We start from the raw sequence: 144179 nt of genomic DNA, 5'->3' as shown, positions 1-144179 counted from the left end.
TCAATTAGTGTTCAATATTTATTTCTCAGAAAGGGTTTGCCTGGTGACAATAATGTTCTTATAAAGATTTGGAATTTGCATTCACCTCCAGATCGCTGTTCACCATTACCCACACGTACAGGTTTCCCTGACAAATCTAAATTATGTTATGAACATACAATAAAAACATTGCAGTGGAGCTTTAACTTCTTGTGGATACCTGTTTAAAAACCGACTGCACCTGGTTATCATCTCAGGGATTGATGCAGTCAATTAGTGTTCAATATTTATTTCTCAGAAGGTTGCCGGTGACATTAATGTTCTTATAAAGATTTGGATTTGCATTCACCTCCAGATTCTCTGTCACCATTACCCACAGTAAAGGTTCAATGACAAATCTAAATTTATGTTATGAACATTACAATAAAACATTGCCAGTGGAGCTTAAATCTTGTGAGTACCTGTTAAACTCGACTGCACCATGGTTATCATCTCAAGGGGATTTTTTTTGTTTTGTTTTTGTTTACTGATAAAATCGTGAGAATGGATTTCTTATCTGTATTTCCAGAGATTGCTGCTCTGACGTACAATTCATTTTTATTTGGCCTTGGTCCTGAACATAAAAATGTCATTTATTTGTTTAAAAAAAAAATAACGGTGGGGATTACATTTTTTCTCATCTGCTGTTAAGAGCACAAATTGCTGATTCTTGAGAATCATATCTGTGTTGCACAGGCTTCAGTGTGCAATGCTTAAAAAGTGTACTTCAGCACAGCACAATGCAGAAATCTTTCCTCCACCTTGCCACAATCAGCACTTTACTGTTGCTTATAAACGTTTCCCATAGTAAAAGCATAACAAAGTAATAAAGCATTGGGAAAGCATGCTAAAGCATTGCAAAGAATAGTGAGGTATGGTAAATCATGTTAATAAAATGGAAAACCACTGTGGTGAATCATGGAAAAAGCATGGGTAAACTGCATAAATACTGTGCAAAATAATGTTAACTTTTATAAGGAGTCTTTCTAGAAAGATTATTTTCTGAACTGTTCTGGATTCAAAGGTCAATGCAGTCTGTGGACCCCCAGCCACTCATAAGCTCCCGATCATGAGAGTCATCCAGCACTCCACACAATGGTAACAGACAAACTTCAAGTAGTTAAAATTTCTCTCTATATATATATATATTTACTACATTTTTACCACCATACTGTCAAGCAAAATTATTTATATTAACATATGATCAATGCAATAGTTACAAAGACTTTAAGATAATCTGGTCTGTATAAACCTCACTGTAACAGGGGGTCTTAGTACTTGCTACTTTTGTTGTGGGTGTCCACTGAATGATGAGAGAGAGAGACAGAGGGATGCAGTTGAAAACACCACTCAGGCATCCAGGTTTTATTTATAAACAGGTGGCTGCCACTAGGGTACCAGCAATGATAGCCTTAGTGGAGGAGGACATACACAAACTGAGTTATTATTTTGATTACACTCGAAAACACAATGAGAACACGGCTAAAAACAAAAGTTTGCCAAACACTGGCTTAGCGCTGCTCCCCTAAAAGGGAGGTCCCGCTCAGGAACTTACTCTGTGTCACACTAAAATAACCTGTTGTGGGATCAAAATCCCCTAAATTAATCCCTCCACAACTCCTCCACACAGCAGTGAGGCTGCACACTTGCTGAAACTAGAACACAAGAATTGGCTTTCCAGCTCCATTTAATGCCATGTGGCTGGGCTTAATTGATCATCAATTAGTCAATTAAGCTCCAGCCACATTCCACACATGGATTTGGCAGAGTTGGATTTAACCCCATCCCTGCCAAACTTAAATTCAAAACGTTTCAACTTAATTTACAACTGCAAAAACCTGCCCTATCTAGTACACACATGTGTTCAATATTTTATTTAAAACTATACATATAAACAATACATTATTTACACATGCAGGGCTTTTGCCCTGCCACACTCATTAACATCAAACTTCTCATGGATATAAAGTAGCAACAGATGAACCACTTGGACTTGAAAAGAAAGTACAATTATGACTGGTTTGCAGTTATTGCAGTGTATAATAAAATTGCTCTCCTCTTTTTTTGGTTATCTCTGCATTGCACATGGCCTTCTTATCTATTAAATTCAAGCCAGCATAATTCCACACATTGAGCTGAGAGGACCTCAGAACCCAAAGCTAAATCAAATTCATTGAGAAGCAGCTGTATAATTTAATTCATAGTCATGATAAAAGAAACATTTAAAAAAAGAATACTGGACAAATTTTGAACAGCATCAACCTTCTCAGATGGTAAATCTTCTGTAAATGCAAATCTAACTCCAGTCAAGATGATTTCAGCTGTGGTATAGTTGTGTAAAAAAAGAATCAAGCGGGTGCCACTGAGGGCGATGCCAGCAGTATCTCTCAATTTAGTTATATTTCTGTGATGTAGAAATGACCAGCATGATGCAAACTAGCTGCCAATGCCTGGCCACTAAGATGAATTGTTTCAAGTTACATACAGTACTGATGCACAAGTGCAGAGTATGTTCCACAAATGTGTCTCAGCCTTAATTACTTACCTTGTATTCCTTATAGTATCAGCTTCAGCCAAACAATCACACTAAGAAAAATAGGACATGTACTGCTATGTGACAGTGTTATATCTATCCTGTGGTTGTGCTACAACTGTCGTCTTATTCACAGTAATATTATACTGTGGCATGGTTTATGGCTTTTAAAACCCCAAATACATAGCAGTTTTTGCACATGGTTTTATCTTATCTTCCTGTTAGCATTTTTTGTAATTAATTTGCTGAATTTCTTCCAATCAGATTTTCTGATTGGGTAAATCATTGTTCAAGTAGTGTACCAATTATTACTTTCCCCGTGATGTTGTTGAAAATTACTTACAAGTGTGTTTTCTTGAAACCAGCCTTTGGTCAGACTTTACATCTGCCAAGTTTCTAAGGAAACATTAAGGCTTATATGATTTTAGCAGTTATCTCACAGCCTTGGAAATCATTTTTAGATTGTGGTCACAGTGGAATTGTTTGTACATCCCGATCGACGTGACCAATTGCAGTTCCCACCATTTATTTTTATTTTTGATCTTTTATTAGAATATATAACTACTTTAATAATGCTGTAGGTCATATAGTAACCTAATATAGCCCTGAGACAACATGTCATGTTTTTAGTTTTGCTTTGGTAACCGAATGAGGTGGGGGATGGGTTACCGAGAAGCAGTTAAAGAGCTGCCTATCCAAGTGTCCTGAAACTGAAAACATGGCGGTGTGCATGTCATACGTACTGTAAATTTTTACATATGTAAATTTTTGAGTTAGTGGTTAATTAACTTTAATTAAGCTAATTTTGTATTTACAGTTTTGGCAGGTTATGGAAAGATGGTTGTTAATGGAAAAGGGATTGTAAACAAGAGACTAATAATTTGTAACATGCCCAGGAGTATTGTATACACTACATTTATAACTAGCTTATTTTTCACCCATGGGCATTTTTCCTGTGGTTGTTAGATTATTAAAGTGTTACACTGCTCACATTCAGACCTTTATTCAGTCTTACTTTGTACTGTTTATCCTTTTGCAGTCAAACGAAACGCTTTGGCATCTAGCAACATGAATCTTGCGTCATGCACTCAAACCCTTATGAGAAAAAAATCTAGTCTGTCCAGCCAAGGTGGAGCTGTTTCACTATATGCTAGCTAATATTCTGTGTAAATGCTAGCTATATTTATAAGTAGTCCTACAGAAATGTAAATTAAAAGGTAAACCACCCTAAATACTGTATATATACCAGCAGTACTATCAATCTCTATAATCACTGAAGTAGTGCAGAGTTGATTATTACAAATCACTAAGCTTGCAACTGGAACTAATTTATAAATGTATTTAAATAGCTATAAACTAGTGTTCTGTACAATACCTAGATTAAAAAAAAAATGATAGTATTTGAAATTTGCAATGGTTGATAAAAATTCACATTATATATTTCTATTTCACCACCTGAGTTACATTTCTGCACACGTATTCGCAATAAGTCAAGGTTAACAAATTACATTTGAACCCTTGGACGTGCAGATAATGCAGTCTGCTGCTGTACACTTTTTAATTTTTTTTTATCCTGCTACGTGCAGCCAACACGAGCATACCACATTTGAATAACACATTTGTCTCGCAGTCTGAGTTTCACAATAGCTTTTTGACAGGTGGAGGCCTGTGTTCTTAAGTATTATTCATTCAGCTGAGACATGTGAAATGGGTTATATTAGTTTTAGGCCTTCTAATCACAGCTAGATGATGACTATGAAGGGACTGGGCTGCTTTCTTTGTCCCTTACAAGAGCCAAGATAGCCAGAGTGTGGGGAAGTCTCAAATGGGGTTGTTGGGGCTAGAACTGTTCTGTACAGGATAGAGCAACAAGGATATAGATAGTCCATCGTACACTACACTCCAAAGAATATTTGTATTGGGATTTATGTCCTGCAAGTCAATGTATTCTCCTTCACAGCATCCCCCACCCCCCCCCCCCCCCCCCAAAAAACAACTTTGTTAAGCACAAGTTGAATATAAAAAATCCTGCTTTAGTTGGACCTATAAGGTCAAGGAATTGATTGACTGAGCCATTGCAAACCATTAAATCTAATTTATGAAGGTAGGTTTATATCTTGGGAAACATATTTTGATTAAACTTAAAAATATAAATATCTAAAAATAACTTCTCAAAAAGAGCACGTAGCAGCTAAGAAATGAAAATGCATATTTCAAAACTTACAGTTCCTTTGTGGATCTGATATTACAATAAAGTGTACTCGCCTTCGCTTTTGGAACCCAATAGAGAAATTTAAGTTTTATCATACTTATCAATAGAGACATGATCTTGGCATGCATATGTGACACCAGCAGCCAATGCATGCCAAGTAATAATGTGAAAATAAAAGCGGTTTGTTGGATCCAGGTCTTTACTATAGAGAGGTTTTGACTATTGAAAATAAATAAAATAATAAACGCAAAGAGGCACAGAAAATTGATAGAATAACTAATGTAATACAATGTGTATATTGTAAGGAAAAAAGTGGTCTAAAATCTGTGGTCTACTTGAACCCAAGGGTGAAATCTACTTGTACCTCATGATCTTAGTAGACTTGTCAAAATGTTTGTCTGAAGAAAGTTTTTTATTTTTTATTTTAATTAGGGCTGTCAGTTAATCGCATTTATGATTAACACATACATTTTTTTAATCACACTGTTGTCTTGTCCCTCATTTCCCAAGGCACCATTTTGGTGTATTACAGGATGGAATGAGTATTGTCATCGTTTGAATATAAAAATAGTCACAGAACTTTCTGACGGTTCATTGGGTAGAAAGAGGGTTACTTGTATCTACTGTCAAAGTGAGTTCCAGTATCGCAGAAGTGCATTTAATCTGCTGTACCACTTGTGTGCTAAACATGCTTTCACTTCTTAAAATACAGTTTCTTTGCTAGAGACAACAACAAATGAAACCCATCAGTTTTGACAGATTTTCGACAGCCAAATTCTGGATCTCTGTAAACCAATCAATCAAGCTAGGAAAGATACTATAAGTGTAACCGGTGCTGTTGGATAGCTACCGACTGCCCACCAGTTAACATTGTAGGTTTCTTTTATTTAAAAAACACAATTATTTTAAACTATAATATATACAATTACGGAGGATATAACCATTACTCAGTGAATGTTTTGTTTTATTTAGGCAATTTTAAGTTATTAATAAAATATTATTTAAACAGCAATGAGAAACATCAGTTTAGGGGTAAAAGAAACTGATAAATGCAGTAAGGTGAGTAATAAACTGACTCCATTGTGATTTGGGTTCAAGCAATTTAACAACAATGCCGGATTGTAAATAAATATATAACTATAAAGAGAATCCAGAAATAGGAAAATAGGGTTTTTATGGTGGATTGTTTTTTGGATAATAATAATAATAATAATAATAATAATAATAATAATAATAATAATAATAGCAGCAGTAGTAGTAAAACAAACTTAAATGAGATGGATGCAGTAATTGGATCAATTAAATATGCAATTAAAACAAAGATTAACTAAAATACATTTTTTTAATCTCAAGATTAATTGGGGCTAATTTTTTTAATTGCTTGACAGGTCTAGTTTTAATATATTTTTTTTTGCTATACCTTTGGTTTAATGCACCCTGATTAGTGCTGATCATGGTCTGCGAATCCTGAAGTTCTTGATAGCTTTGATTGTAGTCTTATATTTCAGCTTTCACCTATTATGTACCCAATCGCTTACAGAAAAAAATGTTTATACCTGTCATGCAATTAAAGTTGAAAGAAAAGAAAAGTTAATATATATGGTTTTAATAATAATGCCCTTTATCTTGATACAGTACAGCTTTAAGTTAGCTATGCATACTGTGTACATTACTGTACACAGACCGTAACAGTTTGTGGCTGTCCTGTTTCTGTATGGCACATTGTCTTTAGAACAATGAAACAGCCATCCTAAAATGATAAACATACACAGCCGTTATCAGATGCATACCAACTAAACATTCCAGCCCTTATTTCCATTGCCTTTTTAACCTGGCATCCTTTGTGGTGTCACATATCACTTAAGCTATTAATGATCTTGCCGTGCTGTTTGCCGTTCAGTGTAATTCATTATCCTGGATCACCGCTAATGCAACATGGGGCGATGCAAATAAACGTTGCCATGGAAATAAAACCACCTTGTAAGGGCTAGGATTTTTAGATTTATTTTGCGACTCAGACCCGCATCTTTAGTCTTGAAGAGAGGTATTTGTTTTTTTTTTCTAAAAAACAGCTCAAGCAATTGATGATGGCTGCAAAGTCCACATTTTCTCATGTGTTGGTCCAATCTGGTAAGGGCTGTCTTTTTTTACCTAGTTAACTAGACAGGATGGAAAGGTTTCCTTTTGTTTTTGAAGAGATGAAATCCTCAGGTGTATTTTATTGTAGTTAGGGTTTTCTAAATCTGGTGGAGGCAGCAAAGAGCAGGGATTTTAACTAGAGTTGTCTGGAGCTGTCTGTTTACTTTAGAGGACTGGGCTTATATTATGTGCATTCTGCCTGCGATGCAGAGATCGAGTGATAGCCTAATGATATGTGACCTCCCTCACAACATGCTGGAATGCTGGTATCGATACCCTCTACCAGTGTGTTACCCAGTGTGGTACAACATATGTTTCCACTCTTTGGAAAAGACTAAGGGGTTCATTTGATCAACCTGTATCCCTCTGAGATACAGGGAATCTAAGGGAATCTAACTGGATTGCATCAGAGATCAACCACAGCTAGGTGCTTGATCCAATCCAGGAGGATTCTTGATTGCCTTAAAATACTTGAATAAATTCCAGCTGTGGCTTATCCTGGTGGGGTACCGGTTGATGAAATAACTCCAGGTTTCAGTGGTAATGAAGGTTATGCAAAGCAAAATGAAATGGCTGGCATTGGCACAATGATTTATCAACAATCTGCATCCAGTGTTTGCAAACTCACATTCGCTTGTTGACAGTCAGCTTGGGGATTAGAGTACTGAAGTGGGATATGCAGGTTCTAGATATGAATCATCCCAGGCAAATGCAGCTAATCTCTGTGGGGAATAGGTGAGTCATTTTCCCAGGAGATGGAAGAAAAAATTGAAAAACCAGTGCCTTTGCCATATATTTGTCAGTATATTTCTAAGAAATCAGTTAAGGTACAACTTTAAAGAAGGGTGGTGTTGTAAAACACTCAAAGTAAGAAGATTTTGACGACAACACCAAAAGGCTGTGCATGGAGTTTCAGAGAACTCTCAAGCCGACAACGTGTGTCCAATTTGATAGATTTAGCATACACACTTGCAATAGAGGAACAATCGTTAAATTTGAAAATGTGTTAACACAGTTGATATGGGTAGTGACTACAACAACAGAAAAGGTTGTAAAGAATTCATTAAGATGATTGGTGAGGTTTTGGACAATAATCTTGTTAAAGAACTAAAGGAAATTGATAACTTTTCTTTTCTGATTGACGGAGCAACCAAAGCTGTAATTGCTGATAAGGGGCTGACTACACTTCAAAGTTGTCGTGTCCTATTAATTTTGTAAACCTGTGATGGGCATGTGTAAATTAAAATTTCCAAATCATTTAGATGGCCTTCAGCAGAGCCTCAGGATCTTGAAAACCCATCGGAAAAGGAAGTCAACAGATGCTTTACATCTGAATTGTAGTTCAGATGAAGAGGAAACTACAAGTGTTTAACAAGACTGCCAATATTAAATAATTTGAACAACTAAAGTGACTTTATAATTACTGGAAAGTTTTAATTTGAATGTTTACTAATTTAACAAATGCCCTCTAGATATATAAAAAATAGCTCACGGTGGTATCACCTCAGCTAATACAATTCAAGTAGGCTAAATGCTGTTAAAAGAAAATGAGAGGTCCAATATCTACAATGTACTGTAAATCCATAAATATCCGCAAGCCTTTTATTATGCCTTTTTTGCAAATGAAAAAAAAAAACTGCAAACATTTTTGGCACGAATATCAAATTCCACTAACAATACGTACTTCATATATAGCAACAGGTGGCCAACATTTCTGGATCAAAATAGGTTTTATGGGTGTGATTCGCCAAATATTTTAATAGTTGCAAATATTTATGGCTTTACAGTATATAGTAATAATAATACTGTAACAAATGCTTTTCTGAACATGTAAATTGCATGTGACTGTATACATCTGTACAGTGAACAAAGATAAAAACAGATTTATTTTCATGTGACTTTGTTGGCACTATTGTTATTGCACCAATACACACTGAATTAAGAAGAAATTAAAGAAAAAATTTATTTAAAAAATTGCTGTACCAAACCTTGGTTCAGATACACAATTTCGATTTTGAGTAGCAGTGACTCCTATGCAAATGAAAACTGTTATCTCCATCCCTGATCTTTTTGAATTGCCATGTACTACTTTCTATCTCTACAAATTGGTAGGGCAAAGGCACAAGGTGACTTGCCTCTAAAATCATCTTGGAAAGCTTTGGATTGGTTTGAAGCAAGCAATAGATCAAAATGCTCCCAGAACTGTCTTCAAAATAGTCCTGTAAAATAAAAATTATCTTAAAAACAAAGTTCTGTGAAATAGTTAAATACAGTATGTAACTATTGGGGCATCATGAGTTTTATGTAAACAGCTTATAGTAAATGTGAAGTGTACTACAATGCTGTTCTTCAGCCTATGATTTGAGCATTTGACTGTGATGATACTAAACTACACCCCACTACGCATCTTTGTATTCTGGCTTGCATAAATTGATGTGTATATAAACCTTATTTGTTGGAGCAAAGCCGAGATTACCTTTCTGCACAAATATTAAACTAACTTTTCATCCCGTCTCACTATTTAAAAGTGACATTTGTTTGCATTTTTTTTTGTTATTCTAGGAGGCAGTGTGGTCCAATGGTTAAAGGGTCACTGGTTCAAATTCCACCTTTGCTAGTGACTGCCTCACTGTGGGTCCCTCAGCAAGTCACTTAATTTTCCTGTGACTTTGTTGGCACTGTTATTGCACCAATACACACTGAATTAAGAAGAAATGAAAAAATTTAAAAAAATTGCTGTACCATTGGTTCAGATACACAATTTCGATTTTGAGTAGCATTGACTCCAGCAAATGAAAAGCCTACCTCTGTAAAGATCTTTGTGAATGGCCATGTACTACTCCACTATTGGTAGGGCAAGGCACAATATTGCCTTAAAATCATCTTGGAAGCTTTGGATTGGTTATCAATAAGCTAAAAAAAAAAAAGATGGGCCGAATGTGTCTCAGTTGTAAACTTTCTGTCTATGCATTCAAATATCCTGTAAAATAAATATTATCTATATACAAAGTTCTGTGAAATAGTTAAATACAGTATGTAACTATTGGGGCATCATGAGTTTTATGTAAACAGCTTATAGTACACACACAGCCTATGATTTGACACACACATACAAACAGATTTTTTGCATTTTTATTTGTTGGAGCAAAGCCGAGATTACCTTTCTGCACAAATATTAAACTAACTTTTCATCCCGTCTAACTATTTAAAAGTGACATTTGTTTGCATTTTTTTTTGTTATTGAGTGTGGTCCAATGGTTAAAAACTGTCATCTGGTTCAAATCTTTTTTTGCTATTGCCACTGTACTCATTGTGGGATCCTCAGCAAGTCACTTAACCTCCTTGTTCTGTGGATGAGGTGTTAAATCAATATCCTATTGTAAGCGACTCTGAATATAATGCACAGTTCACAGCCTACCTCTGTAAAGTGCTTTGTGATGATGGTCCACTATAAAAGGCACTATATAAAAAACAAAGTTATGTGAAATAGTTAAAAAAAAAAAGTGTGTGTGTGTGTGTGTGTGTGTATATACATTATATTATATAAATATATATATATATAATATATATATATATATATATATATGCAAATGTGAGTTTTATTACAAGTTGGCAACTATTAAAAATACAAAATCTACTATTCAAGATAATGACAGGGGGTGTTGTAGGAATTAAAAGGAACAAGACAGATGACTTCATAGTTAGCACATTTCCTAGAAAGTAAACTGAGCCAAAAATTAAGCTGGTTTTAGATTTCCTTCAGAAAAGGATTGACGGCAGACACACAACTTACTATTTGGATGAAATGTTATTTCTTGGTTTAAAGGTTGACATTTTATTAAAACTTTTAACAAGCATATATATATCTGAGCATGTCTTGGCCAGGCGTTTACTGTTATGGCTGATGTGACGTTAATTGCAGTTTAAAAATAACTGAAAACAATATATACATAACTTGAATGTCATGTATATAATGGACATTATTGTCAGCCTACCTCTGTAAAGTTCTTTGTGATGGTGGTCCACTATGAAAGTTGGGCACTATTAGACAGATAGAGATTATTGCTTGTTTATAAAAAAAAAAAAGTGTGTGTGTGTGTGTGTGTGTGTATTGGTGCTTAAAAGTTAATAATACACGACTAGGGTTATATGTCCTAAAAGAACGCCAAACGTACACACACACCACACACACACACACACACACACACACACAGAGATTTTTTTTTTTATAAACAAGCAATAGTCTCTATATGTCTAAATAGAACCATTTTTTACTGAGGTGCAAATGTGAGTTTTATTACAAGTTGGCAACTATTAAAAATACAAATCTACTATTCAAGATAATGACAGGGGGTGTTGTAGGAATTAAAAGGAACAAGACAGATGACTTCATAGTTAGCACATTTCCTAGAAAGTAAACTGAGCCAAAAATTAAGCTGGTTTTAGATTTCCTTCAGAAAAGGATTGACGGCAGACACACAACTTACTATTTGGATGAAATGTTATTTCTTGGTTTAAAGGTTGACATTTTATTAAAACTTTTAACAAGCATATATATATCTGAGCATGTCTTGGCCAGGCGTTTACTGTTATGGCTGATGTGACGTTAATTGCAGTTTAAAAATAACTGAAAACAATATATACATAACTTGAATGTCATGTAATTCTTTTGAAGTAGGTCCAACACTGGCTCGGGAGTGGCGAAGACGAACACACGCTGTCCTCTGAAGTGTGTGCCATCAGCCGACCACTACAGCGTCAGAGGACAACGCAGTTCCTGGCAGATTATAGGCAAGCCCGCAGGCGCCTGGCCAGACTACAGGAGTCACTGGTGTGTGGTGAGCCGAGGACACCCTGGCCGATCTAAGCCCTCCCTCACCGGGCAGAGCTCGGCCAATAGTGTGCCACTCTGTAGGAGCTCCTGTTCGCAGTGAAATAGCCTGGACTCGAACCAGCGACGTCCAGGCTACAGGGCGCATCCTACACTCGACACGGCGCACCTTTAATATCTCTTAACCTTTATTTATTCTATTTGCTTCCAGATGCCCACTAGCAAAGAAAGAAAAGCAAAGTACAGCAAAGATCAGTAACAACCCTGCTAAGAGATAGGCCTTGCTGGCACGAAGACGAATGAGTATTCTCATATTTTTTATTTCTGTATCATAAAAATAATATTTAATCTCAACCCCCCCACCAGTGTAAGTAATTATTGTGTAGTCCCTTCTGATTGTAACTGCTCTCATTGCTATCATTCGATTTAGTGTGCCGTTAATCTTTGTACTGTAGTGTCACAAAGACAGCCGGAGTGGGTAGCGTCAGACCAGAGCCAGGAAATAAGCAAAAAGAGAGGTGGAGTTTGGTGGGGCCGAGCGAATGGCTTCGCTCAGCATTTAACGAGTGAACAGAACAGTCAGAAAATAAATGGTTGTAACAAACAAAAATACACAGGACACGGCACATTCGCCAAAACAAACGAGACAAACAAAACAAACTACACAGACAACCACGGTGAGCAGATATTTTACTTAATTACTTTACGTTATTACCTCCGTCTCCAATCCCGTTCTCCAATAGTTATTGCAAATACGGGTAGTAACTAGTGAATCCCACATATTCTCATTTATTCAAAGGCTTAACATTTCCACTATTAGTTTTTTGTATTCTTTCTTTCTTTCTTTCTTTCTTTCTTTCTTTCTTTCTTTCTTTCTTTCTTTCTTTCTTTTTCCTCCTAGAATATAGTTTGTATATTATTTTCTGTTATTTTTATGTATTATAATAACTATTGTTATTATAATACATGGTGAATGATAATTTTCCTCTAAACTTCAGTGTTTTACAGTCTATACAATGTACACCAAAACTATTAATATTGTATAACACGGAAGACTGTCCAGTATGAAGACAAATGAAAGCTATTTTACTTTAAGAAAGGGTCACGCTGTGATGTATTTTGTATGTTCATCCACAATTTTAAACACTGAATTATAAATCTTATGTAAAACGATAAAAAAAGTACAAACCTGGTCTATCTATAGACCAGGTTTATTTAGTTTGCATCCCTTCATGTAAAAATTAGACTAGTTGTTATTCTCCAGGGCAGCCCCAATTGTGTCAAACTATTTGAAAAAAAAGTAATGTGGTAGCCCAATAAATACATTGCTGACTTAGGCTTTTAAATACAAATCATCCGATTTATTTACATTTCAACATTCTTTCTATCTATCTATCTATCTATCTATCTATCTATCTATCTATATATATATATATATATATATATATATATATATATATATATATATATATATATATATATAATCTATCACCCTCGGTATCAAGTGGGGTCACATAAAAAAGACAGTGCTATTTATGTTCCGCCTTATAACGAGCTACTGTAATGGCATTATGGAGCAAATGGGAACCACGACCCTACCGTGTTATAACCGACTCCACACTATAATGGGGCGCGTTATAACAGGGCAGCACTGTGTGTGTGTGTGTGTGTGTGTGTCTATGTATATATATAAAAATGCCTCCAGGCAGAGATCAGAGAGGACACACCTAGACATCTATCTTGAAAATACCTTTGAGACTGAATTAAAATTTCTAAGTATAAAAACTACAGATATGTTATTTAAATAGTTGTAGCAACACGTGGGGACTTATAACGCTATATTTAAGTTTACAAAAACAATGCATATACGTCATTTACTTTTCAAAATATATTGCAATATTTTTTGTTACCCTTCAATTTGCTTTTATCAGTTGCTCCAATACTGACATGTTATTATTTTGTCTCTACAGCAATCAGTAACTGTCGTTTTGAGGTTGTTTAGGATAATTCATAGACATGTGGCTGTTTCCTGATCCTAGCAAAACCATGTAAGACTTTAGCCTTTTGACTTGGCTGGCTCCACCTTTCTCTACTATGGGATTATTCCGGCAGATATGGGCCAAATATCGGGCAGGTGCTCCCTGCATGTTAAACATACACCACAGGTGAGGGTAAAAGGGTTTAAGAGGGGTATTGTGTGCATGCAAAAGAAGAGCTGGGTAACTCCTTCCCACAATGGGAGGTTGTGTCCAATTTTTCAAAAATGCTCTTTTTTGTAATCTCTTTTTGGTGGGATAACCTATACAAATATTGTTAGTATGATTTTAAAGCTCAAGGTCTTTCCGATGGAAAACAATTAATTGACTTAAGGGTCAGATCCACTTTGATCCACTTCAACTGGAATGACCCAACACCAAATAACTAATGGAGCCAACACATATAAATAATTGCAGGCTTACACTTAGTCAAACAACTAAGCCTTTTTCCAAGCAAGCTCAAACACAGTTAAGACAGCAATAGAAAAAAAATGATTGAACTACAATATATTTCCTGGTTATTCTGCCACCTTAGTCACAACGATCCTACCAGGTAATTTAAAGTGAGACGAAAACCTTAGACTGTATACATGTGGTCTTCAGGATCGGGGCAAGCATGGGGTGACAGTGGGTGATAAGAAACCGATGCTTATTATGATTAAAAATGGAATTCAAACTTCCCCAAGCAGATCCCCCAAAAGCTAAAGGAAAGGTTAAAAAAACATTAGAAATCTGAAAATGTTCTACCTTTTAAACTACGTAAAGACATGCAATCAGATGTGAATGGTTTGAAAGTGCATTCCTAGGTAAACTTAACACCTGATGAAGTTTTGCGATAGGAGTATGTTGCCTTTCTTTGTTTAAAAATATCTTCTAACTACTGTTTTATGTTATTGCAGATGTTAATGTCTTTTTTTTTATAAGCTTTCCATGAACACTAAAGACCACAATAAAACTAACAAAAACCTTTGTTTGAAAAAAAAGCGGTCTTGTTTTGCTTATTGGAGATTTTGTTGAGACCTCTGCTGAGATTATTTGTTATAGGTATATCCGAGTAATAAACACAGTAGGCACATTGTATAGGTGAGTTGCTCCATTGTATAGGTGAGTTGCTGCATTGTATAGGTGAGTTGCTGGAAGATACGTACGAGTTGTATACATTACTTTTGAAGACCTTAAATATTAAGTGCTTGCACTTACAGACACACCTGATATAGCGTTTAAACAGTATACAGGAACCTTATTGGTTGCTGTACACAGCTGAACATTTTTAATCGGCACAAACATTTTACAATACAATGAATGTGCTGTACATTTCACGTTAGATTATTTGTAAAGTGTATCGTAACAAAAATCATAAGAGTAGTCAAAAGGGTTAAACATCTTTTCATTTGCACAAGCACCTCTCAGTTCTAGATTTAAGGAGCACACAGGCCACACTACCATGGCATGAGAGAAAATAATTTGAGGCCCTCTAGTTAGCTAGGCTAACTCTTAAGAATTCTTGAAATTGTTAATGCCCAATGTATTGATGAGCAAAGAGACACTAATATGTGTGTGTGTAGGTATGTAACAGACCTCCACGGTCACCAAAAAAGAGCAGTCTTTCTTTAGGGAGATAACTGGTCAAACAAACAAAGAGAGAGCATAGCATAATAACTTGGAACACCAGCTCTCCAGTAACGCCAAGCTTGCTTTAAACACCTTGATAATTCAACAAACTTGGAAGAAGACCAATATGTTGTTTCAAGGACTACAATTTGTTTTACTTCATTAACCTGAATCATAACTGAAGAAAGGCAAAGTTAATAATTGATGTTAATTGTGGGCCACTCATCAACAAAAAAGCACTGAACAAAGAACTGAACGGAAGCCAATGCCCCAAAGTAAGCAGCCCAACGGAGTCAACTCTGTAAATAACATTCAGCATCCTCAACTGAGCTAAAGAATAAAAAGAGAAAATATATATTTGAGGAATATAATAAATGTACATTGTTCCATTAACAAGGGGGCCAAAATAAGATTTTATGAGATTTAACAAGTAAACAGAGTTGAAATAATCAAAGTAATGTAAGAAATCAAGCAAAGGTGTGAGAATGAATATGAACAAATGACATGGGGGTTACATTTATGTGCCATGAATTCTAATTAAAAAATATATAATTTAACAATGGAGTGAAAAAAAGAATGAGTTACAATTTTATAAATCTTGAATTTTTTAAATACTGCTGTTTACTGCTGTTTTAAGTATGCATTTCTATAGGTAATAGCTCATATGTTATTATGGTAAATTGTATTACTGATACTGATAAAAGACCATTATCAAAACCACTCCGCGGCACTCCGCGTGTAGTTCAGGAGGCGCACTATAGCCTGGAGGTCAACGGTTCGAGTCCAGGCTATTCCACTGCCGACCATGGATGGGAGCTACCCAAAGCTGTGTGGTCCTCTGATGCTGTAGCTCTGAGGTGGCTGCATGGCAGGCCTGCAGAGTGAAAAGAAGCTAATGGCTGATGGCACACGTTTCAGAGGAAGCGTGTGTCCATCTCTGTCTCTCCCGAGTCAGCGTGGGGTGGCAGCGATGAACCGGGTTGAAATAAAAAAAAATATTGGGCATTTCAAATTGGGGAGAAAACAATAAAAATAATAAATTGGCTGTTCCAAATGTATTAAAAAATGTATATATAATTCTTCCACTCTATTAAAATAGTCCTGTATGTGAGCACCTATCTCGTCTATAGTTACATCCCCCATACACAGGTTAGTGTGGCTTTTTGTGCAATTACAAAATTTAGTATTCAATATAGAGTAAATAAAGCATACAGTGCCTATAGTAAGTTTCACACACACCCCTTGGATGTTTTCACAGTTTGTTGTGTTGCAACCTGAAATCTTAATGCAGTTAAATGGGATTTTTTTCTCCTTTGATTTACACAACCAACTCAACACTTTGAAGAGGCAAGAGAATTTTTATTGTGAAACAACAGTTAGTGAAAAATAAAAAAACTGAAATGTCTTGGTTAGATAAGTATTCACCCCCCTGCAGCAATTACAGCTGTGAGTCTTTTGGGTAAGTCTTGCCACAGATTGTCGATTGGATTCAAGTCCGGGCTTTGACTGGGCCATTCTAGGACATTCACTTTCTTGTTTTTAAGCCACTCCAGTGTCGCTTTATTAGTGTGCTTGGGGTTATTGTCCTGCTGAATGGTGAATCTCCGTCCCAGTCGTAGGTTTTTGCAGACTGAAGCAGGTTTTCCTTAAGGATTTGCCTGTATTTAGCTCCATGACAAGCTTTCCAGTCCCTGCCGATGAAAAGCATCCCCATAGCATGAGGCTTCTCTGACCAATACCCTTCTTACCCAGCTGCTCAGTTTGGGAGGATGGCCTGCTCTAAGCAGATTCTGGGTGGTTCCGTATACCTTCCACTACCCAACTGTGGGACCTTACAGAGACAGGTGTATTCAATCTGAAATCATGTGAACCACTTTTATTGCACACAGATTGACTCCATTTAACTTATTGTGTGAATTCTGAAGACAATTGGCTGCACCTGATCTTATTTAGGAGTGTCATAGCAAAGGGAGTGAATGCTTATCTAATGAAGACTTTTCTGGTTTTTATTTTTAATTGATTTGTTTTTCACCCCACTTAAATACACTTAAATACTGTTGTTTAACAATGCCTCAAACAATGTCTAAACAAAGGCTAAGTGTCATGTTTTGGTTCACAACTGGCTTGAAAAGAGACAATTCTGCAAAATGAATGAGCTTAATATTGTCCTCCATTAAAAACACAATGTAGAACTGGCTGTTAGAATAGAACAAACCATGGAATCTTTCTCCAAATCTCAGAATAAATCTCAGAATAAAAAACAATGTCACGTTTTGCTTCATGTAAATGTAATTTTTAACCTCCTATACTTCTGCTGCAGTCTGATAAGCAGGTTTTAAGAGCAGAAGCTTGTGTCCCCCCAAATAAAGCAACCGTTGTGGGTTGTATGTTAATAGGACTATCATCAAGATCTGCTTTCAGATAATGTATGGTGCACAGTAATGCAGCAAACAGACACCATAGAAAGTGGTAGTCCAGGGCCCAAACAGTAAAAAGTTACATAAATTACAGTGGAACACAGGAGCTATCGTTGGGTATCATACAGTTTGAATGCACTGCAACCAGGATTTTCAAATCAATGTTCTTAGCTTATTGCCTTATCAGCTTACTTTATTTCTTATTAGCACTATCAATATTTTCACTGAAGATCTTTTGATTCTTTACTTGTACAGTATTTTATACTTCAATTTGGAATATGCCAGTATTTCAAAGACAACACTACAGTATAGTTGAAAAGTAGTCTCTCCAATAGTGCAGGTATAAATACTGGCACACATTAACTGAATTCATTCATCTGGGGTTTTCCAATAGGAGTGATTTATAGACCCACTTATTAACATTACTGTGTGCAATAAAAACACAGTGAAATAAGGGGCACTTTGTCTTTCATTTATCTTGCATTGTAATTGAAATATTTGTATGTCCTCAATTAAAATGTACTAAAAGCAAAAGAAAAACCGAAAGAGTCTAAGCATAATAAAAAGACGACTAGTAGTAATCTTAATAAAGCTGATAAGAGGAAATGCAATGGATATTAAAGCATTGGTTACCAAGCTTTAACTCCATGAAAACTAAAATGCAGTAACCATGTTTGGTATTAATTGTTTATTCTGAAAAAAATATTTGCCAAGTTGGTGAATTACTAAATAAAATGATAAAAGCAATTCATCCCTGACACCTAGTGGTAAAAGTGTACAACGGCATCCCTTTTTGTGGCTACAATACTCTACACTGCAGTATACAAACTGTAAAAGAACTAGTGGGTCAAATTTTGCGTTACTGCTTGTATATTTAAAAAGGTTTGATGTTTTTAATTTCTCTTCTTGGAATGTCATTTTTGTATATCCTTGAAATATACTTAAAATTAAAGTTTTTCCATTTAGAAATACAAAATAAGGAAAGGTGCTGTTGACATGTGGGTTTCCAAGTAAACATATGGGTGCACTTTGCCACTTTCAGGCCCTTTGACACCATCTCCTTGTCTAAAAGAATAGGAACTCCAAACAGATATGTTTCCAAACAGGGCAGTGCCTGTGTATTTATTTTCAAACACAAAATAAAATAAACAAAAAAGCCTAACTCTTTCCAGGAGTGCTAAACTAAACTTTTACCAACTTTTAACCATAATTTACTATTGACAAAACCATATATACTTTTCCAAGTATTAAACACAATATCTTACTTCAAGTTTATACTGTAGAAAAAGTACTTGTAGACAAAATACTAATACAATTGGAGTGGAAAAACACAAGTATCACTTAAATAAAATGCTGACACAAATTGTGGTTAGTGGATGTCTTTAAATGTTCTTGGTATTAACCCTGACCCAGACATGCAGGCACAGCATGTTAATATAGATAAGGTACTTGTACCCGATGATTCGTGCACTGTAGTTCTATCAGTAGACAAACTATGAAATAAACTATTATCTAGGAAGAAATTGTTCAAGTGTTTTTGTTCAAGAATGAAGACATACATATTCCCTGCTTACATAATACGCGAGCCAGTCAAGAGTGGAGACATCAGCAGAATGAAAGCATGGCAGTTGAGGTCACAAGACCCCGGACTGATAGTTAATAATAATAATAATAATAATAATAATAATAATAATAATAATAATAATAATTTTTATATAGCACCTTTCATAGTGGACCACCATCACAAAGCACTTTACAAGATACGAGACTAGGGTGTGTGAACTATACATCAGCTGCAGAGTCACTTACAACAACGGCTCACCTGAAAGATGGAGCACATGAGGCATTTCCCATTAGGAAAGATACAGCTGTTGCTACGGCACCAGTGCTGTGGGATCAGGTGTTCACAAAGTGGGGGTTCCCTCAACTGCTTGATAGCGATTGGGGAACTCCTTTACAGCTGTGTTCAGTACCCTCCAGAAACAATACTCATTGGCGTGCCATCATAACATGTGCTGATGGTAGTCGTGAATAGATGTCTATTGGAAATACAAGTGCGGAAATTGTACACAAAATAATATCAGAAGGGATCTATACATGTGAAAAGTATAAGAGAGAGTGTGAATTACCTGTTAAATTTGACCATATAGTTAATAATGCTATAACCATTCCATTGAAATATTATCGTTCCAGTAAGAAATGATCATTTGCTATGGTTAGAAGAGAAGAGTGATGTATATGTAAAAACTGCTAACATGATTAACATGGGCATATTGCATAATGATACAATAATTAAAGGTCACAGAGGACATGGCATGATAATACTTAATGGGACCCAAAAAATAGAAGTTGAAAGCTTAGAGGGATGTAATATGGAGATACCTTTAACTATGTGTCCGGATTACAGAGTAAAATCATATCTGGGATGTGAATGGAAGAACGCTACTAACCAAACTAATTGCGAGTTCCTTTCTTTACTGGACTCATTTAACTGCTGTGCAATGCCAGCCATCAAGTCATGCGTTCTGTGAACAGGTCAACTACACAATTATTATTGCAGATAGGAAGTTATATTACATGAAAGAGAAAACTGATTTGGATTTGCATGACAAATATGCTGAACATTGGCAAACTTCCCCTTACCTCAATTGGCAGATATCTAAAGAAGAGGAAGATCAATTAAAGTTGCAACTGACTAAGGTGAATGAACGAGAGAAAGTGTTATTAAAAGAGAAACACAACTACATAAATGGACAACTGGTAATGAAAACTAACTATCAAGATATGTACTGGGACTGGTTGTTTAAGGGAGAAGCAGCAGCATCAGTAGTAGTACTGTTGCTGATTCTGGTTCTGATTTGATATCCTTGGTAAAGAAAAGAAAGAAGGATATTGAATATGTGAAAAGGAAGACGTTACTGTTGCCTGGTAGATTGCAGGTTGTGTGACGTATGGGTAAGTACTGGATATTGGAGACCTGGTCCTAAGATTGTTAATACAGTATTTGTATACCTGTGTTGAAAACTGGAAGAAAGCTGTGGAAGATCCTAAGGCTGCCCTTTGAATCGAAGATATTATGGGGCAAGTTCAGCATGGAAAAGGAGGTTTTGGCCCACTTGAAGACCCAAGAGAGATGCGCTGGGGAGACCGCACTGGGTTGATCCCCGGAGCCAGCATCACAGCCGTTGTGTGTGCTGATGCACTGGGGAGGCAAAGTGAGCTGATCCCCTGAGCCAGCATTACACTTCAGCAATCAACACCAGACAGAAGTATATCTACATCATCAGATGGAAAACAACGTAAATGGATGGAGATGCAGATGGATCACATTAGTTTACTGCAAAGCTACTTCTTAGTTGGTGCTTATCTTGGCACGAGCCGAGTTCAAATTAGCATGAAGTTCAACTCTCATGTAATGGAAATCATTTTTTTGTTGTAAAACTCACAATGTCCACTAGTGGCCAGTAGTTTGTCAGGTCTTTATGTTTATGGAGCCGTGTTGTCAGGTGTATATGGTGTGGGGAACAGAGTAACTGGCCAGACAGTATTTCTCCCAAAAGAAAGGTCTGTGTTTATTAAATACAACAGAAGGACTCCACCCCTCTACCAGCAATGGGATTTGGGGGTACACGGCGGGCTTGCAAACCCAAAACTAATAATAATAATAATAATAATAATAATAATAATAATAATAATAATAATAACAATAATCTAAGGAACTATGTCCATCTAGCCGCCTCAGTGCACACAAGTGTGCGTGCTCAATTCCGGGGGATCATGGTGCAAGTGTTCGCGCTGCTGTGCAGGGAAGTGCTCAGGGTTGTCTGCTGGCTCTGTAGCTGCAGCTCCGCAGTGCTCACTCCTCCTTTGCAACACAAACACGTAACCAAAGACAATAAAAGAACACAGGCTCCGTCCATCTGTTTAAGTTTTGTCAGCGCAAGGCGGCGTACTGACGTAGCTGCTTCCCCTTTGTTCCCACAAACCTTCTCCCAGTAATTTAACTGTCGCCATTTTTTCTCCAATAGAGGGCTGCCCCACGGCATACTTTTAAAATACACACTTGAAACTGAAGTTCAGCCTTGCCTAGGGTCAGCTACTAAGGTTTGCACAGGCACCTACACTACTAAACCTCTGTGTCGATGACAAAGAATGGGACATGTTGCAATGACAAAACAACAAGTGATCACTGTGAAATTATGTTTAAAAATAACATAGGTGTAGCAGCACAATGGTACTGGTATGGTATGTTTTGTTTGTTGGGAAATAAAGGGTTAGGTTCTCCAAGGCCACGGTTACACTTATCAAAGCCTATCTAAGTTGCATTTTCCTTCACTAAGCACAAATGAAAAACACAGTAACATAAAAACAATGCAAATACTATAACATACTGGGTAATGTAACATGTAAAAAGTAATAAAATTATAACATAATAAAAAGAAATGTTTTATTTACCTTGAATCTTTAGAGTTGAAGTCCAGGGTGTTGTTGACTAGTGACAATTATGCTAAGTTAACATGGAGCAACGAGACCGCATGCACATACTACTATGACTAGTACATGAGACAAAGTGAGTGATGATGCTGGTACTTGTAGGGGGAGATGCTGGTGAGATGCGCAAGAATGCACAAGATGGCGCAGAAGCAAATGCCACGGTTGGCAAATTGATATAGAAAAGCAAAACCGTGTATACCGGAATTCAGCAGTTGGCAAATACGTGGTAGGCGAGGGATTACTGTACTATTCTAATATCATTGGCAGTCATTGTTTCTAACAAACCCTACGATATTTTAAACAGCAAGTAGTTGTAAAATGTGAATCTGATCAAAATTATACAGGCATCAACACATATTTCTATTGTGCTAGCGAAATTGGTCACTAACTAACTTTAGTTAGTTTCTCGTGCCTAAATACAAATTACACTTTATAACACTTGTGGTCATAACCCACTTTATACCCCGTGCACTTTACAATACACCAACATTAACACAAACATGCAACATATAACACAAAAATACACACAGGGGTGGGGTACATTGCCACATTGCCATTATATTTTTTTCAGGGTCATTTACTGTTGTTTTAAAATTCTCCTTTGTTCCTTTTAATCTACATACCTTACGATTAAGTTTTCTATAGCTGTGGATGAATTACCCCATTTGTTATTCATTTTAGCCAAATAAGCTTGTTTCTGAAATCGTGACTATGACAAGACTGGGATGAAAATGAAGAAACCAGTTTAAAACAATATGTCCTTCTTAGACGATTTGCATTTTTTTGCTCCACACCCAACCTATTGGAAGGTAGTACGTTAATCGACTAAATCAAGTTTCCTTCCATACAATTTACTTCAGCACAAGTATCTGTTGCAGTAGATGCTCTTTGTTTAGTATGTCTTTGGTGGTGACTCTCTTAAAAACAAGGAAATGGATGAGACAGGCATTTAGAACTGTACAGTTATCACTGAACACTGATAGAATAATAAAATAACACTAACTATACCCAATGATGCAACTCAATATTCAAGCAACAGCATTCATAACTGAAACAAGTATAAAATAGGAAACGAGAAGTGGGAATGTATTTTGCAGCTATTTATATTTCCTGTTCAACCAACATGCAATGAATATGACCCTTATAACCTCTGATAGATTGATCTTAAATTATGTGTACAGGTTAATAATAATGGGGGAATCTAAACATGCGTTTATAACTATTGGTTCCCCCAAAGCACCGCAAAATACTACTAATAGACCTAGGAGCTTCTGCGAGTGTGGTTCGCTTTGCTAGGCAACACCCTTCAAGCTTCTTGTGGGTAAATAGATTAGGTTGAGACAAAGAATGTGCATCAGTGCATAAGAGAGGTAAAATAATGCATTATCAATCACAGTAGAAGATTGTGTAATACAGTGATTCTAATTCCTGTTTTAGTATTTTGTGGCTCCCACTTCCACATAATGCCATTTCACTACCACTTTTGTTCCCCTTATAAGGTGGAACACAAATAGCTAAACTATGGCTGGCAATGACAGCATTATAAAGAGGAAATAACTCAATATCCTATTTGACTTGCTCTTACTTAGATTCCCAGGGGTATACAGTAGAGGCACACCATGTAAATGGTTGAGGAACAATCATTGATTTAAACATTAGGAGGAATACTCAATATTTATCTTGCTCAAAGATTCAGTCAATCAGGTTGTAGCACACACATCATCTACCTGAGCATAAAACTACACAAAACTGCACTGTAACTCACCCTGTACAACGTGGCTGTGCTTTTACTAGAAGAGTCCAATGCCAATGCCATTGAGAATTTCTAACACTGTTTACTGAGATAAGAAAGACATGTTCGAAAACCATCAACAGAAAGGGTTGCTGCACTTACACTATTCATTGAATGTTAAATTGCTTTTATACAGCCTTCCAGTAAGAGTGCTTGTGTTTACTTCCTTATTTAGTATGTCATCCGTCACACAAAACTGTTTTAGGGAAGGAAACTGTGAATATTCGGCTAGTGTTGTTCCCAGCATGTTGCACAGGAACAAGCTCCTACACCCAGGAGCTCTACAGAAGATGTCGGCAAGCTACTGCCAGTAGGAGGACAAAGGCCAGCTGTGGAGATGACCAGTAGGATCTATAGGATCGTGGTGAGAACAACCAGTCACTGACAATTTTGCCTCTTTAATAGGGAGCCCGAGACCCAAACACCACTCCAACAACTCCCACAGCAAAGACGTGAACCTGCGCTCCCCTGGCTTTATGACTCATCTTACACATCATGCAGAGACATTTTAAGTGATCAATAAAGGGCACAAGTGGATAAGACCTGAGATGGAATTAGTCATTCAGCAACAGGCTATGCTACCATTATGACATCCCTGTATATCAAAATTGTCCTGTAAATTGCAGGAGATAGGGATTTGGAACCCTAATGACACAGTGAGTTCAACATGTCATATGCAGTAGCTCGTATCACATACTGATAAATGATTGACTGCTTTTCTAAAAACCACAGGGGGTCAAAACTTCTGTACTTGTTCGTCCACTGTTTGTTTAGTTTTAGTCTGTTTTTGTTTGTCTATTTATTTTGGCACAAAGTGCTGTGTGCTGTTTTTGTTCAACCTTTTATTTTTCTGTATATTTAATAAAACACTGAGTGCCACAGCATCTCAGTTTCACCCACCAGTACTTCCTGTCTTTGTGTTTCTTTCTGGCCTGATGTCACCCCTACTGCCAACCTGTTCGCAATGTACAAGTGTGGTTTTAGGAAGATTAGACAACAAGGAATTGCAATAGATCACCAGGAGTATGTATAGGCATCCACCAGGTTCTTGTTAACAGCTGAGATCAGATCAAGGCATGACAAGCAATGGATCAATGACAAGATATCTTTCTCACTGAGCCTCAAACCATACTCATGGCTACCTGGACCCCTGACAGTGGAACTCAGCTGAGGCCTCAGGCCAGGAAGGTCCAGTGAATTCAACCAGAACCGTGCCAGCTGTTGACAAGACTTGATCAGAATAGCCTAAGTCTTGTTTATGTTTAGAAACAGAAAGATATGACTCATGCAGAGCTTTATGCCTGTAAGACCATCAGACTGCACTGAAATCACATCAAACTTTACTTGAAATTTAAACTTGCCTTGAAAGAAAGTGTATTTAGTGAATAGTGTATAAAGTGTAAGGAGACTCAGAGAAGACCACAAAACCGCAGTTAAGCGCTCATATGCACATGTTTATTAACATTACTCAAAACAAACACATAGTACTGTCCACTGCACCATTCCTTCACCAACACAATTCTAACTAACACCTGTGATCACCCTATTTATACACCTCCATGCCACCCATTACTCGCCACATATTCACACCTGTGCACTGGCAGGGCTTGTACCCTGCCGTGCTGCCACACACGGCATGCATGGCCGCTATCGGCCACCTCCCCCCTAAAGCACCACCTTCCCTACATGGACTATTATGGGTGGGTTGATACTTGAGGCTATGGTGGAGGTCTCCTAACTTCTTCCTTCCACAGCAGCAAGGCTGGCTTCTCCAGCAGGGGCAACTTCAGCAGCCGAAATGCTCTTTATAACAATGTTGCGGGATTCAATCCATAATCCTTAAGAATAACATGTTACATTCACTCAGAACAATAGTCTTTGGTTGTGGTAACATGTGCAAACATAAATGAACTTGACTTGTATGCTTTGCAAACAAAGAACATACAATCCTTTCCTATTATGAAATGAACTCTTGACAGTTTGGGTTCTAGTAATGTACTCCAGCTTCAAAGGCAGCATATCAAGTGACGCTCATCTGATACTGGGGCTAACCACTGCTTGTGTACAAGTTTGTTTGTTTTATCTCTTAATGGGAAGCAGAGTCTAGCTTTCCATCTACAGTGGCTCTCAAAAGTATTCGCCCCCTTGGACTTTTCCACATTTTGTTGTGTTACAACATGGAATCAAAATCGATTTAATTAGGAGTTTTTGCCACTGATCAACACAAAAAAGTCCATAGTGTCAAAGTGAAAAATAAAATCTACAAATTGTTCTAAATTAATTACAAATATAAAACAGAAAATAATTGATTGCATAAGTATTCACCCGCTTTGTTATGACACACCTAAATAAGCTCTGGTGCAACCAATTGTCTTTAGAAGTCACATAATTAGTTAAATACACCTGTCTCTGGGAGGTCCCACAGTTGGTTAGTACATTTCCTAACACAAACTACATAATGAAGATGAACGAACATTCAAAGCAAATCCGGAATAAGGTTTTTCAAAAGCACCAATCAGGGGTAGGATATAAGAACATTTCCGGAGCACAGTAAAGTCCATTATTAACAAATGGAGAGAATATGGCACAACTGTGAATCTGTCTAGAACAGGCCATCCTCAAAAACTGAGTATCCGGGCAAGAAGGACACTAGTCAGGGAGGCCACCAAGAGGCCTATGGCAACACTAAAGGAGTTACAGTCTTCCACGGCTGAGCTGGGAGACACTGTGCATACGGCAACAATAGCCCGAGCGCTTCACAAAATTGTTTTTTTATGGGAGTGTGTCAAAAAGACAGCTATTGTTGAAAAAAACTCACATCATATCTTGGCTAGAGTTTGCCAGAAGGCATGTGGGAAACTCTGAGACCAAATGGAAGAAGATTCTATGGTCTGATGAGACCAAAATAATATTTTTTGGTGCTTAGCGTTGAGGTCAAAAAGGCACATCATCCTGAGAACACCATCCCTACTGTGAAGCATGGTGGTGGCAGCATCATGCTATGGGGATGCTTCTCTGTGTCAGGGCCTGGAAAGCTTGTGAAGATAGAGGGCAAAGTCTGCAAGAGACCTGGGACTTGGGAGAAGATTCATCTTCTAGCAGGACAATGACCCCAAACATACATCCAAAGCCACACTGGAGTGGCTTAAAAACAAAAAGGTCAATGTCCTGGAGTGGCCCAGTCAAAGCCCGGGCCTCAATCCAATTGAGAATATGTGGAAAGAGTTGAAAATTGCTGGTCACCAAAGGTCCCCATCCAACTTGACAGAGCTCCAGCAATTTTGCAAAGAAGAATAGGCAAAAATTGCAGTGTCCAGATGTGCAAAGCTGGTAGAGACTTATCCAAATAGACTCATGGCTGTAATTGCTGCCGAATATTGACTCAAGGGGGTGAATTATTTTCTGTTTTATATTTGTAATTAATTTAGAACAATTTGTAGATTTTAATTTTCACTTTGACATTATGAACTTTTTTGTGTTGATCAGTGGCAAAAACTCCTAATTAAATCCATTCTGATTCCATGTTGTAACACAACAAAATATGGAAAAGTCAAGGGGGGTGAATATTTTTGAGAGCCACTGTATCTGGTAGAAAATCTGTAGTGTTTCTGTTTTAACTAATCTTCATATAGGAAGTAAAATTAAATTCTGTGATCCACAATCTGCAACACCCCCACGTTGGTAATATTATGAAAATACAGATGGTATATATGAATCCCATAAGCAAGGTGTCTGAGTTGGTACAACGTACAACCAGTCGAGTTTGTTATATTAATATAGCACCTTCTACAACTGTATCAGTTCGTCTTGTTCGTGATTTGTGCAGTAGTCAATCACAGCACTTCCGAATCAGTGGTCCTGAATATCAAAAGTGCCTTCCAACAGTCTGAAACTCACTGTCTCTGTCTGTTTTAACCCGAACGCTGTTTCCATCATAAAATTAAACACTTTTCTGCTGTTTTCCGACAGTTGGAATGGGTGCAATTTACATAAAAGTGGTGGAATAACTTTAGTATTTAAATGAGAAACCTATATGTTAATGATACAAATGACAGTGTTCACATCATTTCAGGATTTCACTCAATGGACAGGTGGGATTGAAAGGTAGTAAAGGCAAAGAAAAACAAAACAGGTGTGTGCTTCAGTAGATACAGAGAAAGGAGAAGATACATTTAATAGAACACAATAATAAAGCAAGTACATCAGGACAAAGAAAAAAGTAAAGTTAGAAAGCTCCTATTTTAATGTAGCCTATTTTTTAGCTATACTGTATTAAATTATAGTTTCAGTTATGAAGGATTTTTTATGGCACTGTAATTCCTACTGTCTGTACTGTAATTGCTACACTGTAATTCCTGCTGTAATTGCCTTCCCCCATTCTGTATTTCCTGCCTCTGCTTTGTTTACCTCTGTGTCTGTGCATTCTGTGTCTCCCCTGTGATTGGCTGTTATCTTTCTGTCCCCATTGGCTGTTGTTTGTCTGTGCCCATTGGTCCTAGTGTGCGGCTGAGGACCAATGAGATGTGCATGAGCTCCGGTACCCTGATATGCACAAGGGCCGGAGCCAAGGGCATAAGAAGGTGCTGGGCCCGGCATTCTGTGTCAATGTATTGAAACCTGAGTTGCTGACAGAGCTGTGGACTCTTTGGGCAGGAGTTGAAAAAAACAGTGTTATTGTATCAAACTTGTGGAATAGTAACAAGAGTTTTAGTAACAAGGGAGTTTCAAACGGAATGTGTTAATTAAATAAATGCATTAATGGTTTGAAATCCGAGTCGGTGAGGTCGTCAATGAATGCCTATCTGTTAAAAAGCTCAATTGTCGCAGGTTACATACATCACTTCCTGTCTCAACTACAAGATAAGGAGAACTCATTAATCAAAAGGCATGTTAATGAGATCAAGCAAAATGAATGGAAGCATAATTTGCTTTCATGGAAACTATTAATGTGCAAGAAGATGGCTCTCCCACCAGTGAGCAGAAGCTAAATGGAAATAAAAAATAATGTGAATAGCTATTTTGTGTATAATTTGTAAGCTTAATTTAAAATTGTGCATTTTGTCATGCAGAATGTACAGCTATTGAAATAACTTCACATATAAAATGTGGATTTATGATTAACTGGTGTGTGGGTAAAAACTGGACAGCATGGATAAAATAATAATAATAATAATAATAATAATAATAATAATAATAATAATAATAATAATAATAATAATAATAAAAAAATGTTGATTTTAAAATAAAATAAAATGTTCCCTTACCTGACTAACATAAGGGTGCCATGCCTAAGGTGGCAAGTTGCCTAGCACTGGTGTAGTGTTAGAAAGTGGTACATGTCAGAATGTGGTACATGTACTCAAATCGTACATGTCTAGTGTCAGAAAGTGATACACTGTCAGATTTTGGTGCATGTGCAATCAACATATGCATCGATATGATGGGTGTTTTTCGATTGTCAAATAGATGTACATTTACCATTAACTATACTTTTTTTTTGCAAACTTAAATTGGAAACAATCAACTTCTCTAAAAAGAAAAAAAAAAAACATTTCACAACAAACAAGAAAAAATGAGAAGTCCACTGCAAAGTTGCAGAAGTAAAAAAATGTACAAGACCCAATGTACTGCATATGATAAATATCCACATACCATTTTCTTAATGGTAGAAAAATATGATACATTCAATTAAAAAGATGTAAAAGACAAAAACAGCAAAACGTACCAGATTTTAAGGGGAACTTCCCTACTTCCTTAGCAGAAGTTGTTTAGGCCTGCGCGAGCAAGCGCAGTGCGCTGTGTACCCCTTTTTACTGTGTACCTGAAAATAACACTACACTGGCCCTGATAGGGATGCAGTACGGTAGACTGCAGTTGTGCAAACAATGAAATATTCTGTATATTTTTCCTTTTTTGTTCCGCATTTCATGCATCAGTATGATACTCTTGAATAATAGCATGATACTCTTGAATAATTCTCACAACTGATACTGTCTTTGGCTTTATGGTGTACATTATGAATGTGCCTAATGGGAATATTGTAGAGGTGTTTTCTTAGTGTTTGTAGTGAAGTTCAACAGGGGGTCAACGTGTTGATTAGGCTTCATAAAGTGAAGGACCTGAAAAGGTCAAGATTTGGTGTCAAATTTCGATGACTCACCTCAGTCACATAAATGACATAATCTCTATGTGAGGGGAGTCAGGAAATATCCCCACTAGACTTCCCTGATGAAAAAAGAAAGGCACATTGTTGCACTAAATGACACTCTTATACCATTAGAGCCAGGGCCAACAGCATATTAACACTGCTTATATTTACATGGCAACATTCCTATATAGAGTGAATAGGTATACTGCAAACACTATATCTCCAAACTTTACTATCTAGCTATAGCCAACATAACATATCCAATGTTGTGCCCTTGGTATACAGTACACACAGGCAGCATGCATATACACCTCATTTAATACAATTACTATATATTCTAGCCATCTGCTTAAATGAGGGAACACAATCACATATAAAAATAATGTCGATTCCACTAGATTACATTTTTATAGTGTTTTAACGCAATATTAAGGTCTGTAGCAACTTATGAACACAACTAATTATTCTGAAATGCACATATTTAAAGCAAACATACATTAGTAGCCTATTCAATACTTTCTTGCTTCACATTGTACTGTAGGTTATACCTCTATCAGTGTATATACACTGTATTGAAAAACGAAAAAAAAAAAGAACTGGTACATAAACTGGCCCATGCATTAAAAGACTTGAAATACAGACGTACCACTTTTTGACAAAGCACCATTTTCTGACTATGTACTACTTTCTGGTCCTAGACAGGAATGCAGATGTATCTATGTATTTGTTTTGTTTGAGTAAGTATGCTAAAATGTACGTTTTAGTTGTTACAGAAAATACAAAAAAAAAAAAAAAACTTGTGTGTAACCTAAAATTCAAAACTGCAAACACGAAACCAGCAATGTTCTAACTCACTAATTGTAAAACAGTAAAAACTTTGTAAAAGCAGCCAAATGTTTACATCAACATCATAACTAAACACAACAAGAAACGTGACTTCAGGTTTTGTGCTGTTGTTTCTCAAGTACCATACTGGTGTTATAGTAGTGTTTTTTTGTTTGTTTGTTTGTTTTGTTTCCAAGATTTACCGACAACATACGGTAGTCTACTGTGAATTTAGCAGAATGCAGATGAGGGACACTGCTTCCCTACGTGCCTGTTCTACTCTTTCACTGGCGCAGTTCTGGAAGTACCGAGGCAAAGGAATGAATGCATAGTCAGCCTCCGTCCAAGGGAGCAGGAAAGGAAACTCCTACATTACAACACGACACAACGGGACAAAGTGCTATTGCTGCTGATTGCTGATAAAAAGGACTGTACGGATTACCAAAAAGCAGCAATTTTGGACGTGCTTGTTTTCAAGAACAAATTGCATTACTGGTATTTTATGTTAGGATTTTTTTTTTTTTCCGAAGAGAAAACTACAGAATTCTTCATGACAAACTATTAATAGTCTGAAACAAATTACCGAGCTACGACTGAGACTTTATTTAAAACAAACAACTGCATTGAATTGTAAACCGCATACAGTTGCTTGTCTGCAATGATGAAGTTCCATCATTCAAACAAATCGGAAGTAGCCATTTACAGTAACTTTATGCCTTCATAAAACATAATTAAAAAACAAAACAAAACAAAAACAACCCCACACAAACATATTTTTAGGGACAAGCATCCTGTAACTTGTGCCGTTTTATTAAGGAAAATACTTGCGTCAGTCTTTCAAGAAATGTAATGAGATGTCAGCCGCCTTCTGCATGTTGTTTTTGGTGACTTAACGGTTTTCCCAAGATGTTTACCGGTATGATGAGGTTGGAGGGCCTGGGCTCTTCCTCCAGTCCCAACAGTAACAGAGCACGCAGCCTTCCGCTACACTCTGCTCGCTGCAGCGGAGAAGGTAATTATATAATATATAATACGCTTTGATTTAAAAGCAGATTTACCTAGATGTACGTACATTCTGAACACTGTCGCATGTGAACCGGGAGAAAACACTATGTTTTGTTCTTTCTTTTAAATCCATGGTAAAATTTTGCATTTACTGTCACGCACATTATGTGTTTAATAACAGCACATGGGTGAAGTAATGTTAAAGCCAAAGGCTTTAAAGAATGTGAATTAACTACTAAAGCTCTCTGGGTTAGTTACATTGTAAACAAAAGCTTTGCTGTAGTATACTAGTATAATCACTGGTTTGAAAAATGAACTGTTAGTATAGCAGGATGTTGAGCCAAATTCATTTTGGTGCCAACTTTTAATTCGTGTCGTTTTGCTGAATTCAGTGACTGAAAAGATGTGCCCTGTCCTGAAATAATACCGCACATTATTATTATTATTATTATTATTATTATTATTATTATTATTATTATTATTATTAAACATTATTAATATTTAATAATAATAATAATAATAATAATAATAATAATAATAATAATAATAATCCCTGTTACACGTTACTGTTGCACATAAAATAATATTTAACTGCACAAAAACAGTAAGATATGAAGGCAGTAGAGGAACAAATGCATTATTCATTACAGCTGTCCTCACTTCATCCCAGCATTAGTACAGAGTAGGTTCAGCAAAAGTAACGAGATACATACATTGACTTACTGCTGAAAATGAAAAACTAAAAAGTATATTAAATCTACAATACTACAGGCATTCTAATCAGAACCTTTAGGTTTTATAACACATCATTATATACTGATCTGCAGTTTAAATACTGGGTTCCAAACAGAACCACTAGGGTACAATAATTAGATGCTTCTTATTTGGAATCCATTATTGTAGAATGATTCCAAAGGCTGATGCTCTTGCTGTACCTAAAGAATATTCTTTTAAGGTTTTAATCAGAATTTTACAGTGGGTTCTCTAGATAAATGAAAACATATTAGTGTGACAAAGGCAGGTAGTCAGACTACAGACAGACACCTCCACACACCCCCATAAGGTACACACAATAACTTCTGCTAAAGAATGTCTGTAGTAAGGTTCACCACAAGGAACAACAGGTAAACAGCCTCTAAGTACAGTTCCATGAAATTAAATCAGTCATTTGTATAGTCTGTGTAATAAATTTGTTATCCTGATGGGGTTAATAGTGTACACAGAGAAATCAAACCCTTGGTGCCTAGAGTATATCAGTCACAGTGAAGTTTGTACTGTATATCTAGCTGGCTTTTCTTGTAATTCTGTGAACCGTCTGTATCAGCATAGCAACAAAGTACACCACACAACTGTGTTTGAGCTGTACGTTTGCAAAGCAACACTAACATGTGAAGACAAACATTTGTTTATTGTTCAATGCAGTCTTGTTTCAAACATGTTTTATCTGCAGGTCTTCTGTGTGTTTTCACTCTCACCCTAGTCATGCAGTAAACACTGATAAGTAAACAGAACTTTAAAGGAATATATAGTACATTCCAGGTACTCTGCACATTAACAAATATCCATATAACAATTGACTATTGTTTAATTTTACTAACACTCAAATTACATAGGGCAGACAGAAAGCTGAATGAATGACCTTTTCTGCTTCAGTGCTTCATTGACACAGTTGCTCATATCAAAGACTCATGAACTACAATAAGGGGCATCAACAGTCTGTTTACTGCAGTAAATCAACAAATGTAAGTATTGCTTTCAGTAGAGTTTTGAAACAAGAAACCTGTACTGTTTTTTTTTTTTTTAGATAAAACCCAAAGTATAGGATATCATTTCATCATCTTAATATGAACTATTGTACATACACTATGTTACAGCAGTATTTCATGGTATAATTCTTAGTCTTTGATAAAACGTTGTAGTCTTTTAACACTTGGCTATCCTTAAACAATGTTACTTTGCTGTAACCTTGACTCATCAAAGTACAAATTAGACAATTCTGGAATGAAGATAGTTTAGGGTTTTGGTTTTATGTATTGAAAACTGTAATGGCAGGAACAATCAACACTGTTTCTCTGATGTAATGAAACCAGGAGAAAAAAAGTCATATAAGATATTTGGGTTGGGTGAGGTATAGATAATCTTTATTTTTTGTATTTAAATGTATTACTTTAAAAGTTGGGAAAAATCTTTAGTAAATGTGTAGTTTGCATAGTGGGAGGTTCATATCATAGTCACACTTCTTTATTCTTAAAGTCAGGTCAGTGCTTCTTTGTTTCTTGCACAGGAATGGAAAGTTTATTACCAGGCATTCTGATCATTTGAAAACCCTCTATTTAACCAATTTTAATAACACCAATAAGTGCTCAGGAAGCAGACTTTAAAGACAGTGACAACTCCTCCAAACCACTACACTGTAAATGCTTGTATTTTAACCCTCAGTGTTGGGGAGTAGCTTGTACAAACAATACCCCGGGAAGTGCTTTACCAAATGTGATGGAACTTTGAACAGGCATTATTATAATATGCTATTATTCTACTGTATATGTAGACTTACTTTCCCAAGATTCTGATTGCTGTATTGTTCTCTGCGAGTGGTATCTACAGCTATGGCTAAAGATTTTGCATCACCCTATTGAATTAACAAATTTTGCTTCATAAAGCCGAATTAAACCCGCTGAATAATGTTACGTTAACATATTGAATTACATGCCATATACTTAATAAACAACAGACAAAATTTAAAAAAAAATTACATTTTGAAATATAACATGAAATACTGTACTACTGTTATGGCTTCCAGTAGACTTTTCTTTTGCAATATGATAGTCTACATTATGATTGTTTTTCCTTGTATTTTATTTTTTTAATCGACAGGTCTTATATAGCTGTTATCTGTCTTATGAAAGATAAGGGGAATCCACCAATTTACACAAAGCATATGCTGTAAAATAGTGAACATTCACAGGGCAATCTGCACATCCCTGCATTGTGCCCTGAATATTGAATGATTTATACTAGCCTGCTTGATAAAGTATTCATAGTATGCTTGAGTGGTATTTCAAGAATAAACATACTAGGAAATCCAAATTCACCATTTCCGTTTTTAATATCTGTGTAGACTCAACATAGTTTATTGCTATAGATTAACTCTCTTATAAAAGTAAAAAGCTGAAACAAATGATTCTTTAACCCTGTAAGGCAGAAGGGACATATGTGTCCCACAAATGCAATGGTGCTAACTTTCTTATTTTTGCAATGAGGTGGACGAAACAGGGGTTAAGATGAACTGATGGGTTGGATCTGGCCATCAAAAATGGCAGTTTCCTCGGGATACCTGAGTCACTCTCAAATGTATTTTTAACAAGAAACTGTTTGAACAACTGCTCAATTCCTTGTGTACCGCAAGGAGTTCAAAGTAACCTCCCTCACACTCTACCAAGAGAAACACAGGGATGAAAAATAAAAGTTCTAGTTTAAATAGGTTCCCCTGAGTATTTGCACCCCCAGGGGAACGAACGTTAGTCCCCTCCGACATGGATGTTTGTAAATTATGCATGTATAATGCAAGTAAATGTGAGCAATGTTAGCAGGCTGTTCTTATGTGTTCTTGTCGGTGAGACTGGATCTGTCAGAGGGGACTGGATGGTACAAGTTTTGGGTTTAGGGTCTTAAAATTAAGGTTTTAGTTGGAAATATATGGGTATAGACTTATGCAAAGAAATATTAGTTTGTTACAAAAAAATTAAGGGGGTAGAGATACTTGGAAGGGGAACCATTATTCACGAAATTAATATTGGTTGTTAGGGGGAAAGAATATTAGTTCCCGCGGGAGCAGATATTTGGGGGTAACATATATTCTCTGAAACCGGAAACCAGCGAACCGGACTGCATACACTTCCCATTAGTTTGGTTACATTTCACATTTAACAGAGATATACTAATGTTAAATATGACTGAGAATTTTACTGTACGCTTATTTTTAATATGTAGAGTTCAGTTAAACTGCAGTATTTCAGCACTCTCACTGCAGTTATTTCTTGTGGTGTGCCGAATCACAGGACTAGATCATGACTTGTGTATAAAGAAGGTTTCATTTTTACAGCACACTGGATTTCCCTGTGAGTTCACATTAAACCTATAATTATAACTCAATTCTGGTTTTGGTCTGTGAAAAAAAACTAGAAGTAAATTACAGTGAGTGAAATTTAAAGTCTAGTTTATAGAATAAAAGAACGCCCTGAGGAGAATGCATAATATGTCAGCGAAACTGTGAGCTGGAACAGTCTTGTGAAAAATGTAGAACACTAGAAGACAGGTGGCTAGCAACATCTGACTTTCACTTTCTTACATCATTTGGTTCACTGTGAGGAATGTGTGTGGTGGTGCTGGTGGTGGAGTTCAAACTCACACAGATGTACAAAAAAACAGGCCTGTTTGCTATTTAAATAAACGTCTGTCTTCAAAGAACTGTAGAGATGTTCTTTTGCGCAACAGGAAGCTATCTGAATGCAGGATCCTTGTTGGTTTTCTCTTACAGAAAGTCAATGTTTGTTTCGTATGATGTGGCTTCTAACATATGCTGATTAAAACTACTTGACTGTTCTGACAGAAGTGTAGCTGAACTGTATTCCTCAGCAAATAAATATTCTTGCATTGTTTTAAGTTCATGCAGGATTTATATACAAGGCGATCTGAATATAGTTATGTGGCCTGACTATGTCTGTAAACTTGTACTGAATCTATTTTTACATACTTGGAGAACTGCTAAGTGTGACTGGACTTGCTGATCAAATTTGTCATGTTTTTGGCTACTCTCATTTTGTCTTACAGTTGTGGCAGGAGTATGTTACTAAGTACAGTTTTAATACTGTGTAACAAGAACTTTTAGCTGGTATTCAATTCGACGGATTGACTAACTTGGTAGATTTTGATTTTTTTTGAATTGCTGTTTTTCACTTAGTACGTTCACAAAGAAAAATGCCTTCTACGTTTAATTTAAAAAATATTCAAGTACATGTTTACTTAATGAAATCTGTCTTCTAAAAAAGTATCTTGTTTACAGTAACTCGTTATAGCCTCTGCAATGTCACTGCAGAAACTTGGATAAGAACAAAGAAGGCCTTCTAAAAATGAGAATATAGTGATATAGTGATTCATTTTAAGATACCAGTAAATGGAAAGGATTAGTAGCGGCAGTACATTTAATGATAGGCATTTGCTAAATCTCAGTATTAAAACGTAGCTCTGGTTCACTAACATAACACAGTGGAATGATCACAACATCATTTAGTAATTGTAGGAAGGTATTGCCACGTGTGAAAACAATAAAGCCGAAACAAAAATGCTCTAAATGTAAAACTAGTTAGTAGACTAGCAAGCACTGGCAAAATCAACTTTAACAGAACTAATTTATTTTAACATATTGTTTAAGGACGTTCCGATACCTGCACGGTGGGTTTCTTAATAGTAGTATCTACAACGAATCAACAATAACAATTTGCTTTTGTTACAGTCTTGAATAAACTATTTTGGCTGTTACAGTACTTAATTAACCCTTTGTTAAAAAAATAGCACAAAACTGCGTAACATCTTAAATTCCATATTTTCTAAAACCATTGATGTAAATGTCTGTTTTTAATTTTCTCAAGCAAATTGGCTTCATCACACTGCCATTTTCATAGTCGCATATTCACTTTGATATCCGACACATTTTTTCCTTTGCCCGGTGCTTTAACCTGTGCCGCATACCAGTCTGTCAGAGGCCGGGATCACTCACTGTATGCCACACTCTGATTGGTTGAAGAGTTATTGGCTAGCCAAAAAAACCCGCCAATAAAGCCAAAGTAAATTCCCGCCAAAATTTTTGGTTATACAATAACAAACTTCACAAATGATCCCATTTAGAGCTTAAGTAGCACATTACTTTATATTAAAATTCAGGACTACTCAGAATTCAGGACTCAGGAGAATTAAAACCTTGAGTCTGCTCCGTTTGTTTGTATACTTGATATATCTATTATTTATCACTTACTGTAATTGTGTTACTTGGTTTAGAATAAAATGTACAGGGGGTTCATATCGGGTTGCCTGGTTGCCAAATGCGACCTTCAGTTTTGATATGACCAGTAGATTGTACCGTAAAGTCGCCAACCTCGGTTTTGTAATAAAGGTTTTCTGCTTAACTGTCAGAATCTGTACCGCCCTGTTGTTCTGGCAGAGCCAATCCTTTCGTGGAACCAGCCCCCATTTCTTGTTTCCATAGAAGGTAAAAAACTTTAAAAGCATGTACATTCCAGTCACCCCAACAAGAAGGAATGAAAGGAGTGTTGAGGTGTCTGTGCTGCCTCATGGCACAGACAGGGGTTTAAAATAACTACACAGCCTTTAAAAAATTGTCTGTCTTGCAGGAGTGCTGCAGCGCTACAGTAAAATAAATTTTTTATTGGGGAATGGCAAAAAAAAAAGACACGTTTGCATATAAAAACTGTATTTTACTGCATCATCATTGACACTGGTGTTGCTTTTAAAATAAGCTGCTTTCAGGAGACCTAACAGCTGTTCATCACTGTGAGACAGAGCTCTCGCCATTGCTTTTGCCTGACTTGAAGTTTTTGCTGCAGCAGAAGAAAAAGGTGCTTTTCTTTTTAACCAGCGCTCCCCAAAATGAATGGGGCTGAGTTTTAAGAGTTAAAGCAAAAGTCACTGCTTGCAAAACAACACCTAGATAGACTTAGTGCCGTCTTTTTTTTTTCAGAACTGCTTGTTCAGCTACAAAAAGGCACAAGTGAACCTCATGCTATTACTTTATGATAACGTGTCGATGACCCATGTTTAAATTGAAGAAACAGCAATGGCTAGGAATGAAAAAAGGGAAAAATAAATAAAATGAGTTGTCAACTTTAAGTACAGTTTATTTTGGGAATAAACACACGACAGCCAGCCCAGGTTTTTGAGTTAAGGGTCCCCTTCGCGCGGACAACGGGACAGCAGCCGATCACAGTCTAGGCATTTGCAGGAGAGCCCCCACGGGGACTGGTGGACTAGAAATGACCACATATGCAGTTAGAAATGACCACATATGGCAGCAGAAACCATGCGATTTCCGAGGGCTGTACTAAACCGAGATTAGATGACAACCATGAACACCATGCAACATATTGTTTACAGGGAACAAACAAACTATACCCCCCCCCCCCCCTTCGGGACTTTTTTGTTCTGTTGAAAACACCAGTTCAAGTCCTGAACATGTAAATGTCCTGTTCATTTCCTGCATGACCAAATGTACAGTTTACATGGTTACGCTAGTATGAGACATTCTGTATTTGGAATTACAAAAATAAAAACAAATCTCAGTCAGTGGCTTGAACAATAGTGCCATTTGTCTTTTTAATGTATTTAGAAATTGTCTTGCTGTGGGAGGCAATTAGTTTCATCTCTTATGTGACATGATGAATTACGTGCTTTAACTGATGAGGGGATTCATCTGGAAACAAAGAGCCTGCTGATGGAGCAAAAACTATTCTCTGTAAAATGGAACCTCAAGGCATTTGAGAAAAAGTGCATGCTTTAGCCAGAACAGATGCATGACACAATAGTGGCAGAGGTAGGGATTTTTATTTGTAACCTGTTGTGTGATTCAGGGGGCAGAAGCTAGGGCTCTTTCCCCGTTCTGTGCTGCCAATAATATCTTGTCAATCTCTATTTCAACCCTAAGTCATGCACTTATTTTCTGTCTTGTGTTTTTCATTTCCTCCATCCTCCCTTCCTTCTCCACTATGCTGCTCCACCTCTGCAACGGTCTCCCTCTGGGGGAGTGAAGCCAATAAGATTCTCCACGAGCCAGAAGGGACCCCTGGCCAAATCTATCAACTCTCTTGCATTTTCCCATTTTCTGCCCTGTAGGTTCCCCCTGGGGATAATAGTTGCTTCCCAGCCTTGGAAGCCGATTGGTCGGTCACCTTAGTGAGGGAGCAGCTCTCTGCGAACCCCTGTACTCCTTGCTGTCACAAAGCACTTCTCTCCTATTTTCAATTCTAGCGTTTCTTCCTCCACGTAGCCCTTGCTCCTGTCCCTTGAATTAATTGGAACATATTTCAATTATAATTAGGGCTTCTGATTTTCAGTTTTAACTGATTAAACCCGATAAAACACCCCCAATACAAAAAAAAAATGAAATCGGTGGATAGCCAACAAACACTGGAAAACACCAGAAAAACTGTGGAAATGGTTAATCAATTCACGTTGACTTTACCCTTTTCCCATTAAAAAATAGAACCTACTACAAAAATAATAATAAATACATTTCCCAGTGCTGCTGGGCAATGTCCCGCCTTCCTGACTTGTATCTATCATTGATTTGTTCTGAATACTTTAAACCGGCCCCAACTACTGAGTGACAGCTCATTCCTGCATTTCTTTTGGAGACTCTGCTTGCTAGATTTAAAACGAGATTACAATCAGGAATGGAGGCTTGTTAGCGGGATTTAAAACGGTATTACAGTTAAGATACAGAGGATTTAAAACAGAATTGTGTCGAAATGTAAAAAAAATGCCTGCATGCAAAAACCCCAGAAGAATGTGCTCGTGACCATAGGGATTTCATTGTGGAAGACAGCAAAGGAAAGAAGGTACAACTTAAGCGTGCAAGTACTGTCCAAAAACACTAATTTCATACAGTATATGAAAAAGGGAAGCCCCGAAAAAAACGATTTACATAATACTCGAAAATAGCTAAAAGTAAGCACCGAAAAATACATTTAATAAAAACCGAAAAACAGAAATTATAATGTAACTGCCGTGCTGTTAATACCTTGTGAAACAGTTCCTAAAAACCGAAAGCACTTCCAGGCAAATGCAGAGGGTTGAAATAGCATTATACTGTACTACGTTTTACACTATTCTGAATTGATATCCAAACACTTTTACTTCAAGTAGTACACAGTATTAACAGTACCCAGTAAAACACTCATATTCATTGTAAAGTAATTTACTAATTTATTTGAGCTATATTAAATGAAGTTTTTATACTGAATTAAGTTTTTGCAGTAACTAACAGCACACAGACTTTCATATAATGTGGTATAATGTTGCATTAACTCCTTAACACTCCAAACTGTACAATGCACTAGTAAGACCTCATCTTGAATATTGTGTGCAGTTCTGGTCACCTCGCTATAAAAAAGATATTGCTGCTCTAGAAAGAGTGCAAAGAAGAGCAACCAGAATTATTCCGGGCTTAAAAGGCATGTCATATGCAGACAGGCTAAAAGAATTGAATCTGTTCAGTCTTGAACAAAGAAGACTACGTGGCGACCTAATTCAAGCATTCAAAATTCTAAAAGGTATTGACAGTGTCGACCCAAGGGACTTTTTCAGCCTGAAAAAAGAAACAAGGACCAGGGGTCACAAATGGAGTTTAGAAAAAGGGGCATTCAGAACAGAAAATAGGAGACACTTTTTTACACAGAGAATTGTGAGGGTCTGGAATCAACTCCCCAGTAATGTTGTTGAAGCTGACACCCTGGGATCCTTCAAGAAGCTGCTTGATGAGATTTTGGGATCAATAAGCTACTAACAACCAAACGAGCAAGATGGGCCGAATGGCCTCCTCTCGTTTGTAAACTTTCTTATGTTCTTATGTTCTTATGTTCAAACAATATACAATATAGCTTCACCTTTGAGCTGGATTAGTCTTGCAGTACCTATAGACCGAAAGGAGCTATGATTCTGAACCAGTGACCACCTTGACTTGACCAAACACACACAAGTTTTCACCTCCCATTTGATCAAATTGATAAAAAAATGTGTTGTAGATTTAGGTTATTATTACTGTTTCATCAACTGCACTTCCCTCTGAGCTGTGACGAATCAGCTGGAATTCAATAGGCCAATAAAACTGGTGATTGTTTAGGTGCCAGGACTGAAATTGGTTCTGAATTATTCCTCACAATTCTCTGTATTTTTTGCAAAAGTGTCTGCTAGATGGTGGTGCTGGTTTATTTTATGTTCAAATCAGGTCCTTTTTTTACATTGGTATTGAATCTGCATTGATACCTGCAGTTAGTAAACAAACCATTGTTATCCACAATGTTATTATTCATGTTTCTACTAAATTAACTTCATAGAAATAAATAAGCTCCTGTTTTGAGATCTCAGGCAGGACCACTGAAAGTGAAATTGAGGTCTAGTTTTACTGTATACCTGAATAAGAAGAGGTTTAATGTCACAACCTTTAGTGAAGGTGGCCAGCACAAGACTGGTAGTGGTTGGCTAGTTTAAACATGACAATTTACAAAAACAGTTTTTCCGGATACACAGCCAGGCTGGCAGAATAATATTTACAGCTGCACATTTCTGTTTACAGTGAATGGCTCTGCTAATATTTTCATGTTCATTTTCTTTTCAGATGAGTCTGAAGTAGTGCCTCCAGGGACCAGTTCCCGCAAAAAGATACTTCACAGGAGACCGGGTTATATGAGAGGAGAGCGACAGAAATGCTTACAATTTACAGAGGAAGAAAATAGCAAAAGACCCTGCCAGCAACCTGGGATGAGTAGAAAGACTTATTCAGACATTCAGAAATATGGTCTTGGGACTTGTCAAATGCTTAACCTAAAGGAGTCCGTAGATACTGACCACCACACTGTACAATATAGCAATCCAATGGCAGCTGCCGATTCTGTACTAAATAGCTCTAGCACTATAACCTTGCATTTGTCCTCAGTTGTGAATGTACCAGCATGTATGCATCAGTCCTTGTCAAACAGCAGCTGTAGAAATGGACCTTGGCCATGTGAATGTCAGACAAATCAACAGAATAACAAACTCCTTGAAAGGAAACGTAAGAACATGAAAGTGGAAACTGCATTGCAGGAAATGCCGTGTACATCTTCTAAGGAAAACTGTAAGGAGACTTTGGATTCCGTGGATGACACTTTCAACTCGAGCTTTAGTTTTATACAGAATTCTTTGAATTTGAGCCATGGGGTGGGAAATGCAGGAAATTATTCAAAACACTTGTCTGCGGTCGGCCTGGAAGAACCGACAATATTACAGGACGAAACACATTGCGGTTTTTCCAAAATGGATAAAACAGATCATTTCTTCAGCAAAGACCTGTGGACAGACATTGAGAGAATGTCTTGGCAGTACAATCAGATTGACCAAAGTCAACCAATCACAGATGCAGATATGAAACGGAGACTGGAGGACTCGGACACGTTCTCCGTTGACACTGAAGCCATGTTCTCCATCTCTGTGGATACCTCAGATGCAGTGTCTGCTGGATCATCTGTCACCTCGGGCTACGAGAGCAGCACCAGTAATACTGATCAAACCTGGGATGCAGTGCTGAAGAAATACGATGGCTTCCTGCAAGAATGTCTGCAAAGTAACCGATTTAACATAAAGGCAAGTACTGGATCCTAAAGACTTTCTGCCCAAGTGTGTCTGTGCTTGAGCCAGCTAGCGATAGGTTTCTTCAGCAAGTATATTAGAAGCTTGGCAACACAAGAGGGTATATTAAATGTGAGCATGAAATTTGACTAATTTGGCTGCCATACAATATTCCTATTATAGATATGCAGTAAACAGACAAGAATGCCTAAATGCTAAACATGCCCTTGAGTGTATGAAGCTGTGGAACTGTGTGGCAGTGGTGAAACATCTGTTATATTATATTTTTTATTGTTAAGTTATTGTATTTTATAACGTGTTGGAAAGAGTGCAGTTGTACTGAGGTAACTCACCTGTCAGAAGATGAAGATGCGGCTGCATCTTCTTTTTATATGAAAGCCTAGTTACAGACACATGTTGAGGCACTACTTTAATGTATTATAGGATTAATGCTTAAAGTAGTGTATTTATGCCCTGGTAGATGGTTGGAGCAGACCACATTGGTCTTTGAACCTCGGGACCAGGATATCTCCCTCAGTTACATACCCTTTATTTTAATTAGGAAAGCTGACATATCTTCAGAGTACCTTCATTTCTAGAATGTAACGCAAAATCTGCACAGTGTGCGTGCGACTGAGCAGTTATATTTAACACCTCTTATATAACACACACCCCTTGTATAATGTTATCTTTTCATACAGTGCTCTTCTCTGTTACGTTAAGCAGCGGGATAAAGCAAATAATTATATTTACTTGGATCCATCAAACTTTAAACTGTGCTTATACATACTATATTATTAATCCCAATATAAGATATTTGGTTTTAGTTGTATTTTTCTCACACATAACAAAGACATGACTGTGAGCTTTTGCTGACAACTACAAGAAAAACAGGTTAGTATTCGTGTATGTTGTGACTTACGATACTCATGTAAACTCCACTGAAATATATAGTGTTTTGTATATAAATCCTGACCACAGTGAGCTGCAATACTTCTAAAATTTGTAAAGGGGTGGACATGATATTCCTAAATTACAGTAATTCCATTTCAGACAATATCAATGTTGCAGTGTTTATATTTTATGAAAGGTAAATGAGAAAAAATACACAATTTTTATTTCAAGTGCATATTCACTTCTCAGCACTAAAATATAAAGGCTTGTTTATAAATGTAACAAATGCTTTTTTATTTGTTTTTAGATTGAGGCCTCATTGTTAAAGCTCCAGAAACTTCAGGAGAAGGCAGTACAAGAGGATGACTATGACAGAGGTAAGTCAAGGGAGATTAGATAAGAAAATAATCCACTAAACACCCATTAAGTGATGTGGATCTAGTGGAAATAATCTAGTTAAAACTGCCGGAGGCACAGTTCCAAAATACAGGCTTTTTTCAAAGACTGTTTACATTTTGTTTTGTAATCAGATGAGATTTCAGGAAGATTTAAAGGAAACTAGCAGTTTCTATGCCTTATTCTTGGCTAATCTGTTTGCACTCCCTGCGTCATTTCACCTCACCTGTGTCTTCTGTGTCAAAGCAAGGCTGAGAGCATGTCAGTCAATAGAGGAAGCAGTTGATTGGTTATTGACAGGAAAGAAGCTAGTCAAAAGATGGGGACAATTTCACTGTCCAGGTGAAATGACCCCGGAAGTACAAGGCAGTCAAAGAGCATGTCTTCCAAGCATTTTTCTTTAACCTAGTGAAGTACTAGGCAGTATGGCATGTTTTGAAAATACATGTTTTATATAACATGTATTACTTTCAAAACTGCCCATTTGAGACACATATAATCAATAGATGTGCATGGCAGAGAAGAACATAAAAAAAAAAACTATTTTGTTAGCTTCAATCACTTTAAGGATCCTCATTCTCATTATTGCAAGTTAAGTAAACTCATGCTCACCTTACATATTGCTTCCTCACATTATCGTTCAGGAGTAATGCTCAATATTTGGGACTCATTCTTCCAAATAAAAGCACTAATTCAGACCCTGGTATTCTGAATTGACTAGTAATCCAAAACACATAATGAATTGCTGAAAAAAAAAATACTATTTTAAAATGGCTGTGGTACATTCAGCGTAACAAAAACATTCACGTCCGAGTCTTTGCAAACGCATATTCCTGAAGTGCAAAAACATAAAAGAAAGACTAGACCAGGCAGTTTTAGTGTGAGATGGATTATGATTAATCACTACTCTGAACAAAAGACTAATCTTACCTGGCGCAAGTTCAAACTGTTTTGGATTTCTGAGTTTACTATATAACTTTTTGGAACCATTGATGACCGCCCAGTTTTACAACTAAAAATAAACACATTTTGTCTTGCTATCACCCAAGGTTTTCCTGAATATATATGTCTACTCTTTGAAGCGTGAAAGACTGTCGCAGTATGTATTAACTGATCTTTAAAAGATTGAGTCCAGTTAGACAGCACCATTATTGCATCTTGAAATACACACCAGTTTTATCATGGGTGGACAGTTTTGTTTAAAAAGCAGCAGTTTCAGTTTTAGAATGCAATCCTTTATGTGCTGTATTTGTGGAAAGAGCAAATAAAATCAACAGGCTTTTTGCATTTTACAACTGAGTTTGCCATGTATAACCTCCTGTTGCTATTTACTGTTATGGCTTACATGTCTTAGCATACTGGTAACATGAATCCCAATGAAAAAATGGAAACTGCAAACACCTGGCGACTAGACCAGAACAAAAATCAATTACACTGAAAGGCAAGCTGTAGATCTTAAGCAGATCTATAAAACAAAAAGAAATGATACTGCTTTGATTGGCTTTTTAAAAGCTTTCATATATAGCTTTGTTTTTTTTTTTTTTAGTAAAATAACTTGTAATATTTGTATACCTGTCGCAGAGTTAAAGATATACTAATATAAGCAGGAACGTACATATTCACTTCACTGTCAAAGTCCACCAAAGTCTGATAAACATACACAGAGGTGTTCTATATCTACTTAATAGTGAAAATGATTGTGGCATACTGCAGCTTAAATTTAGCAATAAAATATCATTAAAATCAGCAGGGTTCAACAGTGAATTAAGCATATTCATCTTTGAATTGAATATTACAGCTTAAACAAGAACAAGCAAATGTCAGTGTCCTTGTGAAAATTAGAAAGACTCTACGGCAGGGCCCTGCACCTGTAAATAATAGTTTTTTGTTGGGTTTGTAAACAAAATTTGTTTAATTTTGCACACAAAGTTTATGTTAGATATGGCATCCCCTCCCTGCTTAATTGAAATCCAGGTTGTGGCCAGGTGTTGTTTTGCTAATTGATTATCAATTAACCCTGGCCAAATGTCTTTAAAAAGGGGCTGAAAAAGCAGTCCTTGGTCCTGTGCTTTGTCCACCAGCTGGAAGCCTTATGACTGTGTGCAGATCCAGGGTGAGTGAACCAAATACGTGACCACTGTGTGTTTAACAGGGGCTGTGAGCGCAACCAAGGACCACTGTGTTATTTAAACGGGACCCTTGGTATTTAGAAAAAGGTTTCATTTAGAGGATTTTAATCCCACTCCAGTTTATTCAGTGTGTATTAGGGAGAAGGTTCCTGGAGGGGGACCGCATTTATAGTGGGAACAGAGCTGTTTTATCACACTGTTTTGGTTTCTCTTTTTGTGATTTTCATGTACACGTGTATATGTTCTCCTGGACTAGGACTACCAATGCTGGTACCCTAGTGGTGGTCACCTACCACTGCACCTGCCTGTTTCTCTGTAAATAAAACCTCTTTGTCTCTCTCGTCACTCAGCGGATACCCACACAGTAACAGAACACCCCTGGTGCAGACCCTTAAAAGGTTTTCTTTTGGGGTTTCAGTGGGGCTGGGTAACTGCTCAACCCTAAGAAATGAAGTTATGTGCCGCCTTTGTCTTCCTGGGACAAGCAGGCTTGTGTGTTCTTATACCAGTTATTCATTGGATGTTCTGTGTCTCACACAGGTGTTGGAACTCTCCTCCTGCAGATTCAAATTCAAAGACTACTGTACTGTTCTTGGAGAGCAGTGGTCCTCAAAGTAATTTTGGCATGGGCATAAATTGATCTTACTTGGCTGTTTGCGGGCATGCTGACTATCATAGGTTCTTATCTTACACAGTGCCTTCAATGACATTATATATACAGTGACTCTCAAAAATATTCACCCCCTTTAACTTTTCCACAGTTTATTGTGTTACAATATAGAATCAAAATGGATTTAATTAGGAGTTTTTGCCACTGATCAACACAGAAAAAGTCCATAATGTCAAAGTGAAAAATTATATATATATATATATATATATATATATATATATATATATACATATATATATATATATTTCTTTAAGTTTTAGTGGGGTTATTCTTGGCTCACTCTAAGGCCAAGTCTCAGGCAGTAATTGTGTGTGCTGCTCTTATTCTTTAAATAATTTACATAAAAAACAGCATGTTTACACAGATAACCATAAATAAACTAAAATAAAAAAAGTAGACAGCGTCTCGCTTTGTTTCAATTTGACAAATTTGTCAACACTACTGTTTTAAAGATCGCTCATCACCAGTACAATTATTCAGAGAATGTTGATTCGTAACTAAATATAATACGGTGTTCCCCTTGTCTGGTGAACTAAATAAAAAAAAATAGGGATAGAAAATGAAATTCTAAATTCTGAAATGTATTATTTTTCTCAATAACAGTTGGTGAAATTCAGTGCTTACCCTGCATATTAACACCCCGCCTCTGCTCGGGAATGAAGCCATGATTGATCGTATTGCAAAAGCCATTAAAAACGACAAAAAATGTTGTGTACGTGAGCAGCACTATCAACAGACTGCTGTGGCACTTTTGTTGGAAAACGTGTTCAAAGCTTTCTTTATTTCCCCACGCTACGACCCGCCAGAAATGTCTTCACGACCCTTAATTTAACAACAGCTTCCGCGGGCACGATGGCCTGGCTTTGCAGGCACAAAATTGCCTGCAGGCAGGACTTTGAAACGGACAGCGTTAGCACACGTGACTTAGGAGTTCAGCAACACTGCAGACAAAAGTTTCTCATACCTATGGGATTGCGCTTTACTGTGGAATGGTTGGCAGGTGGGAATCAAGAACTTCCAATTTGACCTTTTGAAATCCATCACATTTCCCTCAAGATGTAGCTCTGATAATGATCATTAGTTGTTTTGAGATCTTAAGCAATATACGTTACCTGCAATCCTATTCTACTAGAAGAAGCAGTAACATTCCAGAAGATGTGGGGTTCTATTGGGAACACCTCCAAGTGTGCTAATGTTGGATCAAGTGTGTTATTGTGCTAATTAAATATTTTCTATATTAAAATGATATGCTGTAATGAGGCTAATTATATTTGCACCATTGGCATTGTATTGACAGACAATTGCTTAGCAGGCATTCTTTTCAGGAGCGCTCGGTTTTCCAGACCCTTTTGTAAAGTTTTTTTTTTTTTTTTTAATGTGCATTGTGTATTTTTTTTGTTCACCCTTATATTGATTTTCCTGCTCTGAAAGGAATAGTGTAACAAGGTTTAAAAAAAAGTTATACCCAATAATAAAAAAATAAGTAAATTAATTAGTATAGCCCTCAATTGTATAGAATATCTTAATATTTAGTCTTCTCATTCATTTTATTCCAGTTTGAAAAAGCATTGGAAATCACTCTGTTTTTAATCAGTGATTAACTAGTGAAACTGTCTTTCACAACAGCCCCTATTGTGAAGAAATGGGCAAGATTTTCAAAAAGCACTGTTGTGTATCGAACTTCTGTTATAGTAACGAGGTGGTTTAGTAGCAAGTGATATTAAATCAATCCGTTAATTAAATCAATCCGTTAGTGCTTAATTGTAACAAGTCACATACATCACTACCTATCTCAACAATTTGGTAAGGTGAACTCGTTAATCAAAATGCATGTTAACGAGATCAAGAAATGAATGGAAGCATAATTCGCTGTTATGGAAAATGTAGCCTTATGGTGTAGTTCAGGGGACACCGTAAAAGGCACTCACCTGCTTTCCTCTCTCTTTCTCAGTCAGTTATCCCAAGACCACGCTGTTCTGTCTGGGGAAAGGAAGCGGCCGCATTTTTGGTATATCTGCTTTTGGACGGGGTTGATTCACCAGCTGTCTCCCAGCTGCTCCTAATAACTGGCATTGTGCTCTCGCTGGTTTCTGGGCGGGGTTTGTGCAGTGCCGGGGATCCCCTCTGGCTATACCATCTGTCAATCTCTCTCTCATCCCTATTTAAGTTGTGCACTATTTCCTGCTCTTGTCTTTCGCTTTGGTTGGTCCTCCTCCTCCTCCTCCTCCTCCTCCTCCTCCTCTTCTTCTTTTCTTCCTTCACTGCATTGTCCGCACAGGGCTCCCTCTGAGGGGAAAGTGAGTCTCACTCCCCTCGCCAGGCCTGGCTCCACCACCCAGGTTCCTCGTAGGTCAGAGGGGACCCCCGGCCACACCTATTCTTTCGCAGCTTGTGCGCTTTAACCTCAGTGAGGCTCTAATCTATACGCCTTTCTCTTAACCCTCTCTCATTTAACACTGGGTCCCACAGGCATCCAGCGGGTGCCTGGCCCTCACTTCGGGGCTCACGCCTGATGGAGGTCGGTTCTACGGAAGGGACCTGTCTAGATCTTTTTCCTTTCCAGGTCCGGGTACCTTTCTGTTCCCCCGGGGTAGCCAGGTCTCCCTACCACCAGGCAAGCTGCTGGGACGGGTCCTCCACCGAGGGGGGGGGGGGGGGGGGGGGGGGGGGATTTCCTCCATCCATGTCGTCCCCTACTCTCCACCACTGCTCAAGCAGCTAGCGGATCTTCAAGCAGTAGGGGACCTGTCCTGTCTGTTCGACTTTGTCACTAACACTCTATCGCCCAAGTCCCACAAGCACTCCATTCCCCTTCCGCCTATGCAGGTGTCCCGTGAACTACTAGTGTAAAGGGAGACAGCTCGCGCACCAGCCAAGTGAAAACAGAAAATAATGGGAATATCTATTTTGTGTATAATTTCTAAACTTCATTTAAAATTGCGCATTTTGTCATGCAGAATGTACATTTATTTAGAACACTTCACATATAAAATGCTGATTTACGATTATTAAAGCTGTTTCAAGGCAAGTTATATACTCTTTTGTTAATTAAAACCTTATTTTTCCAAGTGCAAATTAACTCCCGATAAATTATGACAATTAACACTGCTTTGCTTTTAAATTCCCACTCAATAAGCCCTGCTCGTTAAGATATCAACATTATTTTGTAACTCAACATCAGTTCGTAAATCACATTAGGACGCTTATTTAATAACGAAATAGGCATAACAACCTCTTGAAAATACCAAAATCAATGATACATACCGATTTCTAGATTAACACTGGTTGAAATCCTGCCCAATATGCCTTGTATTGTAGTACTGTATCTTACAATGACGGGTGCTGCCCTCTTATGGAAGTTTACATTACTGCAGCTGTTACTTGTGTACAGCTGCTGCTGTAGATTGTGAGGGCTCTCTGACTTTCATTACCCAGCACCTTGTTTATTTCATTGATTCAATCAGACTAGACCCCTTTGGGTTAAGCCACAGCTGAATTTTTTTAATGAAGGTAACTTTCCTGTACTAATGCCCTTTCTATACTTGTGTTCAGTGCTGAACGAGTTCATTCCAGATATATAGGCTTTTCAAGCATTACACTAGGGATCAGCTGCTGTTCTGGGTAGCACAGACCTTTGCAAGTATATCTGAAGCCTGCACTGGATATCTGAATCAACTGCAGCCCTCAGCTTCTATAAAGAGCCTTGGGGTACACTTAGACGCAGGGCCAGCTTAACACACGCCTTGGCCATACTGTCACAGGCAGATCTGGCATGACCCTTTTGTGCTATAAGTCATTAGATCCTTTTGCATGGAAGGCCTTGGTTGAAAGAGTGTGCGGTTCTTTGATGGACCCAGATTCAGTTAAATTGACAATGGGAATGAGAATGCAGATAGGAGCCCAGCTAACAAGACTGAAGTTTTTGCAGGTATCAGGCTTTTAAAGACTTTAACCTGTGAATTAGTTCAGTTTCCCAACTAAACAGTCCTTTAGACATTGCAATATCAATTAAACCAAATAATACGCCTGTTTAGTTTATATAAATGTTTTATTGCAGTAATAAACAGAGGTATTTATTTACAGGAAAACTGTAAATAAAAAGCTGTAGAGTTTTCCCTTGAAATAATAAAATGTTTGTCTCAGACACACAGTATAATTCTGGAAAGGCATTAGACCGTCAAAAGATAAGGCTTGGTCTTTGGCACCTCAAAGCAGGATTCGGTGTTGGCTCTTAAAAGCTGTATTTGCCAACCTTGAATGATAACCAAAGGATGGTTCTTTAAGAAAGACAGGAGTATGTATCTCATTATATTAAGAAAATAATGAGAGCTTATTTATAAAAATTAGGATGTATGTTTTTTTTTTTTGTATTATCTGAAAAGATACCCGTCCAGGCATCTTTTGAATCGGCCAGAAAATGACTTCATGCTGTGAATTTGGAAAAGTGCTTACATAATGAGTTTCATATTAATTAAAACACTAGCCTTGTCAAGTAAACAGGGTGTGTGGAAACATGCTTGTGCAGACAAATTTTTTTAAACAAAAAGGGAGATCAGTTTTAGGCTAAGCATGCTACAAGTTAATATAAGGCGATTATACTGTATTTAACATGTTTATTATAGCCTGAATTTAAATGAAAATAACCAGACTTACCTCTGTATGCTTAGTGGTCTTATTCAAAGGGTTATGATAAACCCCTACACTCTTTGTCACATACTTTGTTAATACACATTTCTGTGTGAAGTTAAACTGACCCATTAACAACACATTGAAAAGGTAACATAATATGCTGCTAAAAAGGACATACATTTTTTTGGACCCAGGTTAATACAATTAAATAGATCTGGTGTTACTTATTAAAACATCTCTCATATATACACATATACTTCTGTTGTATTTGGTAGCAAGGACCCTGTGAACTGCAGTTCACTTTATTTTTAGGGAAAGGAGGAGTGGAAGATAGAGAACCATGATCTCACATTCCATTAGTTTTGAAAACAGAGTTGACTGGATCCTTCTAGAAAATATAATTAACTCAAAGATAGGAACTGTCAAGGCAGATTGATGATAAGATTTAATTGGGACTCCTGATGTATTCAATGGAGGGAAAATCCTGTAAAAACCCCAGTCAGGTATCACACTATTTGCTAACTACAAGTTGTGTTTTTAATATAATATCTCTTTTATATTGATGCATTGCTATAAGGTATATAAGTTATGTTTTAGTCTTAAGAGAGTGATATATATATATATATATATATATAATAAGTTCTAGAATTTAGGGGTGGGCTTATTTAGCTTTTTGCATTTTATAACCTGAAGGCTAAATATATAGGCTAAATTTATGATAACCATATTTGTATTACTGTGTTGAAGTATTAATGCTGTTAAACCTGTAAAAGCACTGGAAATGCCTAGGCTGCCTGTCAGCTGTAATTTGAAGTAGTCTGTAACTACTTGATCCATTTTTAAGCATTTAATAAACTGGAGGACTACTGATACTACTCTGATTCGTTAAAACTTAAAGTTAAATGAGTTGTCCGTGTGATTTTCTCGAATTGTTTAAAAGTTGTCTGGATACGTTGCAAGCCCAGTGCACGAACGATCAACTTACAGGAGTCTGAAACATCTTTATGTCCTCCTGAATATCTCCCCTGAGTTTAAGAGTATGCTCAGAGCAATACATAAATAGAAAGAGTACGTTGCGGAATATTCTGACAATACGCTAACCCATATTTTGGGGGCCGTATGCATGTTATGGTTTTATTGGCATATTGGTTAATCCGGCCCTGTGTTGGGTACAGAGTGTAGTGTGAGCAGAGCGGGGTACTTGCTGCAGAAGAGCACACAGCGGATATTTCCATCCCTCTCTTCTTTCACAGGACTGAGAAGAACCGAGCACGGTTGAATTTGTCTTAAATACATGTTCGGCCATGGCGTTTGAACAAACAAAATAGCAAACAAAAAAACAAGGTGACCAATACAGATGCATTCACTCTACAGTATTTTCCATCATGCCTGTGCATGGTAACCATTAATATTCCAGTTTCAAATCAAAATTAGGCACTTTTATGTTTTGCATATTTAATTGCATTAAAAAAAAAAAAAAAAAAAAAAAACTTTTATATTCAATGTGATTGGCGTTGCATTTTATAATTTATTATGGAGGAAAATATATATATTCTCCCGATTGTGGAGCTGCCATATAAAAATAATAGAAATGTCATCAGTGTGTCCATCTGTCTGCAGTTATTATAGCCTATATTGTTCTTATACAGTTCTACCATTATGCCCCTGTACACAGTTTATATTTTCTGCACTCTTAAGGATAGTTCATACACTACAGTATGGTCCGTTAGCCGTTGAGGCTCACTCATTTGTGTTCGTTGGTTGCTTTGAGCTCCCTGAGATATTCTGATACAAACAAACCAGTATAAGGCTAATTTGACTGTAAAATATATTCTCTCCTTGGTAAATTCTTCTGGCTGCTAGATCCAATACATTGTAAAACACCTGCACAGACCACCATCTGATCCTAAACAGCAACTCCATATTTTGTTGCGTAGTAAAACTCCACGGTCTCTGGAATTTATTTTCACTAGTCAGGATGCTAATTGACTGACCAAAGCAGCACCGATAGCAAGCAGGCGCCAGCCTTCAAAAGGCTGATTGTAAACAATAGACTGTCAGTCATGCAGTCAGGCAGAGAGTAGAGACTAATCTGTTTACAGCTAAGCACACTGCGGACTGGTAAATAAAAATAATAAAGTAGAATACCGTTCTCTCTAATCAAAATACAATTGTTTTCTGTGTGGCCGTCAATGTGCCGGGCTCCCAGGGCTTTTAGGTGTAATGTAATATATCTCCTGTATTTCTGCACTCCCACATTTCATGCTTTGTGAGAATATTTATTACATATGGACACAAAGGTACATGAACGCACAGCCCCATATGTGTTACACGACTGGAGAAAATTACATTTTAAGACCAAAAACCGCCAAAATGACTGCCGTTGTGCTTCTAGTGTTAACGCCAACCCAGAAGGAGGACCGTGTTAAAGTATCGTGAGTGTTTTGTTTGTTTTGTCGTGTCTAATTATATACTTGTTTGTTGTTATGAGACCGCTAACATGACCCGGAGCTGTCGCTACAGAGCAGCACTAAACCCGGACAACACTGCACCTTTGTTCATGATAGATTGTATTTCACCACGAGCACTAAAGCACTTACTTTGGATTTGATTGTGTGGGTCTTTGTGTGTGTCTTACTGTCATTATCTCTGCAACCTGTGTATTATTATTTTGGGACTGCTACCCATTGTTTTGCCAGCGCAATACACTTACACATTTTCAAATACATTCAGGTGTTTTAATATATTTGTCTTATTTCAACATTTTTGATATGAAAGCCGAATGATTAAATGCTTTAGCTATGTTATCAATGGAAAAAAAGACATGATGGCTGACATTCCTAACTTTAATAATAAAGTTATCAAAAGAAATCCACTATAAGACATAGCAGGGCAAACTTTTTGTTTCGCTTCCAACAAGAAACAGCTCTACTGGACAGTCCTTCTATACCCTAGACCCCACCCCTCACCTGCATCTGAGGTGTGAACACCCAAAAATGTTGGCCACCAACCGCCACCTGCTTAAAGTAAAATATTATAAACCTAAATACCAAAGTACTGTCGATCAAGACCCAAAGAAAATCTGACATCCTTAACAATTTCTTTAACAGTTGCAAGGAGACACATTTGAAATGAAAACAAAAAAAAAAAGCAAAAATAAAATTAATTCATTACCAATAATATAAAATAACATATAATATTTACCCACCTTGGCTTTTTTCCTACATAAATTGATATGTGACACTTTTATTATAGGAATATTTTGTGTTTTTTTTGTTAAAACTGTGATAAGTTATATATATATATATATCTATATATATATAAAGTTGATATATATATATATTTATATATATATAGATATATATTATATATATCTATATAGTATATACTCTTAACATGCAGCCGGACATCCTAACGTGCAGTCATTAAGGCCAGATGGTCTCCCATCCAAGTACTAACCAAGCCCAACATTGCTTTGCTTAAGCATTGCATGGTAAGTTCAATTTGAAGAGCTTTTTGCCATCAAATGTTGCCTGGGGGTCACTAGAAGGAAGTAGCTCTTCTTGACCCCCTGTGCTAAGTTAAAGCTGGCATAAAAAAAAGGTTATTAAACTATGTACTGTAATATTCAAAATACCAACTTACATGAGGATGTAGTGATTCATTTGGAATTATGATCACACGTACATGCCTGTAAATAAACAGACACTCCATGTTTGTCTTTACTGGTGCTAGGCAGCTTCCATTCTTGGTACTGTACCATCATCCCTTGAATTGTGTGGAGGAAAGAAATTCAAAACCTGCAGTACTCTATGCTACTCCTGTTATACCCAGTAGATGGCAGTGTAGTGTATTTAAACCGGCTTATATGTACAGTAGTTATATATTGGTTTGATGTGTGTTACTGGTAATAGCAGTTCATACCAGTAACGTCTACTATTTTTGCCTTATCAAGGCTGTCCTTCTTCCTCTTAAGAATACCGTTTCCATGCTCATCCTTTCCTTGGCCTTTGGTATGTCTGCTTATCTGCATACCCAATGCCAAATTGCATGATGTTTATGTGCACTGTGGGTTGAGTGGAGACTACTAATCTTATTTTACATTTGAACTTACTATACTTTAATCCAAAATGCATCCATAGGTGAAAGATGAATCAATTTCTTTGCCTCTTTTTAAAAAGCAATGGTCTTGGAATATTTAAGGGATTAAACAAAAATAAATAAATAAATAACAACATCAACAACCACTCCTCATCTTACTGTCCAAAGAGATTCCCTTTAAATCTGTGAAATACCATATATTAACCCTCTAGCTTTACTTTCAGTAAGGTCATTATTCAGTGATAACTAAGGGTGTCAAATTCTGACTGTAAAGCTCTGGCCAAAAGTTTTACATCACCTAGAATTTTGGGATTGAGACACAATAAAACAAAAACAACAACAAAAAAAAAAAAAAATGGATTTTCTATTTAACATCATGTAATCAAAAAAACTACAAAATGATTGCAAAAGTCTGCTGGAAGCCATGCTTGTAGTACAGTATTTCATGTTAGATTTTGACATTTTGGTCAGTTTTTCATTAAGTATACTGAAAACTACAAAGTGGTATGTAATTCAATATGTTAACGTAACATTATGAAGGTTTCATTTAACTTAATGAAGCAAAATATGCTGTTTCCCAGCTGACAGAGTTTGAGCATGTTTGGATGGTAAAATTGAATCTAAACATTAGTGTGGCAGTTTATGCCCTCAGCATGACTGCAGTATTATGTAAAAAGACTTACTCTGTGTGTGTGTGTGTGTGTGTGTGTGTATATATATATATATATATATATATATATATATATATATATATATATATATATATATATATATATATATATATATACAATAAACAAATAATTGCAGTAAGAACCACTTAATGATTGCAAACATCACAAAGCATAGTTAAACAAATATTTAAATTTGAAGATACTTGCTTTTGAATTATAATGGAGCTCATAGTTAATTAGTAATCATGTTCTGTTTCTGTCTAAGAAGAAATCTCAATTAATAATGCAACAATGTGAAAAATGGCTTAATATTTTGTTTCTAATTACAGGAAAGCATTAATTGGGCCAGGAGGGTAATTGAAGGAAGATTCTGCTGATGTCAAAGTTCTTTTATGTTTTTCCCTTTTGACCTTTAAAGAATGTGACCGTGAGGAAGTGGAATGGACATTTTTCCACTTGACCTTTGTGTAATAGATTGCTGGATGTTCTGGAGTGGAGTATTCTGACATTGATAGATTTGACAGCACATTGATGTGACAGGAGCTTATTGTTTGGAAGGAGATATGTGTTGAAATATAGCTCTTTAAGGTGCTGTTGTACAGCATGTCGTTTTTACAGGTCTGTTGAACCCGTCTCTGTCTGTGGTGTGGACTGCTCGGAGATTCAGCTCTTTAAGCAGTTACATTACATACATAGTGTGTTCTGCTGGTTGTTTCTGTTACAAGACACCCTTGTTATACAAGAGCAGAAGTAGTTTTTGCTAATTTTCCTTACTGGTGCCTGACTATACTACCCCCCCCCCCCCCCCCCCCCCCACTGAGATGTCTTACAGAAAAACCAATTAAAAAAAAAATCTTATACCCTCCTGAACTAGAATCATGATCCAAGTCATGTATAATTACTTCACCTGGTTTGATGAAATGAACAAGTGACATTGTTGTAACCTGTGTTTGCCTGTTACAAGCAACAATATTGCAACCTAACATATTCCAAAAAATCATCCTTTTTAACTTCAAAGCAGAGGGTCTTACGTTTCCACAATGAAAGGGAAGCTTTGGGACGAATGTGAGAAAAGGATTAACTAGCAAGTTTTGCTTCGTTTTGATACAGGGTGGAAATATTTTCTGGGTGCAGAACAGAAAAACTAGCCTCCTAGAAGAATAGTATAATTCCATAAATCCATTATGTACTCCCATTTGCTATAGCTCTCACAAGAGTATTTTCATTTTTATTAAGATATATCTGCTATTACACTAAATAAAAGAAAGCTCTTGGTTTGGGTGCCTTACTGTTAGATAGGCTCTTACTGTTTCACTTCTTATTCGATCTCACTTCTTATTCGGTCATTTGATCTCTGCTGTGTCTTTGGGCTGCCAAGTGTGTCAGCCATTAGGGGAAGTAGCTGGCTCGTTAATGACCAAGTAGGCATTTAAAAGGGTGAGAACAATTTCACTCCACAGGTGAATAGCCTAGGAAATGCAAGACTACCCAACAATTAGGCAAAGCAGAACTTATGTCTAGTGTGTTCAGGTGGGGAACTACCGGAATTATGTCAGGTAAAGTTTATAGCATTATTCCATTACCTATACTCCTTCAATCTTCATTACCACTTCTGTTAGGGAATAGTTTTTAACACACTTTTTTTTTTTTTACCAAGGCTTTTCTCATTCATCAATTAAATAAACACTATAATGGTTAATTATCTAAAAAAAGTGATTCTTCTGGTGAGAACAGTAGTTTTGTACTATGTCTTTCTAAGCAAAGTTTTTATTTTTATTTAAATGTGTCTGTTTTTTGACAGTTTAGTTTAAAATTTTAAACAATCAGGGCTTTAATATCCATTTTTTGTTCTGTTAGTGCTATCAACATTATTATTGCCCCCACCCCCTCTTTCATTTACTTATACAGGATATGCAAATATTTTGAATGCAATGCTATAGATTTTAATGTGAAAGTTCCTGTGATGTAATTCTTGCCACCATGCAACCTACAGCACAGGACATTAGGCCTTTTCATCTATAGTGCAGTATTTGAAATACCTGCAAATAATAGTATAAACATGCAAAAAAAAACAAACATTGTGCAGTATATAATTTGCTTTTCTCTTTTTTTTCTGGATCTTTTGTCATAAATTTGATTAAAAAAAAACCCACACAAATGTTGATCTATTGAAAGTTGTCATTATCAGGAATGCTGGGTAATACAGCATATTAATGCACTAGCATGTGCTCCGTGGAGGTCTGGCTTATGTACAGCTTATGGTGAATGAAGGGAGTGCAAGGAGTTTGGTGCTTTCAGCCTATGGGCAGTATTTCACAAAACCAACATCAGTGCATAAAATTCTCCCAAACGATTGCCTGTCGCTGCTAGAGGGGTGGTCAGGACTAAATGACAGAGGTGATCTTTGGGTCCAGGGTTCATTTGTATTGGTAAAGCATTTTTGGGGACCTGGAATATCAGTTGCCTACACAGTACCTGACACTAACTAATGTTGTTGGTTTCTTCTATATAGAGCACACAATACACAAACGTCAAATCAAAAAAAGGAATACATTATTATCACAAAAAAAGGAATACATTATTTTCACACAAATACTGGATTATTCTAACAACCAGAGCAGTTCAGCCCCTCCTACAAATTTGAGTTATAAAGGTTACACCTTCATATTTCTTGAAGAATATTAATGGACATTTCCACTTCGCCAATAGACAGCTTCTAAAAACAACGGTAATACTAAATATAATTTTTATTCAACTTTGAGGTCTTTGTACTAAAGAAGATAGTGTAGTCTGGATCACAAACAAAAATTATGAGGGGAGACTGTTGGGTGAATGAGTGGCCTTGTTGAGGGTAACATGGTCATATTGTAAAGAACAGCTGGGAGGGTACAGTCCTTAACACATTAGGGGAGGTAGTGACTAAGGTGGCTCAGACTATATTCTGTGGACCAGACAAACATACTGTATAAAATGTGGTATTTACAAAGAAAGGTAAGCCTTGTGATGGCACCACTGGGACTAGCTTGGTTCCCTGTTTCAAATATGTGCTCAGGTTTCATCAAGTAGTAAGTATGAATAGCACAACTGGTCCGTGTGTCAATAGCAGGTTATACTTTGTTAGTTCTGTCCTGAAGTTGGGTACCATGGCACAAACAACATGTGTATATGGTCACTTAAACAGCACAGGAATAAAGTTTCCTGGGAAATAATGAAAGAAGCACTATAATATACCTCAGTATTCTGTAGTATAGGGTCTGAATTACATTCTGCTGTTTCAGAAAAGCAATTTGTATTTAAATGGGAAAATGAAACTTTTGTTCTTTTGAAATGCTGTGCTTTTACTGTACCCTCTAGCTGACAAATTCCGAAAGAAATTGGTAGAGCTGAAAAGAGAGAGAAGTACTCTAAAGGTTGGACTGCCATCAAAACATCCTGCAGTCTCTAGGTTTCTGGAAAGACTGAAAGACCAGGCACAGGCAGCATTACAGCAAGCTTTTAGTGACTGTGGGTGAGTAATAAAATACATTTTAGATTGAAAATAACATGCATTTTTTATCAGGTGTTTTAAAGTGTATTTTAGTAGAGCAGGATTATTTTTTTACTGAATATTGCAAATGATATTTACTTTATCTCCCAATATACCCTATGGGGGTGCCAGGTTGTGTTAACACAGTAAATCTGTTGTACTTTAAACAACATTTCAGAATATATTGTACAGCCAGCGCTGCATGAAGATCTAAGGCACAGGTAATGAGTACTTACACTAGTTGTATTTAATGATCCTTTCAGTTGTTATCTTAACCATATTGCATTACAAGTATACTGTTATATTTATGAGTATTGCAGGGTAATTACTGTTTAACAAACTTGATAAACCTGCTTTCATTATGTTTAAGGTCTAACAATGAAGAGATTCAACATTCACAAAGGCTAGAAAAGGAGGTCACATGCTCAGGTCAAGAAAAGACACAGGGATCTATATTCAGAAGAGACCGACTCATTCAAGAAAAGCAACAGTTACAGGTAAAAGATAAGGAGATTTCATATTCTTTTTAGTGTTGCAGCAAATGTGTTGGAATCTCTGTGTTACACATTATGAGCTTTATAAAATGGCTTGGATAAATTAAACAGTGATTGACTGAATCAGATCACAAAAGGGAACTATTTTTAAATAAAATCTTATTTGTTTTCATTTTATAAGCGCAATAATGCAGTTCTCGTGGTTAAAGGAGGACATTGCAGTAAGATGTGTCCTACCACACATCCTGCATGGGTTATTGTTTACATACAGACCTAGGCCTTGCACTTCGTATGCTTTTATAGACAGTCTGACACACTTTTTTGAATATCAGACTTTATTTAATCCATCAAAACAATATTGTATTAATGTATTTTATATTACATGAAATATCTAATTAAAATAGAATTCAACCACCCCTGCTAGTTTGTGCTTTGGGTAAGATATTGTTACTGCATTCCCTTGCTAATTAAGCAAATTGTTATCCCTAAATAGATAATTGGCTTAATAAATGTCCCACGATTGCAGTGGCACCCCAACTGTTATACATTCACCAATGCAGAATAACTGGGTTGGTGTAGTACGTCTTTATTTTACCCTTATAAAATGGGTTTCTGCAGTAGTAACTGGTGTAAGATTAGTACTACATTCAATAAATAAACCAAAGTTTAACAGCAAGGTTCATCACAAACGTTAATAAAAATGATAACCATGTCGTTCCACGTGGAGTTCAGGATGTGCCCTATAGTCTGGGGATGGCAAGTTCAAGTCCAGGCTATGTTACAGCTGACCGTGACTGGGAGGGGTGGCGCACAATTGGCCAAGCGCTGCCTGGTTAGGGAGGGCTTAGGTCGGCAGGGGAATCGGCGACCCCTGTGGCCGATAGGGTGCCTGTGGTTCTGAAGTGGAGCCACTATATCTATGTTGTTCTCCGGCGCTATAGGTCTGGTGGCCTTGCTGTGGATCTGCAGTGCGAAAAATGACAGATTGGTAGGAGCAAGTTTCGGAGGATGCATGCTCCAGCCTCCGTTCCCCGAGTCGGCGGGAGGGTTGCGAGCGGTGAGCCGAGGATACAGATAATAATTGGGCATACTAAACTGGGGAGAAAACTGGGGCAAAAAAATTGGAGATGACTAAATAAAAAAATAAAAAAATAAATTATAAAATGTAACACTGTGACCAGGTGCTGGTGGTTTCATCAGACCAGGAAGACAGTGGACACACAGACAACAGAACTGGGGTAATGAATGCGCTGCTTGCCCTTTTTAATAAATAAAAGACTTAAACAAGACAAAAAGACTTTGTAAAAATAAAACAGCATAGTAGCCAGAACAGACTAACAAAACAAACGGATACGGAACAAACAAGTATTGTGCTGGTGGTAAACCAGCACACATAGCAATTGTTATTGGTTTTTAGTTCTCTTTAAGCTTTGCTTTACCTCCCAACCCTCCGAACACACTCCCTGTGCAGCCAAAGCTGCAGGTCTTTTATAGTGGTGACCGAGGGATTAACTAGCTGTCAATTATCTTATTAACCCCTCCGTCACATTTTTCACTGGTTTAATAAATTTGCATGACTGTCAACTAATTAAATAATTACTAGCCATCAGTCACGCAGTCTCACGAAATATATAAATATACAAATAAGAACAGTAATGGTGTACAGCTTATTGTCTGCCCTGCATTATTAAATAATAATAATACAAAATGATACAAAACATGCACAGGGACGGGAGCACCCCGTCACAAACACTCACTGACTTTTTAATGTTTAGACTAAACAGTTAATACCCAGTTGACCCTATTGTAACAAAGGCAAGTCTGCTCCCATGTTTCTGAAAAAACTAAACAAAAACAATTTTAACATTTAAAAACTAGAAAGAAGCAACTCCGTTTTTTTTTTTTGTTTTGTTACTAACTGTTCTTGCACATTTTTTTAATTGCTATTTTTATTATGGCCTGGCCTGTATGGATTTCCATTGTTTTCTCTGTTTATTGCAATTGCTAAAATTCAAGCCACTCTCTTTATTGTTCTCCAAAACAGAAGGAAATTCAGGACCTCAGAAGAAAGTTAGCAGAGCTCGAAGTGAAAGACTGCCTGTTAAGTAAGGAAATTAAGGAGGAAGACAGACTAATTCAGTCCCAAGACGGTGATATTCCTTCCCTGCTGAACATACCTCTCAGTGAGCTGCAGGATATGAGTAAAGCCCTGGATGAAATGGGGAACTCTGTCCATCGAAACCACCTCTTCACTGAGCTTCCCCCTCACATAAAGAGGTAAAGACTAAAGCAGTGGTGGTTACAGGCTGTTTATTTTATTGAATCAGAATAGGTTTCTGTGACAGGATGACGTCACAGCCCAGGCTGGTATCAGGAAGTAGACCCAGAGACAGAAGGTGCAAGTTTGAAGGTGCTAATGTGCCTTTTAAATAAACAAAAACAAACACGAACAAAACCACACTGGTCAAAATAAAAGGCACAAGAGCCAAAACAAAAAGTTTGACAAAAACTCACGAAAATAAACAAACAGACAGTACAGTATGGAGCATGGAACATGAAAGACAAAACACTAACCTTCACCACGAACACAGACATTAATTCTCAACACACTAACCATTCCACCACCTGTGATCACCTTATATATACACCGTGGCTGGAGCCTTAATTAATCACGTAAACATTTATTCAATTGACGGCTCCAGCCACATTTCCATGTGTTTTTTTGCAAGGAGGATTTTAACTCCCTCCCTGCCACCCAATATTCCCCCCACACACACATACCCTGCCACACTGCCACAGTTTGGTATTCATTTTATTGAATTCAAAATAAGTTTGATATTTATTCAATTTATTAAACACTAGAACTATTTAGAATTTGTTGGTCTAGTGCATCAGAACTCTTAACCTTGAACGTTTGCAATTTTTGTCAATGTATCCACTGTATTGATAGGTCAGTTCTTGGAGAAGAAAATATGCTGCCTGGTCCAACATATGATGACTTTGCTGCTCTACATTTGGGTGCAATACATAATTGCTATTCAAATGAAGGATTAGTAGATATCCACATGCAAGCTGTATATTCTTGCTGACAGATCACATTGTTTTAGAGCAACAATAAGTTTTTTTTTTTTTTTTTTTTTGTGGTTGTACCCTTTAAGGGATGAAATGTTGCTAGGGGACAGGTTAATATGGTTACACTCTTGTGTTCCAGATGTACTTGAGGAGTACATTACTTACGATAGATAATATTTCACAGCCATACCAAGTTGCTGTTTAACCATTCAGCCAGTTAGTTTGAATTAAAATACATTAATCATTAGAGGTTTTGCCCTTCCAGTAAATCATACTCCAAAAATATAATGCCAAGGATGGCTCAACTGAAAAATAACATACCTTTTGTAGTAATAATCAAAATGAACTGTTCAGCCAGTAGCAGGTGAGTCATTTTCTCTCATCAAGTTCAGCAGCCAACTGGTTAAAATGACATTAAAAACATTATCCCTGGGTGGGATTTGGCTACATGGCAGGTTAATGCAAAGGACCAAGCTTTCCCAGTAGAAGGCTATATAGATATCCTGCTAAGGCAGACACTGGGAAGGTCATTCCAATATCCTATCTTTTAAAGTTACAGCAATTCTAGTATTTTTACAGCACACATGATACATGAGTATGCATTGAATTGGATATAAGGTAGTATGACTGTGGATCTCATTTTCCTCTTATACAGTACATGGTGCTAATAAAATAATTCCTGTAAACGCTTTCCTTCAACGGGAAGTGTAGCATGGAAAACAAAAACTGCAAAATACATTGTCCATTTTACAATGTTATAAAACAAATACATTAAAATCAGATACACATTTAACATAGTGTATGCATCAATGTGGAATCTACGGAGTGACGGTAATACATAATATATAAGATTTACTGGAATAATTTTGTTGGCTCGGTGTACTTTAATGACATTTCACTGGCAGCTGCGTTCCTTACTAACATACTTAAAAAATAATCCCCATTGGAAATGTATTAAACGTGGTTTGTGTACAACATTTGAATCACACCATGTTGGCGTATAAATAACGGGTTAGAAAAAAAGCATAATTAGCAGATAGAGTAAAGCAATCATTAACTACTGTTTTGAAAACTATTAATAGTGTGCTCTGCATGAAGAAGAGGTATGGCTACTGGGTTTAAAACTAAACAGCCAGATGGTTATTTGAATGTAAACAAAAATGTTTCAGCATGTAAATTAAGCAGGTCATTGTATGCTGCTCAGAATGATATGAATGTCCCTTATAAAAATTAACTGGTAAAAGTACAAATTCAAAAATGTTAAATACAGTGTTTACTTTGTTTAATCCCTGTACATCCTATTGAAACACCCTTTGCTCTCTCATTGCAAATGAAGACAGGGTCTGACACTGCAGCTTGTAGCGATTGCAGGAAAAGTGGGTTTAAGAGCTTGCTTTGTTGTTCATGATGGAAAAATCGATCCCCCACTTCTAGGACAATGGAAGACAAAAAAAACCCTGCCTACATCCCAAACTATATTCACTCTGATTATTGTAGCTATTCTATCATAAAACACTTCTTCCCCCAAAATCAGCTGGATTTGGTTAGGGTGTGGAAGCCTTTGACCATAATTATATTGTACAAATTGTCAACACTGTGGGAGTGATCAATTAAGGGTAGTATGTACAATTAACTAAGTGCAATTGAGTGGGGCAGAGAAATCCTCAAATATCTGTGGTATATTGTATTGTAAAGTTTTCAGGTTCCGAACTCCGACGGAGGCAGTGATTGTAGTGGACGGGTGATGGTCAGCCTGTATTTATTTAGAATAAGGATATAGAGCTGAAAGAGCACAGGGTAGGCAAAAATATTGGGGGGGGGGGAAGGGTGAAGACATGTGCACACACACACACACACGCTGCTCCACAGCCGTAGTTTCTCAGACTCGTCACTCGGACTCCAGTCCGGCTCCTTCTCTCTGTCAGCCACTCCCTTGTTCCGACAGGTTGTCCATTCTCTCCTTTTTTTCCTCAGCAAGGTTTCTGGGGGGGGGGTTAATGGCTCCTCACTCCTATCAGTTTGGCTGTCGTCTCTCTCTCCCCCTTGCGTCATTCTTGCAGCACTAATATGCTGGCCCGCCCCCTCTTGCTTCTCAGATCCGGTTGGAGGAGACCTCTTGGCACCCTCCTCCCAATCAGCGTCCTCTCCACCTGTCCATCGCGGAGGTCCTCCAAGATTCCCGCCATCACTCGAGGTCTTTCCACTATCAATACTCTGTGGTATTGTCTGGTACTGTTTACCAGAACTGCTTGTGTTGCCTGCCACAAGCTATGAGCACCTTCACTGTATGCTTTTTGCAGGGGAAAACATTGAACAGGTTGCCCCTGTGGTACACTGCCTTGATAAGTACAGTAATGCCAATGTCTAATAAAATAGTTTCTACTTTAATCCTTGGCAAACTAATGTGGACTTCTGAACCTTTGCTTAAAGTGTTCTGACACATCAATTATCCCTGTGAAATGGATAAAACGTTAATGTAGTTTTCCTTTGTGACTTTTGGGTTTGCAATCCAACTGTATCAGATCAAGATATGTCAAAAGATAGTTGGAAACTCGCAAAGACAAGCTTTGGCTGAAACATGACAGTTTGATCACAGCTTGTGCTGCTTGTTGTTATGTCCCACTCAAAACTTTTTTCCCCTACCCGTTGAGACATTTTAAAAGTGCCCAAGCTAAAGTTGGCTTTCAGTTGTATCTGAAAGCTTTCATGAAGAGTCATTTTTTGCTCCATGCTTTTCAATAATAAATTTCTCGATGCATATATTGTATTTCTTAAGCATAATGGTAGGCATGTGCATGTCTTTAGCTGAATTTGAAGTTTGTGAAAAATACACAAAGCACTTTTATGATACGCATATATTTTATATTGAAACAAAGGGTTATTCATAACTTTTATGTATTTTTCATGACATCTATATTTTGAAGGTGAAACTGAAAAATCATTAATTTGCAGACTGAAACAGAATTACATTTCCACCATATTAAAAGATAAATATCTGTAAATAAGCTGTTATTTATTTAGGCATTTTGTCCTAAATAAAAATAGGTGTTTTAAACTTTATTTGTAAAAAAATATCTTCAAGGGTTTTTGAGACTACATGCCAACATTACAATGTCAAGAAGACTCAAGAGGTAAAAAAAAGGGAAAAGATCTGAGGTGCTGTTGTGTTTTGAAATCCATCAGAGCTACATGTCAACACGCATCACAAAAACCATCTGTAACCTGCGTTCATCCCCTATTAGTCTCCATACTAAATGATGTACAACACTCAACTGAGCCAACAGAGGCTATGGCTGAGGGTGGTGATTTCACAGGGACAGAAGATAAACAAGAAAAGGCAAGAACAACAGCCCCTAAAGCTGCCTGCAGACTGCTCTGATCATGTCGAGCAGGATTTGGGGATTTAACCTGTTCTTTGCTGCCAATTTATTTTATTGTTGAACATATAGTGTTAATTTATTAAATATTATTACAATTTAAATGAATCATTTTACTGTATCTTGATATCCCCCTTGCATTTTAGCTTCTGTACTGTCCCTAATGCCCTAGTTTGCTGCCATGGATAAGAGAATGCTTCTTGGTTATGTGGTTGAACGTTAATCTCTCAGTACACTCAATAGACTAGTAGCAAGGGCATTAAATGCAGAGAATCTGCAGCATTAAGGCTGGTTCATACTTCCATCATGCGACCATTGCTGATGACGATTTCTAGCTGGTCGAATTGCACGAACGTCACATGATATGAACCAGGAGGGGGAGCTAGGAGTACAAGAGTTACAGTCCTGAACTCAAAACTTGGCACCGAAGATGGCCTGCAACAAGAGAGCACTTTCATCGAAAAACCTACAGCATTTGAAATACCAGGGTTTTCATATATGGTTAGTTTCAAAAAAGTCAAATGTGAAATGAATAATTTTCAAAATGACAAACAGCTAGATGTAAGCTTAAATTCTGAGCTCTGAAAGCCATAGCAGCATATCTGTGTTGACTGAGGACAAGTATAGATTTCAGAAATTTCAAAAAGATGTCAGATTAGTGCTCGTCTCAAGGGTGAATACTGTACATCATGTGGGTTGAAGAATTATTGTGCCAAAGGACTTTAACATGTGTTGCATTTGTGTTTTACAGCCTCAAAGAAAGGGAACAATCACTGAGCAAAACTATTAAAGAGGCTACAGCAAAAGTAAGTGTGTTTCACTAATTATATTATTTTAAAGTACTTCTCAATTTCTAAACATGAACAGTAATCTGCTGCATATCCAACTGCGGTGGGACCCGAGTAAGGGCAGATATGTAAAAAGTTGGATAAATGAATCATGTTTTAAATACCATTATACACAGCTGTAACAATTATTGTATTCACACAGTTATTATTTTGAGATTCAGTTTTTATTAGGGAGCTCCCCTAAATCCCTTGTTTAGAAAGATAGAGGGTATTAATGCCTGTGACAGAGTAGCTGTCTGCCGTGTGGGTGTGTGCATTCAGTGACAGACAGGATATTTAGACAGAGGTTGAAGTTGATATGCCCCGCAGATGAACACGATTTATTTACATATCAACACACTGAGCAGCTCACGAGACACTACCAGCAATGACTGCGCACGGAGCACATACAACAGTGTACAATATCTGAACTAATTTTCTCTGTTCAATAATCAACTACTAATGTTGCTGAAGAGGTTGATCATGGAGGATAAACGGTTAGGGTGGATATGCGACGGGTGGATATGTGGAGTGGTGCCGAAACTATTTTTACAGAGGGGGTGCTGAAAGCCATTGAACAAAACTGTAACCCCTGTATATGATGGAAGCATGTGCACAGCACTTCAATCCAGGGAGTGCTGCCACACCCCCAGCACCCCCTAGTTCCAGCACTCCTGGATAGGTGGCAGATTATTGTACTGATTTATCAGTTCGGAATTGGAAATTAATAATAAAATACCATCATCTGTAGTCGCCATTTTCCCTTTCGTTGTCAGATTTAAAATTTTTACGATCCACTTTGACTCCCTGTTTAATAGCGCAGCAACGCAAATACTCAAACAGTTCAAAACAAGCTGCAATGAGGTAAACATACCTTGCAAGAGTGCAGTGCAGAGATACTGTACCAATTACATTCAAATGACAGAAAAGCTTAGTGTAAAGCTATTGCCTATCATAATACATTCAACAGGTGCAATGTTAGTGTGATGTATTGCGTTTAAAGCTTAATCCTGGTTTATAATTGTATTAGTATTGAAAAACAATTGCTATCTAAAGCAGTACCTGCCTAATAGTAACAAGTAACAAGACCGTGCAACTGTTATATTTCTGTCAGGGTACATAAAAAAAAGTTTTAAATTCTGTTTGTGTACCATCAGAGTCAGTCGCATTTTGCAGTAAATACAGTTTACATGATGTGTTGGAGCTCAATGAGTAAACGCTGCCCTAATATTCATCCATCTCACCCACCACATACAATTACATTGAAGATATAAAAGCTGCTGACTAAAATACAGTAAGCAATATAGCCTTGATTCTGCTTGATTTCAGCTTAGTTTACTGTGCTGCTTTTTCAGATTCAGAGAACAAGCCATGGTTCGTTACAATCTGATCTGACAGATGTCCATCTGTGTTGTTGCGCTAGAAAATAAATGTGATATTTTTTTGAAAGGAGATTTTTTTTTTTTTTTTTATCCTTGCATGGTGAATAAATAAGTAGAAAGACATCACTGCTGGTAAACTGGCAGCAGTATCTTACTTTTCAAAGCCTGTAATCATTTTGTATCCTCACTGTACTAATTTAAACAAAACTTTATATTGACTACTATATATCAGTGGTCCTCAGTGTTTTTTGGCACATTTGGGATTTTCATGAGGTTGAGAGCATGATCATTTCATTCTTTTGACATTTACAGTATCTAACGGACTTTAAATTCATATTGATCATATGGCCAAAAAAAAAGTGCCATTTGATAAATCCTAGTAGTAGATTGGCTTTGACTTTAGATCCTCTTCCAATTCATCAGTATTACACATTATGCCAGCTGCCACCATGGGCACAATGTAATTATTTTCAGATTATTTTCATATTTAATTCCTTATCTGTGTAATATCATATTACTGTATGTGTGTTCTCTATCGGTATTTTTATGATTGTAGATTTTTTTGCTGAAATCAACTATTTCAGCAAAGATTTATATTTTTATCCACTGTTTTCTTCCGATGTTTTCTTCTGAGGTGAGAACTTACCACAAATGGTGTCATTTCAGTCCACTGTAGCTGTGTACATAATGCTTTAGATGTCATGTAATATTGCCGCTGTTTAATTACAGTAATGTTAACTGTCTCCTCAATAAACAATACCAGTCTCAACAATATAGCATGTCTACTGAACAAAGTGCTGGGCTGTTAATAGCTGTTAGCTAGAGGGTGTTAGAATTGTTGATGGGTTCATTCTGGATAAAGTCTGCACCCTGAGTGCCAGACTGGAGTTCCACACGGTTCTTAGTCTGTTAGAGAAACATTGTACACCTTCCATACTTGATTAACTTAATTAACCTGCACTGTGCACTGTTTTGGCCAATGCAACTGTTAGGTTTATAGCTATTTTTAAAGAGTAAGTAGCAGGCTTCTGAAAAAATATAGCGTTATACAACGGTTTAAATAATGTGCCTGTAATTTTTCTGTTCATGTTAACTTTTTACACTTCTAACTTTAAAGTCTGTTTCAAAGCTCTTTAAAATGGCTGCTCTGGATCACTGGGATTTGAGATCTGTCCTCGAAATCACTGCAGAGCGATTTAAAAAAAATCAATAATAATAACTTAACAATAACTTCAGTGTTCTGGCTTTTCTGTTCCATACTACATCATGGATTGTTATTGCTTACCTGTTTGACAATGTGGGCAATAATCCTTACACTATCAGTGCACTAGAGCGTCATTTTGAAAAGAGCTTTGAAACAGACTTTAAAGTTATAAGTGTAAAACTTTGTCAAGAAGTTAACAATGCAAAGAAAAATTACAGATACATTATTTAAACAGTTATAGCAACATGTGGGTACATGTAATGCTGTATTTTTCTGAACCCCGCTACTTTCTCTTTAAAGGCTTGCAGCTATTCTAGAGGCGAGACACAGCCACTCTTCTTCCTGCTTTGGTTTACCCCAATCATTTGGACCTCCAAACTTGTGTCATGAAGTTTCTTTCCTCCTCCTCCTCCCTTTGTCTTCTTTGCAGCTGCATTCCCATTTCATGGTTAGACTATTACTAATTTTGTGTTTATTTTGTATCGCAACAAAATACTGTATCCTACGAGGTACAGCCTGCACTGCAATTGCCATGGTGCTGATATTTGATTTCAGTAGCTTCTAAGATGCTTCAACACATCAAACTCCAGCAGTACTTTTGGACAGAAAATTGAAGAAATGGTCAATTCACTTTTCATATAATGTAAAAATGTTTAAACACGTGATAAACTCTACATTTTGTCCTTTTGCAAATAGGCTGGGCAAGGATTATTTTTCTCAACCACAGGTTCATCCACAGCAAGCAGACCTTTAACAATCATAACGGGCATCAAAAGCAAAGCAAGAAATATTTACAACATTACTACTCGTTACTATTTATTTCCTAGTTAAAAATGCACTTCCAATTGGGAAGTGCCCAGTTTCTTAAACCTGTTGTAAGTTTAAGGTGCCATCAATGGTCAGCCCCTTGTCAAATACAACAATATAATATTGCAATCTAACCTTGACTCATTTTGGAGTAATACAAAAAAACAGTAGTTCTATTTTGAGAAAAAACTTTCCATTTTTCAACTTTCTTTCACACTTTAGTATCTTATTTAAAAAGGCATTTCGGATAAGATACATTACTTTGAAGTACACCTAAAATAACTTATGTTTACACCTAAATAAATAATGTTGCATGCCTGTCTTCCTCCATCTAGATTTTCATGAGTCAGAAACTGTGCAGCAGCCTAAGAAAGAAAGCTAGTGATATTGAGACACAGCTACCAACCCTACACGAAGCCAAAGTGGTAGCCATATCAGGTAATCATTTTGTCATTTCTAAATATTACTATTAGAAGTGCAGTGCTTTATGTAGAGCCCAATTTGCAGGGTGAACACAGGGCCTTATTGTCAAGCAAGTGAAATGGTAAAGTCACATTTTCTAAAAGGAAAACGCTATTTTGACATAAGACAACAATTAAACTGTTCCTCCTTGCAAAGTTCTTTCATACCAATGAAAGAGTTTAATTCCTCTCAGAAAATCTCATTTTCTTTGTGCTTCAAAACAGGACCTGTCCCTATACAACCTACAACTGGGGCTGTTCCATTATGTTACCTGTTTTACCCAACTCAGACCCCTGCTTGCTAAATATCTTGTTACCCCCCCTTGCAAAAGAATTACCTTGAATGATCTTGGCAGTCACAATTGCAGAAATTTTAGGAAGAAATCAACAACAAATGCCCCATCCGGTCTTCCTTCGTTGGTAGTAAATTTACTGGATGGGACATTTGTTGTTTAGGAGATGACTGTCTTCCAAGGATACCAAGCAATTTGTGAGTGCAATCTGCTACCATGTTTTACAGTATTTATGGTGACCATGGGCCCTATTCACAAAAGAAAAGTGTTTATAAAGATGCTCCTAGATTAAAAGGTGCTTTGAAAAATAGTCAAGACATTTTTAACTGCAAAATTGATCTCATTTAAGAGTACAGTAAGTAGTTTCAGAAGTAATTTTAGTGTGCAGTCATTCCATATGGTTCTGATGCACCAATATTGAGTTATTTTGATGTTCTCTAAATCTGTCTTTACCTGGGTTTGAGTTGATTTGCTGGTCTAGAGAGTCCTAAGTGCCAACACTGAACAGCTACCCTCATCCTATTCAAGTGCCAGTAGGATCTTTCAACTCTGCCCCAGACAGTAGGTGGGGTTAAAAGGTCACATTGTCGCATGATTTGAATGGAATGAGAAAGGCTGTTCAGTCCCGGCACGTTCTTGAAGCTCAATGCAGGTCCAAAGCAAAGTAACGGCAGATTTAAGGAACCGTTAAGATGCTTACTCTTTAAAAAACAGTCCTTACCAAAAAAATCCTTATCTGTGCCTTTAGGTTTTGTGAATATGGCCTCATGTTTCAATTGCTTCTATGACTGTCTCATTCATTTTGTTTATATTGGCTATGCTGCAAGGAAAGAAGCATACACCTTCAAGCTGTTCTAAGAAATTGACTGAAAAATAATGTATCTACTCAAATGTATTTGAATTCATTATGATACATTATTCATGTTAATTTATGAAGAATTAGGCAATTACATTGAAACAAAGTATTGCAGACTGCATTTTATGCAAAGTGATGTGTTTAATGGCTCATGCGTGGCTACATTTTACAGACTGTTTTTTTAAAAATAGTGTTACATGTTCACTGTTCTTGCTTTATATTAATTAGAGCATTGTTTTTTCTTCATTATTTATTTAAAATGTTAGGTAACACTTTTTTAAAACTGACTATCAGTGTGGAGTTAATTAGTTCTTTTTTTTCTTTTTTTCTTTTAAATAAGATAGGAGCTAGGAACAGTAGTACCTAATAATAATGTAATCATGTAGCCTTTGCCAGCAGTGATAGCAAAAGCTTGTAAAATGTTGCATGAAACAAAACATTCTGAAGCACGTGTGCTATTTGATAACAATGTAATTACTCCCAAAAATTCCCAGAGTGTAAAGTTTTGAGATTTGAATATGATGGATATTATTTCTAACAAGCATTACCAGCTAATTACCATTAATCTAGGACACATCCACTGAGGTTTAGCACATGAATATTATTGGATACTTTTGTCAAAATATGAAATTGGTTGTTGCTGATTGTTTTTCATTTTATAGAGGGTGTTATGTAATCATTTGTTTTATTATAAAGCTGGATCTCTACATTACTTCATATCTTACAATAGAACAATTAGAAATTATATAGAAATCACTTTGTTTGCAGTTTTTCTCATTTTTTTAACTACCCAAATTCTGTCTGTATGTGTGTTTGTGTATGTGTGTGTGTGTGTGTATGTGTGTGTGTGTGTGGAGCCCTATCTGTAAAGGTGTTTAGTGTTATGTGTATTGGTGGTGGTTGGCAGGGATAGGGTTAATTCCTATCCCTACCAAATACATGTGAGAATGTGGCTGTTCCTAAATGAGATAATGGCTGTTAATTGGAAACAGCCACAAAGTATAAAAATAGTTTGAAGTTCCATTAGGAGGACCGGCAGGGAGCTGGAAAAAGAGAACGATGTTGTGTAAACTGTAGTGGTTTGGTTAACGGCTATAAACCGTGTGGAAAAACAAGCATTTAGGCTGGTAGATGGCTTAGCTGTCCTGTGTGCTAGTTAAGGGTGGTTTAAAGTTTAGTTAGAGCTCCAGTGAGAGCTAGGCTTTTGTTTCATTTGTTTTGTGAAAATAAGTGCATGAAAGTGATAAAACTGCAAGTTCTGTGCGTGGTCTGCTGTGTTAAGAGTGCAAACTGCAAGTTCTGTGCGTGGTCTGCTATGTTAAGGGTGCAAATGAGCCGAGAAGAGAAAGGTGCAAATGAGCCGATATATAGATAAAGGATATGTATATATATATATATATATATATATATATATATAATATATATATATATATATATATTATATTACTATATATCCTATAGTATATATATATATATAATATATATATATTATATATATCTATATATATCATTATATATAGATTGCGTATTTCCTAACGCATTGAGTACCGGAGTTCCACAAAAAAGGAGGATTTCTGAACAACTTGGAGACTGTTTTGATGGACTTGTTGATACATGCAGCCACTGTGTTAAAGAAGCAGCTGATTGCACAGGGACCCACTATCACTGTCACAGAGATACTTTGGTAGCACACAACTCTCACATAGCTTATACGGGTCTAATGGACCTCGTACGATGTAACGTGACAACATACAGTTGCATGCATTTATGACAAAGGTATTTCACTAATTCTTCACCAGTCAACTGTCTAATAGTAAATTAAATTTTAAATTACTGTGGTCAATTACTGTGGTATTCTTTTTATGAGTTGCAGTTACAAGAACACAATGTATATGTCATTACTATTGCACCCAGAACACAGTGGTGAAAAATGACAACTGAAATCACTGAAAGAATGAAATATTATTGTTCATTACATTTTTATACTCTATTGTAATCTTCCCCACACATCAAAGAGAGGTCTGTTGTGTAGGGATTAATACCATTGATAATCACCCCCTTTTTCTTTTTACTATTTTGCTTTTGGATGTGCCAGTCTAGTCAAGAGATAATCTCTTCCAAATCCTCAAGCCAGTTTCAACCAGCATTGATAGAAAGTGATCTTCTTTGATTTCACAGGAAATGATTTCTCCACTGCGAAGAACCTGAAGGAAGAAATTAGGTCCTTGAGCTCAGAGAAAGACAGGCTGGAAGAGCTCATTGAGAAACTGCAGGCTTTGAGCACTGGTAACGACCGAGCGTTAGACATGACGAAAGAGGACTACATCAGGGTGAAACAAGAGTTGGAGCTCAATGAGATTCAGTTTGGTAAGCATCTTTTGTAGACTTTTAGATGCTCTAATATATATACACACACACACAGTTGTAGTCAAAAGTTTACATACCCCAATGGAAATTTTATAATTTCTCAAACAAAGAATTTTAGGAAAAATTGCAGCAAACGTTTTACTTTTATAGATGAAGAAAGTTACAAGAAAAACTGCAAAAATGTTAATTCAGAAGTATGCATATCCTTTGTTGCTATGATAATATTGTCTTCAAGTTGCTAGAAATTTAAATATAATAATGCAGAACCTAATTCTAGAAAATGCTGGATTGTAGGTGAAAATTCATAGAGAATATAAAAGGGATAGGCATAGGATGAATGCTGTCATTAACAATAAGTCAATATGGGGGAAAAAGTAAAGAGCTATCTGAAGACCTTAGGCAGAATATTATTTATTGTCATAAAGCTGGAGAAGGATTCAAGAAGATTTCCAAGCATGAGTATCCCAATTTCAACTATTGTTTCTATTATCAAGAAGTACAAGACTCATGGTACTGTCACAACGCTTCCTTGTTCTGGAAGAAAGAAGGTTCTTTCATCAAGAGCAAGCAGAAGAATTGTGAGGAAAGTTAATAACAATCTGCCAAAGATATTCAAAGTGAACTGGCTGCAGGTGGGACTGGGGTTTCCATTTCAACCACAGGTCCAGTATTGCATGGTGAAGGTCTCAATGGTCACAGGCCAAGGAAAAAGTTACTCTTAGGAAAACGTCACAAGGACAATCGCTTAGTTTGCAAAATGGATAATGGATCGCTTAGTTTGCATTTGAATGATGGCTATAAGTTCTGGTCAGAGGTTTTGTGGAGTGATGAAACAACTGCTGAAATAAATAATTGTAGAAATCTATTTCTTGTAACTTTTTTTTTTTCCCTCCTCCACTAACTTTTGCTACAAAAGATTTAATATACAAATTAATATTTTAATTATACATTTCTATTGGGGTATATACTTTTGACTACAACTGCGTGTGTATGTGTGTGTGTATATGTGTATATATATATATATATATATATATATATATATATATATATATATATATATATATATATATATATATATATATACACACACACACAAGTCATGCAGTGTTTCGTATGTATGTTTTCAAGTGGCACTCAAATGAAATAGTAGGATCTAACCATAACCCCAAGTAGGTGAACTCATTAACTGTTCATTATTACTACAACTAGTTTACATAGTTCATTTAAAAGATAAAAAGCTATTTTAAAGCTGCAAAAGCACAAGAAGAATCTTTTCTCACTTTTGGATTTGTGTCAGTACTGCCCTCCACTCCCTCCCTAGACAGCTATAGCAATACCTGTTTTGGTTGCTCAAAGCCATTTTGTTTAACAGTGAGCAGGTGCTTAAACATCTACCTAATGTGAAACATTTGAATTAAGAAAAAAAAAAAAAGCTAAATGGTTCCAAGTGTGTAGTGCATATGGTTAAATAATAATTAAATAATAATTAAGCACCAAGATGTATTACAGTGGTGCTTAAAAAAGCCAACCCTAAAACAAGAATGAGGCATTGGAAAGCCTTAAGAAAGTAATATGGCTTGTAGGGCAGTCTCAAAAATAACATCATATTCAAAGTACTACACTTTGGCATTTTGACTTGATTTTATTTCAGCATATATATTTTCTGAAACCTTTACCTCCACCAGAGAACGTGTCAGCCTGGGCAAAAACACAGATGAAGTATTACTTGTTAATTAGCAGTTTTTCCCAAATTGTGGCGTGAAGATTTAAACAGTACATAGAAATAAAAATCCTAATTTGGATAGTACTTGACCAAATGTTTAAGCAAAAAAAAACTTTAGTATTTTTTTTTTTATCTTGCATTGATGTACATATGTAGTATCCTGATATGCTGAATACCGTATTCCTTCGAATTCAAGACACACTTTTTAACTATTTTCTATCAAAAATAGCCTGTGTCTTAGATTCTAGTACATTATAGTGATGCATATATTAAAATGGTCAACAAAAGACGTGACTATCAGAGTACACAAAGAGCAACGTGACTGACTGCCGAGAAAAGACGAACCAAGCTTCCTGAGGAATTCAAAGAGAAACATTTACAATTTCAAAATTTCTAACAAACAGTACCAGCTTGGACAGATCGGAAATGCTGATCAGACCCCCGTATTTTTCGACATGCCAAGCAATACCACCGTTCAATGCTGTTGTGGTTGCTGGGTTACATGTTGCGTGATGCCTTGAAGTGAGTGATGAAGTTGTGCTTGCTGTTGCCAGGATGTGTGATGCCGTAAGTGAGTGGTGGTATGTGTACGACAGAGGCGCCATCTTAAGTATTAAACAGTGCGCAGCACGATAAACGAGCTCCTAATTTAATCTAATCTAATAACACTGTTTCTTGTCAGTTTTTTACAATACAACAGCGAAATTAAGGGTTTATCTTTGTAAATGCATATTTATTTGATGTTTTATTTTTTCTTCAAATTGAGGGTGGTAAATTTGAGCTACTGTACTGTATATGAAAGTAAAATGTATTTATTGATGACTATAAATACTAAAAATGTTTTCATTCCAATTTTTATTTTATTATTTAAACAATTTACACAGAGGATTTAATCTAATAAATTGTAAATTTACAGCCTAATTCCTAATATGAGGCAATACAATTGGTTTTTATATAGTGCTTTTCATAAGTTATCACAAAGCGTTGAACAATTAATACGCCAAATCAAAAAGGTACATTTTTCACCTACTTTTAAAAATTGAAAGTGAGTCAGCTGAGTGAATACTCTCAGGGAGCAAAGTCCAGAGTGTGATTAGAAAAAGCTTTTCCACTCCTAGACAGGATGGAAAGAAAGAACAGAGTAGACCTGAGTTGGAGGAAAGAGAGAAACCCGGAGTGTACATCTTCACCTGCTCACACTTGTAATCAGGGCCAGGTTCCCTATAGGTCAGAAGTAGGACTTTAAACCCAGTTCTCTGCTTAACTGGAGGCAGGCAGCAGTTTTGGAAATGCTGATGTCGTGAAATAGTAGTATCAGGAAGGCCTATAAGACAGAATTACAATAATCAGTCCTGGAAGAGAGAAAAGCGTGAATCAGAATCTCTGCATCCTTTTGAGAGAGCATGGGTGAAATTCTAGAAATATTCCTGAATTGAAAGAGAGCTCAGGATCAAAGACTGTAACTCCAAGATTCCTAGCTGCTGATTTAAGTTCAAGTTGATTGTCATCAAAGGACAGTGAAAAAGATGATTTTTCTCAATTGTTATTTTGTGAGTTATGCTCTGTAATTGACATCCGTGCAGGACCTGCATGCTTGTGTGCATTGAAATGTGACTGTCATGCCTTTGTTAGTTATATAAAATTATTTTCTAATCAGATTATTTCTGCTTAAAGCTATATGCTTGCATTTTTCGAGCAGTCCTTTGTGTTGCAACTAAATACTTGTTCTTGGTGTCCTCAGTGAGTGCTGTCAATCTAAACCTTGTATTTCAGACGATCTGCCGTTTCAGGTCACATGCAGTCTGTTTTCAGTCTTTTCCCTCCAAGGTTATAGATGGATTTGGGATGACTTCCAACTAACTTCCAACTAGATTTTGTTTTTAAATGTTGTTTGGTCGTTCTAATAATGTTCTCACGATGAGGTCTCTACTTAATTCCTTGTTCTTCTCCATACCTGTGTCTGGTAAGAACTGCTTTCTGTGTACTTAAGGTGATTTATGGATGATTATTAAGTCAGTTGTCTACTTTTCACTGCTGGAGAACAAGGCTAAGAAAATGGGCTGTAGGTGGGTCCTCTAAGTGTAACTACAACAGTGTGTGGTTGCTATTTATTTTGAGGACAGCTTATATCATTTGGACAGCATTAAAAATGTCAGAAACACTGTATAGCCACAGACATTCTTAACATCTCTTGCAGCAGTGTTTTCTAAAAAGAGGCTAATTGATAAAACCCTCTAGCAGAGTTAGACAATGATGAGAAACCCCTACCACGACACTGTCTGTAGACTGGAGGGCCACCATGGGCTGGGTGTTTTTTTAATGTGATTCTGCCAGCTGTTTAAATTGTTCTGGTGGTACACATTTCTTTTTCTATCAGGAAAGTTGTTGGTGGGAAGTATTTCATCCTAAATGGCTCATAGTCATCATGTTTGAGTTCCTCATGAAGCATAGCATCTACCAACTGAGCACTAAGCATCATCTCTCTCAAATAATTCATGTCAGAGGTTCTATTAGCATAACAAAAGAAACAGCCTAGCTAGGGACAGAAGTGTGTGTTACATATGGCAGGTGTTTCTAATGCTTTTGTCCAGCACCTGTTTCTCACACAGCCATTCTGGCCTGGTCTTGTAGTCTTAAGACTGTCCATCCTTTTTGGCTAAAAGAGCCATTATGATGATCATGGAGTTCTTAAAAGAACCATAAACAACAAAACAAAATGATAAACAAAAAAAATAATAATAATGACAAGACTATACGCTGGTTCAGTATTTTTCCTGTTTAGACACACACATTTATTTTTGCTTTTGCTAAAAACTACAGATTGCTAAGCCTTCATCTGTAAATTAAGAGACATGTGTGTTGCTCAATTAGCCATATAATGTATGTGGCACAAAACCATCCCTGTAAAGGGGAGATAGGGGAGGCATATAGCTGGAGAACTGCTTATCCAATTGTCATGAAATTTGGTATAAACATTTTTCAGCGTAAGTTATTGTGTCAGAAATCAGGATGTGTCTGTCTATCTGTTTGTCCATATTGGTTTGTATGTCTCGCATTTAATATCTGAAAACCGCTTGTCAATTTGTGACTAAACATTTCATTACAAATTCTTATTCTATGCTATTCAGTAGCATTAATAGAGAACTGCACAATATACTTTTCTGATTTTGTTTTTCTCAAGACATAAAAATAAAGACTGAGTTTAAAATATGCTTGACCTCAGCAGGGAGTCTATAATGAAGCCCGGGGGGAGGGGGTATTAAAAGGTTTTCAAGGTGAGGTTTTCAAGGTGACATAAGGTCAACATTGGCAGTTGGGGGGGGGGGGGGGGGGGGGGGGGGGGGGGGGGGGGGTTTCTTTTACTTTGAAGATATTGTCTAGCATCTGCTGTAGACTGTATATTGCAAGCTGTATTATTCAGAGGAATAATTTCCAGTGATTGTGAAGGGTATTTATAGTCTAACTACAGATTTTATGCAAATATACTACCTACTGTTATTTTTATAATATAGACATTATAGTCTGACTTTATATTCAGTAAACAACGGAGTATGAAATACAGAATTTTTTATCCAATGACAGCTCGATGGGGCACCTTGGGTCTTCAAGGTCACGCCATCTTTTTATGCTGACACAGTTTTTAAATGAGTTTGTAGTGCCGTTGTCAAAGGTATTGACTTATTGGATATTTAGAGGTGCTTTAATTATTTTCCCCTTTTGTAATCTTTATTAACATTATTTCACCACCTTTTTTATAATAATAAAGTTTTAAATTAAGGATACATACAATATAAATATAAATATAAACTGCTGCATCCTAGTACCTTTGATGGCGGTCACATTGTATGATTGCAGCTTGACCATCCCGAATGTATTACCTGACCCAAAATTAATGAGGCACGACGTAAGCTGCCACATGTACGTGCGCTGTGCCAGTGTTATGAAGGTCGGCGCCTCCCCCTCTAAATGGGATACCGGTAGCACAGATTAACAGACTAATCTGAAAAATAGCGCCTCCCCTCCAAATCGGCTACCTCAGTTGAACAATAGGTAGGTGTGGCAAAGTGGTTTTCAGTGTGCAGCTGTGGAGGTGCTTGGTAATAACAATCCAACAACTGATCAATGGTGAAAAACAAAGCTTTATTATTTGCTTAAATAATAATAATGGCTCTACACAGTTATGTGCAAAGCCAGTCAAAACCACAGGGTTCAGTCCTGAAATAATAATAGTAATTGTGACTGCCCCCTTTCTGAATGGCCGACTTCTGACTGACCCTGGAATGAACTGCCAAACCATGCAGTCTGGGGCACACTGTTCCTGTTATACAGCGCCCTCACAGGTCAGGAGGGAGACTGTTGACTAGGATTCATTCGCTCTGTCACAGTAGGTAATTTGGAGATGCAGTGATCCATGTTAACTAAGTGTCTTGACTTTATATTATATGATTATACGACAGAGAAAACCAAATATACACAATGAAAAGGATAACTTAATGAACCAAGTTCATTATACAGTGAATTCAAACATTTGTGCATAACGACCTAGCTGCTATAATTACATCCTCAGCACTCTTGCTCTGTTCCTGGTGTGTTCGGGAAGGTTAAGAGCCTGTACTCTCCATCATAAGAAATACGTTATGACTGCTGCCATAATGCCATTTCCTATTATCTGCTTTCTGACTTTCTTTGCACCCAAATAACCTTCAGTGCTACTGATTTTAATAAGTTGAAAATCCACACTCTCACACACACACAAGCTGCTATAGCAACCCTGTGTAAACTAATTTAAATGTATCACTTTCCCAAGCAAGTATAAATATTATTAATACAAAAAAGAGAACAATTCCAACCCATTACGTAACATTGCAAGTGATACAAAGGGTTTATGACCTTATTTACGGTTTTATATTTCTTGTCACACATCTAGACATGTTTAATTTTTTTAGTAATACTTTAAAATTGACAATCCAGATCTGCTGTGTGAGCTCTGGGGTAAGATATAGTGCTCCAGGTTTGTACCTGTGGCTGGACCAAGGTGACAGCGGTCATGGGTCTGAAGAATCATCAAGGGAGAAAGATGTGGGAAAAGGAGCAGGGGCATTGCACTGACAGGTACTTGCAAAACCAGTCACGTCAGACAAGTGAAATCCAGAGACAGGATACACACCACAGTTTGCAGGATTCAGCATCCCTGTTACTGATGTACTTGTAATAGTGCAGCTAGGGATGAGACCAATGATCCTGGTGAGCTGAAACAGCCTAGGAGAAAAAAAAAAAAAAGCCTTAATGGGCACAAAGTGAGGGTTAAATGGCCAAGACGCTCTGAGAAAATGGCTTGGCACACAGTCAACACGAATATCTGCTTTTTGTTGGAGAAGTTAAGTGGAACAGTAAAAAAGAAGCTGGATAAGTTTGGGGATACTATCTACGCTTATGCATGTGAGAGATTTGGAGTAGAACATAGAAGACAACAAATAACTAAGATTCCAAGGAAGTCTAGACAGCAGCTGGAGAAAGAAGGCAACTGAGGAAGCAATGGAGGAGAGCTGAAGAAAGTCAGAAGGAGGCTTTCAGACTTCTGCAAAATGACCTAAAGCAGAAACTTATGAAGTTGCGCAAAGCAGATCACCTACGAAAAGCGTGGAAAAAACGAGCGTGCAAGAACCAGTTTTTGTAAAGATCCATTCTAGCTAATGAAGAACGTATTCTCCAGCAAAAATAATGTTATACTTACAGCAACTAAGCCTGAGCTGGAGAGATATCTTGAAGAGAGGCACACTGATCTAAGAAGAGGGGAGCCTATCTGGAGTCCCTCTATTAGCCCAGAATACCAGATGGAGGACTGCTCCTAATTGAAAAGAGGTTGAACAAGCCATGAAGTAAGTAAGGTCTTCATCATTGCTTGGGCCCAATGGTATACCATACCTATTTTAGATGAATGTACCTGGGGTTCTAAGAATCTTGTGGAGGTTGATGAAGGCAGCATGGGTAAAACAGGTAATCCCAGGGCATTGCACAGAGCAGGGGAGGATCTTTATCCCCCAAAGAAAATTAATCCATCAGCATCGGCCAACTCCGACCAATTTCCTTGTTAAATGTGGAGTGTAAGGTATTCTTCAGCATTGTGGCACAAAGGTTGTCAACTTATCTATTGAAGAACCACATGGTCAGCACCTCCATACAGAAAGCTGGTATTCCAGGCTTTCTGGGATGCTTGGAGCATGTCATTGTGATCTGGCAACAGATTCAGGTTGCAAAAATGGTGATAAAAAAGAGCTCCATGTAACATTCCTGGATTTATATAATTCATATGGTTCAGTGTCACATAGCCTGCATCACTTGAGCTGCATTTCAGTTCTTTAGCGTACCCAGGGTTAGTGAAAACTACTTCGGGGACTTACAGTTCTGTTTTTCTGCTCCAGTTTACCACAGCTTGGCAGTTTCTCGAAGTCGAAATCATGGCAGGTTGCACCATTTCTCCACTGGCCTTCACCATGGCAATTTAAGTCATCATTTGGGCCTCGAAATGGGAACAGGAGGAGAATGGCTGGCTTCTGGCATGTGGCATGTGGCTGCTCTAAGTTTTAGAGCATACATGGGACAACAGGACTACAACAGTAGCCTGCACTAATTGGTTGCATGGCAAACTAATAGATAACATTGGATGGGTACGTATGCAGTTCAAGACTGTCAAGCTGAGGAGCGTCTGCATCATCAAAGGCAAAGTAGTGGATAAAGTGTTCTATATTGATGGCGCGGCCCTTCCAACAGTGTCAGAAAAGCCTATAAAGGGTCTCAGGAGGGGGTACGATGGGAGAGGTGAGACAGCAAGGGCTGAAGGGGATCAACAGTAGTGCACTACCGGGCAAACCTAGTCTAGTGCTTTCAGTTTGGTTGCCGTGGCTGTTTACTGTGTATGAGGTTTCCATATCAACAGTAGAGAGACTAAATGCCTTGATTAGTTCATACAGTAGGAAATAACTGGGAGTTCCATAATACCTTAGCAGGGTAGTACTCTGCAGTAAGGGGAAATTGCAGCTGCCAGTTTCAGCTCTAACTGAGGAATTCAAGTGTATAAGGTTCAGTTGGAAGTGACACTGATGGCATCGAGGTAGCATCTGGATTGAGAACTGGGAAAAAGTGGGCAGCAAAGGCTGCCCTTTGTATCAGTAATATCATTGGGCAAGTACAACAGGGAAGAGGAGGCCTTGGTCTCAGTTCTTTCCCCAAAGAGGCATAAAGCTTTTCCAGCTGAAAGGAGGTAGTTGGTAGTTACTGAAGTGCCAAAACAGGAAGAGAGGATGGGGTGTGTCAAGGGGGTGTCCCAGGCTGAGCAGGGAGAATTGAATGAGATTAGAGAATGTGGAACAGAGTAATATTGACTGAGGAGATCTGAGGACAATGGAACAGATGAAGATCCAAATATGATGTTCTCCATAACCGCTAATCCTGAATGTGTTGGTAGGGGAGATGTCGTTTGTGTTCATCACAGGCTAGCCCATTCTGGATGGTTGCCAGGCATTAGGGAAGCCATACTTTGGTTGATCCTTGGGGCCGGGATCGCCGCTGTTGTGTGGGTTCATTGCCAGGGAGGCCACAAATTGGCTGAGACCTGGAGCCAGCATTACACTTCAGCCATCAACACTGGTTCCTGGCAGACAAAAAGCACTGGAGGCTCATATCTTGTTTCATTGTGTGTAGATGTTGCAGCAAAGCTATGTCTTGGTTGGTCCCCACCACTACTACCTAATTTTGTCTTGATGAAGTCCAATATTAGCATGAAGAAAATAACAGCTACTGTCTTGTAATAAAAATCATAACTTCTGCATATAGTATTTAAATTGGCATTTAGAATACAGTGGGTTGTCAGTTTGGTCATATTGACAACCCACCTGTTTTGGTCCTAAACAAAGAATAACACAGGGTATGGTTGGGATTAGGACTTTGTTTATTTGACAATTTAGCTTTGCCAGCTTTTTGTAATGTTAGTGTCATGTTTTGTGGTATTGATGAAACTCATTGCAAGGTAATAAATGTGACTAATAGTAAAAACATTTTTTTTCTTTTTTTTTAATTAAGATTTGTCAAAAAGTTGCATTGCATAATTAATATTATAGCAGTACAGTGTATTGGAATTCATAAAGGGTGGGAAAAAAATGACAGTGGTTTATGCAACGTGTGATCTGATGTAACTGGACATTTTCTATTCTTATTGAAAAATGTTTAAAGGCACAGTATTTGTAGCTTTCTATACAAGGCCCTTTTTGTCTTACAGTATTTTCTGGGCCTGTCAATGTTGAATAAAACTGTCCAAAAAAGGTCAAGAAAAATAATTTAAAAAAATTACACCAGCTCCATGCAGAACGTTTTCTTCCTTTTTTACAGCTGTTGATCATACATAAAATGATAGGTACCATGAACCTTTACATCTGGTCTTTCCTTTGGTGACTTTTCTACTAGAAAATAATGATCTTTGATATAACCAGCTACTGTTTGAGTTTTGTAGCTCATCCTTCACTTAAAAAAAGGTCAACGTTCACTTACAGGCGAATTATCTCTAGAGCAAGGAGCAATGAACTGACAAGCTGAGAGCTGGGAGGTTCAGCATGTGAGCAAGGCACTGCTGCCTGTAGTCTGTTCTGTTTTCTAGTCATGCACCAGTAATAGTTGTTATTTATTTCTTAGCAGATGTCCTTTATCCAGGGTGACTTATAATTGTTACAAAATCTCAAGTACAGAGTATCACATTACAGATAAGAACAGTTATACAGTAGTAAAATCAGTAGAGAATAAGCTCAAATTCAAATAAGAACAAAATAAAGAATACAGTAAGTAATTACATTTAAGAGCGAGTTTGACTAAGAGCAGTTAACTCATGGTAAAAGTTAACTTATGATAAAAATATTTGCTTATACGAGTAAATTCCATTAAGAACACATAGTCAGTATGATAAATGGATGAGAACAACTTCAAATAAGAGCAATTCCAAAAAATGTGAATGCGGATACCTATAAGAGTAAAATCAAATACAAGATACAGGAAACAGTTGTAATTAATAGTTGTAAAGGAGGGTGGTTTACTTACTGCAGGGTCATTCCACTGAATTTGTTTGTCCATATCTCTCCAAAACAGTGGATTGCTTGGCCTGACAGTAAATAGAAACCCAAGGTGCAAGTAAAATTAAATCTCACATTTTTTCAGGAACAGCTTAGGGCAACTCCAACTATCCAGAAGCACTGTTGCAGTGTTTACATTCTTGCCCCTGTCCCAGAATTAGTGTCTTCATTCTTTGTGGTTTGGCACCAGCGTGGTACACACCGGTAAAGGCAGTGGATGAACCTGTTCTCACTCGAGACTTCTCCTGATTTAAATTAGACAGAGGAATGACTTTACAGCGTATGGGTGTTTTACAGCTAATGATGTTTTTCCCCAATGACACCAGCAATACAAACTCCTGCTGGCAATAGGTGCCATCTGGGATGCAACCAATGAATAAAACATAATACATTACTGCTTTCATATTTATTATTGTATTTTTAGTTTGCATTATTTTTCAGTGTTACTGTGAGTTTGTGAATTTTATTTCCATCTTCATTTGAGACTAGAATGTGCTGCTGAAACCACTATCACAGTAAGCACATGAAGAGCCAGGGTTTTGCTTTTTGAAATATCATCTTTTTTATTGTAATATTTTCCTATAAATGGTTTAAATGTGTGTTTCATAATGTGATGTTCTGTACATAATATATTTTATGTCTTGATACAAAAAGCAGTACAAACGGAAAGTGCATTGAAGCTCAGTTCTGGTCCTGAACTTAGAATAGTCACGACCTTACAGAATGCCATGTGACATTTCAAAAATGGCAAATTCAAAATGTGGAGAAAAATGTATCTGTCTTTAATTTCATTCATCTGATAAATACTTGGGTGGATTTATTAATACTGACAGTTTTACTTGTATATACTAGGGTTCTAAATGATCACTAACGCTGTATTTTCTTTGATTATATTCCAAAAAAACAATCTGCCTTAAGTTTTTAGTATATTTTCAATTGTACATTTTATGGCAGTACACTGTCATGAACAGACACACATTGTGGCATGACGCATTGTTTTATATTGGTATTTTAGCTACCCAGACCAGGTATTGCTTGTCTGGAGAAAAGTGCATTCCTCTTTCCATTTAAATCATGCGATGATGTAACCTTTCAATTTAGAGTAATTCCCAGTGTGGAACAATCTCAAGGTATTTTTTCAGAAATATCAATGTCAATCCCCCAAACAGTCTTTATAATACAGTGAGGTCCTAAGGGTTCTACCAATTTCCCAAAGTATACAAAAAGTGTCTATTTATAAAGGAAAGACAAAGAAAATTTCCCTTGATTCAACTTCTGGTAATTAAGAGGGTACATAAGGACTTTTTTTATTCCATCTCAGTTACATATGTGAGCAGGAGGATGATGGGAAATGTAGTTCTGAGAGGTCCATGCGGGTACATGGGAAGCCATCTTGAGACAGGGAATGCAATTTAAAAGTTTAAAAATGTGGTCAAAATGTTAAAAATAAATAAAATAAATAAAAAAACAATACACAACCTTACATAAACAGTTGTAGCAACATATATATATATAACACAGTAAAATAAAAAGTCCTTATGTACTTCTGTAAAACACTAAAATAAAAAGGTCATTATGAAACTTTAAACTATATTGACACCAAAGCCTTGGTTTTGTGTCATATTGTGGTTCATAATTTAATACCTTAAATGTCTTCGATAGCTAGAATGAGAGGAACATCCACTAGGGGATGCTGTTGCAGCAAGACAACGTTAAGGTTGGAAGAGTTTCTTTGATTTTAAACTGAACCTGGGATACTGATATCAATACTTACTGTCAAATTTAGTCACATTATGTCTGATTGGTTCTACATGTTAGGCTTATTTGACAAAAGTTTTCATTTAAACAACACAGTTACCAGGAGAACATGTACAGGCTTAGTAATGAAGAATCAGTTTCAAGAAGTTATAATCTTAAGAAGTATCAGTAGCTTAATGTTTTTTTTTAGTTCTCTCTATTATTATGAATTTTTCGCATCGAATTCTGAGTGGGTTCTGTGTTTTGTTGCTCCAAAAAGGGTTGAGTTCTGTGCTTTTACCTGGTGTAGAGAATGCATTGTCTGGAGGAAAAGTGCATTCCTCTTCCATTTAAACAAGGCGATGATGTAACCTTTTCAGTACCCTACTTCTCTCTTGGCCTCCATCTCTCTCTCCTTAAAGATATATATATATATATATATATATATATATATATATATATATATATATATATAGATATAGAATATGGAGACAGCAAAAAAAAAAAAAGAAAAATAAAGTGAAACTCATTGCAGTGGACAGAGTAAGAAAAGGTGAAAATGTTGCAGAATCTACATTGCGTGGATGGCTAAAAGACTAAAAAAAAACTAAGAGGTTTTCTTGATAAGATTGACTCCAAAGAGGGCTTTTCTTGGAAAAAAATGCACTGCGCTAATGATTGAGACAAGCTGCTGTGTGAATGTGCTGCTGTGAGAGGGCAAGACTGTTTGTTGTTTTTGGTGTGGCCCAGGCTAACAGGGATCGGGAATACTCGTTCCAGTAAACCGTGGATTCGAGTTTCTGCAAATTGTGTGCATCCTTCCTTCATGTTCCACCATAAACTACAGTATTAGTTTGGCTTGTGGGCGTTGTAAATCATTTTGTGAACAAAAATGCCAGTATTCGTTATAATAGCACTGTATATATGTGTGTGTGTATATATTTTCCCTATTGAATGCTGCCTACCTAAAAATGTGAATGCAGTTAATATTATGATGTAGAAAAAAGTTTGAGTTTTGTGTTTTACAATGAAATGCAGCAGCAGACTTGTACCAGACTGCAATAGATCTGATCTTGTTATACTTAAAGCAGTAAAAAAAAAAAAAAATTACAGTTATTAGAGGGAACGTCGAAGAAAAAGAAAAGCCATTAAGAAGTAGCTAAGAATCAATAGTGTCTTTAACAACGAAATTTAAAAGCAACCCACCCTCGTCAGTAGAGCAGATAAATTGTAGGTTTCCTGTTGAAAAAAGTGTGCGTGTGGGTGCAAACAATACAGCGAGACAATACCGAGGTGACAGATAGGGGGCAGCCATGATAAATCATTATATTGTCACTTGAGGATTTAAAAGTAGCTGTTGCAGTGATTGCATACAGATTGCTGGTGGTTCTTAAAGGGTTTTGTGGTCTCTCAACTGTAATAGGAGTTACTAAGTTTAAAGAATGTGGTTTCATAAGATTCAGTTTCAAGGCTAGATTGTTGGCTTTTGCAGGGTGTCTGGTTAGGGTATTTCTAGCTGTTAAAGCTTTTTTTTTAAGTAATTTATTTGTATTGAAAAAACAATGATCTCAGTAAATCCATTCAGGGGTTACTGGTTGCCAAGAACAGATCCCTGCTTAAGTCAGGCAATCAGACTAGTTTATAATATTATTATGTAATAATTCTCATGTTATAGAATATTTCATCTGAGTGACAGTTTTGGCTGCTGTATGCCACAACACATCACAAAGAAATCCCATCCATGACACTACCCATACGATACTGAGTTTCTGCAGGCTTTATTTTCAGTAACAGTTGACTTCACCAGTTTTAATATTACTTGAGGCACTGTCACAAAGACGGTCGGAGTGGTTGACGTCAGACCAGAAGCAGGAAATAAAACTACAGAGAGGTGAAATTTGGTGTTTTATTTAATAAATAAACAAACAGACAGAAAATAAACGGTTGTAACAATACAAAAACAGGACACGGCACATTCGCCAAAATAAAAAGATAAACAAAACGGACTACACAAAACACGGTGAGCAGATATTTTACTTATAACTTATCACAATTATTACTATTACCTCCGTCTCCAGTCCTGATCTCCACTCACCGAACACACAACCCCCAGTGGGTGAAAACATACAGCTTTTGTGCAGCTGTACCGTGACTCGATTGCTAATCAATCATTCAATTGGAGTCGCGGTACAACTGCACGCAAATTAATAAAGTGCAATTCCCCTTGCTCACATATTATTATGTTTTACTTGCAAGTGAAGTGCTGTGCAATCATCGTGCCTAAATACACATATACATTTTAAACACTCATGTTACACACACCCGTTTATATCCCGTGTACCAATAACTATACACCCACATTTAACACACCACACGCAACATATAACAGAAAATACACACAGGGGCGGGCACTTCGTCACATACCCCCCCCCCCCCCCCCCCCCCCCCATGCAAAGCACACATGGCCTCAATGGCCACCTCCCCCCTTAAAATCCCAAAAGTCTTGCTCAAAGTCCTGGGCCAAGAACAGGGACTTTAAGGGGTTGATGTGCGGCAATGTTGCCAGTAGCCAGGCTGCTACTGGCCATGCTGTCAGCAGACGTGCTGACAGCTCCCAGACTGACTCCTTCAGCCGGGGCAAGTCCAGCAGCGGAAAAGCTGCTGGGGTTGGTGGTCTCCAGACCTCCCCCAAGATCTCCGGCAGCAAAACTGCTGCGGAGAAGGGTGGTCTCCTGACCTCTCCCTCCTTTTTCATAGCCGGCAGCTCCCTCTGGTGGGGCTCCGGCCACACTGACCCCTGCGGCCAAGCAGAGCTGACTGCAACCCCTGACGAAGCAGTTCCAGTGACCCCAGGCGATGCGGAGCGACAGGCAGCCCCAGGCAATGAGGAGTGACAGGCAACCCCGGGCGATGCCAGGCAGGCATCCTTGGGCGAAGCGAGGCAGGTATCATTGGCCCTCTTCTTGGCCACTGTGGCCGGGCGGTTCTTCCCAGTGCTTCCCTCAGCAGTCTATGCAAGGGCTGCTGAGGATCGCCAGCATCTAGTCCTGGTCCTTCTGGTGAAGGAAGAGGCAGCTTCTGCTCCTCTTCACCTGATGGTGATGGAGGCAGAGGCAGCTCCAGCTCCTCTCCTCGTGATGGTGGGGGAAGTGATACCAGCAGGCATTCATCCTCTGCTGGTGGGGAAAGTGATACCAGCAGGCATTCATCCTCTGCTGGTGGACGGGAACCCAGCAGGTATTCACCCTCTGCTGGTGGACAGGAACCCAGCAGGTATTCACCCTCTGCTGGTGGACAGGGACCCAGCAGGCATTCACCCTCTGCTGGTGGTGGAGGCAGAGGCAGCTCCTGCTGGTGGAGGTGGCGGAGGCATGTAGTCTCCTGCCGGTGCAGGTGGTGGAAGCAGAGGCAGCTCCTGCTGCTCTGCTCCTTCCAGTGGAGGTGACAGAGGTGTGTAGTCTCCTGGCAGCGGAGGTGGGAGCGGCAGGTAGGCTCCTGGCGGTGGAGGTGGGAGCGACGTGTAGTCTACCCTTATTACAGGGGACTGGTGCGGCTCTCCCTCACTTGCAGGGGACTGGTGCGGCTTTCCCTCACTTGCAGGGGAAGGTCATGGAGGCAGATGAAGCACCTGGTGGAGTTTGGTGGAGCTTTTGCGCTCAGCATTTAATAAATAAACAGACAGACAGACAGAAAATAAACGGTTGTAACAATTACAAAAACAGGATACGGCATAGTCGCCAAAATAAAAAGACAAACAAAACGGACTAAACAAAACACGGTGAGCAGATATTTTACTTATTACTTATCACAGTTATTACTACTACCTCCGTCTCCAATCCTGATCTCCACTCACCCAACACACAACCTCGAGTGGGTGAAAACAGCATTTATGCAGCTGTACCGTGACTCGATTGCTAATCAGTCATTCAATTGGAGTCGCGGTACAACTGCACGCGAATTAATAAAGTGCAATTCCCCGTGCTCACATATTATTATGTTTTACTTGGACATGAAGTGCTGTGCAATCCTCGTGCCTAAATACACATATACATTGTAAACACTCGTGTTACACAGACCTGTTTATATCCTGTGTACCAATGACTATACACCCACATTTAACACACCACACGCAACATATAACAGAAAATACACACAGTGGCGGGCACTTCGTCACAGACGCATATGGGAAAATCCCTTTAACCTCAAAGCCCATTCAAAACTGTTTCTTCACGGTCAGCTACCTATCGTGTCCACTTAACTAACTGTTTTCTTTTCACCAACCTTTTCAATGAAAATGTCACTGTACTTAAAACAGAGGTTTCTTATGAACAGGTAAACAGAGTTGGATTTTGTGACTTTTATATTAAGAGTAAAGCAGAGTATAATTATAGTCTGTTCAATTCTATTCGTGTAGATGGCTACCGTTCTGTAACCCTGTAAAAAAAACTAAAAACGTTAACAGTTCAACCTGCTATGTTATACAGTCTTTAAGGAATTAGATACGAGTTTGATTTTAATACTTTTCAGCATGCAATGAAAGTTTTCTGTATGAAGGTCGCCAAATTGTGTGTGATCTGAATCTAGCTTCTGGCTGTATTTGTGCTACTGCAATACAATCTGCAGCCGACTAACCATTAATCATTGTAAGTTTTCAAATTCTATTAAATTGGCCCATTTCTCTTCCTTGTCTTTATTGTCTTGACAAATCTACATTTGGATGAATATTTTATAAGACTCTCAATGCTATTTCCACACACATGCTTCTAGCTGCCAGCCATTTATAAAACAGTGAAAAATCTGTGCATTATTCACTTGGAAAACCTGTGCATTATTCACTTGGAAAACCTGTGCATTATTCACTTGCAGATATTAACTTCTATAAGTGCCAACCCATTTACCACTAATAGGGCTAGATACACAAGAACAAGAACACATTTAATTTGTAAACCTAACTTAATGATAAACTGTATTTTGAGTTTGCAAAGCAGTCCTGTTTATTTAACCTTTTCTGAGTTGCTCTTTCAACAAAACAACTTTGTCTGGAATTAAGTTTGATTGTTTTTGGTTTTCACTGCAGTTAAATTAATTGGACTCTTCTGTCTTATATATTAGGACATATCCATTTTAATGATCTAAACACAAACTTATCTAATTACTGATGCTATTGTCGTGTAATCTTGCTTGTGTTTTTATTGTATTTATGTAATTAAGGATGTCAATAAATCCTTTCTGGTTGAAAACACCAGCATAATTTAAGGGTGGGAGTATTTTAAACAGTAGCTGTTAAGAGCATTAATAAGTCACATTATTATAGTGTCAAAGTGCACCAAGCAGAATGCAACACACCTGACAAAACTGGGTCAGTTTCCGAATCGGAGAAGATTGGAGAAAATGTAATGTCCCAGTGGAGCCAGCTACCGTTATCAGGCCATCGCTGAGATTTATTAGCAGGGAAATTGAGTCTGGCTTTCTGTTGCTGCTTCACACTCTATCTTTTGACCTTGAGAGTCTTCGGTCCAGGCCCTGGAGCTTTGTACTATACTTGAAACATTATTTTCTCTACCACATCCCTCGCTTTGAAGAGCTTTTTAAAGTATGTCTAATAGAAAATAGTCTTTATTACACTGTTTGAACAGAAAGGGATGCTTCACACGAAAGGAAGAGCCAAGTGTGAAGTTAAAAGCCAGGCATTTGCTCATGCATCCTTTTAAAATCAGTGTAAAGCCTGGTATGCATGTAATTCCTTCATTTTGTTTGTTCGATTGTCTTCTGTTTTTGTTTTTTTGTTTTTTTTATATTATTTGTAATTGATCTAATTGATCATTATCATTGAGTTCCTGACCATTGTGTGTACCGATCATTTCCCTTGGCTTCAGTTTAAGACATACATTCTTTTTGTCAAATATGGTATATTAGTCTTCTGTGTTTGTCTTCAGTTTTGACTTCAATTAAAGACTTGTAGTTTGTAGAAGGCAGGGTAAACAAAATTGAAAGTTGAAGTTAAAGTTAAATTCTTTGCTTGACCATTTTCAAATAGTCTGCTAGTTTATTCTAACATAATTGTAAGATAACATCTAACATTGAAATGGTCCTTTCTTGTTATTTGTGTTCACAATTACTAAGAACAGTAACCATGTATTCCTTCACACAGTGCCTTGTGTTCTTATTGGCTATCCTGTATTTTACCACTTCGGGACTTGTTGTGTAAGACTTCAGGAACCTGTCTTGCTTTTTCCAAAGGCACATTTTCTTTACCACAAATACTTTATTTCAAATACTTTTGTATTTCCAAATACAAAAGCATCCTAGATTTTGAAATGTTGTGTCATAGTGTCCATTGTTTTTGTTTTATAATGTTGTCATGTAAAACCCATTGTGACAAAGGTAACCTTTGCATGCTCTCCCACAGCTTAAAGAGTATGTAGTGGGGTTCCAAAAAAAATGGATTTACACATCCCCATGTGTTGCTACAACTGTTTAAATAACATACCTATAATTTTTCTTTTTGTTGTTAACATCCTGACAACTTTTTACACTCTTATAAAGTTAAAGTCTGTTTCAAAGCTTATTTCAAAATGTCCGCTCTAGTGCACTGATAGTGTAAGGATTATTGCCCACATTGTCAAACAGGTAACACAGCAATAACGATCCATTATGTGATATGGAACAGAAAAGCCAGCGCACTTGTTGCTTTTTTTTTTTTTTTTTTTTTAATTGCTCTTCCTGCAGTGATTTAGAGCAGGGTTTCCCAACCCTGGCCCTGGGGACCCACCATGTCTGCTGGTTTTCATTCCAACTGAGCTCTCAATTATGTAATTAAACCCTTAATTGAACTAATAATGTGCTTAATTAGAACTTTTTAATTGTTCTCAGCTCCTAAAAATTGTTTTCTTTCATATTGTAAGTAGTTTTTCTTGTGATCTGGACCCGAAGATGTTCGAAGCAACCAACCACCCTCTTTCAAATTTTTCACCTTTTGTTGCCTTATAGCCTGGAATTAAAATGCATTAAAAAAAAAATTCATTTATCTACACATCCTACCCCACAACTTCCAAGTGAAAAAAATATTCTAGACATCTGTAAAAAATGGCAAGAAGGAAGCCATTACTCAAGAAAGCCCACCTTGAATCTTGTTTGAAGTATGCAAAAACAACACTCAGGAGATTTCTGTAGGCATGTGGCAAAAAGTTTTGTGGTCTGACGAAAGTAAAATGGAGCTTTTTGGCCTAAATGCAAAGTGTTATGTTTGGTGCAAACCCAACACAGCGCTTCACCCAGAGAACAACATCCCTACTGTGAAGCATGGTGGTGGCAGTATCATGTTATGGGGATGTTTCTCATCGGCAGGGACTGGGGCACTTGTCAGGATAGAAGGGAAAATGAATGGAGCAAAGTACAGAGAAGTCCTTGAGGAAAACCTGCTGCCCTCTGCAAGAAAGCTGAAACTGGGACAGAAGTTCACCTTTCAGCATGACAACAACCCAAAGCACAAAGTCAAAGCTACACTGGAGTGGCTAAGGAACAAAAAGGTAAATGTCCTTGAGTGGTCCAGTCAGAGTCCCGACCTAAATCCAATTGAAAATTTGTGACATGACTTGAAGATTGCTGTCCATCAGCGCTCCTGAAGGAACCTGAAAAAGATTGAACAGTTTTGTAAAGAAGAATGGTCAAACTTGGACGTTGTTATTAAGTACTGAGGGGCTGGACAGGGCAGTGAGCTGATGTGCTATGTCAGGTCTGAATCCTGCTTGTTAAGATACACCAGCACATGCTGAAGAAGAGTCACTTCCCGGCACCATCAAAAGGATAGGACCCTAATGGAAACCAACATGCTTGCTTAAATGGAGTACCCTTACAGTAATATCTTCAAAAAAGGCACTAATAATGCTGCACATCTGCTACACTGTGCTTCTGAGACAACAGCCCTGATCCTCCAAATTCCTGAAGCCAGATGTTATTTTTTTTTTGATGCTGGTCTTTAGGGATGTTTCTGGTTGAAGAACTCAGAGCATGGGCACAGAGGTTGTACCCTGAATGTCCGAATGCTTACTAATTCAATGCTATCCCCTTTGTTTCATCCCAAAGGTCCTTTTTAATCAGCAAATTCTGAAAGAGGTTTGTCCCGATTTGGGGGCAAACTTTGCATTTGGAATTGGTTCCTTATTGCTTTTCTTCCTTCCTTAAAGACATTTTCAAAGTAAATAAAAAAAGGCTTAAAGTTGCATAACTTTTCCCCCTTTTGAAATGGTATGAAATGTATTATAGTATGTAAAAACATGTATGCCTCACCATTCTTCCTTTTTCTAGAACAAGTACTAATTTGGCAGAGACTAATAGTCGAGGTAAAAACAGTTGAATAGGTCAACGAGTACGGTGAAATATATAATATATATATATATATTATATATATATATATATATATATATATAGATAGATATATATATTATATATATATTATATATATTATATATAAATCATGAATTTTATAATGTCTAATGCTCTGTTTGTGTGTGTACTTTTCCATAACACTTTCTTTGTGCACTATATTTTTACATTGCTTGGAATTTTCTTCAACTATGGTATTTATTATTGTTCTAAAATGTCATTTATATGTCAATAAATTTAATGGATTGCAACCAAAACTACATACGTCAGTCTCGTGATGTATGATTAGCCAGCTACAAGTTTCTGAGGTTGACTATTCGGTGCTAGCTCTACTGTGTACTTAGTTTGTGGATCTAGTCTGTAATGCAATGTTTAACCCGAGAGATGTCAAAGATATTAGAACACCCAACTCTTATTATGAGTTCTTTATCTGCAAAATGAGTGATTTTCAATAATAAGCAGTGTGAATTAGCTCCCCAGATTACCATCTAGTAATTTATTTTAAAGCGGTCAGTATCTTGGATATTTCAGCAACTGTTTTCTGACCGTGTCTGTATAGAGTATCATCTTTGTTGCCTCTCCATAATGTCACTAGATGGCATAAGACAGAAACATAGCGATGGCTTTGTACACACAGCATGCCCAGTTTAATTTTTATGTCTAGAGACGATCTCAGCAACTATATTATTTATTGCATTGGGTTCACCTACCTCCTGGTCCCCAGTGTAACAGTTTCGCTGGAAGTGATGAATTGTAGATAACCAGCCTGATACACCTCATTTTAAAACAGCAGTAGTGAAATTTTTTTTATTTTTTTTATTTTTTTTTGTATTTTCTGATTTTTTTTTTTTTTTCTCCCGATTTTATATTTGATTTCATACAAGTCACTTGGTAAGTGACTTACTTTGGTGTTAGTTTTTCATTTCAGTGCTTTTTAGCGGAGGATTTTCCAGTTGTAGAAAGCCTTTTTAACATTCTGAAAGGCTGGTACTAGTGAGGTGTATTTCTCACATCATGGTATTCCCTGTTACTCTTTGGTTCGGTGATTCAGTCATGTTCTTGTTCTTTATTTATTTGAATTGCTGTCTTTCTTAAGACAACATTATATTAACTCACTTTATAGGATTATTTATGATTCCAAGTTCTTTTCACATTTAGTTACATTTTAATCAACTTACACTTACCGTCCACATATCAAAGACCTCCCTCCCACATTTGCATTGAACCCTCCATCAATTTCATATGCAACCAAGACCGACCGTTTGCTGGGATCTTTTATTTCCCTGGAACTCTGAATAATGTCCCATGTGTACCTGACCATTATTGCAGATCTGGTCCACCCCACAGTGGTGAAGATGATATTTTAACCACCCCCTGTTCCGGTATTGTTTGTTTGCCTAAGGTGCACGATACAGACTCAACTGAGAAACTTTTTTTTGTGGAGTTTCAACATAACTTTTTTAACTAATTTGTTTTTTGTCCTTGAAGATGCCCCCTCAAACACACACACACACACTGAGACATCTGTCTATAGGAAAACTGTGCTCCACATGAGGGACGGTTCTGTTCCAATGTAAGCGTGACACCTGTTAACCAGCTGCTGTTGTTCCTTGCTATTCAAACCATTTGTGTTCATTAGGGTTATTCTTATCTTTCTATGCATCTGGTGTGGTATTTGCTTGTTTTCTTCATGCCATTGCTAACGTGGCAGCTTTCAAAGCAATTTGATTTTATTTCTTTAATTATTAGCTTATATTTGGTTTCCATCTTTCTTATGGATGGCATCTATGATTTCATGCAGGAATGCGAAATGACAGCCAAAATCCATCTCTGTGATATGCCATCCCTTTTAAGTACTCTTGAGCTGGTTCTTGTGTACAACATGTCTGTGGGTTAGAAGTACTCTGTAGTGTAAATAATCAGAGTAACGGTATTTATTTATAGCACTTTCAAATGCATTGAAGTTGACTGGTACCTTTTTAACATTACATTGTCTTAGTTTACAATATACTCCAATAAAAATACTCCCTTATACAACACTTTTTCAAGGGAAACAATTCTCTCTCAAGTTCCCCAGTAGTCAGCCCTGTATGTGGCAAGGGGCCATCCTTTATACGAGGAGAATCTAATTACGTAATAAATAACAATCTATGATTAGTATAAACAGAGCAAGACAAAGGGGAATGAGGATTACAATTTTTGATGGTGTCCATGGACACTGCCCCTATATGTGTTACCTTTAAAGAAGCCAGTACTACAACAACAGTATCAACCCAAATCCCAGGGTCCTAAAGACCTACAGAAAGGTTCAAGATAGAGGGCTGTATTCTGATGAAATGAGTGCAGTTGCAAAGTCAACTGCATCTGTCCCGCAGGGAGTGGCTTCTCCAAAAGTGTGATTTTGATTAAATTAAAAACCCAGCGCCAGCCAATCTATGCTGAATAGATTGGGGAATCTACTATCCAATCAGGGCCAGGCAACAATCGCTTTAAGAGACAGAATGTGCTTGCATCACCACAAGGCTCACATTTTGAAAGTAGAAGTATTTTGAAGAGAATATGTAAACCATGCTTCACTACACAGGAGATTGCTATATTAATGGAAGAGGTAGAGGCACATAGGGCAATCATTTATTATTTATAGTAATTATTCAAGGTACATTATTTCATAGCTTTGACATTACTAGATGTGAAGTGTAAAATACATAGGGCCTCATGCACTAAACAGTGGTAACCAGTTTACCATGGATTAAGCCCATTACTGTGTGCTTTGTACACCTGCTATATTCACTAACCAGCGGCAAATGACTTTGCAAACAAAATGAATCACGTGGAAAAAGATAGTATGCGAGTCATTTACATACAATGAATAATGGTAATCCATGGAAATGTATTCAAATTCTCTCCCCTAATGCCGCGACGGAGGGAATTGCTATAAAAAACATATTTACTTAATGGTGCCAAGTGTCTCAGCGCGTGTTAAGTTTACCACTTACTGAAACCAGACGGTGTCTGTCTTAATCACAATATACAGTGCCGTGAAAAAGTATTCGCCCGTCTGATCTTCTGCATTTTTGCACATTTCACATAGAATTTGGTAAGATCTTTTTGTGGGTTGTAGTAGTATATAAAAATGACACCAAAGTTTGGTGCTTCTTTCATTTGTTTGGTGTGCAAGGTAATCAAACATGCAATCTTCAGGTGTGAAAAAGTTATTGCCCCCCAATTAAACTCAACCCAATTAAAGGGATAGTTAGGGTCAGCTTGTTACTTTGGTTAACAATCAGGCCTGATTTGGGCCAGCCCTGCCCAATATAAATCTGACTAACTTTGCCCTTAACCATCAGAGTGAAGTTGTCAGCACACAGGTTCTAAGGCACATCATGCCACCTGAAGACCTCCGGAAAAAGTTGTTCATGCCTATCAGTCTGGAAAGGGTTACAAAGCCATTTCTAAGGCTCTGTGGCTCCACCAAACGTCAGAGCCATATTGTCCAAATGGAGAGATCTGATAAAATTCCGTGTCAAAAATATGCAAAAATACTTTCACAGCACCGTAAATACAGCAGACCACAAGTAGTGCTGTGTGATAAATGCATATATCTGCTTTCAGGTACTGTATTTCATTTTTTCCAGGATAAACAATTGCCTGTGTTCCACAGAACACTACACATTAAATGTCAAATATAGGTTTGGTTTTGTGGATTAAGGGCAATATTTTAACATATAGTGTTATAATACTGTACATAGTGATCTGATTCTGAAAGTGCAGATTACCAAAAGATGACTGCATGTGAACTGTATTACATAACCATTTACTTTGAATGCATTTTAATTCCAGGCTATAAGGCAACAAAAAGTGAAAAATTTGAAGGGGGTGACTTTCTAAAGGCACTATATATATATATATATATATATATATAGTGACAAAAGTCCTTCTTTTCTTATAATATTGCCACTTTCCGGGATCTTGGCAGCTGTCTTCTAGTGTAAATGAACCAGTGCAGACAGCAGTATTTCAAGTTCAAACAGGGTGTACTTTTATTGATTACAACATTCTCTGACAAGAGGTATGCTGTCTGAAATCTTAAACAAAACAAAAACCTAACTCCCCTTTGGAGTCCTACCTAAACCTTTGTATCAGTTCTAAATATTGTCTGGCTAAGCGTTTACTGATACTTACCCAACTCTTCACAAGCTACAATACCTTCTTTCCTTTATATTTCTCAGCACACAGATCTCCCCTTTTCCCAGCACCCAACAGTTTTTTTTGAGCTGTTTAAATACCTTGACTAATCAGCAGCAGGTGTGCCGCATTAAGTAAATTAGCAGCAGGTGTGCCGCATTAACCAACTCTGGGTTTATTCTTGATCGGCCATGTTCAAAACCCTCCAGGGGTTTCTGGGTGATATAGTCTCCCTTCAAGGACTACATTTAATCTTTGCTCTGTTACAGAGGATCTCAACTGCTCCCTGTTTGGGGACCAACATATCACCACTCTATAACTTTTCCCCACACTCTACCACACTAATATATATATATATATATATATATATATATATATATATATATATATATATATATATATTTTATTTTTTTTTTTTTTTGTGGTTGCTGGCAGAGACTTTAACCCTGTCTCTGCCACAGCAGTCCACTTTAAAATGACAGCCAGTACGTAGCTAAATACAATATAGTTTCACAAACAAATTAGATTTGAATACAGAAGAGGCTTCTTCCTCATGGCAACCAGCCCTGCTATTGACGCTGCCCATTCACAGTAACAATAGACATGTTCAGTTGTCCCTTGCAGGCAGAGTTACCATCTCATAGACCTTTGTCCTTTCGTGCAAAATTAAACTGTAATAGGACCCTTTATTTGAATTCAGTTTCACTGTGTAACGTCTTAGACACGATTAAATGCAGAGCTAAAGTGATCATTAGTTAGCATCAGTTTTCATTAAACAGTGGCAGCTATAAGAGGTGTTCTCCCAATAGGAATGCATCAATATGAAAAGTAATAAAGACACTTATTATCTCCCATTTTCATCACAGTGATGTTATTAGCTCTAATGCTGGTTCAGCTCTGTTCAAAGAAAGGGTTGGACTATTAAGGGCAGTAGGATTGATTTTAAATGTGATTTTAAGCACAAGCAAATTATTTTATTATCAGTTCAATTGGCTTTTCTCAGTCGCTAAATGAGGATTTCAATGAAACCCACGTTTGAATATCTGAGGCTGAACCCTTGCCATAATGAATTATGCAGTTCCCTTTGTTACATGAACCACATGTACAAGCTTTTCCTCTCGCATTGTCTTGACAGGGTCGAATATTTTTTCGCAGTGCTGTGGCGGTGCTCGATTCCATCATACTCGAGATTGTGTTTGTTTTGCTGTTTTTTGGTCAGTAATTATTGTCTTTCCCACACCATACTCTTTAGCAAGTTGAAAAGCGCGTGCAGCCTTTTCCAACCATTCACTAGTGTTTCAGCTAGAACACTGTCCTTTTTTGTTTGTCAGCCATTTTGAATTTGTGACGCGCTTGTGGTGCGCTCAATCAGGCTCTTACTGTATTACCATACCCTGTTTAATACTATCTGCTTTCTAGGACTGGAAAAAAGAGGTTGTTTGGAAGAATGCCATACCCTTAGCAGGTAAATGCAAATATATATATATAGTAGGGCTGTTTTGATTGGTTAATTTTAGGGCATTAGTTGATTAATCAATAGATTTATCTGTGCATGTTTTTAATAATACTAAAAAATAAATAGAATAAAAAAAAATAAAATAAAAAAAAAGACCAATGGGAATTTGGTCTTTTTAAAAGCATTTTTATTCTTATTTTTATTTTAGTAAATGTAACACATTTTCACAGAACAACCGTTCTTTTGGGCCACTATCGGTTACATAGCTGAAAATACAAGACAGCTGAGCTGCGTTTCCATCGTCGGTTGTTTAATTTACCATTACACGTACGTACTTGGCTTTGTGTACTTCACATTGCTTAACATGCTGTTGTAGTCAGAAATCAGAAAAAGTAATTCCAGATAAATTTGAGGAATTGGTGCCTCAACGTGCTTGTTTGCCAAAGTAAACAACAGAATCAATCAAGTGTTTAAGACACTCACAATTTTTTCTTACTTGCTCATTGTGATGTATTGTATACCTATGCTTCTGCTCATCCAGTTGAACATCAGTTTGGGTTTGTCCAAAGTTTTGAGTGTTACAGTGGCCCGCAAGTGACTTTGGGAACACTCGTGTTTTAGTGCTGACTTCAATAGACACTCTAGATTGCTGTTGCCAGTGCTGTTCTATATCGCCCTTTCTGTACTGAATGAAAGACAGTTCCAGCAGTGTAATATAGGATGCTGTGGGGTCCAGTAGTTAAAGAAAAGTGCTTGTAACCAGGAGGTTCCCCGGTTCAAATCCAGGCTCACTCACTGACTCACTGTGTGACTAAATAAACAAATAGTGTTTTTTTGTTTTTTTTAATTGACAACTACTAAGCCACGTATACATTTTCTTAATTTGAATGTTGGAAGTGGCGAGTATATCCCTTCACTTCCTGTGTTAGTTTGGGTATTTGTGGTGTATACCACCCTTTTTTTAACAATCTCCAATTTTTCTGAGAAAGTTTTTCTTGAAAATTGATTTGTAACCAAATCGACTACTGGTTATTTTTTTTTTTTTCATTTGTAAAAATCAATTCTAAATATTACTTCAAAGTGCTCAATATAATTCTCAATAATAGTCTCTATAATATTAGCAATATCACGTGAAATTCTGCATATTTTTGTCCCTCCTATGCTCATTAATGATTGGACAGCTGCAAAACCAGGGCAGATCTTTGACTTTCCCATTGGTTAAACTCACAAGACCTTCAACTGAAACTGAGAATAACTTCAACAGTGTATGTCTCGTCTCTACTTGCTCATGATTGAACACCTGCATATCAAGGGGCAGGCCTTTGACACCCCCATTGGTTAAACCTACTCAAGACCTTCAACTGTTTATGTCCTGCCTCTGCTCGCTTATTGTTGGACTGCCAAGGAGAAAATGCAGATCTTCTATTGGTTGAAAAATCTTCATGATTATATTGTAAAAAAATATATAATAATCTGCGCTCAACTCTTGAGTTGATTAATTGGTCTGATTAGTTAATCAGTTAATCGGAGCAGCCCTAATATTTAGGTGTCATTAATCTTATTTTTCCTGTTCATTTTACAGAAAAGAATTTGAAAGACAATGCTGCCAAGTACATTGAATTGTTGGAAGATAAATTAAACAGGTATGAGTTCTTTGTTTCTGTTTTTTGAATTATTAATTATTTCAACCCCTTGTTCTGCCTCATTGCCTCCCATACCCCCCTGTGGATGATGCAGGCTAGTTTTAATGAAACATTATTTAAATGTTTAATGACAGTCTCTGATTTGCAAGCTTAACTGCTGATGCCCTCTCTGTGTATATTAAACTGCCACATCATTTCCCATGTTACACTGCTACTTCAATGTCAAATGAAATGAATATAAATGAGTGATGATGCTGTAGGATATTTACACTAGTAATAGAACATTTTAAAATGAAAAGGGGAAATAAGGGTTAATACAGATTTACAGGTTAATATTCATTAATGCCAAAGCAAAGGTTCCAGTTCATTTTTGTTCTGTAGGTAGTATGATTGCATGTCTACAAAAAACAAATCTACTGTAGGTTTAATGTTGGCATTATAAAAAAAAAATATTGCAATGAAAGAAATGAAACTAGAAAAAATATTATATTGTGTTAATTGCTGATACTGAATACCTGTGAACTGAAACACCAAACAGAAGGTTGATTGTTAAAAGTTCAAAGAGATCCTTGCATGATTTTCCATTGACAGCACTACATATGTGTTTGCTGTACTATACTTTAAACATGATTTTAAGTGTGTGGGTAGTGCAAAGGTCTGATATTTTATTGTACTAACGGAAAGTGTTGTGATTTGTGCTTTGACCCGGTACTTTACTCCTGTGCCTACTATTCTAGACCAAAGGTGCGCAACCAAACTTTTATCACAGGCCCCATATCCAGAAACCTAGTTTAATCTAATGTGCATAGTGGGCTGCACATTACTAAAGAATAATCAGAGTATAACCCTTAGCTGCAATATACATAGGGATATGTGTATAGGCAATTTCCCTTAGAATTAGTGTTCATTTTATTTCATACTGCACGTAGACATCACAAACAAAAATTAAAAACAAAGCATTAATATCGTACAGTTACCATATACACCCTCCTTGCATAATAATACATAGCAAATGAAATATCTACTTGCTGCAGCGGTTTTTATTTTAGCTGCCGAGTTGTTCAGTTGTAGCAGGCAGCAATGTAGCAAAAGGCACAGGGCAGTGACATCACTCCCTAGCAACAAGCCTCCTACGTTGGGAATGGGTTCTTTCAATGCAGCGAGTTTGTGCGCTGTTGGTGCATTTCAGAAAGGAGAGGAAGACTCATGAAATTAGTTGGAAACTTAAGTTTATGAGAAGCAATTACCCTCTGCAGTACAAATTAAAATGGCGTGCTGCTTTTTATGCAAAAAATGAGAAAAAGCAAGTCAACAAAGTAAAAAAATATATATTTATGTTCAATTCGTAAGTGAAATGGAATTAATACGCTGGACTGCATGCAGCCCTCGGGTCATGGGTTGCGTGTCCATGTTCTAGACTTTGATGATGCTGTTCTTGCACTGGTGGCCTCTTATTTTAATGAAGAGTATGCCTTTAATGCAAAACATAACCTCTATAGAACAGAAAAGTATATTTTTGAGTACTGTGTTGGAATAACATGGGTTTTTCATGTTAAAACATTATTTCAAAATTTAAACAAATAGTTTAATATTCTTTAGTTTTGAAGTACTTGCAATATAGAAAACATTATCTTGGGAGTAAAATAAACCCTATCAGTTTTCTTGTCAAAGAAAGCAGAGCAACACTATTCTATACAGTAGAATGTGTGTTATTATCCCCGGCGGGGGATGAAATCCCTTGTGAAACGGATGTAGTGGAGGCGGTCGTATGCACTTACATATAGTATGATACACTTCACAGATTTCTCCATATATCTGGAGATTTGCTAATCCAATCCATGAAACTTGGTATTAACATTATTTAGGATATGTTCTTGTGAGTACCATATTCTGGGGGGGGGGGTGTCTGAAACTTGGTATTAACATTATTTAGTTATGATTATTGAGAGTAACAGATTCTGGGGATATAGGGGGTGTATTTGCCTCTCTGTATGTCGCACCATCTTTAATACATGTATCTGGATCATTGCTTGTCAAATTCAATACTATTCTGTACTGTTGATGTATGTCATGGCTAATAACTTTTTCATCATACAGATACCTCTAATTTAGAAATGACAGCCATGGCAGGGGATGTACAGTGTGTTACTGACACACTTGTTTATTTCAGATATCATTTATGCATTGCTTTGCTTTGCAGGATTTTTTTTAATACAGTCATTTATAAACAAATACTATATGTGTATGGTAAATTCTGTAAAGATAAGTCACAGATTTAGGTAATTAAAAACCTGTATACACACATGTTTAGTTGTAATATTTACGTGGAATAATGTATTAATTACACTTTAAAGCTTAAAAGATCTGTAAAAGGCAAAATCACACAAATCATTCAAGTCTTTTTCTTCCCAAGCTGGTAAAAAGCAGAGGTCTGGAACAACAGACACTATGGTAGGATGCTTTCATTACAGGATTACAAGACGGGTTGCTTTTAGCTCCTAATTCCCTTATCACAACAGCAAAAGGCTGATTTTTAAAATATAAACCATGTAGCATTTGCAGAGATGATGGGATTGGTTTTGATTATACTTCAAACTGTAAAATGTCTTTGTAATACCTTTCAGAAATGCCCTTGTGTAGACCCTGATACCCTGACAGGGATAAAAACAATCAAAACAACAGGTACTGTCGCCTAAAAAGCTACATTTTGCTGAACCAGGTAACTACAGACCAATAAGCCTGATGTCTGTTATATGCAAACTTAAACTATAATAAGATCCAAAATGGAAAATGACCTATATGGTATCCTGGGAGACAGTCAGCATGGTTTTAGGAAAGGGAGATCGTGTCTAACTATGGCTTTTAGATGAAAGGGAGATCGTGTCTAACTAACCTGCTATTGCAAAGCAAAAGTCATGAAAAGGATCTGGACAAGATTCAGTTTTGGTCAGACACATGGTAAATGATCCTTAGTGTAAGGTAATGTGGGGCAGGAAATAAAAATGTGCAAGAAATATCATATGGGAGTTATTGAAATTAGAAGGATTTTTTTTGACTAAGATGCCGGTAAAGTAAGCATTTGGAAAATTAGGAGGCGTGGCAAACACATGCAGACATCATTATAATGGATAACCTGCAAAGCATATGACATGGTTTATTTATTCCGGGTTTAAAAGGCATGTCATATGCAGACAGGCTAAAAGAATTTCTATTCAGAAAAAGCTTTTGACAAAGTCCTGAAAAAAGAAACAAAAAAATGTAGATTAGATAAAGGGGTATTCAGAACAGAAAATAGGAGGCACTTTTTTACACAGAGAATCATGAGGGTCTGGAACCAACTCCCCAGTATCAGTGTTAGGTCCTTCTGCTTATTCCTAATCTACATTAATGATTTAGATTCTGGTATAGTAAGCAAACTTGTTAAATTTGCAGACGACACAAAAGTAGGAGGAGTGGCAAACACTGTTGCAGCAGCAAAGGTCATTCAAAATGATCTAGACAAGATTCAGAACTGGGCAGACACATGGCAAATGAACATTTAATAGAGAAAAGTGTAAGGTACTGCAAAGTCCCGCAGGAAATAAAAATGTACATTATAAATATCATATGGGAGATATTGAAATTGGAAGGAAAAAAACTCAAAATGGAGGGAGGTAACCAGAATCTATGAAAAAGACCTAGGAGTTTTTGTTGACTCAGAAAAGTAGGAGGAGTGTCTTCATCTAGACAATGTGGGGATCTAGCTATAAAAAAGGCTAATAAGATGCTCGGATACATTGTGAAAATTGTTGAATTTAAATCAAGGGAAGTAATGTTAAAACTGTACAATGCACTAGTAAGACCTCATCTTGAATATTGTGTGCAGTTCTGGTCACCTCGCTATAAAAAAGATATTGCTGCTCTAGAAAGAGTGCAAAGAAGAGCGACCAGAATTATTCCGGGCTTAAAAGGCATGTCATATGCAGACAGGCTAAAAGAATTGAATCTGTTCAGTCTTGAACAAAGAAGACTACGTGGCGACCTAATTCAAGCATTCAAAATTCTAAAAGGTATTGACAGTGTCGACCCATGGACTTTTTCAGCCTGAAAAAAGAAACAAGGACCAGGGGTCACAAATGGAGATTAGACAAAGGGGCATTCAGAACAGAAAATAGGATGCACTTTTTTACACAGAGAATTGTGAGGGTCTGGAATCAACTCCCCAGTAATGTTGTTGAAGCTGACACCCTGGGATCCTTCAAGAAGCTGCTTGATGAGATTCTGGGATCAATAAGCTACTAACAACCAAACGAGCAAGATGGGCCGAATGGCCTCCTCTCGTTTGTAAACTTTCTTATGTTCTTATGTTCTTATGTTCAATGAACATTTTTTCAAGGCTGCTTTTTATCAAAACCTGCCGGGGTTTTCCACCAGGGATGTATTATTAACCCACTTATTAACACTACAATATGAAAACAATGTATTGAGGTCTGCAAGAAACCAAGTTCATAAATTGTAGGACAACCACAATTTATGGTTTAGATTATTAAAACAGACTCCGGTGTGCTAATAGCCATCTTAGTCATGAATACATTTGTATCTATTATTACATATAATAAATAATAATTAACTATTATTACATCCTTAGCATTAAGTAGGTATTTGACTTTTACTTAAATTATGCTGTATTCACAGCTTAAACCCATGAAAACTGGAAGGAAAACACTCTCCTTGTCTTTAGCTATGTTTATAATCAGAATGTTCAGCAAGGTAGGTTATTCACTAGAGTTTATAGTATGCTAGTCTAGCGAGCGAATAGAAAAAATGGATGGAAATGTATTAAACTTTTTGTTTGTAATTTAAGACAATGAATGTGAAAACCATTTTTTAAATTCATGATGTCATTACTTATAGCTGCTTGTTCGCTAAAATCTAGTTTGATGGAAACCTGTTTTTGTACGATAAGATTTGCATATATTTTTCTGCAAAATTTTGCTAGAAATCTTGTTGATGGAAGCATAGCTAATGTGATGGGTTAGTTTTCTTTAAAACTACAAGAAAATCTGTTGGCCCACAGACAGTGAACAAATTCATAGAGAACGCTTTGCAGTTTTAGGTAGTGGCAGTAAAAGTGTCAGTAATATATTAATGCTTAGTAGGAATCGTGACCCCACCGTTAAGAGCTAATCAGATTAAGTACAGCATGGAGAGTGAGCTAGAGTGCTCAGTCTTACCTCCTTGGTGTTCTCATTGGTCCTGCTTGAGTCCAAAATTCTCATCCACACTGACTATCAGTGTTTGCATTAACTGGTAAATACCAGATAGAGGTTTCAAAAGCTTTTTGACGGGTAGAGACTGAAGCCTCCCATCAGTTGGCAACAAAAGGCCTGTGACGGTCAGCTAACAAGAGTAAATGAGTGCGCCTCTAGACTTCTGCTTTTTAAAGAGGTATGACACAGACCCATTTTTTGGGATGGAATCGCATAACAATCTCGCGTTTTGATTGGTCCTTGTCTGTCGGAGGAATATGACGTCGACACGAAAGTTTGGAGACATTTTAACATTGTGATCGGAGAGAGAAAGACCTGCTTTTCCAGACACTTTCAGTTAAATATAATGTGGTATTTTGCTGTACTATTGTAACAAACTATGGGTGACTATTACTTGATATAAATTCTCATGTTATGCACAAATGTAAGAATTGGCACTTTTTTCTTTCAAATAGCATACATCTATAATTGTTTGCATGATTTATTTTAATTTCAAATACATATCCTGCCCACTATTACAGTTTTGTTACAGGATACATTAGTTTATCTGTAATGTAATGTAACCACAGTTTTACATATATACTGCTCTGTTCGCAGGCAACGTCCCAAATTCTGGGCTGCTCTGCATTTCCGAATTCAGCCCAGATCTGCTGTTACAGATGACAGCCCAGCTTCGACGTCATGCTCAGTTTACGATATAAATGTTCACCAGAACTGAATTGTGAATTAATTTAAGAGTAACCCTTAGTACTTGAATCAAAGTTAATATGTTTTTTTTCATGTATTTGTTATGAAGAAACAGAAATCTAATTTAAATGTTATTTTTTTAAAGCTTATTTCTTTATTACAGTGAAGAAACTACATTGCACTGAAATAGATACATGAAAATTAATTAAAGCAGACATTTTCCTTTTTTAAAGGTTAATATTAAAACACATTTTTCACATTGCAAGTATAGGGGTTTATCAGACCTCTAAATGAATAGAATGGTGGTTCAACATATTTTATTCACCTTTCACATGCAACAAAAAAAAATAAAAATACAATAAAGGCCTATATGAGCTCTTTCACTTATGGGTTTTAATAGACCAGTGCCCTTCAACAACTTAACATAACTATGATTGTATTGCATTGGTAAAATATTTCTTATCTGTTCCTTATCGTTTAAACTGTAGGCTATAGATAATGTTCAAGCAGTTGGACTATGCAAATATAATGGCTAAATTCTAATTCAGGCACTTACAATCTGCCCTACCTAAATTTCCCCCTGGAGTTCAATTGGCTGAGCAATTCCTCACGCCTCCCACTTAACTGCCGTGTCAGTGTGCTGACACAGAATGGCTGCCACGTGTAAATAGCTTTGGGATCCTATGGGATGAAAGGCACTATATAAATCCAAAGTAATATCTTTCGTTCAAGCGTCTGAATGGCAGTCTGTTTGGTATGGTAAAGGGCGTTGTGAACCACCCAGGGTCTTGAAATGTGGTACGCTGGCAGCATAAGCAGGTAAGAAAGTAAGAAAATTGACTTTCTGTTGCTTATCATTGCCCACTTTGGGATGGTGGTAGAGCGCATAGCAAGTTTCTTTATTTATGTGTTTAATTTTTATTTAGCACGTTCTTATCTCAACCCCAGCTTTGGGAAAATGCAAGACAGGTTGTTTATAATTAGGCTTGCTAATGTCTACCTACCTTTAAAGCATTGTTAAACCAACTCAATTTCTTAATTACATCATGGATAAATGAGGATGATGAAACGAGCTGAAACTTGTTTCAAGATATACTTTCCTTGAACAAAGCTGATCGCTTTACACTCACTGCAGGGAAGATGTAGTCACTACACTACACACCGCTTGTTTTATAAAATACATACATTCTGCCTGGGGAAGCACATAACAAATACAGAATTAGCAAGAAACAATAGGGGGATTCATTAGGTGTTTGAATTAAAAAGGGCGCAATATATATATCTGGGTGATATGGAGCAATGAACGTCAATTAGCATCATTTTATAGTGCATCATGTTCTGGGGTGAAAGGAAAGGCTCAATAAATTTGAGTTTTTTAAAGCGACATTTCACAGCAAGTAGTTTTGGCAGGAATAAACGTCAAACATGTCAGGCTGTTTAGAATGTCAGGCATTTCCATCTGTGGACTATTAGAAGTATGTACAGAAGTCACAGTTATTAGGTGGCACAGGTTGATACATTTAATATGTGGCATTCTATTAATATCAGTACTGCCTATGGATTGTTAGAAGTATCAAATACAACAAAGTATCAATCTAGGCTTAAGTAGGTCACACAGGTTGATACAATTAACTTGTGTCATTCCATTACTCTTGCAGTTAACCTTTTTATAGCCAGTGTAAATGTTTCCAAGTGGGAAGCAATATACAGTAAATGGTTGAGGGGCACATTTGTATACATTACTTGCACTTTGCACAAGAATGTCTGAAATCTCTCATGAGATGTATCATTACTATTGTACAATTAATGTAATTGTTTTTCATTATACTTGCACAGTCCAACTGTTTAAACATTATGGATAGCCTACAGTTTAAACTATCAGGAATAGGCAAGGAATATTTTCCCAATACAGTACAATCATATTCAAGTTAATTTGTTGAAGGGCACTGGCCTTCTCAAAAATGTGTTTTAATATTAACCTTTAATAAAGGAAAATGCCTGCTTTTTTAAATTAACCTTTAATAAAGGAATAATATATAATATTATATATATAATATCCTATATATATATATATATATATATATACCATATATATATATATATATTATATTTATTTATTTCAGTTCAATGTAGATATATATATTATATATTATAAGCTATATATTCATTGTAATAAAGAAATAAGCTTTAAAAAGATTTCTGTTTCTTCATAAAAAATAATGTTTTCTGGGGAGAGTAAAAAAAAACACACATTAACTTTGATTCATGTACTAAGGGTTACTCTTAAATGAATTCACAATCCAGTTCTGGTGTACATTTTTATGGTAAACTGAGTATGACCTAGAAACTCAGCTGTCATCTGTAACAGCAGAACATCCCAAAAACTGGGCTGAATTTGGAAATGTAGAGCAGCCCAGAATTTGGGATGTCGCCTGCGAACAGAGCAGTTCATATGTAAAACTGTAGTTACATTACATTAGAGATGAACTAATATATCCTGTAACAAAACTGTAATAGTGGGCAGGATATGTATTTGAAATTAAAATAAATCATGCAAATGATTAAAGGTGTATGCTATTTGAAAGAAAAAAGTGCAAATTCTTACATTTGTGCATAGTAGTGCTGCATGAAAAGATTATTAATGTAATCGGTTAATCTATCGATTATTGCTTTGATTAATCAATTATTCGGATAAATACCAACACATCACTCACTAGCTAGCAAGTTGAACCATTTTTACAGATTTTTATGTACCCAGTGCAGTAAATGTCTTGAGATGATTGCACTTCCTTTGCTTTTCTATTTCAGCAACAAAAAATACTCTACAATTTCTAAAGTATCTAAAATAAAGTATTAAATAAGGAATACACAGTGTAGTATCCTTCTGATAAAAACTGCAAAATCAAATGATGGCAGCTAACTAATGCACTGAGACAATTAAAACATACCACAAATAAACTTTTATCATTTTACAAGCAGAAACTATTTATTTAAGTTGACCACTTCATAAGACAACAAGCAACTATGGGTGAATTGTTGATTTTTTATAAATGTTTTTCTTACAATGGAATGGTATGGAAAAAAATTTAATTTTCTTTACTAGTAAAAGAAAAATGGTCCAACTTTTCTATTACACTTCAGCCGGATGTAATTTGAACAAATAACCCGTTTGTTTTCAAATCTTAATAGTCTTTTTAATAATGATTTTGCTTTTGTAGAAAAGCTGCAGTATGAACAAAAAAGAGAAATGTACAGTTTATAAAATATCAAAACAATTTTAAAATCCAGTCTTTTTACTTAATGTTTTACACTTGTATTTGATACAATGCCCCTTCGTTGAAAAATAATGTAAAGATGATATTTTGTGTATTTCTTTCTGTTTCATTCTAGTTATCTTTCTTTTAACTCTACCACTCAACAGTGAACACTAAACACTAAATAATTATTAGAAATACACACAATATCATCCTTACATTATTATTATAATAACGGGCTTTGTTGCAAAAATATAGATCTCTTAAGTTGCGAGTCGCCAAGCGTTTTGAGATGGATGCATCGTTATATAAACATTTCAAAGTAACAAGCATAGAACACGAGTGGGGTGGGAGCCCGATAAGTAGGGCTAGGAGTTTGTCACAGAAAATTTGGACGTAAATCATGGAGCAGTCACGGTCAAGCCATTCAAATTCACAGAGAAAATGACAGAGAGAGAGAATACAGTCACGGGGATAAAAAATAAAATAAAATAACTCTTCAGTAAAAGCATACTGTGGCGTTGGTGCGCACAGGTTCAGCAAAGAAGCACGAGACGATCAAATTAAATTTGCTGCTTTTTTTTTAAATTTGCTGTGCAACGGTGACTACTAACTAACAGCAGCATTACGTGCTGAACTAAGCAGAGAATAAAGACGCAAACAGGGGAAAGGGTAAGAGACGGCAAGCGCAACACACTGGCGAGAAATACACACAAGGATCACACAAAGGGTGTGGGGCTCACAAGAGACGTGTACATTAAATTAAGTGCAACCGTACAACAATTAAAATAATTTCAGTTAAAAAGAGAAAACTGTTCAATGTATGTCCCGCAGTGAATGCTGACAGTTAATATAGTACGCACACAGACACAATTTATGAACTGTTAACATAACTTTCACAAAGTATTTAATCGAAGAGCTTAATTTGATTCAGAACTTTTTTCTTCTATTTTTCTTTTTTAAACGTGACATTTATTGTTAACGAGAAACACTTTCCAATAAAATCACATACAGATTGAACACAATTTACTAACATTTTAAGTACATTCATCCCCCTTATTACTGAATGTTAAAAAATAAAGTCTGAAAATGCATGCTGTTTTTTGCTCAGTAAAGTTACTGTAATAGTTAAAGTAAATCTCTTTGCGGATACGTGTGATATCACAGCTATTATAAGGTATGAACCATGATTACTGTTATCATATAGAATTCATAGGAACCGCAGTGTTACAAAACAGTTGCTTCATTAATAAAGCAGGGACTTTACACCAATAAGCTACATGCCCTGTGACATCTCTTTCACAATTTATATATTATTTCTAGAAATTGTACCTCTTGTCCACTTTCATTCGTTATTTATGTCTTTCATGTGAAGTTTTACAGAATGCATGTATTTTCATTTTAAAAAAGAAATCAGTTCAGGTAAGCCTGTTTGTATGCAAAGCCTATTCTATCATTTTAACCAACCAGCTGCTTCCCCTTATGTTTGCAAAAGCATGTCTTTCTTTCAAAACCTAGAAATGCAATGTTTTAAATGTCTTGATGTCGTGAAGACATTAAAGACTTCTAGTGAAAACGTTTGTCTTGAAAACTGCACATACCGGATGAGGGAATGGAAGTGCACAATGGGTAATATTTTTGCAATCATTTCAGCATGCTATTTCAAGACTGGATTTGGTCCCAATGTTAACACTAATTACAAACCTACCCTACAGCACACATTCACTTGGTTTATTCCAGTGTGCATGGCAACTGAAAGTGCCTCTTGGACACGCTTTTCTGTCAGTGTTAGATGTTTTTTAAATTGTCACAAAATTGAAACATCAATTAGATCCTAATATGATGGAATAGCATCCACACCATGTCCAGGAGGGCATAAGTAGGTTTCTGATTAATTCGTCTGCTGCCCTTATTATGTAAGTCTGACCTCATTGGCAAGGAGAGCGGCAATCCTGCCATTAGAGATCAGAGTCAGTGTTCTGACATAGGAAACATCCTTGGGTGACATAATGAGAGAAAACTTATAACCTTCCCAGGAAAAAGGGCGAAATCATATTTGGCAAGTCTACATGTATTCATTTAATATAGTTTATCCTGCATCAAAGACCACCTGTATGGAAGAAGCATGTGTCTATAGTGATTAGTCACATCAATGCATGTCCACACAGTATAGTACATTTGATCTATTCTTGAATTCTTCAAAGCAATTTGAAATGCCCAAATCCTGCTACCCACTTATTAATCAATAGGGATGAAAATAAATGGGTGAAGTCTGTTCCTGCTGTCATGCCAAGTGTCTCTTTTCCTCCGGCCAAAAATAAGAAACTATCTCCAACCGGTTTCCTCCCCAACTCACAGGAGCACAAAGTTAAATGCAGAACCTCCTATAGGCTTCCAGATAAGATTGCAACTCAGCACTAGCTGGATTTGAATCAGTAATCCTAAGAATCTGTTTCCTACGGAATAACGCAGAAAAACATGGATTTTCTATGCTGTCAGAGAATATTTTGTTTTGCACTTTGGGCGGGGCAAAGAGCATGCAAGGATTTTTTTTGTTTGTTTGATAACCAAATCAATACACTTATCATATATAATCAATGTAGGAAAGTTTGCTTTTCATTTACGTAAACATACTTGTTCAATAAAACTACTTCTGGTGTAGAGGTCAAGGTGGAACGATGCACACTGTCACATTCATGTTGTTGTCGTAGCTGCAGTTTACTTGTGTATCCAGACGTGCATTGTTTTTACTGAACAAGCTGTTAAAGATGCTGAAAATTATCAGGTCAATGAGTTTGGCACTAGCCATCCAGATGACAAAGGCTAACTCAGAGATAAACAAATATGAATAGTATTTTTTGGTTTGTGTTGTTACAACACTGACGTATTTGTAATGTTTAAAGTAAAATGGTATGTTTCTTTGTATTATTGATGGCACTGGTGAGTGTGTAACTTCCTTAGAATTTAAAAGTGTACCACTAAATACTTCCTGTGTTAACTGTTCAATAGCACTGTTTGTGTATCTTATAATGTGACGGGGGGGGGGAGGTTTACTCAATTTTAGCCTTTATTTTATCCGAGAATTTTGTTCCTTTTATTGCAGAAAACTACGATCCCTCCTTATGACTTACCACTGAAGATCCTCAGTTTGGTCAGTCTTCTAGCAGTTAGATATATGGACCACCTGCCTACAAATATCACTTTAAGACTCCATAGCTTTATTTGCAATACATAAAATTCCGTTTATTTTACTAAAGTTCTGTTTTTTAAAAGGTCTGATTTAACTTTAGCAAGATATATGGCACATTATACAACAACTGCTTGAAGTAATATTAAGTAGGAAATATTTAAACAAAAATGGAGCTGTTTAAATATAGAATATATTTAACTAATCCTGTTGACTTAAATTTAAAATTAAAATAAAAGTTTAAATGATCAAAAAGGGAATGTGAGTGCTATACCATAAATTGTACAATATATATATATATATATATATATATATATATATATATATATATATATATATATATATAGTCCTGCATGATGCAGCTCTATGACTTGTGTTAGATGCATTCATGGCTTTCAAAGGGCCACAGTTGTCCCGGTGTCAACAGCCTTAGTCTGCTATGGAATCAGACGATACGGTAGGTATATATATATATATATATATATATATATATATATATATATATATATATATATATATATATATATAATCACCAATGATTAAGTGGATGCTTTTTTCTATTTATCAAGACACATGGAAATATCCAGCTAAGTGCTGAAGACACTTTTAAAGGTCAAGTCAGGGAGATACATGGTCCAAAATTTTTTAGAGAAAACGTTGTCTAATAATGTTGAATCGGCCAGTGCAGAAATCATTGACCATACATCTAGCACGAAAAAGGAAGAGAGAAAGCAAAGCGGGTAGGGAATTAATACAAAAATAAAAGAACCATCTGAGGCTTTAAAAAAGAAAACTTTACCGTCCGAGACCCCATATCAAAGAGCATTGGCCAGGGTGAAAATTGAGAGCTTTCTGCTCGAAGCTGAATTCGAAGTCTTCACACCCCACTAGCCTTGCACCATACCAGGTTGTGCCTCAACCCTCGTCAGCTTGTGAGCAGAATCACTATGATTCGCATACCATTTATCATTAAATACTCATTTAATCTCATTAAATACGACACTTTAACATTGGTCCAGGCAGTTTACTTACACTGGATAAATCACGATCATAAGTTTCATTCTTGGTTCAAAAGCCGATTTGGTGAATATGCCTCTGTCACTTTGTCTTCCTGGCTTTGCCCCGCCTCCTCTAATCACATGCAGGGCTTTGCCCTGCCTCCTCTAACTGTGCAGGGCTTTGCCCCATCCCCTCTAATTATATGCAGGGCTTTGCCCCGCCTGCTCTAATCACATGCAGAGCTTATCCCCGCCTCCTTTAATCACAGGCAGGGCTTTGCCCTGCCTCCTGTAATTACATGCAGGCTTTACCCCGCCTCCTCTAATTACATGCAAGGCTTTGCCCCGCCTCCTGTAATTACATGCAGGGCTTTGCCCCGCTTCCTCTAATTACACGCAGGGCTTTGCACCGCCTCCTCCAATTATGTGCAGGGCTTTGCCCCGCCTCCTCTAATTACATGTAGGGCATTGCCCTGCCTCCTCTAATTACATGCAGGGCTTTTAATCTGCCCTGCCATAGGCTCCAAGTCAGTTGAGAAAGTTCCAAACTTCTTCAAAGAGAGACGCTATCTGTCTCCATCTGCACAGCTGGGGAACGTGTAGAACCTGGGGCAGCAAGACATCCCATAAAGCAGATCACGCTCCTCAGTAATCAAGCCAACCTCTGATCTGGAGATTCTAAATGTGAAAGCGAGTGATTGCTGTGAGTCTCCTGAAGCCAGATACCTGAAACTAATTAAATGTGGGTACTGAACTGCACTGTGGAGGAAACAGATGATTTAGTTTTTCAAATTTACTCAGAATTGAATAAAAGTAACAAAGTATGTAAAATACGTTTTACAGATAAAAAAAAAAAAAAGATATAATAATGTACCAGTTATGTGAAACATTTTGCTTTTAACATTTACTTGTCAACTTAAAGCTAAAATGTCTATTCAAGCTACCACAGCACATCACAATGAAATGAAAATGACTGTTTATAGTCTGTAGAAGCAAAATAGGTAACAATATGCCCATAATGTAACAAATCTTGTATTTATATCTAGGGCTAGGCTATCTGATGTAGTTGTTTTGTAGCAAGTTCTATAATGTATCATCTTGTCAAGCCCAGTTGATTGTTGCTTCTTTCAAAATTCACGTTACCTGCTTTTTGACGTGTTCAATTAATTAAATAGCTAAATTACTGTAAAACAGTGAATGTTTTTTTTTTTTGAAGAAGAAGAAGAAGAAACCAAATAATAAGATGTGTTCCTCAAATGTTGTACTTGCATGTGTAGGAACAATATTTAAAACGTTTCTGAACCCTCTACAATTATTATTATTATTATTATTATTATTATTATTTATTATTATTATTATTATTATTATTATTGTTATTATTATTAGATAATTAGCAAATCATAATTGGAAAACATACGTAAAAAAACAAACAAAAAAAACTGACCCAGTGTGAATGCAGTCTAACTGAAAGTTCTGATTCAACACACTGCAAGTTCATTTTCTAATCTAGACAAAGCTGCCTGGCGTGGTCACTAAGTATAACAGTGTGAAACGTCTTTAAAACGATACTACACAATTACTCCATCACTGTAAATATTAAAAAGGATAATAATTTTCATATTTTGTAATCACTCATGAACAAAGACAATCCTGCTCCAGCGGGGCACTAAATCGGTGAGAAACATCTTACAAGCTATACCACCCAATTAAAAAAATATGAAAACTCATTAGAGTAATTATTTTTATTGTGTAGACTAGAGATTTTTCAAGACGTTTTGCATTGCTTTAGTTCCCTGTCCATGCACTTTTGTCTTGGTGTGGCGTTCACCCTCCCCTCCTTGATCTGTGTGCTTCATGTAGCTGCTCTTTCACCCTCCCATTCTTGATCTGTGTGCTTCATGTAGGTGCTCTTTCACCCTCCTCTTCTTGATCTGTGTGCTTCATGTAGCTGCTCTTTCACCCTCCCCTCCTTGATCTGTGTGCTTCATGTAGCTGCTCTTTCACCCTTCTCTTCTTGATCTGTGTGCTCCATGTAGCTGCTCTTTCACCCTCCCCTCCTTGATCTGTGTGCTTCATGTAGCTGCTCTTTCACCCTCCCCTCCTTGATCTGTGTGCTTCATGTAGCTGCTCTTTCACCCTCCCCTTCTTGATCTGTGTGCTTCATGTAGCTGCTCTTTCACCCTCCCCTTCTTGATCTGTGTGCTTCATGTATCTGCTCTTTCATGCCATGTTACTGAAATAGTGTCACCAACTCGGGCAACTTCCATCAAATTGGGTTTCTTTTTAAGGTGGTCTGCATGTAAAGCAACCTTAATTTATGTATAAAACTGGCGGAAAATCCTACAGAAAAGTCTGTCCGAATGATAGTTTTTCTAAATGAAACTTTGATGAATCATTCACCATTTAAGAAAAAAAAATGTAAGCACAAAGTTTCGGAAAACATTTCTGAACACATTCTGAACACAACACTAGTGAATAAAGGCTAATGCCACATGTTTCGTAATAGACTTGTATCTCTTAGGGAAAATAGGTTTGGGGCAATGCAATTTACATACTTGCATTAACTATTGAATTGACATCACCCACATATATGTACTGGTTCATTACACCTGACATTTCTATATGAAGAACGCATGGCCCCAAGATAATTTCATATTTTCCAAGATGTTCTTTACATAGAAGGGCCATCCATAATTAACTACTATACAGGTGTGGACACATGAGAGAATTCAGTGTTTCGGTTGGTGTGACAAATAGAAGTCAATATTGTGGTAAATGGTTGTGGAACACTATAATTTTTAGTGTGTAATATTTTCAATACTAGACTTTGTAAATCTTGAATCAGATCTTTAATGTAAATCTTGCATTTCCATGTGTGCTGTGGGTGTGTCAGGTTGGCTCTTTTTGGGCTTATGGTGTTGTCTATGAAATGTGTTATTTGGTTCGGATTAGTGAATAAAAGTGAACCAGATACAGTAATGATCTTGAAAATAAAACCATTATAGAAATTATTGTTTTTTTTTTTTTTTTTTTTTTTTTTTTTGCTAAGGCTTTTACAGCTGCTATAGCTTATGGTACAGTAGAGTATTTGATCAAATCATTGGTGTTTCTTAATAACTCAGCTCCTTAATGATCCTGCTGGTGTTTTCCCCAAGGTTTGGCTTAGTTTCCCACTTAACATTACAATTCACAATAAAATTAAGTGTAAAAATTAATTTTAAGGCAGCTGTATTTCGATCTGACACCGCTAAGATCATTAAAATAGACACCCCAAAGTATCATTGAGCTGGCCAGCCAAATTGCTACTATGTTTCCCAGTCAAACTGTATGCTTGGGGGTTGCTAAAACTGTGTAATATTTAGTGAAATAGCATAACAAGTATACATTTTTCCCCTTAATCTGAATCAAATTTGAATGTTATCCAAATTATGCAGTATTTGTAGCAGATCCAAACTAAAATTCTGTGTAGTCCCCAGCCAAATTTATTATTTGTTTATTTAGCGGACGTCTTTATCCAAGGCTTCTTACAGAGACTAGGGTGTGTGAACTATGTATCAGTTGCAGAGTCACTTACAACAGCATCTCACCCTTTTTAAAATATTTAAATTTTTTTATTTTTAATTACGTTTTGAATATTTCTATAATTGTTCTTTCACGTTGAAAGTGTAAATGATGTTGTGTAGATCAGTGAAACAAACTCCTGCTTTAATGCATTTTGAATTGTATTTTTTTAGGCAGTAGAATGTGAAAAATGTTCAAGGGTGTGAAGACTTTTTCAAGGCACTGTATAGGTCCTGTCTTCACAGCTGAAATGAAAAGAATAACATTTACAGTGTTAAATATTAATGCAAGAAGAAGAAGAAAATATTATACCAAGGTAACTGGAAAAAAAAAATGTTTTGGTTAAAACCAACCAGAATTTGAGCCTGGAGATATTTACCAGCATTTTAAAGTCCACTTTTAAAAAGAAAATATCCAATCCCCTTGATTCCTTTTTGGATGAGGCCTATGAGGTAAATATGATATAGCTCAGCCAATCAGAATCCGTCCAGGTTAGGTATTATCAGCTGAAGTAATTCTGACCGTGGATAGTAAACCTTATCCCTGTGATCTGATTTAAATTATATATTGTTTTAATAAATATTAAAAGTGGCTTCTCAAAATACATATGTTATTATGTGGTGTAAAGTAAAAGCATTTCAAGACAGCATTTGAACTTTACAAGCATTTTATCAGCTTCCAGACAGACATCCTCATGTAATAAAATTATTTTGGTGAGAATACACACAGCAACAACAAAATGGCGATAGAGGAGAAGGAGAAAAAGGTTGGTGTTATGTAATTGTGTTGTGGGAAATTGCAAGAAAAACAGTGATATTGCTTTGTGTATGACCTTGGATTGTTTTGACTACCCTGCCGGCTGTAAGTCCCTGTTTGTGTATGAAAACCTGATTTGTGGGCCACTGCAAACAGTTCCAAAATAAACAAACATGTACATGTATGTACATGTAAACTATGTACATGTAAACTGCCCTGTTTGAAAAGAACTTACTATGTGTGACTCTTGTGTTGTCTCCTGTACCAAGGAAAGACTTTGTCTTTGTCATTGTTTATAATAGTAATCATAATAATAAAAATAATACATGAGAATTATTATTTTATAAAACATTATAGTAGTTATTAGACAGAAGAGAGCATAGGCACTGTTTCATTTTGTTGTGCTGTCTTGATGGCTCTTTCTTCAACAAATCCATAAATGTTTTATATCAATCTGTAGTCAGTCTGTAAGTAGGAGCATTTGGTGTTTTAATGTAATTTAAACCACGTTAAAAACTGTATATGTAAACACACACACACACACACACACACACACACACACACACACACACACACACACACACACACACACACACACGTGTAAATTATTATACATGACTATATTATTTATTTTGGCAACATAGTGTTTGTCAGGTTGAGATGAATTGATAAGTTTTCAGGTCCCAGTAATGTATAATATACCAAAAACATTTTTATTCACTGATATGTAAATATATAAGTATGTATTTAAAAACCTGCACCTGCAATAGCTGTCGAATTTCACCAATGAGAAGAATATTCTGAACAGGCGATGCTACGTTTGGTATGGTCTTCCTATTGTTACATCTCATATCACTGCCTCACATCAGCTGTGACAGGGTCACTTATTGCAAAACAGGAGTTTTTTTTTATTTTATTTTTTTTAGTGCATACACTTTCCCAGTCCCCACACCTCTGTTAACAGGGGAAGCCAGGATCTGGAAGTAATCGGCACAGAGCACAAACAAAGTAGATGCTGATAAAAGCACAGTGTAATATCCAATGAAATGAATGCGTTACTCGCAGAAGTCTCAAAGTTCCATCACCGACCTTGGCTGACTTCTGACAGCAGTTTCCCCTCAAGGAAGCGCCTGCCCTGAGGTTGAGATCCTGAGCCAAACTATCTAAAGCATTCCAACATACAGGACAATATCCCTCAGCCATCACTCTGTGGCCTCAATCTTTAACTACACTATACAATGAAAGTGATTACAGGTGACATTGTAATGCTGCTTTAAAATCTGTAAATCTGCTTTATTTTCATGTCAATCTAGCTCCCAACTATGTTGGTCCAGTTCTTATACATTAGGCTAATTAAGGCGGCATAAACAATGTCTGTGACACACTTTAGAAGCATGTGTAAAGGAAAAGAGGAATAACAGTATATCTAGCAAAAAGAGACCCTCAATGTGTCAGATATGTGGGAACATTGTATATGTAGTCACAGATTGAGGCAACATACTGATGGTTGAGGTATATTGTATGTTGGAAGGTTTTTGACAGTTTGGCCCAAGATCTCACCATCTAGAACGACAGGCGCATCCTTGAGGGGAAACTTCTGAGCTGTCAAAAGTCTGCCACGACCAGGGGATAGAACTTTGGCCCCTCGAAACAGATATAGCTGCAAAATACAGTAGAGTACAGTATCTAGAGAATTGGGTCTTCTAATGTTAATGAAACTTGCTATTGACATTCAGTGGCACGTGTTCATTACCAGTCAATACAAATCGAGACAGTATTGATACACAATGCAGTCTGTTCAGTTGATCTATTGGCTAACTAAAATCAATCTGTCTTGTGAAAATCAGGTTATGAAAATTAAATATTTAACAAGTGTTTTTTTTTTTTTTAAATGAATTTTATAGTATGTATAACACCTTTTTAATTATTTTTTTAATGATTTAATATACAACACTTTTCAGTTCTGCCTCTGTTTTGATGAATTGCATGGACTTAATGATTCCATTATATTTATTAACCCCAGTGACATTTGGAGAATTATTTATCCAACAATTATTTATCCAGAAGGGCCCATAGTACAGAGTCATCACTTTTAAACAACGACTTACCCAATTGTGACGAATATGGAAATCTGCTGGGGATGCTCACGCTTCCACAGAGTCTATACCTACTGCCTGCTTGTACTTCTATATAGTCTGAATTAATATTTTGTGGCCAACCTAAGCCTTCCTGTTACAGGCTGATGCATTGCTACTCCTTAAAAATGCCTCATCGGCAAAAAAGAAAGTGACAGCTAATTATTTTTGTCAAAATTGTCCTTATTAAACCATGATTTCTTGTCTACAAACCTTTGTAGGCTAATTTACATTGGAAACGTCAGTGTTTCTTACAGGAAACTCAACTAATAATAAATGAATGTACATAAGGATACTGTAGCTCATTACTTCAATGTCCATAAATAATGAATTTGTTATGTTTTGAAGTGCTTATGACTCTCTCCTCGTAGTACATGGAAAAGATGAGTTATAACTGAGGAAACATTTTCCTCTCATTCATTAAAATAGGTTGACCTTGTATCAAGTTTGTTGTGTCTGCTATGTGTTCTTGGCTCTCGTTGTAGCTGTGGGAGTCTGTTGCTGGAGAGAGTGTGGGAAGCTGACTTGGAGGCCTGTCATCTGCTTGTCCAGGGGCTCCATTTGAAAGAGTCTGGATGCTGCGTGTCAGAAGGGGAAGAGAGCCGAGCCGATGAAACAGAGCCCATGGATGACCCATGCTCAGATACTGAAACCAAAAAGGAATGTGATTTTCCAAAGCTGGGTGTGTGGAAAGCTGTTGAATGCTCTGAACAAAAGCCCACTGCATTAACTGAGGTAATAATGAATAATGAATATTTTTTATATATATATATATATATATATATATATATATATATATATATATATATATATATATATATATATATATATATATATATATATATATATCACAAACTGTTTCATTTGTCTAATCCCTCTTTGTACAAAATACAAACTCTTTATTTAAATGTGTATTTTGAACAGGTAATAACATATGTATTAAAACCCATTTTATTACTTCTTGTTCTAAGTCTTTTATCTTTTAAGGTTTTTCAAATTTCTTCACTTTGCCCCAAATAAAGACAACGTATCTTGCTAGCACATTATACATTACCTTACTGTGCAGCAGATATAAGCCTCAAACTCCTAGTCTAGGAGACTATAGGCTAGCATATGAACTTAAGACGCAGCCCAAATTTACCACAAAATTTATTTAAGACAAGGCTATTTTTTTAGAAGCAAAAAAATTGTTTAAAAAGCGTGTCTTAAATTGGAAGAAATATGGCAGTCATAATACCTGTTGCACAGGGAGTGAGGTGGCAAGATGAATTGCCTTCACCTGAGAAAAATAATTCTAGAACAGAAAGTGATCCACAGTGAAATGATTAGAGATTAGTGAGACAATGTGATAGGAATATGCAAAAAAAAAACTATTTGAAGATTATTTCATAGGACTGAAATGCACCTGGTTGCCTCTTTATGGTGAAGAGCATATCTTACTATCTGCCAGTGACTACCAAGACCAGACCAGCTTGCAAATGGAAGTAGAATATCTTTGGATGACTGAAGTCTCTCATCTATTAGCTTAGACATATTAGTATGCCTCGGGGAAGAAGGAAGAATGACATTCTCCTGTTTTCTCAAGAAGTAATTTCAACTGGAAGGTACATACTGTAGACCCCAAGGGTCAGCGAGTGAGTCATTCTAACCACTATTAGTAATCTTGACAGCACTGAAGTTCCATTTGCAGGCCCATAACACATGTGGCAGGAAAAAAGAAAACTCATCCAAGGATAGCATCACGTCTAGCTTAAGAAGATAAACTGTACTGAAAGGATCTCATATGCCATTTCCTCAGCTCTTCAAATGGCTTTAATTCCTTCAGGGAAGTTAGGGTGGAAATCTGCAACACAGCTATTCTCCAGAAGGGTCCATAGTATAGAGTAATCACTTTTGTGACATTGCCTCATGAAACATCAGTTATTTGTTTAGTCTCAAATATGCCAAACTAAGAGGCTACTATCAATCTTCAATCAGTCTGTCATTTCTGCTGTCTTGTCCATAGTGACTGCATCTGACTTGCAACAGAGAGCTGTGTCTTTTATTTATTACATATACTATGGAATGCTGAGGATCTTCCAGCCAATCAGAACACCAGATTTGCCTGATGTATTCTACATCCCAAACAAACTATTAACCATTATTGAGTTTCTAAGGCTTTATTTTCAATAGCCGAAATTCCTTTAACTGCAAAGTCACTGTTTTGAACTGACATCACAATAAGCCACATAAATCAGCAACTTAGCAGCATTCTCTTCATCAACCGTTTCATTCTCTTCAGTAAAAATGTCAATGGACTAACTGAAGGTTGCTTATGAACAATAAACAAATATATCTGGATTCTGAGGCTTGTTTATTACCAGTAAGGCAATATATAACAAAGTTATAAGTTGGCAGGCATCTGTGCTTAGTTATATTGAAATGCATAGGGTGTACACAGACCTTATCTTTCATCCTCAGTCAGTTTACTTCTGCTTGCACAGGAGTTCGCCATCCCAGAAGCCTAAAATACAGACCAAGGATTCATTTGCATAAGAATAAGTTAATTCGATTTACCAAACATGCGCTACATTTGCAGGCATTTCTATTGTTCCTCTCCAGTTACTGTACTGCTGTCCAAATTGTTCATGCATTGATAAGTATTCCTTATCAGTGGAGTGGAAGGTTTTATACTAGAAACAATGATTTGCTTGCCAGTTTTCCAAGTTCTGTTTAAGTTTCCAAGTTCTATGCTCTCCTTTTAGGGCTCCACTCTAGTTCACTAGGTCAGTGTTCTTTCCCATGCTTATTTAGGAGTCACTGTACAAAATAAAGCGCGTTTCCATAAATATACAGTTATTTATAACAAGTGTACACATTCTGTACACAATATTAAAGCTAAAAGCAGGGGTGCCAATACTTGCTTGAGTTTTTTTTTTTTTCAAGATTGTTTGTTAAACTATCAGAAATTGTGTATTTTGGTCTCTGTCACATTAATTGATGGCTAGTAAAAGCTTGTATTTAAATAGATTACAACACACAAGAAGCACATTTGTTATCTATATCCATTGTAAGAGAAATATGTTACCTGTTTCTTGGGTTTCTGCATGCAATCTGTCTGTTTTGTTTTCTCTTCTTATACTATGTAGACTGCCTAACTGGAGCACTTGCTTTTCTATTTTCCAGCAATAACTATTGTTATCTGTTGCAATACCTGACCCTGCCTTTGTAACCACCTTCCCTTTCTGTGTCCTGCATGCCACACAGTCTCCTCTTTCTGTCCTCCTGAAGAATGGAACTTCTTCGTAACCCACTAAATTCCAAGCTAATGGGGGTGAGGGGAAATAAGCTGAAAGGTAAAACTCAATTGCGGCATTACCTTCCCTTTACGTGCTACGTTTCAAATGGGTTTATTGTTTAGCTTGGCATCTTCCTCAGGGCCAATACAATCAACAGAACAAACTAATACAATTGCAAAGATATAAATGCATTAAAATCATAAATACAAAATTTTAGAAACATATTTTACCTCTTTTTAATACATCCTTGTCAGTTCTGCATTCTTCAGAATATTTTATTGATGTTCCTGCTAAGATTTAGCACCGTATCAGCATTTTTTCTTTTTCAGTCCTAACAGCAACATTCTGGAAGTAAGGTGTTTTTAGCTGCGGCAATCTTTCAAGCCACCTTACTTCAGCTTTTACAAGTGGTTACATTTGGAAATGTTTGCTGGAATAGCAGGAACAACTTTGGATTGTGCTATAGAGCACATGATCTGATATTAAAAATAAGTTAGCAGTTTAGTTTGTACAGTTTATATAAAGTTTAAAGCATTTAAATGAGAAGCTGTCAAGTCGACCAACCAATAAAATGCAATACAGAATTTAAATTGTAATCTCTAATTAAGTCCATTATACATCAGTCCTCTATAGTGGGAGGAGGGCACGTGACAGTTACAGTATGACAGATCTGCACTGTTACAAGCCTGCTATTGCCTATGCTAATACATTGCAAATCCAGTCTATGGAGAGCTTTTGGCAAACTAGTTTTAAGAAGCCTGACACAAGCAAAAAGGCAATAAATCTGATTTTGTCACAGAATGCATTCACATTCATGTTAAATGGTAAGATTTTGACAGAAGAGCAAAACTGTTGATTTGGATTCAGAAACCAAGAGGTAGGTGATAAAGGTGCCAGGCCTTCATAGTGTTGATAGGACTTTTACTTACATTGTTATTTTAAGAGTTGTCTACCTCACAGGGATATTCAAATGATGACGCTATAATAACTTATAACTATAACTTTTTTTGGAACTTGAATAGCTTTACACAGTCTATAAAACTATCGGAAAGCTGTTAAAAAATAAGTTGGTTCCCTATCAAGTGCAAAATGTAACCCTATCGAATTGGTATTTAAACTTTAATACCATCTAACCTGAATAGAAATATCAAAGCTGCACATAGTGCCAGTAACGCAGTCGCACCCTCCCCCAAGGGCATAAAGGGACTGCTGACACTGACATTGTCATCATTTTTCCTTTCACCGCCTGAGAGATAGATCTACGAACTGCATTTTCATTTGTGCATTAAAATATTAATGTGGTTAAATTACATGTTATAGTAATTACTTCACGTATTGTGCACTCAGCCATGGTTTTTGTTAGGTCCCTCAGTGGCCTTTTGCTCCACGTGAAGCCGGCAGCTCTGCTGTCCCTTTCCTGGGATCGAACACCTTAATTCGGCTACTTGTGTTGTCGTTCGAAGCGTGAAAAAATTGGTTTTTTTGTTATAAAAACTGTATTAAAATAACGTGAAGTGTTTGATTATGTATTGAGATATTTTTCTCTGTGTATTTTCAGTTTTTTCTACACTAACGTGGCTGCTGGACTCAGCTATCCTGAGTTAGTCCGAGGTGCACTGGTTTAGTTTGCTTGCAGTTTTTCTCAATGTTTCATTGCCAAATGAATACAGAATTAGTGTGAAGACTGTTAGCTAACAGTAGGCTTTCTTTAGTTTTCGAACTGTTGGTCAGCCAAGAGCATCGTAGGTTGGCACCCCTATAATTGCTCCTGTGGTAACTGTAGGTCGTACACTTGCTCCCGTTCCCACTCCTACTTTATACAAAGAACAAGGTTACCTTTGCTGATTCACTAACAGTCTTAGGGCTGCGTTGCGTTAAGACAGACATTGTACAGATGGACATCTCCTGTATTTTGCTTCTTCGGCAACTAGGTCACTGTCCTACCACCGTTCTTAGTGAACAAGGTTACCGTAACGGTAGTGTACCGTGCTCTGCACCATACCGCACCGTGTGCACAGTGCTCCGTGCTCTGTACCGTTGCACTAGTGCTTAGGTACCGTGCAGGTACTTTAGAGCAGCGAACCTGCCTTGAGTTTGAGCACCGAACCAGTACCAAACAGCATTGCTTGTCATGCAAGTCTTTAACAAGTTAAAGCAGCAACTGTACATTCTTACTGCATATTGCTTGCTACTTGCATTAGGCCTGAGTTTATCCCTGTGACACATGCAAAGCCAGCCTGCCGGTCTAGTACCAAGCAGGCCTTGTTGGCAGTCCAGTTACTGTGTTACAAGCTGAGGCAGCAACTGTACATTCTTACTGTACATTGCTTGCTAGTTGCATCAAACTGTGTCTCTAAGGAGCTGGCGCTCCTGTCTGAGGATGTGGAGTCAGACAGTGCTTCCCTTGCAGTTAAGAGCTCCCTGTAATGGTGGAGCTTATACCATTGATCAAAAAGGACCACTGTGGTCTTGCAGGTGCCCTTGTCTACAGAGCGTCTGCCCTGTTGCATTACTGTACAGCGGCGTTATGGCTTGAGCAGACACCCCCTTGAGGGCAGCTACAGTACTGTACTCTACTGTACCAACCCGATGCTACAGGCACCTGACCGGTTCCATACCAACCCCATACCATTCCATTACAGTCCTGTTTCCTGACCTGATATCGACCAGGGTTTTATAATCCCCATTGTGGTACCAAGCAGGTCTCGTTTACAGTCCAGTTGCTGTTTTTTAGCAAGCTGAGTTAGCAACTGTACATTCTTTTGGTACATTGCTTGCTATTTGCGTAATGACTGGATTTTGTCCCTGTGACATATACAAGGCCTGCCTGCCTGTCGACAAGCAGATGCTCTTCCTGCCTGAGGCAGTACCACGCAAAGGAGGTACTGGTAAACTGCATTTCTGCGAGTTTTGTGTGCATTCTCCAAGCATATGTTGGAAAAATGTTTCTCCTGCAGCTCTACAGAGTGCTTTGCATCCCTCACCTGTTCAGAGCTCTTCCCCATCACCCTCTCTTAGACGAGGTGGCTGCGTCCTCACCCCATGGCTCTGTGTCAAGGGAGAGCCACACACCTGGGAATAGAGAAGCTCTGGGCAGCAGTTAACCACAGGCACGTGTACCTGGTGGGGACAGTTTGCTCCAGTCCGTTTGGTTCCGGTCCGCTACCGACCGGTGGTCACATCCCAGTCTGGTACCAAACAGGCCTTGTTGACAGTCCTGTTACTGTCTTTAGTAGCTGAGGCAGCAACTGTACATTCTTAATGAACATTGCTTGCTATTGCGGTCAGACCGTCTCTCAGCTCAGAGGAAAGAGCCTCAGTCTAAGCCACAAGGTGAGCTGCTACAGGTCCAGGGCCCCTTCTCAGGGAGCCATCTGAAGTATTGGCGTCAGTGCACCATATACATCTGGGTGTATACTACTGTTCACACCAGCTACTCACTGTGTGGTGTGTGCTTCAACCACTTATGAAGCCTCCCTTTGAGCCCTTGCACTCAACTGCGCTGAAATATTTATCTTTGAAAGTAACTTCCTTGTTTGCAATCACATCCACTGAGCGGGTGGGTGGGATGGAAGTATTTTGATTGCGAAAGCCTGTTTAATTTTTTGCAGAAGCCAGGACAAATGTTACGCCTCGTACAAATCCTGTTTTTTTGCTGAACTATATCTCGGCATTCCATGTCAGCCAGTCTGGATTTGGAGGCTTCTTCCACCTCCTTCCAATCTGACAGGGAGCTGCAGCTCCAAATACACTGGCCATTGCAGGCCTTGGTGTGCTATGTTGACAGGATAAAAAGTTAGAAGCAGTCTGGATGATGTGTTGTCAGTTCTGGAACCAACTTCCACGATCAAGCCTTGTCTAGGCCTGTCTAGGCAGACTGCCTATGAGCTAGTCAACTTGCCCTCTCCAGAAAAGCTCACTGCTCATTCCTTACAGGGGTATGGCAATTTTGTGGGTTTTATTCCATGGTGCATCTGTCAATGGCATTTGCAATGTAATGGTGTGGGCTGCTACCCATACCTTTACTAGAATCTATCGACTGAATGTCATGGATCCACAAAACCCTGGTTTTGGAACAAGAGTGTTAAGGGTGGCCTTACAGTATAAACAGAGGTGAGTTGAAAAATGATGACGATGTCAGTGTCAGCTGTCCTTTTATGCCCTCAGAGGCGGGTGCGACTGCATCACTGGCACTTTGTGCAGCTTTGTTATTTTTATTCAGGTTAAATGGTATTAGAGGATTAATACCCATTCGGTAGTGATTGCATTTCTATTTCAAGGAACCATGGTTATGATAATAGCCCAACATTACTTACTGTAATAATTACCTCTGTTATATAAAGGGCCATTCTCTTGCTAACGCAGGACACAATGAGCTGAGCTAAAAACCAACCTTGGTGACTTCTTTGTTCTGGTGTCTTTTCTGATAGTAACAACTATTGTTAGCTGTACTGTATCTGTATGTGTTTTTATGTGCCTATGTTTGTGTCTTTTATGTAAACTGTGCTGCTATGATTCGTATACATTTATATCAAATAGGCAGAATGTTTAATACGTGATTATTGTTTATTGCAGAAATTGGAAGGGTTTTTTTTCGGCAAAGACAATCAGCCTGAGGTGAGTGACACATACTAGTTCATGTATAGTTAATGCTTAAATAATGTTAAGTAATATTAAAATAATATTTATGGTAAATTATTAATTAAAAAAATTACATTAGTGGAGTGGTACATGTGTTACTCTGATAATGCATCCATATGCAAAACTAATAGCTATCCGAAGAATTTTGTGTTGATTGGTCTAAAAGTTTGATCATCAAAAAATCTTGGACTTCCCATAATTATTTTTACAGATTATCTTTTTTGGCTTATTCCTTTTCTTGATTGAAGAATATGTTTTGTATTTGGTAACCTATTTACTTTTGTTAATACTCATTATTTGTTGGGTTATTTGACCATGGTTCAGGTTTTTATTTTCAGTATTTTCAATCTATATTTCAGTACACATAAAACAGTCAAAGCCACTGGGAAACTATAGTTTTAATTATTCTGTGTACTTCATCAGACTACATCGTTGAAACAACATGTCCCAGAGGATAGAGAAGAACTGGTGTATATGATTAATGAAAACGCTATTTCAAACAGTCTTTAATGATCCACATTTCCCCTGTGTTCTTTGGAGACATTTAATCACATTTTCCATAGGGGTCGTTTATATCTGTATTCTATTAAGAGCTCACTTCATGTGGGTTCCTGAGTGGTGTATCCGGTAAAGACACTCCCTATAGCCTGGAGGTCGCCGGTTCGAGTCCATGCTGTTCCACTGCTGACTGTGGATGGGAGCTCCCAGGGGGTGAGTGCCTCCTGTAGTTTGGCCGGGCTCCTGTGTGCTTGCCTATAAGCTGCCCAGAGCTGCGTTGTTCTCCGACACTGTAGCCCTGGGTTGGCTGCATGGCAGGCCTGCAGAGTGAAAAGAAGCTGACGGCATGCGTTTCGGAGGACAGCGTGTGTTCATCTTCATTGCTCCCAAGGCAGCATGGGGGTGGTAGCAGTGAGCTGAGCCTACAATTGGCCATTTCAAATTAGGAGAAAAACGGGGTAAAAATCAATTGGCGACTACTAAATTTACTAGTTTGATAGAAAACTGCTGTAAAAGGACATTCACATAAGCATATCATAAAGCATTTTACATCTACTCCCATGGCAAATTGGTACTTGTAGTATTTCCAGAGAGGTTCATTGTATATTATCAGATGGGGGGGTGGGTGATGTGTGGTAATAGTAAAGTTTAAGTTTGTAAATGAAGACATTGAAAATTAATTTTTCAAAAAGTCATTTAGTGTCCTTTAGTGTTTTAGCGATGCATTAGTTCTACAAAAAAAACTCTTTGATGCAGGCCATAGTTTCCATTCAACTTTTTTGTATAAGCTATTGTGGTTAAATTACAACATTCGTACAAGATAAACTACAAATTGTATGACACAACATAATGCAGTATCTAAACCATATGCTGTTTTATGTGGTGGGGGCGGGGCAATTTCTGTCTACAAGGGAAATAACTCTGGAAGTGCAAGACAATCTACTAGTAGAGTAAAAGACGTCATGTGTTAAAATGAAAATAATTGTTTGCTAAAACATGTGTTTCTTTCAAAATTGCAAATTTGAGACCTGTATGGTGAAGGTTCGGAGTATACTGCAATGATATTTCTGATAGACAGTACTGTAACACACATTACTGACCGTTTCCTCAACACTGCAGTGCTTAACATATGCAAAGTTTAATATATATATTTCAAATAGAGTGCACTCCGTTTATAAGAATTACATCCATCCCAGATGATTTGATTCTTATAAACAGTTGATTCTTAAAAGCGGACCGATATGATTGCAGAATCAGAACCAGCTTCCACATGTTTGCTTGGATCTTATGCCTGGCCTAGACACAGGAAACGGGACAAATCCTCCATTATTTGTCTACCATCCAAAAAAATATTCTGATCATTGATACAAATGATAACTTACATAAAATACTGTGTTTTCCCATTATGTTTTATCTTTAGAGTTTGAGGTTACTCCCGTTTAGGGAAGTTCAGTTCTTAGTTTTGTATTACAGTTCATTTACAACATCCACCACATACACTGTATGACACAATGTTGTGCATCCATAGATAAAAATAATCAAAGTTTGGCCTAAACATTTACGGTTAATACAGAGGGTATTTTTCAGATAACATTTGGGGAAGCTGTTTTACACTCTACACTTTACATTCATTTTAAAGTTAATTAAAAATGGAAACAAGCAATAATCTCACTCGGAAACACTTAACTGTGTCCTAGGTACTTAGTGATTCTGTTTCCAAATTGCTTTTCGTTTTTTTAGTTCCCTGCAAACAAGTGAAAACAAACACAGGAAGAGAGTAATCATGGTCCATTAAAGAGTGAATACTTGAGTGTTGTATAATTACCTCCAGTTTTCATTCCTTCTTCCTGGACTGTATTTCTGTTCATAAAATGTACATCCTGTACAGTGCAGGACTAGTGATCTATGTTAAGGTGTGATAACCTGGAATTTACATACAGCAGCAGTTAGAGGACTTCACTTGAATGTCATATAAAATCCAGCCCTCAACAGAGTCAGGCTCTGTGTATATTTTAGCCAGGATGACATTATTGTCACAGTGAAAATAGTGTACCTTTGATTTTACAGCTGCAGTCCCATGCTGATATTGTTCACGTAAACAGCATTGTGCATTAATGAAATATGTAAATTGAAGTGTGGTTCGTTCTACCTGTCTTAAATGCTTGATGTAACTGGGGAATCTGGGGAACATGTTATTTTATTTTTGTTTTATTTTTTATATTATTTTAGGTTTGTTTTGTACCTTTAGTGTTGTTGTGGCCTATATTTGTTGGGTTTGCAAAGTGGCTCATTCCTTTTTGAAAGTGGATTTTGGAAGTGACAGGTTATTATTACCTCATAAATGTAGTTTTGAGTGTAATTATGCTCAGGTTAATCTATGAATATTCTGCAGTATATTGCTTGCTACTCTAGTCATTCATTGTGCTCCTCAAGACTCCTCCATAAAAAATAAAAAAAATACATAATTATACTCCATTGTTGGTGGAATAAAAAAAAAAAAAAAATCCATTATAACTGCAAAGATCTCAAAACCAGTAAAACAACGCATGTTTTTTGGCGTATTGTGTTTGTAGTCCTGCATTAAATTCCACCATGTAGACTTTACATTTATTGGATGAAGGGCAATTTTCTAAGTAGTGTTTTAAATTCTAACGTCCCTCTCATTTTTTTCTGTTATTTCATTTGGATTTCTCAGTCTTCTGTGTTTCAGAGTTGGCAGCCCTAGTTGGGGCACTTATGAGAAATGAATTCCATCATAGGTGCTTGTGGGTAGTTGTCCTCATCACGAGTACCACTGTCACTGTTAACATTAATAATGGGTACCTTTTCAGATAGACATTTCGTAGAAGCCAGAGTTTGGAATGGTGGTACCTCAAGGGAGTTTTCATATAAACCTCTACTGACTTCCAGTGCAGCCACCTTTAGACAATCATATCAGTGCTTAGAGCACACGCAGACTAGACTTATACAGGGATGTTAGATAAGTTGGGATGGCAAATCCCTGGTGACACAGGCTTTACCGTGACGCTGTTGTCCCCTGCTGGGTTTTATAAGCCAAAATGTGTGCAGCGTCTGTACTATGAGGCTACGGTGGCAAAATACTCAAGGATAGTTTTGAGGGTCATTTTTTGTTTTGGTTAACATTCCTCATTACAGCCCCACCTCTGTTAGTAGATTGTTTTAGTTTCCACAGCTGTTAATCCAGTACCATATGTAATAATGCTAGCGTTTTGTCCCTCCTCTCTTTCTTAGGATGCCTGCTGTGGCCCAGCCCGTATAACAGAGCAGTGTGAATCAATCAGTGAGAAATTGCTCTCCTTGGAGCACCATCTGCAAACAGCTATTCTACACCACGATGAAGACCTTACTCATATCCTTCCAGTTTTAATAAGTTATATATATGGATATATATATATATATATATATATATATATATTATATATATATATATATATATATATATATATATAACAAGGGACACACTCACAGGGGTTCGTTTGCCCTTTAAAATGAGACCCAGCACACAAAACTTGAGATTGTTGCTGGCATGCACTTTTAATAATATAAAATAAAAATAAACAAACAAAAAACTAGCTCTTTTCAAGTACTAACTAAACAGAACAGGAACCTAACTGTAAAACAGCACAGCTAAGCTGTTTACCTGTTAAAACAAACACGCAACAAAAAGGATCACACAGCACCTTTTTTTTTTTTTTCTGATACGCTTAAGCACACATTCAAGCTGTCTTTTCACACAACAGTCTCCTCTAGACTGACTGCTACCTTTTTATATTTGGCAGCTGGCTTCAATTTCTGATAGTCACCAGCTGACAAACAATTAACAATAATACAATTAAGGCTTTTTATACTGTATTTCTGGGGACTGGGATGCCTTGTGTGGGATTCGCACATACTCCTTGTAGCATGTTGCATGGTAACACACTTCTAGTGCAACACAGTCCTTCTCCCTGAGATGCACCAAGATGCTGTCATTGTTTTTCAGTTCAGCAGCCTGCACTAACTTCCCTGCAACAAAAGCAAAAAAATAATGCCATGGTGTTCAAAATAAGCAGGCAGCCAGTGCATTTCATTGGTTACTTTGATGGTTGCGCCTCACGTTGTCTTTCACAATGTATTTGTTTTTTTGCTCTCATTAATATTTGTTATCATTTGTTACTATTATTATTTAGAGAAGCGGTGAAGATTTACAGTGATATAAAAAGCTAAAATATATAGAATATGCACTATTCTGCACCACTATATTTGTTGTTGGTGTTTTTTGTTCCAATAATAAAAAAAAGACATACAGCTCTTGCCTGTTAACTCAGCAACTTATTCAGAAATAGATTATTTTAAAAGCTGGTTGACATTAATTCAAATGTATTATGCTATGTAATAAAAATTAAAAAATGAAAATGAAAATAAACACTGTAAAGTCATATTATGTAATTGTAATTTGAAGTCAAAACAGCACCAGTAATTTATAGATAGGTCATACACTGCATAGGGTTGCTTCACAGGCTAATTTTAAGCTTTAAAAGCTATATATCCTGGGCGAAACCCATTTTTTCAACAAAAACATATGGGACAGCACACAAACACTGACCTTCACTACGAACACTGACACACATGGCCACCTCCCCTGCTAAAACACCAACCCCTTCCCCTCCATGGATTTTTGTGGGCGGGTTGGTGAGTGGGGCTGTGGTGGAGGTGGCCTCTTCACCTCCACCTTCTTCCGGGCTGTCCCCACCGCTGACAGCGCCCACCGGGTTGACCGCAAGCTGTTGCTTTGGGCGCACCGTCACCTCCTTTCACTAGGGGCAGTACATCTTCCCGGGGTGACGAATTGGGCAGAGGACCTCCTTTCAAGGACAGTCCCCAGTGCCTCAGAATGTAGGCTTCACCCAGAAGTTTCATTTGGAAATGGTTCGGGAGAGCACAGGTGGACCTGTTTGCCTCCCAAGAATTGCCCCATTGCCCCCTTTGGTTCTCAATAACGGGAGCTGGCAATAGATGCCTTGCATGCCAGTGGCCGAGGCAGCTTCTGTGTGCCTTTCCTTCATTCGCCGTGCTCCCACTTAGAAAAGATCAGGCAAGGCCAGACCAGAATGTTATTAATAGCCCCTTATTGTTCCAGGAGACTGGTTTTCAACCCTGATACAGATCCTGAGAGCCCGTCCGTGGAGTCTACTAAAACACTGCGACCTGCTTAGTCAGGCACGGGGGACGTGACATCCCGACCCATCGAGCCTGCAGCTCTGGGTCTGGACCTTGAACGGCACCATTTGAGCAGTCTCGGGCTTTCTAATAGAGTCCTTGACACTCTGCAGCATTCCAGAGCACAATCCACACGTTCACAGTAAGTGGGGCGTTTTTCAAATGCGGTGGCTGCCTAAGGGTTTTGACCCCACAAACTGTTCCATGGCAATTATACTGCAATTTTTACAGGACCTATTTGATGAGGGGAAATCCCCCTCTTCATTAAAGGTCTATTTGGCAGCTATTTCGGCTTGTCATATTAAAATTGATTCAGTCTTCCCAGGAGCTCCTTTTCTGGCGGGGCAATTTTTAAAGGGTGCTAAGCAGCTTCGGCCACCTATGAAGGACATTGTCCCTCGTTGGAGGCTTAATGTGCTGCTGGAAACGCTTATGAGCTTCAGGCTTTTCATCCGCCTCCTTTCCAGTCTGATAGAGAGCGGCAGCTCCATACGCTTTGCCTAGTGCGGACACTAGCGTATTATGTGGACAAGACCAAAAGTTGGAGGCAGTCTGAACAGATTTCTATCTGTTATGAGGTCCCATGGGAAAGCTCTGTCTAAACAGATGCTATCAAGATGGATTACAGATACGGTTCAGACTACATATGGTCGAGCCAACTTTCTCCCTTCAGAGAAGCTCACCGCCCATTCTACCAGGGACATGGCAAATTTGTGGGCTTTATTCCAGGGCGCAACTGTCAGAGACATTGACGATGCAGCAATGTGGGCTACGCCTCTCACTTTTACGCATTTCTATGACTGACAAACTCACAAAACCCTGGGTTTGGAACAAGAGTGTTAAGGGTGGGCTCAAGCTCAACCCTTACAGCATAAAATTAGAGGTGAATTCCCCTAATTTTTTTTAGCCCTGTTACTTGTACTGGGTTCCTCATGGTAATGCGCAAGGTGGCCTTAGCCGAGCCTTGCAGCTTTTCACTTGCGACAGTTTTGATATGTCTACCCATGAGGTAATGGTTACATTTCGTACTTGAAAGGGAACGTAGGTTATTATATCCCTGGTTACCTGAAATAGAAATGTAACCATAACCTTTAAGGTCACTGTGTCTTTTGCAGCAGTCTTAAGAGGAAAATGATGACGTTTTGAGTGACTGCAGTCTCTTTTATGCCCTTGGGGGCGGGTACATCTGCGTCACTGGCACTATGTGCAGCTTTGGAATATCGATCCAGGTTTGACGGTATCAGAGGATTTAATACACATGAGGTAATATTTCTATTTCAGGGAACCAGGGTTATGATAATAACCTAACATTTTGTATTTGTTAAACATATTGGATGTTTAAACACATCAGTACACATTTGACTGTACTCGTTTCTACCAGTCTTTGTAGTCTTTCCAAATCCATTAACAGCCATAAATGGGGTACTTCACCTCTAAATAAAAAGAACCATAATATTTGGAGGCCAGCCATATGCCATCTGCCTTTATGGAAAATTATATTTCTTATTATCTGATAAATATCTTGTCTGTTTAATATCGTGTTTCTGCTAACAAACTTTTTACAAAACAAATTCAGCTTTTTGAAGTATTTTCAGAAGGTTGAAAAATGACATTTAATGTATTTAATTAATGAAGATTAATTTAACAGCGGTCATAACAATCAATGTTATTCTTAGATGTAAAATAGCACTGATTCAGTGCACTGTTTGAAAATGTCCAGGTTTGTACCAGATGCTACCAAATAATATGTTTCAAAATGAAATCATACAGTTGTTTATTTTTTTTCATGCTGGCCTAATTATCGTCTTATAGAGGAATTTTAAAGAATGGCATGACACACACACATACCCCGACATGTTTTTGATTGTGATTTAATATTTAATCGGAACCATTTGGAAGCATTTGAGAGTACAATAAGGTGCCTTTCCCATCTGTTTAAAATGGCCATGCAGCAATTCATTAAATACTGTACCTTGTGCAGAAAAAAAAAAAGTGCCAATTATCTCCTGGTATTTTCCTTAATAAGGAGATCACAATCTCTGCAGAGGGAGATCCAGATGGTGAAAGCAACTCTGCAGGCAATGTTGAAGCAGTTACAGGCCTCCTCCGAGGAAGGGGAAAAGGAGATGGAAGACTTCTTTGATGACAGCTGGTGACTGGGACTGGGAGAATGACAACCACATCATATTTTATAGTAATGCACAGGGGACGGTTTTTAGTAACTAAACACTGCCTTTTCAAGTCCCAGGGAACCAGTATAGGGGCAGACCCAGCATCAGGTAGAGTAGCTGAATCAGTTATATAGAAAATGAGCCCTGGTGTCTATCACCACATGCCCTGCACAATCATTTCACTCGCTGACACGGTTTTACTGTGACTTTTTCAACTGGTGTGTTCAGCTCTTTTCAAGGATTGGCTCGCTATAAAAGGATACTGGCCTATTTCCTGGAGTATCTTTATCTGCATGTATGTGTTCATTCCATACAGTGTGACTTAGCAAAGGACGGTGTTTATATAAAGTAGGCTAGGATTTTAACCACTTCAACATTGCACGTTTTAATAATCTCTTAAATTCAGGGTCCATAAACTGCCTGCACATTAAAAAGAGTTCTGACATATTTGGTTTGGCTTTTAAACCAATGTTGGAACTATTTTGCCCTTTTCACGGTTTGGAATGTGCAAATACCTCAATCCTATATGCTATAGTTAAATGTTACTGCATCAGCCTAATAACTTCATGTATTTCAGACAATGGTCTACTTTCAAGCAGACCACGTGACCTACAGCAAAGGCACACATCATGAAGTACTTCATCTATGTTTGAAATATTTGAATAATCTAAAAAAAGAACCAAATGATTCTGAACACAATAAAAGGTGGGCCAGTAATAAAGATAGTAAAACTTAGAAATGTAATTGATTGGCTCTCATTTAGAATATTTTTTGGAAGACGGTTTGAATGGCAGTATTGCATCTTAAAATATGGCTGCTTAATAACATTAAATAAAAAATGTTTAAAGAGTTAAATATTTTGATGGAGGTATACACTTTGTGGCTTAAACCAAATCCTACTATAGTGCCGGGAAAAAGTATTTGCCCCGTCTGATTTTCTGCATTTTTGCATATTTTTGACACTAAATGTTGTCAGATCTTCAACGAAAATCTAATATTAGGTAAAAAAGACCCTGAGTGAACAAATAACACAAAATGTTGATACTTAGTTCATTTATTTATTAACCCTTTGCGGTCCATTTATTCAGTGCCTCTCAGACACGTCAGGTCCAATTTATTTTCACATGTACTGTTTATTTTACACACAGTTTATTTTTTTATTTTTTTTCCCCCAAGTAAAACCGGTGTAAAGGGCATTGCAATGCTAAGTAACATCAGTACTGCATCTCCAGCCAAGCCCCACCCAGTGTTCGCAGTATTTTTAACTTACCTCTTTATAGATGTGCATACTGATAAATCCTCTCCTGACCACTCGTTTTATCACCAAAGTCCTCAATCATGCGATTCAAGTTATTATTTTATTACTATAATATCTCAAAGCTTTTGGACAGAAAAGGGTTAAAGAAAGTTATGCAACACCCATTGCCCCCGTGTGAAAAAGTAATCGCCCCCTTAGACTCAATAACTGGTTACGCCACCTTTAGCAGCAATAACTGCAACCAAACACTTCCTGTAGTCATTGATCAGTCTCTCACAGCGCTGTGAAGGAATTTTGGCCCACTCCTTCGTGCAGAACTGCTTCAGAAAGTGATATTTTTGTGTTTCCGAGCATAAAGTGCTTGTTTCAGGTCGTGCCACAACATCTCCATGGGGTTTATGTCTGGACTTTGACTAGGCCATTCCAAAAGTTTAAATTTCTTGTTCTTCAACCATTCAGATGTAGACTTGCTTGTGTGTTTCGGATCATTGTCTTGCTGCATGACCCAGCTGCGCTTCAGCTCACAGAGGGATGGCCTGACATTCTCCTGTAGAATTCTCTTTGGAACAGAGCAGAATTCATGGTTCCTTCAATGATGGCAAGTCGTCCAGGTCGTGATGCAGCAAAGCATCCCCAAATCATGACACTACCACCACCATGCTTGACCGTTGGTATGAGGTTCTTACTGTGGAAGGCAATGTTTGGTTTTCGCCAAACATAACGGGGCCCATGTTGGCCAAAAAGTTCCACTTTTGACTCATCTGTCCATAGAACATTGTTCCAGAACTCTTGAGGATCATCCAGGTGCTTTTTGGTAAACTTGAGATGAGCATTCATGTTCTTCTTAGTGAGCAGTTGTTTCCGCCTTGCTACTCTGCCATGAATCCTATTTTTGCCCAGTGTCTTTCTGATGGTGGAGTCACGAACACTGACCTTAGCCGAGGCGAGAGAGGCCTGCAGATCCCTGGATGTTGTTCTAGGGTTCTTTGTGACTTCCTGAACGATTTTACGCCTTGCTTTTGGAGAGATTTTGGCAGGACGGCCACTCCTGGGAAGATTCACTACTGTCCCAAACCTTCTCCATTTGGACAGTATGGCTCTGACTGTGGTTTAGTGGAGCCCCAGAGCCTTAGAAATGGTTTGTAACCCTTTTCAGACTAATAGGCATCAAAAACTTTTTTCCGGCAGTCCAGGAATTTCTTTTGATCGTGGCATGATGTGCCTCTAGAACCTGTGTGCTGACAACTTTACTCTGATGGTAAGGGCCAAAGTTAGTCAGATTTATATTGGGCAGGGCTGGCCCAAATCAGGCCTGATTTGTTAACCAAAGTATTCAAACAGCTGACCCTAACGATCCCTGTAATTATGTTGAATTAACTAGGGGGGCAAAAAAATTCGGAAAATCAGACGGGGCAAATACTTTTTCACAGCACTGTATGTTGATAATCCTTTGTGTAAGCGTTTTTGTCAAGTACTGTAGCTTTTTTATGTAAATACAAAATGATGAACATTCCTGGGATGAGCTTACATAGTTCTGCAAAACAATGCACTGTGTTATTTCAAAACTAGAATGAATCAAAATGAGATGTAGTAATCTGTGATTGGACAATATAATAAGAAGCTTGAAGCATTGTCCAAAACCAAGAAGCAAAGAAGCTTAGGCATAGCTGAAGGAGAAAGTGACAAAATGAATTCTGACATTCCAGAATGTCTAGCTTCTTGTACAGGGGTGGGGGGGGGGGATACGACTAAGTTGTTGGAAATATTCTACAAATTATAAGATGTTTTATGCTTTACTAGAAGAGTGATCATTTTATATAACTAAAAATGACACTAACTGTATATATTTTATATAATATATGCTCCACAATGGAATTATGATGTGTGTAGTGTTTTTTCCTGTATCATTTCTTATAAATAACTATTACATTTGTCATTGGCCCCCAGCTCGTGTTTGCCTTTCAAACATTTAGCAACATGTGCAAGGGCAACATTTTTTAAATGAATAAACCATTGTAACAACATATAACTAGCAGAAAATTGGTTTCTTGCTAGCTTTATACCTCACATTACATTGTACACACTGATGGGAACGTTATTTTTGCTTCATGCTTATCACCTAGCTTGTGGGGTCAGCACAGCCCCCTCTGTGTAGTACAGTATACCAATTTTATAAACAATATTTATTTCTTTATGTAGAAACAATAGACCTTGTTCATAAGTTATTTTTATGATATGAAGTAAAATATGGCATGATATATTTCCCTAAAACTGTATTTTTGTACACTAATTACAAGACTTAAAAACCTTTTGTGGTTTAATAAAGTTTAATTATGAAGGGCTCTGCCACTATATGTCATAATACCTTGTCATAATAACTGTAAACAAAGAAAAAAAGAAACTAAGTTAATAACCGTGTTCTGTATGTCAATTTGTAACCAGTATGTACCCTATCAATATTTTGTTTTTATGGATATTGTTTTTATACCCTGAAAAATACAACTTATGATTCAACTGAGATATTTTGTCTCTTTTATTTAGTCTCTATTTGTACGGGGTCAGAGTTTGGATGGAGGTATATTTAATGCTTACTGTTCAGGGAATGTGTGGTTCATTTGGAATTCTGAAGGCCATGTTTGTATTTCCTGTTGGAGTGTCTACTGTTCAAACGCATTAATTACTCACATAATAAAAGATGCCATTCTGAAGGACTGAGGGCACGATCACTATGCAGGCACAGTATATCAAACCTACTGCCAAAAAGCTGTAACAATCAAGTCCATTTTCTATTACAAAGAAAAACATTTGCTTTATCCCAATGACTGTGCTCATGTGAGAAAGGAAAGGATTAAATTATAATATTATATATATAGTATATCTATATATATATATATATATATATAATTATATATATATATTATATATATATATACACCCATGGTTACTGTACTCCGGTCTAAAAGAATTACTTTATTTTTTTACGTCTAAAACTTCGTTAAAAGACCATTCTTTTTGATCCCCACACAAACAACGTCGCGTTTGTATAACGTTAAACGTAAAAGTTTCGAACGTTTTACATGTAAAACAGTATCATGATTTTTTTAATGACATTACTCTCGGCGGTATATGAAATTCATATAGATCAGGTTCTCAACATTTGTATTTTAACTTGAACGCATCTTAGCAAGAGTTGTTGTGCGACATGTTTTCAGATAAAACAGCGGGAGTTGAGTTGTGGTTTGCTTCAGCAGAGAGTGCCTGAAGGATAACGTCTATACGTGCAAGGGTGCAAGAATCAAAATATTGTTTTTGTTAAATGTAAATGTCATCTGTGCAATGCATTTTGTTCAGTCTTCATTTGACCTCTTTTAATACTGTTAAAAAATTTAAGGCAGTTTAATCCCATCAGATTCTATAGTGGGGCCCCCAA

At 37.2% G+C, this 144179-nt stretch overlaps 1 protein-coding gene across 4 annotated transcripts; it reads left to right on the top strand.

Moving 5' to 3' along the window:
* The first annotated feature begins 31321 nt into the window (after positions 1-31321).
* On the top strand, positions 31322-140576 carry disc1 (DISC1 scaffold protein). 4 transcript variants are annotated; one of them, XR_005950358.1, is made up of 14 exons: positions 31322-32068; positions 42467-43470; positions 44657-44726; positions 60300-60453; positions 60842-60968; positions 63010-63242; positions 68166-68220; positions 71970-72072; positions 75423-75611; positions 103796-103856; positions 124169-124418; positions 126930-127018; positions 131537-131578; positions 135353-135385. XR_005950358.1 is itself a non-coding variant. In XM_041250806.1 (14 exons), exons 1-14 carry the CDS (start codon positions 31963-31965, stop codon positions 139474-139476), a joined length of 2634 nt encoding a protein of 877 aa, XP_041106740.1. In that variant the 5' UTR covers positions 31323-31962; the 3' UTR covers positions 139477-140576. The 4 variants fall into 4 exon arrangements, 3 of the variants coding, with proteins under 3 accessions (XP_041106742.1, XP_041106740.1, XP_041106741.1); XM_041250806.1 differs by lacking the exon at positions 126930-127018 and adding an exon at positions 139355-140576 and having other exon boundaries at positions 31323-32068; positions 135353-135470; XM_041250807.1 differs by lacking the exons at positions 126930-127018; positions 131537-131578 and adding an exon at positions 139355-140576 and having other exon boundaries at positions 31323-32068; positions 135353-135470.
* Positions 140577-144179: the final 3603 nt, after the last annotated feature.

Source organism: Polyodon spathula, chromosome 5 (genome assembly GCF_017654505.1).
Source record: "Polyodon spathula isolate WHYD16114869_AA chromosome 5, ASM1765450v1, whole genome shotgun sequence".
In the NCBI taxonomy this organism is placed as follows: Eukaryota; Metazoa; Chordata; class Actinopteri; order Acipenseriformes; family Polyodontidae; genus Polyodon; species Polyodon spathula.
This window is presented reverse-complemented; position numbering and strand designations above follow the sequence as displayed.

What these genes read in the sequence shown, in the direction of transcription:
- disc1 (XM_041250806.1), top strand. Translation starts at nt 31,963, where the DNA reads ATGTTTACCGGTATGATGAGGTTGGAGGGCCTGGGCTCTTCCTCCAGT. An exon ending in CTTCCCCCTCACATAAAGAG is followed by an intron (nt 63,243 to 68,165) that starts GTAAAGACTAAA and finishes TGTGTTTTACAG; the next exon opens with CCTCAAAGAAAGGGAACAAT. An exon ending in TTGGAAGATAAATTAAACAG is followed by an intron (nt 103,857 to 124,168) that starts GTATGAGTTCTT and finishes CTCTCGTTGTAG; the next exon opens with CTGTGGGAGTCTGTTGCTGG.